Here is a 113462-nt window from a genome sequence, read left to right as displayed (position 1 = left end):
GGGATCTGAGCTGAGAACCAACAGCATCATCTAAAACTTTCATCCCACGCATGCCTACCACATGGCAGGCTCTTGTGTACCTCAGCTCATATGGTTCCCACAACAATTCTGTGAGGTAGGTAGGTGTTATCAATATCCCCCTCCCCCTCATTTTACAGATAATACCACTGATGTTCAGAAACATACATCCAAAGAAAAAGCTGTCCTGGAGGTACTTCTAGTTCCAATGCCTGTCATATACTGGCTCTGTTTTCTCAAATAACCCAACAGAGTCTACTGCTATGTTATGAATGTTTTATGGTGTTTGAACCTCTATGCTCTGCATAATACTCCTTGGTGTCTAATCTTGAAGCCCAGTCATCCATTCAAACGAGATTGGCCATGCTTGTCATCCCGTATGGTCCTGCATCACCTACTTAGTTGCCCTCTGCAGTCATGAAACCCACATTTGGAAAAGAGGAGGTCTCTAAGGATGCCCGGAGCCCCAAGCTGCATCCATACGGGTTGGCCCAGCTGGTCAGAACAGATTATTCTCTTCCTTAAAGTGTTTGCTAAGTCTGCAGGACAGTGATCGCCATCTTGAGTGTGAAATCCAATCAGCTGAGAGTGAGGGAGACTCTTGGGCACTCTCTGTGCTCACTAGGAAAGAATGACATTGATTATCAATGACTGCAAAGAAACTGGGAAGAGGGAGAGATTCCTGTCTGTCTTCTCTCTGCCATTCTTGATTGTATGGGTCAGGATGAGTTGTAGGGCAATGGTATCAGCAAGATGAGCTTATTATGGGCTCACAGCATAGTTGCACCATGGGTCTGCAGGGGTCATTCTCCTCCGTGTACTTTCCCAGGAACCCTACATTGATAAACCAGCTATGACCTTAAAGAGGTTTGTTGCTATGCCGGAGGGAAAGTCAGCTCTAGGGAGGTTCTCACACAGTTAAAGTTCACCTCAGCTCACAACTCATTGGCCAGAATGAGCCACATGGTCCCGTGCAGCTTCCAGGGAGAATGAAATGCAATCCTGCCTCCCTCCATTCTCAGGATGGAGGAGATCCAGACACACTCGTGCCAATAAGTTACCGTAGTCTCCAGTCACCCAATACTTCGTGCAAAATGTACTCAGAGCCCCTCCCCCAAGGGGGCCTACACAAAGTATCATCCATTCACGGCATCAAGCTCAAAGTCCAGGATCTCAGAGTGTCACGTGGAAGTTACTATATACAGTTTAGAGGTGGCTCCTGTTGCCCCAGAAATCGGTGAAAACAAAATGCAAGTTCTCTGCAGCTCCTGTTGCCCCAGAAATCGGTGAAAACAAAATGCAAGTTCCCCTCCATCCCTCACATACAGATGCTCCAGTGGCCCAATAGGGACAGTTTAATTACCATAACATACTCCCATCTGGAAAGGGGACAAATGGAAGATTGAGTCACTGAGTCATAGCATTCAGAAATCCTGGTGGACAGACATTAGAGGGCCCCCTTCACTTCGCATAAGGGACATTTCTTGATTAGGTCCTAATCTGGCTCCCTGGGAGGGCTTCCCCCGCTCCCCCACCCACCCACCCACCATGACATTTCATTCCACCCTCAGAAGCCCCTCCTTCTCCATCACACTCTGTTGCCTCATGTGAGGAGAGCAGATAGGAATAATGTCTCTTGCAGCAACAGCGTCTGCTTTCTGCTCATAGAAAGTTAGGGCTCAGGGCTCCTTTTAATTCTCCATCAGGTACAGAGTTTTCTAGTTGAAGTCCACAGTGTCTTGGGCAACTTGACTCTTAAAATCTTCACCAGCTTTATAAGTTTGACACTACTCAGCCTCACATGCCAAGAGCCACACCCTCAGCCCTTCTAGAAACACATCCTTTTCTCGTAATTGTGGGGACCTTGAGCCAATCAGGCTTGAGGCAGAGAGCCCTGTCCTTAGATTTCTTGTTCTCTGAGCCACTATTATTATTATTATTATTATTATTATTATTATTATTATTTTATTATTATTATTTTAGAACAAAAGGATATGCTGGATGGCCCCATTAGCTCCTGCAGCGGTTTTAGCAATAAGATAGGATGACCATGTCCTCAAATCGATTTTGTTTCTGAGACTGAGTTAGGGCATAACACGTCTATTTTATCTTTTATTTTTGGGGTTCAGAAGTAGTTGTCTCTTTCGGCTCTACGAATGTTCACATTTCTAGAATCTCGAAGTAATGAAAATATTTGAGGTTGTGACAGCACACTGACCACTCAGGGTCTCTGAGTGTGGCGATGGAGCCTGTCAGGACCTGTGATGGCCACATAGCAGGAAGGAGAGATCAACTTTGTCATCTGTGGCCACAGAAAATTTGCAGTTGTCTGTACTGCAAACAATCACCTGATATATTAGAGAAACGTATCTCCTACCCTGGGGTTTCGGCTTAGATGTTTTCTCTTTGTGGCAGCCTCATTTGGAGGCAAAATTAAACCCTCCTTATGAGCCAGTTACTACCTGATGATGCCAATGGAAAGGATATATGTTTGTCCTTCCTGAGAAAAGGGAACTCAGTCACCAGAGAGGCTTCTGAAGGCAGGCTGGAGGAAAAGACAGCACACATCAAAGTCGTCTAGGCTGACACAATCTAAGAGTATCATTTTTCTAAGGTCGAGGTGTGGAGAGTTTAGAAATTACTCTTTTCAAAAAAAAAAAAAGAAAAGAAAAGAAAAAAGAAAGAAAGAAATTACTCTTTTCTGCACCAATTTCAAATTAGGGGTGAGGGTTTTTTTTCTAAACAGAAGCTGTGTTACTGAAAGCTAAATGATGAAAAAAAAATAATCCAAACTGATATATTATCTTTATTTCTGCCCCCACGGAATGGGTTTCCAGCTGTCATCTGAAGAGATGAGTCAGGAAGATGGACTTTTTCCTTGGTCCAGCCGGAGTCTTGCTGTGGGGAAAAGCTCACGCTGCCTATTGGGGGACCCACTGACTCCATTTCACAGATGAAGAAACTGAGGTCCAAATATGTTAAGTAAGGGCGTAGTGTCTATTCAGTTGTTGGGTATCGGGAAGGGAAAGATATCCCACCTCTATTTTTCTCTTTGGTATTTGGAGGCTAGGAGGCAGATTAAGTTTGTAAGGACACTGCCATCAAGGCTTCCCTTGCTCAGCTCCACCACCGGGCACAGCTGCCATGTTCCCACAGCTGTGAACCTGTCTCCACTTCTCACTTATCTGTGTGCTGTGTGCTCAAGATTACAAGTCCTGGGGGTCCTTTGGACCAAGCTCGTCTAGCTCAAGTTCAAGTCATGCTTTTGTGCTCCTCAGTGCCACTCTGTCCACTTGCTGAGTCAGGACCCAGGCGTCTCCTATGGGACATGGGTTCTGCGGAAACTCCTTTCAGAGACACACCCTTGGCACCCCCACTGGCTTCCAGCTTTCCACACTGGCCAGACCAGGAATCCTGCCACCATTTATGAGCCGTCTTCCTAAATCTGCTGAACTCTCTTTTTCTATTAATGTGCTTTCTTTCCATGCTTTTTGTGTTTGTAGATCTATACTCTTCCAATACATTGGCTATCATTTGAGCAAGTCTTAGGAAGGAATATACATAAATGAAAAAGAGACATAAATGAGTCTTAGGAAGGAATACACATAAACGTTGACTCAACCCGAAAGTCTGAGATGGAAGATCCGTTCTGGAACGGAGCCATTGTGCACGCTGCACCCCTCCCAGTGGGCGGGGCCTAGCCCGGCTACACTGGCTCGCATAGATCCCTTGTTTAGATAGGGTGTCGTGGAAGAAACTCTAAGGTGCACCGTCGCCCACTAGCTGGCCAGCTTCCCTTTGACATCTTGGTGACATCCTGCTAACCCTTTAGCAGCCTGCCTGGCTGCTAATCCCAGCTTAATGATAGGTTGTGACTTGGTTTGGAAGTAGTCAGATATCATTTTCTTAGGCAGATATTCTGGAAAAGCTTCCAAAATATAACCAGTGAATCTGGTTCCTCTTTTTCTCTCATATAAGATGTGCCTCTTTCTATGATTCATGTGGGTCTTTAATCAGCATATATCATTATGCACCTACTGTATGCCAGAGCGCTCCTCTAGGTGCAGAGGCCACTGCTGGAAACACAAGGCTTACTAAGAAGGTTATACAACCAGCTCCTGATTATCTGAAAGTCTTACACAATTATAAGAATGGAGTGGGGAGAGGGAGATGAAATATTGTGGACTTGATCTACCTTCCTGTTTTCTTGTTTCATGTTTTTGTTTAAATGCTAGTTTACATATAGTGTAATATTGATTTCGAGAGAACGGATCTACCTTCCTTATTCCCAAACCATATAAGCCGGTGTTTGTGTGTGTGTGTGTGTGAGAGAGAGAGAGAGAGAGAGGGAGAAAGAGTTTCATTCTGGGGTGGGCAATATGAAATGCAACTTTCTAAGATTTTCTCTTTATCTCTTTTCATTCTTGTTCCTTATCTCTCCTCCATGAACCCCATCTATTTCTGATATCCCCACAATCCTTTCTCCTGGTACCTGACAGCTCTGCCCACAGAAAAAAATCAAATCTCTGCCCCTTTCAGGTCTAATTCTCTCAGTGTTCCCAACCTTTCCTGTTGGATGTCAGTTGATTTTCTCCTCCTGCAAGCTATAATTGCTCCACAGGGAATGGTGGGCTCTGTCTCCATGTCCTCTGCATTCTCCAGAAATGAGCCCTTTTCTCTGAGAACTGGAAGAATGGAAGGAAAAACTTGGTGAGAAATTGCCACCCTGGGTGGTGGCTGGATTTCCCCTAGACTACCCAAAATCAAACATATCTCATGACTTCCGGGCTTGATTTCCTTCAGAAACCCCTGTCCTGACCTAAATAACAAATACCATTTTCTCCATTCATCTTGACAGTTCTTAGAATGAATACCCTGGACTTAATATGCCTGAGGAGTATTTGCACCTGCCTTACCACTAGGGTAATTTATCAGACACCTTACTCTTACTGGACAATAAAGAACATCTTATTCAAATCATGTTTCCCTAAATTCTAGAAGCAGGAAGAAATCAGTTTATCCAATCGGACTGATATGATTTGAAATTCAACTCATTTGTGTAGCTGGTTACCAAACTTAGAGGATACTTTTTGAGACAGAAAATATTTCCAGCTTAAAACTTCAGGGAATAAAGAATTTTACAGAAAATAGATGTTTGGTTGTCTATTTACTTTTTTCTAGAAATGGAGTAGATCATTCATTTTGTACTTTTAAAAAGATTTTATTTATTTATTTGCCAGAGAGAGAGAGAGCACGCACACAAGCTGGGGGAGCAGCAGGCAGAGGGAGAGGGAGAAGCGGCAGAGGGAGAGGGAGAAGCAGACTCCTGGCTGAGCAGAGATCCCGACTCAGAACTTGATCCCAGGACCCTGAGATCATGACCTGAGCCAAAGGCAGACACTTAAACAACTGAGTCACCCAGGCATCCCTCATTTTGTATTTTTTAAAAGATTTATTTATTTATTTCAGAGAGAGGAGAGAAGAAGAGGGAGAGCAAGCTTGAACTGGGGGAGAGGGAGAGAGAGAGAATCTTCAAGCAGACTCCTAGTCAAGCTTGCAGCCTGACTCAGGGCTTGATCCCACGACTCTGAGATCATGACCTGAGCCGAAGTCAAGAGCTGGTGCTCAACTAACTGAGCCACCCAGGTGCTCTTAACTTTGTATTTTTTATGTTAAATTCTTTTTAAGGAACAATAAAAGGCTCCAAATAATCCAACCTCTTCTTTGAGTAGCCTTGGATTCTTCTAGTGAATCCATTTAGCCAAAGGGATAATTCCAAATCAAATAGGGACAAAATCTGGTATAGAATTGAACTCATCCCCAAACACCAAACAGCTTAATATGTGCTGCGATTAGAACCAACTAATGGACATAAACCGTTTTAAAGTCCCAGATGATTTTGAAACTCATTTGATAGCTCATCAACGCTGATGCCAGCCCTCTCTAGGAGCTGTCATGAAAATCATTCCTGTTAAAAGGATCAGTGTGTTGGATCAGAAGCAGTATGGTGTAGGGGCTCAGAGGCAGCCCCAGCTCTGTGCTGTTCACATTGGCATCCTGTCTCTGCCACTTCCTGAGTAACTATACTCCCTGTGTCTTAGCATCCCCATCTGTAAAATAAAGATAATAATGTACTTTATTCCATGTGGATCTCCTGAGTCTTGTTTTAGTTTTCCAACTGTAGCACATGCTTATGGAGCGCTCTAGTTGAGGCTTTGCTCTAAAGCCCAAGATGTTGATTCATTTAGTTTTGATAACGCTATGGACTGTGTTCTATCATCTCTTTAACCACAGAGAGGTTAAATCACTTAATAGGGTTACTGAGTTCAGCAGGTTTTAAAGAGTCTCTGGAAGGTAACAAGTGTCTAGTCAATGTCCACCATCGCAGATGGTCACCCTCCTCTCCATCCCCATGCACCCCCGTCCGCCCCATCGTGGAACGTACTACAACACTTGTTTGTGTCTCTCAGACGAAGGTGTATAGCCCAGTACACAGCATGGTTTTCAGCACATAGAAGGTATTTGGTATTATGATTAAAGGGCTGGTAATTAATATTTCCTTCTCTTTATGATCTTTTGAATCCTTTTCAAAACACAAGGTATTGGGCACCTGGGTGGCTCAGTTGGTTGAGCGACTGCCTTCGGGTCATGATCCTGGAGTCCTGGGATCGAGACCCGCATCAGGCTCCCAGCTCCATGGGGAGTCTGCTTCTCCCTCTGACCTTCTCCCCTCTCATGCTCTCTCTCACTGTCTCTCTCAAATAAATAAAATCTTAAAAAAACAAAAACAAAAACCACAAGGTATTGATTAAAAAGAGAAAATGTGGACCATCCGTTGTCTCCTGATCCTTTGTCCCACCATAAAGGCAACCCAGTCCACTCCCACTCTACACTAAGACTTTAGTGCAAGGACATCCTTCAGACTCTTCTTTCGGGTTTTACTTAGAAGAGCCAAGGACCAAAGTCAGGTGACAGGATCCAACTTCTTCATGGACTGGAGGAATGTTCTGGAATGTCCACTAGGGGGCACATTATCAACGGGCCAGAGAAGGCCAACAAGCTGGTTAAGTAACAGGGAAAGAACAATTTCTCAAAGGACACGAACCTAGATGGGTAAATTCCCATTGATCCCATCCTTGGCTTGCCAGGTGAACATGCAGAACTTTTCTTGATTGGGTTTTACACAACGCTCGAAATTTTGCCAGAGGAGAAAGTGATCTACAACAGAGGGTCAGGGAGTTGAGAGATGTCCTCTTGAGAGATGTCGCAGCCCAGTGCTGCCCTGAGACAGAGTCCAGTGACTCTGCCCCCTAGGCTAGATGCAGGTGCTGGGTCCCAGCACCCAGGGAGATTGGCTTCAGGGGGCGGAAGAGCAGGGAGGCCAAGTGTGGCCAACCCAACCTGCACTGGACTCAGCAGCCAGCCAGCCTCACTGGGAATTAGAGGAGAGACACTGTCCATATTGGGACTCATGGGGGACTCTCTCTCTGCCGAATACAGAAAGGCCTTATTAAATGAGCACTAACTTGCTTTTACTACCTTTGTTCAGGTCTTGAACTTCTTCGTATTCCTCTTACTTTTATTCTTGTCCTTCCGATAGCTTTTCCTGCCTTTTCTTTCTTCATTCCTTAATGAGATTTAAAGAATCCTTGGAGGAGGAGAAAATAAAAGGTACTGTTCTTTTTGAACTCTAGTAACCTCGCTTGAAGTTTGAATTGCCTATAAGCCTTTACAGCTGAAAACCTGTCTCTCCACTTCTCCATAGGAGGGTTCCCAAAGTGTGGGCTAGGCTCTTGGGAGTGAGGCCCGTAGAATTCCCATCTCCTGTCTCTCCTCATCCAAAAGCTGAAAAAAAGTCCCATTTTGGTGGGGTCTTCGTGTAGTAAGATGTTGGCAATAATAAGCATGAATGCTCCACCCTTCCTCGGAAAATAGGAGGGAGAAACTCTTTTCCTTTCTAAGGGGTATTTGGGAATCTCAGAGCGGGAGGGTTTTTAGGACCCCAGTTCTTGCGAGGGTGGGAGGGGCTCAGAAATTCTTAGAATACCCCTGATACCCCCCACACCATGGTTCATATTCTATCTGGGTCCTTACTACATGTTCCCATGAGAAAAAATGTTGAAGATGGGAGGAAAAAGGGGGAAAAAACCTGTGTACATCTGCTGTACCCCACGCATTTTTACATATATGATATCATTTAATCGATCATCTGTCTTTCTGGTAGTAATGACGATTCCCATTTTACAGATGAGGAAACCGAGGCTCAGAGCCATTCAAAAACTTATGTAAGGGCATATAGGGAGTAAGGGGTAGGGTTAGATTTGTACTCAGAATTTTCTTTTAAAGACAGCCATTTTCTAACTCAACTTGAGCTGCCTTTCCTGAGGTTCTTGACATTCTTCTGTAGGGAGTGAGGAAAGAGGAAGTGGTTTGGACTAGACTTCTGGAAAACAGTGGTCATCACATGATGAGGCAAACAGTCTGAAAGCCTGAGGGGGTAGGTTGAGGGGGCGGGTTATGGGGAGCCCTGACAGGCAAGCTACCGGTGTTGAAGCCCAGATGTCAACATGGGCAAGAAATGGGGCTGGAGGCTGAAGAGCTGGTTATTGAGAAAGAAGGACGGCTCAGCCAGATTCCTGCTCCCCTGACTCTTTGCCAGGCAGCATGGCAGAAGTCATATTGACATAGGACCTGCTTCTCTTCCTTCCAATAAACACAGCATCTATGAGGTTGTTTACAGTTTCCGAAGTTAATTCTATCACCAATGTGGCCTAAATGGTGAGTGTACCTTCACCTACTCATTCCCAAGCCCTTCCTGTGGTTTCTGGAAGCCTCCTTCAGTCCCACCAGACCCAGAGAATGAGGGCACGCTGACCTGGTTTGCAGCCTTCAGAGCTGACCTCTTAACTTGGACAAGTTCAATTTACCAAACTTCAGACTACAGGCAGCAAAGCACGGGAGGTCAGAGGCTCTGGACAGAGCTGAACTCCGTTCCAGGCTCTACCCCTTTCTATGTGTGTATCTTAGGGACAATAATTAACTCCTCTTCACCCCCAGGTGTCTCACCTGTTAAAAATAGGATGCAAATTCTCCTTCATGGGTTATAGGAACGACTCAGAGGAGTGTGACTCCAGGAGTATGTAAGTGCTCCGTAGAGGGCTGTTGGAGCCATTATTGATCTTGGCCTTCTGATGTGCACTGGAGATCCAGAGCCGGATCCTGCCCTCAGCTTGCTCCCTGTGGAAAAGATAGGCCCAGGAGCCAATTAATAAGGTGGCACAGCAAGATGTGTGTCAATGACACCCGTACAAGGTAAAGGGGCTTGGCCTGGGGAGGGGTGTGGTGAGGCAACTTTCTGGAAATCTTGATCCAAGCTGTGGGTGGAGCCACCAATTTGGTTAATCCATAGTCACAGCTTAAATGGCCAAGATTTCATCAAGAGATGGCTGCTACTTTGCTTGCTGGACTTCTTGCTCTTTAGCCTGGCTTTGGAAGCAGAAGACCTTGCTGTGAAAATCGAAGAGCCTTGGAGCCCAAAATATTCTGGTTCCGGGCATCCTAAGTTAAGAGCTTAAAAGCGGATTAGAAGCTCTGGAAACCAGAGAGGATGGTGAAGAGAGAAGTTAAGTGTGTACTGTGTGCATAAGGGACACGAACTGATATTCACTTAGGAATCAGTATTTTCGAGGACCTGATGGAGGCCAGACCCTGCCAGGTACTATGACCTCATTTAATCCTCAGAGTGGCCCTGTGGAATTTTCACTGTCCTTCTTTTACAGATAAGAAAATGAAGGCTCCAAGTATTTAGGATGTGTGGACAGGGTTGAAGTTAGCCGACAGAGTCAGTCTTAAAACCCAGGTTTGTCTGATTTCGAATCCCATGCTCCTTCTACTGTATTAGGTAATCTCATGAACGTAGATTCACACAGGATGCTGCTTCTTCCTTTTCCAATAAACATGGCATTTATGAAGTTGTTTACGGTTTTCTAAATTAATGCTCTTGTCAACATGGCTGAGAGAGTGCGTGTACTTAAGCGTAAACATGAGAGGTGCTTCTAAGCACCAAAGCAACTTTCAACATATCACTTAAGAAACAATTACACTAATGACCCCGATCACTGGCTCCTTGTAACCACACTTTTTGCAGTGTAACTTTGCAGCTCCTCCCATTCAGAGGTGTTTGAAAGGTGTTTCCCACCTTTCAAGTCTGGGCTGCCCTTGTGCTCTGTCTGGTCAGTAGTACATGGTGGAATGATGGAAATCCAGTTCCTGGTCTAGGCCTCAAGAAGGCTTATGGGCATCTACTGTCACTTGGATTGCTGCCAAGGCTCGATCAGGCAGCTGGGGGCATGTGAGGGACACACAGGCGGAGACCACTCTCCTATCTTCCCAGCCATGCCAGATGAAGCCATCAGAGATTCTAGTTGACCTGCTGTTAACCACAGCCACATGTGTGAGTATAATTACAGCCAGCTGAGCTCTTCCTGGGTCAGCAGCAGCACCCAGTCAATGGGGAGACTCCTGAGAAATAATAAATGTTTGTTGTTTTAAGTTATTGCATTTTTGGAGTGGTTTTTAATGCATCGATAGCTAACTGCTAGAACCAAAAATTTAATTTTCTTCTTAATTAGAGGTCTATTCATTTATTGTCAGTACTTCAGTTTGGACAGATTGGTCCCTGTGCAGCTGCCATCTCAGGATCTCCCCTTGTCATCATTGTAGGAATTCCCTTTACTTTGCTCTCTGCGTCCCATGCCCTCCTCTTTCTCAGTTAACTCCCTTGTTTTGATGGAGTACATCCTGTGGGAGTTGCCTGAAAATGGGTGGATAGGTTTGGAGACAATGCATATTTGAAATGCCTTCATGCTACCCTTTCTCTTAATTTGTGGTTTAGCTAAATTCAAGTTCCAACTGGGAACTATTTCTCTCAGAAATTTGAGGGCACTCTTTCATGGTCTTCTATGTGGCTCTTGAGAAATCTCATTCTAGTCTGATTCTTAATCCTCTGTATTATCAATCTTCCCTCTCCAGAGGCATATCGAATGAACTCTTTGCCTCGATTGTGATGAATTTTTAAGATGATGTGCTTTAATGTGGGTCCGTTTTCACCCATTGTGCCAAGCATTCACCTGGTTGTTTAGTCTAGATATTTGTGTTCTTCAGTTCTGGGAAACCTTCTTGATTTATTCTTGAATGAATCCTTCCTCTTCATTTGCTCTTCCTGCAACTCCTGTTATTCACAAGGTAGATTTCCTAGAATGGTTCCCTACTTTTATCTTTTCTCCTCTGTTTCCTTTGCTTTGTTTTTTCTCTCTTTTCTGGGATATTTCTTTAATATTATTTATCCAAATCTTCTATTGAGTTTTTCAATTTGCAGTTTGGAGTTTAAATTTTATTTATTTTTAAAAGATTGTATTTATTTTTGAGAGACAGAGAGAAGAGCATGAGCAGGGAGGGAGGGAGATAGAGGAAGAAGCAGACTCCCTGCTTAGCAGGGGACCTGATGCAGGGGCTCCATCCCAGGACCCTGAAGACAGACACTTAACCGACTGAACTACCCTGTCACCCCTAGAGTTTAAATTTTAAAGAGCTCCTTTTTTTTGTAGGTGTTCCCTTCATGTTCCTTTTCATATTAGCATTGTGTTCTTGTTTCATTGATATATGATCTCCTCTTATCTTAAGGTGGTTATTTGTGATGTTTTTTAAAGTTTTCCTCTCTGTGAATCATCTCCACTTCTGATGTGTAAGAGGGAGCCAAAGGAAGCTAAGAGCTCTGTGTGCCTGGTGGGGGTTGAGATGTGATCTTCACGACAGCTTGCTTTGCTGGGCCATTTCCTTGGCAGAACTCTCATGTTAGTATCTTCAGAGTTTTCTCTGTCTTATCAGACTCCCCAGAAAGACTGAACTTCTGCCTGATGGATACATGCTTGGCTGCTGGCACTCTGGAAGCCAGGCTGGGGGGAGAAGGCAAGGGAGTCTCAACATTCCTTATGTATGTTTTCACTTCTGGGGATGGTATTTCTAATGTCAATGGGATATGCCTTGTTGCCCCTTGTAGACTTTCCGTTTTGCCATCTTCAGAGAACAGATTTCTGGTCATTGGTTGGGATTCAGAAAGAACAGACTTTTAGCTACTTGAAGAGGGAGATCTGGGATTCTAACTGCATCTTAAATAGACCTCAAAGCCATCCTCCTATTTTTAGCCCCATCTTCTCCAGCACATCTAATGCTAATGCTGCCAATTTCTGAGCCTTTCATGGGGGTTCTGCATCACACATGAAATTGACCTGTCTCAACTTCCCCACTACTGGCTTAGGATTCAGCTTCTCCAGATTTGCTGTTACCAATGAACTGTCACTCTCCAGCTTCAAATTTTTGTTCCTATTGTCTCTTCTTCCATTCTCTTTGATCTCCCTGGTTTATACCTTTTTGGGATATCTCTTTATTGTCGTTTCAGAGGTTTGCATGAGAGAATGGAGGTGAATAGGTTTACTCTTCTCTCTCTGCATGGGAGTCCACTAGTACTTGGTTTTTAAAGAACTAATGCTTCAAGATATCTTCTGAGCTATGTAGCCATACATTTACTAGAGAGAATTAAACTTTCTCCCAAAGAAGACTGACCCTCAAGTGGTAGAAGTCCATTTTTTTTTTAAGAGAAAAATGAGAGTAAGGTTTCAGACACTTCACAAACTTTTAACCTTGTGGTTCTTAAATTACCGAGACAGCCAGATCATCACAGCTCTGCCCCTCAAAGGCTTCCATTCTCTTTAAATCAGAGACTCTCAAGTCCATTTCCTTTAGCCTTTTAATAGTAGCCTTTTGGTATTTTTCCAATAAGTGCTTTCAACAGGGCAATATACATATCATGCTTTCCTCATTACTACTGGTCCATCAGTAAGTATACAAAAATCAGGGGAAGGGTGTGCTGTGACAAATCAAAGTAACAACGGTCGCTGTACATGCGTGAACAATGAGCTATTCTTTGAAAACTCAACAAAAGTGATCTATAGAAAGGCATACCTATTACATAAAGGTAAACAGGCCATGTTATTTTTATTCTTAAGTACACGTAACATTTCTAGAGAAGTCAGAGGTTCCTTTCTCCCACTCCTCAGCTGTACTAGTATTGAATGAACACTGGCTATGGAATCAGTTCTTGGCATCATGGTCCCAATATAAAACTTTGAGAGGTTCTGCTGGAGAACTCCATTCTGCTAGGCCAGAATCTACAAAATATGGATATGAAAGAGTCTCTTGCCCCATTTTTTTTTTCACGCAGTGCTAATTTAAAGGCAACGCTCAGGAGACACAAAAGATTTACAATTGTAGGAAAAATTGCATCTTAAACTCTCAGCTTACTGGAATTACATCATTATTTCAAATGGAAGAGAATACCTCCTTTTCCATGAACTCAGGGCACTATTGGAAGGATATTACATTCGAGGGCTGGACGCTCTGGACCTCTCCCATTCCTGTCTGTGGACACAGAGGTATATCCAAGTGTGGACTACAACAGTAATAAAAGGAAAGATCGTATGAAATTCTAAAATGAAATAGAAAACGATCACCTATCTCAGCCTGTTTATTGGAAATCTCTAGAAAAAGAAAACCATCCCTAACTGTGAGACTTGTAAGACTATCCACGACCCTGAAAGGAATCTGGGGACAGATCAAACCTGGCATAGCCCTCCTGAACCAAATCCTAGAGTGGCTAAAGAGTCAGAGTGAGGGTGTCTGCAGCAGACCAGGAAAGCTCTTGGAAAGCAGAGAGCACTTGGACATAGCACTGTGAAGGGGAGTGGCTAGATATCCTTTTCTTTTCTATCCACTTGAAAATAAAGAGAAACCCAGACAGCTGGATATGGAACTGGCTGAGGAAGTTCACAGAAGGAAGTTTTCAAAGATCATGATTGAGAGGTGGTCATGAGGATGTAGGGGAGAACAAAAATTGGAAAGGAGTGCAGAAAGTGGGCCCCTCTTTTAAAAATAGTTCCTTCATAATCACCCCATGTATAAGACCAGCCCTGACTAATGTGGGACCCATTTTCTTCTCCTCCTCCTTCTTCTTCTTTTCCTCCTCCTCCATCTCTCTTCCTCTTCAGTCTTAGCAATGTTACCAGTTAAACCTATCAGTTTAGGCACAGATGACTTTTTGTGGGGGCATAAGGAAAAGGTCTCATTTTATAAGAGTCCTTGCTTTATAGATTCCATTTCTTCTATTACAAATCATCTTTGGAAGTTCCAGGACCAATGAGACTTCTGAACTAAGGAATAAAGACAGAGGACTTGCCAAGCAAGGCATAAAGCCATTATTCTCTCATTTGGTCATAAACCTGCCTACGCTGCTGAGACTCCAATGGCGGGCAGCCCTGTAACCTTCTGAGGGACTTCCCAGGTATTTAACTTACCCTGAGTAGCAACTGCATCGGGGACAGCTGGCTTGTTAAAGTATAAACAAATACAGTCATAAAAACACTCAAACAGGATCTATACAGCTGCCCCTCTCCTCCCCAACCTGTGGCAACCAGTTGGCTACGGTTTTTGCTCTTTCATTTCCATTGGCTTCTCTTTTTATTACAAGAGGTCAAAAGGTTCTCCCATAATGTTTTTGGACATGACTTAGCAGGGTCAGCGTCTATGAAATGGGATGCCACAAATGGTAGCTCATGCGATGTAATGTGACTTTTCAGAGTCTTACAGGGCAGAGAACTGGTGGCCATTCTCACATAAAAGCGGCTGAGGCTCCTCCCCCTCGCAGTTCTGGTGCTAGGACGGGATGAAGTCTTTGGAGACTCAGAGATAAAATAGTGCTATCTTCCTTAATTCTCTTTGGGATTTGGTTGAGAGAGCCTGAATGGGGGCTTAGTGGCTCTGAGATGAAGACTTTCGAGGAGGGCCTTCTCACATCTTCCTGATGAGTTTTTGGGAACCAGACTTGGCTGGTGAAAAAAAGTGAAGGATCACAGCACCAAGGGTTAAGGTGGAAGAAGTACAGATGTTTATTATGAATCAGCTTGAACCCTTTATGCCTCTGACAAAGTAACAAAAAAAAAAAAATCATACTAATCAAAGGACCTCCAGGGTTTAATATTTCAAAAACACAGATAAATAGCTTCCTACAGATAAATAGCTTCACCTTTTGGGTATTTCCCAGAAGCACATGAAAAACTTCCAGGGGTTCTGTAGAAGGGGCTTTGTAACCAGTACATTCTGACCCCTAGCCCACTGGAAAGAAATGCCCAGGGACGGGCTGCAGGAGGGGGGCGGGGATGTGGACTGATTCAAATATCTTCCCAGGGACCAACCCCTCTTAGCTCTGGGGGATGTCTATAGCAGGTGGCTGCTGCCTGGGAGGAGGAGTGGTGGGATGGCCGGGATCAGGATGACATATTTGTGGCTTTTGTTAGAAGCCATCCAGAGCACGCCCTACAGGGTGGAGGCTTCTAGGTGGGAACTGGAACAGTCAGATTCTTGCGGTTATCAATTGGGTCCTCATTTCAGAAAGCAATGCTGTTTTTATAAACTGGACTTGACTTTAAAAAACAAAATGCAAAAAACCAAAAAGGAGTAGAAAATTTTATACTAAAAAAAGATCCCCAAATGAAACAATCAGTAGCACGTCACATCTGTGAAGTGTCCCAGCTCCTTCTTAAGGTGATGTCTCCAAGTGCTATTTCTCTCCAAGGTCACTACGGCCTGGGTGTTACACCCCAATCTTCATGTCCACGTTCTGCAGGTTCCGCGTCTCGTCGGCTGTCATATACTGATCGGGGGTCTCCGAGGGCTCCTTGTTCACCAAGTGCACCATCTCCTGAGACTTGCTGGCCTCTCCGTTGATTCCGCTTGGCTTCCTGTCCCCCACCGCTCCATTGCCATTATTAATCACCAGCTTCTTCTTCTGCCCACACCTAATGATTGAGAAAAAAAGCACATGAGAAGGTGCTCTGATGACACAGATCATCATTGTCACCACCACCGTCAAGGTCATCATGACAGGTTTGGATGGTCCGGCAGCATTTTTCATCCGACCAACGGTTAACCCTCCAAAGTGAGTCCCTGAACCAGCAGCAAAAGCATCACCTGTGAACTTGTTAGAAACGCACATTCTCAGCCTGACCCCAGAGGTACCGAGTAGGAGAAGTCTCGGAGTGGATTTAATCTCTGTGCTTTTACAAGCCTGCAAGGGGGTTCTGATGCACAACTGAGTTTGAGAAACTGTGGTCCCAACTCAGGGACACCGGGGCTAGTATTGTACTCCAAAAATTCAGTAAGTTGCCCCCGTTTATTCGGCAAGTAATAAAAGAATTGTGAATCAAGCCTTTTGGTGTCTGACTCCTAAGTTCTAATTCTCCTTCCTCATCCTTAGGTGATGACAATGTTTGCCTTTTTTAGGCACTTCAGCAGTTCCTGCAGACGTAGATAAACCATGAACATGAGGACTATAAATCATTCTGATTTGTGTATTCAACCAAGTGCCCTGACTTCCTCTCCCAGTGGACATTTTGTTGGCCTTATCAGGGTTCTGACTGCATGGTCTGAGAAAAATGAAACATTATTCTGGACATGTAAGGCTGCATTGATTTTCATCAGCTAACATTGGTTAACTTCCATATAACTGCAAATAGGAGGCTTAATTAACTATGTAAGGAAAGCTCTGGTTACTGCAAGGGTTCTCAGTAACATTGCTCAAGATTCGAGCTCAGGAGGTCTTCTATGGGAGAGCATGACCTTGATGGTATCTCTGGGTCATAGCTGTGGCATTACCTTGCCCCACTCAGCCTGATGCAATGCTTCCTCTGTCCCATCCCAGGCCTACTGCTGCACATCTAGAAGTCAGATTGCTTAACAGAAGCAAAGCTGCAGAGCTTCATGGCAACAAGGAGGTGGGGAAGGGGGAAATGGACTAGCATTTATTGGACACCTCCTGACAGCAAGGCACTTGACATATAATTTCATGAAATCTGCAGAATAATCACGCAATGCAGCTGTTATTCTAGTTACACAGCAGTGAAACTGAGGTCTGGGGATGTTTGATAACTAGCTTGAGGTCACACAGCTAGTAAGACAGAGTCAATATTCAATATTCAATATTCGCCTTTATGACCAGAAGCCTGGGCTCTGCCCAGCTCTATTCATGCTGCCAGCCATCTGGAGATTTGGAAACAGTGTGAAGTCGGAATTGTTCACTTTGCCGCTGGATATTTGGAGTTGTAGAGACAAAGCCTCTATTATTCATGATTATGGGCCATTCCCTTTAGAATTGCCAAGGCCATAAACTTTAATCTCTTATTTGGGGAAGGAGAAATTATACCTCCTCAACGGGAGGTAGATCCTGTCTCCGCTGGCATGATGCTTGAGGAGGGGTGGAGGGAGATTTGGAGCATGTCCGTGGAGCTGGGACAATGGGTGCAGTCTGCACAGATAGGGGTAGGGGCTGGGAAGGCTTGGGTTTTGAGAACTTCTTGCTGTGTGGCCTGGAGCAACTGATTCAACCTCTCGGATTCTCAGGTTTCTTATCCATAAAATCAGGCGGGCAAGAGTACCAGTCTCACAGGATTGTGGAAAGCACTTGAAACACAGCCCAGCACTGACACATGAGTGTAACCGCAGTTACTACGTGTTGCTCTTACTCAGGGGAATGGGGCAGCCAAAGCCTTGGAGAAGCACTTAGGACAGAATCTGGAACACAGTGAATGTTCGAGAAACGCTGGCTATAGTTCATAGAACCAGAGCCATATGAGTTGGGATTTGCTTGTGTTCTGGCTGCTCCCACCCAGTCATTATATTTCCTATGAAGATGGCCGAGAAGGCTGAAGGTGGAAGTCTGCTTGTATTTTTTCAAGTTCTCCAATGGGTATCTCAGGTGTTCTTTGGAGGGAAGATGTCTTATTAAAGCAATTCCCATTTGCTGACTTAATGGATAGTTTAGAAGTTGAACGGCACATTGTAGGAAAGTGATTAATAATCACCAAAAATGTTGGTGCGTGGGTGGGGGCTAGGGACTCTTGTTATTTTGTCTAATAAAGCTGATTTTATTTAATTATGTTTAAGATTTTATTTATTTATTTGACAGAGGGATAGATAGTGAGAGAGGGAACACAGCAGGGGGAAAGGGAAAGGAGAAGGGAGAGAGAGAAGCAGGCTTCCTGCTGAGCACGGAGCCCCCATGCGGGGCTTGATCCTAGGACCTTGGGATCATGACCTGAGCTGAAGGTTTAACGACTGAGCCACCCAGGTGCACCATAAGCAAAGCTGATTTTAAAAGTGGATAACATTGACCCCATGGGGCACCAAAATACTGTGCTTGGGTTTGTCCTGCCCCCATTTCCTTTTGGATTTCTGTGTCTGTGCTCTGAGTTTCTTCAGGAGGACAGGATGAGTCTCATAAATAACTAGTTCAATATTTTTGCTCCAGGCACTAGTAAGTCCGTCTATCTGTCCGTCCATCCTTCCTTCCTTTTTTTTTTTTTTTTTTACTTACTATATCACTGTCTTATTAGAAAAGGTAATAACCCAGGAACAGCCTGATGGAAGAGATGCACAGGGCGAGGGCTGAGGAAAGGGTGCAGAGTAGCCCCGTCCCTGTGAGGGCACCAGCCTCCCCGAAGCTCCCTATGGTCACCAGCTCAGAAGCATTAATAAGTACCTTTTAAAAGACAAGTTATAATTTTGTTTTCATTCTTTTTAGTTACAGAACTTTCAAAGAGAACACAAGAGCTGAGGGGACTTCAGAGGTCGTCCAGCCAACCTCTTCATTACGTAAAACCAGAGACAGAGTCCAAGAAGCCAAGGGTATCATCTGAGGCTACACAAGTTATGGCAATAAACAGAGTATCTGCAACTTAGACTTTCAGACTCCAAAGGGCAGACAGAGATCTCTAGCAAACTGTACCCCTTCTTCAGCTCCTTTCTCCTCAAATCTCAGGCATCAGTCAGCTGAGCAGTGGAAGGAGCTATATGGGGGTCTCACCAGGGCTCCAGAGTGTGCAGCCTGGGTGGGGTGAAAAACCAGGTGGCACACATTTGGGGCATGGAGGAATTTATCCTGAAAAGTTTGGGGGAGAAATTTAACAATGGCTCTTCTGTCTTCCCTCGCCCCAACACTCCTTAAAGATACTTAGAGATTTATTTTGCATTGTGTCTGAGCTGTGCCACCCAACATGGCAGCCACTAGCCATGGGCCACTGTTCAAATTTAAACCAATTAGAACAGAAGAAAGTTAAAAAGTCACCTCCTCAGTCAAACTAGCCACATTTCAAGTGCCTAGGATCCACAGGTGGTTAGTGGTTGTGCATTAGTACAGATGTGGAACATTTCCATCATCGCTGCAAGTTCTATTGGACAGCTTTGTTCTGGAGGACAGAGCAAGGTCGGGTGAACAAGGCAGTGAGCTTGACTGTAGCTGAAGAGAGAAGGAAGGCGGCTAAACCATGGAGCTTTACAGAAGGGGCTTACCAAGCAGAGTGGGGACGACTACCCTCTGGGAGGTGGCAGCACAGAAAAGATGATTATTCCCATGAGACTGACAGCTGGTGAAGGCCTTTTCTGCATAGCCATATAGTGACAACCTTGAATCATTCCAGCTTTGTGAAACCTCCTTTTGTAAGGTCCTCACATTCCCTCCCCCATCTTCATACAAATCATATCACATCCTTATGGGAGAGGCATTTAACCCCTCTTGGGACTCATCTGATACCTACCAACCCAACCGACTCCTAAGATAATTGTCTGCTCTTAAGGAAATGGAATGAAGTAGGATTTTCACTGGAAAGCGGAAAATCAAGGACTCTGGTTACGAACAGCAAGGGAAGATGATGTGGGGCGTGAAGGGGATGGGAAAAGCTAAAGAAACAAAAGGACCCCTCCATCCGCATCTTTACGATGCATGACCCACGGGTCACTTTGTCCTGGAAGCCCGTGGGCAAGTCTTGCCCATCAACCTCAGTAACTGCTTTTCCCTTTCATCTTTTAACCAAAGTTCATACAACAGGGCCCAGCACAGAGTATGTTCTCAGAAAGATCAGCTGACTCAGATTCAGCAAGTCAATGCTGCTGTTAAACCTCAAAGTTCTTCTGGGCTGGGATGGCATCTTTTCCGTGTTTAATCTTTCCTCCCTCACCAGCGCAGATTGTAGGAGCCGCTCAAAAGACGTTTGCTGGATAAACGGAAGCCTGCCTTGGGTCCTTATTTTCCACCAAACTTTCTTTGATGAAAATAGGATTCTGGATCTCTCTAAAATGTAATGTTCAAAGCAAAAAGGCCCCAGCCTTTTAAGAGGATTAGAAATGGGCTTGCGGCTTTAGAAATGCAGTGCACATGAAGGGGCCCGGGGAGCTGTTAACCACCAAGTCCCTGTGTGGCAAATCTGTTTCCGATGATCAAATCGGGACATGGTGATTTATGGCATCCAAGCAGCTGCTTTCCCTGTGAGATACTCGCTGTGCTGGCCCGCTTGTCCAAGTTTGCCTGTTGCTAGGGTGACGGCTGGTGTTGGGATGGGGCGGGGGAGGGGGGCGGAGGGCAGCTGACAGGCTGGAGAGCGCCATGGGAGCTAATCAGCCCCACTGGGCAGACTCCAGCTGCTCTCGGGGACAGCTGAGATGCTTCTCGGAGGAGTCTCCCACTTGGACAGCATCTGGGGCCAACGTTTCTATGGCGACGTGTGCAAACCTTATGGACGGTGTATGTGAGCAGAGGGGGTGCAGTCTAGGCCCTGGAACAAAAGGACTCATTTCCAACAATAGGAAATTCATCTTTAATTGGGCAAAAGTAATCTAAGAGAAAACAAGAAGGCTGAGGGAAAGTATAAAGACGCTTTGTAAGGGCTCCCCAAATCACGTTATTTAAATTCAGCAAACAAATTCTCTTTCCATTTAGTCATAGGAGCCTCCTAAGAGGTCTTTCAGATTTCTTTTTCTAGTTTTTGTTCCTTTTACAGTTGGCTATCATGAGTAATTTTTTTATCACTTTTTATCAATGATCATTTTTTAATCAATTTATCAATGAAAAAAATTACTTCTTTTTCGCATTCTCTCAAAGGTACAGATAACAACAGCTATTTGACTTTAAGATAGCACTTTTATTAACTTGTACCAGCATAAAGTGACATCATCTAGTTTCCTCAGATAACCAGTAACCTCAGAGATACTGCACATGCACTGCACATGGCCACACAATTAGCTGTTGCTTTCCAAAAGCCAACAAGAAAGATTCTAGCATGTTCTCAGGGTCCTCTCCTCAATCAAGAGCCCCTTCTGGCCTGTTAGATGAGCTGGTGATACAATAAAGGGAGCCCTCCTTGGAAATACAATTCTTTTATCTCGTCAGAAGCAAGCTCCAGGGACATTTATAAAAGGTGCAATGTTCCTCTGCATATGCTTGGAGGAAGACAGGGCATATTTAGAGCCCTGGAAATTAGACTCACACTTAGGAGGGCCCTGTCAAAATTCATGTTGCTAGAATGAAGTTTTTCCTTCATTTCACTGAGGTGGTATTATGTCTGAGACTAACACAGCTCAGTCAGGTACAGGCACTATTTAAATAACTTCCGACATGACAGGTCTTTGTTGGGGTGAAGAGAGAGAGGGACCTCTGAGAATATGACAACAGCCCATACGCTGTTTGATTGTCTTTATTCAGACTTTTCCAAGGAAAATTATTCATCATTTCATAGACCTCTTGTCAGAGAGCTCTTCCAAGCAATAACCTGAATCCTTTCAACTACAGTTTCCAGAAAATACAAAATAGTATCATTACAAAAAACAAAAACAAAAACAAACAAAAAAACACAAAACCACAAACAGCAAGAAAGCCACAGAAACCCAATGCTTATTTTAGGTAAAGGTTCTAGAAGGTTCCATGGGCCATAAGCAGGCTAACGGGAATCACCAATTCCTAGATCTTTTTACAGTGTTTTTGTGCATTGTGAGTGCACTTACTAAATACTGTCTAATCAGTCAATGAATAGGTAAATACTTTTATGACTTCCAGGTGAGATATTTTATAAATTTCATTAGATAGTGTCTCTATTCAAGTATTTAAGAACCTCGAAAGATTAAACATTACCTAAAAGTGATGGTCCAAATAATCACAGGGTCTCTTTTATCTAAAGAACGTGCCAGAGCAGGGCTTCTTAAACTGTACCATGCACATGAGTCCCTGGGATCTTGTCAAAAAACACAGATTCTGATTTAAGAGATCTAGGTAGGGCCTGAGATTCTGCATTTTTAACAAGTTCCCAGGGTGTTGAGGCTGCTGGTTCCAGGGGCTACACTCTGGAAGTTCATGGAGCCCACATGTAAGTGACGTCCTTTCTTTTTTTCTCTTTTTAAGATTTTATTTATATATTTGAGAGAGAGAGAGAGAATGAGAGGGAAGGGGTCAGAGGGAGAAGCAGACTCCCCACCAAGCAGGGAGCCTGATGTGGGACTCGATCCAGGGTCTCCAGGATCATGACCTGAGCCAAAGGCAGCTGCTCAACCAACTGAGCCACCCAGGTGCCCCAAAAGTGATGTCCTTTCAAAGCAAAGGCCCCAAGGTGCATCCCCTTACCTTCTTCGACTATTGACAGCGATGCAAACGGCAAGAATCAAAGCCAAGGCCAGGAGGGAGGCCAAGATGATGAGCCATTCTGGTGAGAGTGAACCAATAGACAACCATGAGCTTGGGAAATACACTTTGTAAAAACAAAAATGCACTTTATAAATTGATCTGGTCCAAACAAAAGCTATACTCAGCACCGCAGGCGAGTCCGGCCAAAGGGCCCTGCCAGCTGGCAGATAACGCCAGACCAACTCTGCTATAGGTGTCTTACCAACAGGCCTCTTATTTTGAACTCTGACCACCAGTCAGAATTTTCAAGTTCCTCTAGGAGAAGCATGTCTCCAAAAAAAGCATAGACTGACCTGTAGAAACCTGTAAGTGCCTTTGGTGCAGTGAGATTAAGGAGACTAAAGGAAATTTGTGTTTCCCTCAAAAGGAACTTTCCTCTTCTATATAAGAGCATCCACCTTGTGTTTTATTAAGAAACACAAATGGGGGCCATGCCCTAGTGGGTGAAAAGAGGACACCCCTGTGGAAGGCTGAATTTCTGCACATTCAACAGGGCAGCGGGGTATGTGTGGGGTCATTTGGCAAATCTTATCCTTCAAAATGTGCATGCCTTTGACTCAGCTTTTGATTCCTGCTTCTGGGAATTGATAGGACCTCAGAATTCGTTTTGAAAGATGTTCATTGCGTGCTATTTCTAATAATAAAATTCGGAAACAACCTAATGTAAGAGTAAGGGATCAGTTACCGGAATTAGGTCATACCCACTCTATTCTGCACAGTGAGAACAGGAGAAGAATATTTACTGACATTGGAAAGCCGCAGGCAACCCTTGGGAGTGGCAGTGGTTCACTAAACAGCATGCGTGCTGTAATTACATTTTTGTATATAAATTACATTTTAAAATGATGGGAAGGACATCTATGAAAATGGGAACCATGGCATTTCCAGACGGTGGGGGAGCTAACAGATGATTTACATTTTTGTCCTTTGGATTGTATTTTCTCAAAGGTCTCCACGTATCACTTGTGGACTGTTAAGATGTTATATATGGGTTTTACAATCAAATTTTAAGGGGATAAAAATATGACTTGACAACTTAAATATGTTCTCTTGCCACATGGGTTGTATATCTGTGCAATGAGATAGAAGCTCACGACCCGTGAAGGATGGGAAGTCATTGACTGGCCACTCCCCCTTGGGAGTCTTGGTTTTCCTCCCACTTCCTGCTGAGGACCACCTCTGCCTGGCCTCCACCTGGTTAGGTGACAGTGGGGAGGGAGATGGGAGTCAGGAGGTGGGCACGCCAATAGGTGGCCTCATTTCTGTTCTTTTCTTTCTTTTAATTTTTTTAAAATTTATTTTCAGCGTAACAGTATTCATTGTTTCTGTTCTTTTCTCTGGTCTCTCCTGTTCGTGTTCACTAGAGCTGGGAAGAGTACTGCAAATCGAATTTCCACCACCCCTCTGCCCAGGGAACCCACTCCCTCTCTCAACTTGCTCCTGTCCCAGCTGTGCTCAGGCAAGCTGAGGCAAGGGGGCAAGGTGCACCCTACATTCTTCCCTTTCCCCGAGGGAGGTTCAGCTCAGAGGCTTCTGAAGAGGGGAAAGTTAAAAAGAGAATTTACAACCCTAGGAAAACCCTTTCTTCTTTGTCACCCTACCGCCCCTTAGAAATGCTCCATTTTGACTCCAAGTCAAATAAAGAATGTGCCTTGAGTGCCTTAAACCTTGACGCTCAGGAGACCCAGGTGTCCCGGCCCTCTTACCGCATGATATGACTCATTTGGACACTTTCTTCTGTCTGGATCAGGAAAGACTGTCCCTCGAGAAACAGTCGTTTAGGGACCGGAAGAATGTTTTTACTCTCCCACACACATGGCGCTCATGTCTCCCAAGTGTCTGCAGTGTGAAACTTACATGCTGCCTTCCAACCCCAGACATAAAGCAGAAATTGGGCCGGGACAGGAAGGACCTGGGTATGGGACAGGTATGACCCTGGGTGACGGATCACTCATGTGGGAAGGAAGCTTTAGTAGCTAACGTGTCCTTTCTTTGGGACAGGCCAGGGACAGATCTGAATATTAGCTCATTCTATTTATGGGACCCGGAAAAAAGAAAGTTGCCTTTTTTTTCCCCTACCAAGTGCTCTCATTCACCTTTTAGCTTGCAAAGAATGCATTTTTTGGTATTTATTTATTTTTTGCCAAACAGCTTGAAACTTACCTGGAATTTGAGGTTTCCGCATAGGACCTGAGGTCGTGTTTGCCCCACCTTCTTGACTCCCACTTGAGTGTCCTAAGTGGAAAAAAACAATATCTCTCAACCAAAGTTTGGAATGCCTAACGACGAGCTCCTTACAGAGCAGCACACACAGCGAACCTCTCTACCTCCTGCATCACTATGAAGCTATTTATAGATTCAAACCACAGACATTTACAAAGTGTTACATGAAAGATTTCTCCCCAGAAGAATTGGTTTGATTAAATCCAGCGTCTGGAAATGTCACTGTTCATCAAGAACACAAGAATTCTCACCAGCAGTGCTGTGCCGTGTATAAGACCTCGGGTTCCCAGAGCCCGGGCAGCCCTAGATTCGTGTCCACCTCCGCCTCTTGCTAGCGATGTCTGCTGAGTCAAGCTACCCTCTCCAGGTCTCAGTTTTCTCATTCAGAAAATGGGGATAAGAATAAAAATCCACTTCATCACAATTTTACAGAAGTTTAAAGAAGTACAGAAGAATGGGACTTGTGGAGGAAAAAAAAGAAAGAATGGGAATTGTATGTAGTTGCTCCATCCTATTTCTGATTTAGGACCTTGCTACTCAAAGTATGGTCCCCGGACCAGCAGCATTGGCATCACTGGGGAGCCTGCTGGGAATACAGAATCCCAGGCCTCACCCCAAACCTACTGAGTCAGGATCTTCATTTTAACAAGATCCCTAGAGGACTCAAATGCTCTAGGAAGTCCAAAGCAAATCTAACAATCGCATCCAGTGTCTTCACAGACACGAAAATAAACATTAAAAAATAGGGGTTTAGGGGGCAATGGCCCTTTCTGTCTGGGAAAAATCACCCTATTAGAGGTCCTGCTAATATGTTATTGAAACATGCCTTGTTTTCAGAGGAATGAGTATTTTCTACCACTACAAAACAAAATAAGGAAACAAAGCATCTCAAACTGGAAGGAAACGTCGCAAGACAAAGAACCCACAACTCTAATCATCAAAATGAGGGAGGCATCGTGTTTTAAAAGAAACTTCTAATTCCTCTTGTGAAGAGACTCACCGAAGTTAAAGCTTCATCTTTTGTGTTTTATGCTCCCTCCACTGCTTCAAAACATAATTTGAAAATATCCCACAAAAGTGAACTTGCTCCCTCCTACCCGTGGGGAACCCACTACAATATTCTGTAGTCTACCAAGGGAAGGAGAAGCAAATCAGGGCAGTCTGTCTGGCTAAGCAAGGGATGAAGATGGCCAGGGGTGGATGAAAGGATGATGTCTGCGAAGACTCAAACTTTAGACAGTGGACAGTGAAATTTTGATGATGGTGGTTATTCTGGAGAGGATGACTCCTGTTTGTGCCATCTGATGTTTTTGTTAAACTCAAAATGGAACAAAACAAATTCTTACCAGACTTCTGGCCGTTCAACACACCTCATGCCACTAGGACAGTGGCCTTAAACTTTGCAAACCTCAGGAATCCAAGGTGCTTTTCCTAGCTGCCCCCACCCCCCAGGGCTCTTGGTCATTGGCACGTCTTAACCTGCACAGGTCATTGGATGTTGGCCATCTACACTGGAGATCTTTGGGCTTGAAAGCCCATCTAAGCAGTATAGTCTCTCTCCCTGGTCTTCCTCTGACTCATAGCAGCCTTTGATATTTGAAAAGGAGGACACTAATGGATCATAATCTCTTTATTTTGGTTTTCAAAAAAAGCGCTCCCAGCAAGGAAAGATCTGGGTGTGTGTACAACAAGATGAAACCTCCCACTTGAACAATACACACCTGCACAGGAGTCAAACAAAAGAGACTGCTCCCGCCCACCTGATTCTCACTTCAAGCGAAAGCCAGAGAAGATGAACGAGATAGAGCAGGCCTCACCTTGCACCCTAGAGGTCTGCAAATCCAGCCAGAGCAGGGCTGGCTGGGAAAGCAGGCTCTGCCAAGACGGACACTTGACACTGTAATTTGGAGATGAGATACAACCTGAGACGTGTGCACAGAGATAATTCAAGTGGCCTTGACTGTGAGAAAAACAGTCTAGGACAGAGTTTCTCAAACTTCAGGGCACATACAAAACACCCAGTGTTGGGGGAGGCCTAATTAAAATGCAGACATTGATTCAGTAGGTCTGGGATAGCTAGGGATTCTGCATTTCAGCCAGCGCCAAGGAGATGTCCCAGTGCTGGTCCAAGGACCACAATTGGATTAGCTCTCTCTTGATTTCAGAGAGCATGGTTGTAATAATAACTCCCTATCATTTCCCAAAATTTTTCATTTTCCTGATAGTTCCCATTCTTCAAAAAAAAAAAAAAAAACCTCTGGGAGGTAACAGAGGCAGGTGTCCTGATCCTCTTTTTTACTAAAAAGGAAAACTGAGTTGGGGAAAGGCTAAATGGCCCATCCAAGGAACGTAAAGAGCTTGGGACTTTTGTCTTTACTTTAGAAGCATTTCTAATGAACCCTTCAATCCCGTGCTCTTGCATGAAAGCTTACTACCAAGCAACCTTGTAAATAACCGTCTACATATTTGCTTTAAGTGTGTGAATCTTTAGGCCCGGAAGCAACTGCAGCCCTGACTTGGGCATGAGGGGAAGACCATGGTCCAGATGGATTCCCTGGTTTTCATGGGGTCACCTGGACTAATGATATCAGGGTCATCGGTATCGGAAGAACCTTTCAGTGGTCCCAGCATCACCAGTCACAAGTAAACCTGCCTCATGTCAGACTTTGGTGCCTGCAGTAATGTTTCCAGGGCTGTGATCTGAGTCACAGCAAACATGTATCCATTTAATAATACGTGCCGGGCAGTAATTATGGTCATTATGGAGTGTTTTCTCCAGAACATACTTATAGAGGCAATATGAGACTCCAGGGCTTGAAACCCAGCTCCACCACTCAACTCACCAGTCATGTCAACCCAGCCAAGGTACTTGCCCTCTTGGGGTCTTAGTGTCCTCGTCTGGAATATAGGGATGCTAACAATACTTTCAGAGGTCACAGGGTTTGTAGGATGATTATATAAAGTAATAGTAGGTGAACCATACGGAATCGTGGATATTTGACTATTGGCACAAAAATGGCAGCTTCATCTGGTCCACCCTAGTACATGGAAAGTGTTCAGTACAACACCACCAGCACACCGTAAATTCTCAGTAAATGCTAGCTACAGTGCCATGTGCTGGGGTTTATGTTAAATGCTTTATACCTGTTTCATCATTTAGTCCTTAAAACAATGCCCTGTGACAAGTATTATTATCTTATTTTTAATTATTAGGAAACTGAGTCTCAAATCCCTTAAGCAACATCCTTAGTATATGCAGGAGCTGGGGTCAAGTCCAGGCCATTAATACTCCAAGACCTACGTTCTTAATCAGGCTGGAGCATATAATGCGAAATTGAGACCCTGCCTGAATTCTTCCCGATCCTTCCACATGGAAGACTTCTCTCCAACACAGTCATTCTCAAAGTGCGGTCCCCGTCCCTGCAGCATCAGCAGCACCAGGGAACTTACCAGAAATAGACCTACCACATCAGAAACCTGAAGAATGGGGCCCGGCAGTGAGATTTAATAAGCACTCTCCGTGATTGTGATGCGTGCTAAGAAAGTCTGAGAACTACTCTTCTCGAGACACTGACTCATGCTTTATTAATCATCAACAGGCTCAATGATGATAATAGCAAATGACTACAGTAGCACAAACTCACCAGCTGATTCTGATCCATGAGTGGTATGGGACGTTCCACTGGGGTGAACCGATGAGTCCTGGTCTTCTGTAAGGAGTAATCAGAACAGGCTCATTACTAGGTGTTCTCCACTGCAGCCTGCATTTCCTCACTTTTGTAATTTCAGACATCCTATCACCAAGTTTAGTGTTTAAAAGGTCACCAAAAAACCAATGGCAAGGAGCCTTGAATGGCTCCATGGTACTAATTACTGTTCATTGCTGGATTCACTGGCTGGGAATTTTAATCAAAATGAAAGAAACTGGGACAGCACAAACCATCCAGGATGACCACAGGAAGTGTGGTTTTGGTAGAAATCTAAGAACATAACACTCTAACAAAAATATTATCATGTCTTCACAGATCTGAGGTTGGAACTTGATACTGTGTCTTTGAAATAAAGACTATATGCTTTGAATTACACAAATGTGATTACTGGGAGTATGTGTACTCTCTGACTCAGAGTGTGAGCCACTTAAAGAGATTTCTCAGAGGCAGGAAATAGAAAATGGTTTTGGTGTGCAGTAAAGGATCTTGGTGTTGAATTATGTAAAATTTCAAAGGGAAAGGTCAACTGCTTATTTAGGGAAAAAGAGCCTGAAGATAAGTGAAAAAGGAGTAAGATGATGAGAGCTAACATGTAAAAAATGTGGAGCTATGTTTTAAAAAATAACATTTTTCAAAATTTAAATTTGTATTTTCAACACCAAGAGTTAATATAATCCCATTGTCCCAAATATCTATCACCAAAAGGCTTTAGATTGAGACAAGCTTATGAACTACTCAAATCAGGGTCCACAGGCCAAATCTGGGATTCAGCCTATGGAAACCCCTCCTCTTCTCCCTCTTCCCCACATATTTTCCAACATGCTGGAATCTTAAAAAACAAAACAAAACAAAACAAAAGCAAGACAACAACAAGACAAACAATAATAACAACAAAAAGGGACAATGGTTTCATAAATGGCTATAGTCACCTCTTATGAAGACCTGTAAGGAAAATACAGTAATCTGATCATCACCATTTCCTTTATTAGAGAAGGCAGAAGTAGGCATCCTGTCACCTCTCATGTAACTGTATAGAGGAGACAGCTTGTTTTGTTCCTTAGTTAGAATACTCAAAAATAGCATTTGTTAAAATGCCAACACCAGTACCCCCAATACCACCACCACCACTGTCACCACCATCGTCACCACCACCAGCACAATGGCAAATGTTTTAGTTCTTAACATTAAGCATCAAAACAGAGAAAAATGTATGGGAAGAAATAAGCTTTATCTGAGTGGCTTGGAAGAAAACCAAGGATGACAGTTGAATCACTTACTAATCATTTAATCCATGAAGAACCACAGAAAATCTGTTTGACCATGGAACAGAAGGAATCCACATATGTAAGTATCAATTTTGTAGAAAGCATTTTATTTACTAACAAATAGGCTATGTAACAGTTCCGCGATACTATTACTTTGCAAATTGCCATTTGAAATTTAAATTCATTTGACTGAACCACAGTCCTTATTCTGCCGAGAGAAAAGAGCAGTGCTCTAAGATTCATTTCTTTGGAAGAAAACGGACAATGTTACTTGGGATGTTTCATAACTGAGGGCAGAACCATGCTGAATAATTAATCAAAGGGTGTGAGGAGCTTTGTCTTGCCAATAACACCAAAGTTAGTACTTTTAAAAACTGCTTTTCTGGAAGCTCTGGGTGCACACCGCAGAGGAAAGAATCCAAGCACTTGGCATTCTGAGTCTTCTGTCCCCATTTCAGTTAGAGCATCACAGATGTCATCTGTTTTATATACTGGGTTCTCATAACACTTATTCATTTTGGGGGGGAGGAGAGGCAGACCTCGCTACAGATATAAATATATATATTTAAAATCACAAATCTTTAATATAATTCAATGGTTGAGTGGCAGGAAATACTTGAATCACTGAATCACTCTCATGAGGAGGAGAGATTTCAATTCTCATTTCTTAGTCAGAGTAATATTTCTAGTTCTTTTTTCTTCAATGTAAGTTTCTTAATGCAAATGAAGGAACAAAGAAAGGGAGAAGTAGGGAGACTGGTTATTTGAGAAGTCTCACTTTCCTTTTAGGTCCGTGTCCAACTTAATTGAATAAGTCATTTTTAATCATCCCTTTGTCATTGCAACAAGAGAAATCATGTCTATTTATTATTAGTAGATTAAATCATAAAGTTTGAGGTGTGAATCATAAGTAGGTTTAGCCACAAGCCCTTCACCGAAAGTAAAATTCACCAACCCATCACCAGTAAAGAAAATAATTTCAGAGCAAAGATATTAGCATATGTAAATTATTCACATGTTGGGTAAAGCTGTAAGAAACAGGTAGCATATCTGAGTTGAATCAAATGAAATTGCTAATATTTAATGACTTTGACCTACAAAAGTATTGATTTCATATGGCTCAAGTCAAGATATCACAAGATTAGGAACAAAGAAAGAAATTCTACCATAACAACCAAGTCACAAAAATAAACGGAGACTATACTGGCAAATAAAAGCATTATTTATCTAAAATAAATCTAACTTTATTGGCACTAGAATGATGACCTGTGATAAAGGCCATCCCCAAATCACAAATCAGTCTAATCACAGCCCACAGAGAAAGTGTCCCCCTGTAGTATGAGAGTATGCGCTGTTTCTCTCTGTAGAGAAATCAAACCGGATGACAAAGGGCCAAGTTACCTGAAAAGAAATGAATAACGTTAGAATTGGGATCTCCAGCGATATTGACTTCAGTAACTCCAGGGGACCCCGTGTTGGCAGGGGTCACTGGGATGAGGGTCCTGTATTCCCCCGTGGCTGGTGAGTGAGAAGTAGAGCCTTCCACTGAAGTAGCTGAGTCTTCAGGAAGATGTCCACCTCTTCTTCCACCTTTGCCATCAGTCCTATCTGTGTGGAGGTGGGATCAATGGTAAGCCCATGATTATGAGGCCACCCCCCATCGGGGGCTTGTCTTCAGAACGTGCCAGTGCTGCAAAAGCTTTCCACTTGTTATTCATGAGTATGGAGCAAAAGACAGTGCAGTTCGTTCCTACTATTGAACAGAAGCGGTATTTTGCCATCAGCACCACCTGGACATGATCCAGTGGAAGAGATTCTGGTGATCCCAATACCCAGGAGAGGCATTTGTCACAACCAACATGTGCCTGGATTGTTAGCCACCACAACTGTGACCTTGAAGTCAACTCAGGTACTAGACAGTCTTGAGCTCTTACTCAATTGGACCAGGCTTTGATGAAGTGGAGAAAACACATCATTGAACTAACAAGTAAACTTCTGCTGCCTGCATATGGAACCGTAAACACCAGGGCTCAAAACTGTGAGGCTTTCATTACTCTTTCCTTTGCCATAAGGGCTCTGCTTCCAGCACCATGGGCATATGTCCAGAGGATGAAGGCAAAATAACATGTTGATGAAAGGAAAACAGAGCGATAGAATTCAGACCTTTACACCAATTATAAATCATATATAAGCGATTTTGAAACCATGCCACTAACTCTAGAGTTTAAGAAACCTGACCTTTAAGATTAAGAAATACACATTGCACTGAATGTATAATAGCTTCTAAGAGGCCTACAAAGCAGAAAAATCAAAGAACCATCACCAGCCGCACCTTGTGATCAGAAGTAACAGCACAACAGCAGCTACCTGATGTACCTCCACCAAAGACACTGCAGAAACATCCATAATTTATGGATTTTTGTACAGAGCTGAAGGCTGTAGGGCTTTACCATCCTTACTGCTAGATGTTGAAGCAGAAGTCACTGGCTGGTCTTTATCTTCTTCCAAGCCTCCATGTGAGGTAGAGAAGCTCTGAGTCTGACTCTGCTCTGTTTCAACGAGGGAGGAATCCAACGTTAATTTGGAGCCATGAAATAAAGCCTCTGTTATCTGCCAGGAGGGAGAAACTGGCTAGAGCTAGTGTCAATGGGTGGGTGCCTAGGAATGCCCAAGTTTGTGTCCACCATTCTCCTCTGATTGCTAGAAATGTACAAGAGAATTGTTTTGTCTCTAATGGCTCCTAAGAACCTCTTTTTCAGTACAGTCAAGAGAGGTAAAGTGCCAAGGTGAAGTCTGGGCCGACACTCTGTCCCCCCAGATCATCCTGGCCCGAGGGTAGCACTTAGGAAAACCAGGGAACACAGAGACAGGGAAAATGGAATGGCTGAATTCCTTGTTCCTGTACACAGTCAAGGGCACCCAGCTGTGGCTTGAGACGTGGTACTGCAGGGAAATGAACACCAGGATAGCAGAGAGCACAATTCTCACGACCAAAGGGGAAGAAGCTCTAGAATCTAGAAAAACCTGCTCAAGTAACTCAGATCAAATTTACACAAAGAAATATGAAGTCCCTTCTAAAGAAGATTAAATCTAAGTTAGTGTTTTATTCTGTTATTAGGTTTTTGATCTTGTCTATGAATGAGGATTCTCTTCACTGCACCGAAACGTCAGGAAACGCTTGCCTGGGCAAACACAGGGCCCCTAATGACATACACCAATTTGAGGTTGAACCACTGCCCATATCTGAAATCACTTTGACTGTTTTGAGTTGATTTCTCATGTGTTCTTCTAAGGAAGGGACTGACCTCTGAGTTATAGGTGCAAGCATTCCATAGAGCACATCCATAAGCCATGTCTACCACCAAGTAAACATGACAACCAGGAGAAAGATGGTCACCAAATCCCCATCCCAGTACCAGAATAAAAGTCAGAAGGGACATAAAGTAGAAACACAAGGCCTTCCACTGGAGGGGACCTTCTTAGTCTTCTCTCCATATCCTTTGATTCTTAACACTGTGCTACCTACATTCTTGGTGATCAAGACATGCTTGCGCCCACATGAAGGAGTCTGCCCAGTATGTGTAGCAAGCAGTGAAATGAAGCCCTCTTAATTCTAGATTTCTTTCATACTGCTAAGAAATTGTGAATGACTTCAGGCTGATCTCTAGGATAGCACTGTCCATACAGTGGCAATTAAGGCCACTAAGAGTTTAGCATTGCTTCTCCCAGATGTTGAGTAGCAGGAAGAGATATGAGTAAATGTTCCTCTTTTGTTCCCGGGCCCTGGCACCTTTGTTAATATTCACAGCATGTCTTGCCCCTCTTCTGTGGGCTGCTAGAATTTCCCAATTTTATATGATTATCTGGCCCCAAAATGTCTTTTCACAACCAAGAAAGTGACCCTACTCCTCTTCTGCTTGATTGGAGGAAAGATGGGAACCAAAAGGAGATGGTTAAAACATAGAGAAACCACTATCTTAGGCATGGTCTTGGCTTTCAGTCATGTAACTATTTAGGGAAGGAAAATCAAGTGGGGTAGAATCCCACAATCGTTTTCTTTTTCTTAACATAAAGTCATGTGTCTGGAAATCACCAAGAATGTAGGCAAAAACCAGATTTAAAGAGCTCACCAAGAAAATACAGATAACGAAGACCCTTTTATACTCCAGGGTTGAACCTCTCAACTGCACCAATCTACCACCAAGCTCTGCTTCCAGGCCAGTGGGAACAAGAGCTGAAGCAGGACTACAAGCCAGCAAAGGGGTTATTATATCCTTACGAGCTGTCACTGAAAGAGGTCCTGTCCCGTCCAAGTCTTCCACCAAATGTGTGTTTGGATCTGCAGAAGGCTGATGTGGTGTACTATGGCTGGAGTCCATATCTGAAGGAATCAAACCAGTGTTAATGCTCGATTTACTAAGCCACTCCCTGAGGGTGGTTCATTGTCTCTAGACAAACTATTTTCATATCCAAACCCGGACTAGAGGGAAAAAAGTACGTACTGATTCATGTCTCCAGAACTGGAACAAATGATGACTTCTTTAAAAAGTATCATAAGAAGTAACTGGTTTTCCTTTAAACACAAAGTGTACAAAAGGTGCAATTTTTGTTTATTTTTGCTGAGTCTGGAAGGACACTAAATGAGCATATGATGTGTCTCTCAAACCTTGCAAAAAAACCAGAAACAAAGCCTATGTGTGACTTGTCCCATGCCATACATCTTCCTCCCTTACAGACACATGTGATCTGGATCATGGAGAAAAGACAAAGTCTACTGTTTCAGCACCGTTTTTTCACACCGCCTTCCCTTACTTGGCAAAAGAACTTTCCTTCTTCCTTTTTTTTTTTTTTTTTTTAACAACCCTCTTCTCTCTTTTGGTCCTTTCTGTTTCCCAAAGTGAACGTGCATATAACGCATAAAATTATCATCCAAACTATTTACGTGGAAGTCACGGGAAGCATTTAGGGGCAAGAAATAAGCAGTAGAGGTCAGTGAATCATTCTCCCCATAAACACAAGTATGAGGTCTCTCTGGAATTTAACATGTACCATGTTGAGTGATACACAAATGTCACTGAAACATTTAAATGTGCTGTTTCTAGTAAATATCACGAATCAGTGTTGCTGGAATAACAAGTCCTGAGGGAAACAGTGGCCAAACAATCCAAGAGCCCCATCACTGTTGCACAAAGTTCACCCACACTGCTACATCCGGACAGACTTAATCAGGTCCAGATGACTCCAGAGGGAAACACCAGAATACTGGGCACTCGCATATCTACACCGAAACCTTCACATACAAGAAAAGATCTTTGTAGGACATCAAAATCTTTGTAGGACGAAACGGGGCTGACTGTATTATCCCAGGTTTCAACAAGGAGGAAAGGCTAGTTAACCCAAATCAAAACCCCAAATGGATATTCTCCCAGAAAAGTCCTGTCTGTTGAAAGTCTCTAGACACTCTTGCTCATCCTCCCTTTTGTAAATTAGACTCCTACAAGACGTTTTGCACTGTTCTATGGTTAAAGCCCATTGTATTGAAGCCCAATGACATGTTCAGTTCAATAGGCTCTTTCTGTTCATCAGTATGGAGGCTTAATATTGATCCAGAAGACTTTTTTTACTGGGTGGGCTTTCCACCATGGATATACCAGAGCCTCAAGCAGTCATGTGCATAGACATGAATGTTGGGTTTGCATGTGGTACTTCAACCCCGCAACCTAATGTCCATGACCTAGCCATTCAAACTCATCTTCCATTATGACAAATGGACCCAGTCACTCTGAAAAATTCATTCCTTGGTTTCCCTTCCTTTTTCCCTCTCCTTACATGAGTCTCCTTCCTATAAAATGTTCCCCGACTTCCTTTCTCTGACTATCCATATTTCTTTCCATTTTTTGAAAAACCCAGATTAGATCCATCTTTCTCTGACACTCTCTGGAGGGTCCTCTGAATGTTTGTGTTTATTGTTGGCAACATTTATTTGACATCTATTACCTATTGTCCAGTATTGTTAGATATATTCTGATTTATCATCGATGATAAGTGTTTTCTTTTCCTAGCTTTATTTTAAATTAGTTAAGGGCATGGAACATGGGGTATCCACAATGCACTGCACATTAGAAGATATTTAATACAACTGTAGCTTAAGGGATACCTAATCATTAATATTGGGGTATAGCATAGGATGTTTTAAAGAAATGAGGCCATAGAAACTGTGGGATTCATTTTGGAGATAATTTTGTCCAATTCAATATCAAGGGACATCATCATTGTGCTCTTAGAACCCATTTCAATACAGTCTAAGTTATGCATACCCTTGGCTGTTTGGATCTAGATAATATATTCAATGCTATGACTAAAAATTCACATCCTTCTATTGACTCTTTTGGTTTATCTCCCTTTTTGGAATGTGACATTTCTGCGATCAAGACGTCTTGTCAAATAATTAAAAAAAACTTGAGTAACTCAATTCATGGGTATAGTAAGGAGCATCAGTTCTTCAGTCTGGTAAAGACTGAGAAAAGGGATGACACCACCTGCTGCCAGCTCCTACAGATTCTCTCGGGAAAGCTGTCATCTGTTCTGATAAAGAAAGAATTCCTTTGGAATATAAAAATTAGTCAAATATAATCACAATCTTCCATTCTTGCAGAACTACAGCTAGTATCTTTTTTACTTTCTTTCATTTCTGTTTTTAACTGCTTATAGGTAAATAAGAATGGTATTTAAGGAAACGGGGATTCCATTCTGTATAAAAGTTGTCCATTCATTACATTTGAAAACATTTATTGAGGGCCAAGAGTGGTCTAAATCCTAAGTCACTGGGTGCTGTATTTCTCTCTAAATGTAGAAAGAGTGAATAATAATGTTTTCTGAGTTTTTCATTTACTTGTTTGAAATGAGTACTCGCCAATGTTTGACCTCCAATATTTCTCTACCAAGGACAAGTTATGTCTTTGGGTCTACAATGAAAATAGTCACTGAATTAATGTAAAAGAAATCTTAAGACCACTCCTTCTTCAGAGAAAATAACTTCCATTCCCACCATCTTAGAACTAATTCTTTTTTAACCTTCTGGCCGAATTCTTCAGTCTCAGCCTAAGATTTCATATTCAGATGAATGTCCATATCACCCCTACTTAGAAAACTAATTTTTAAAGAAACTTCAAGTTCCTTAAGGAAGCAGACTGGTCTAAAATCAAGGGCACATTTCTAGGTAAATAGCTATTGAAAGGGTGGCTTTCAAAAACAGTATATAAAGAAGCTCAGAGGCTATTACCCATCCATCTTTCTGTTTGATGACCTCGTCCCATTGGATGTGAGATGGGGTCAAAGAAATATGTCCAGGAGCTGTCCTCTTGACTCTGCGTTGTCGTTCTTTGATCTAGATGGCCGTCTTGGGCTGGGGCTGTTGTGAACATGTAGTTCAAGCAAGTGTCAAAGTGTTAGCTGACATCTGGCCAGGGATACACACGCTGATAGTGTTAAAAAGACTTTACTCTCTAGATAAGACAATGAAAGCATCTTCCTGGTATAGAGGGTCAAGAAGTTGTGTAAACACAGACTGTTTCAGCAGGTCTGGATTTGTTCATGCTCATTTACTTAGCATTCAGCATGTGAACCCAAAGGCTACGAAAGCATTAATGATCCCTGCATGAATAGAGGATGAGTTACAGTCATCACGTGAAGATAAAGAAGTAGTTCTTGAACCACATGCCATATGGTCACCATCGCCTAAAGGAGGAAGTATCTGAGCACATGATGTCATTCTGAGAAAACCCCATCCCAGGGAAATGCACATCAGGCTGGCAGTGATTTGAGGAGGAATTGGGCTTCCCACAAGATAAACCTGAAATAAATAACATTCATCTCAAAAGCATGAATGGAATCCATTAGAAGCATTACGTTGTAACAATGGGATTCACAGCTCAAGGGACATATAAGAATTCAGCACATGCTTTTGCTTCATTCTGAGCGGAGATATATATGTAGAGAAGAGTCCAGTTCTAGCCCCTTAGTACCAACCACTAGCCAGTCACTGAATCCACGTCTCTGCCAGGGACACATTCAGAAGCTGCGACGCTCCGCAAAGACATTCTGCATTACCTTCTATGTCGCAAATGGAAACAGAGGACTATTCTGATACCAAGTGAGAATACGGAATTCATATGCTTTTACAAGACAGGATGCATCTCCATGTTTCTGCCACACAGACAAAAGAATCATGCACTGCAGCTTGCAGAGCCAAAGTCATCTGGCATCACTTAGAGATGATGGTAGAACTCGAGTCCAAGTTCCACAATCCCACCAACAACAGAGAAAGTGTGTTTCTAAATTTAAGAAGAAAGCATGGTTCTTTCAAAGAGAAATCTCCAAATAGATAGGACCAAAGTGCTAAATGACATCAGACAGGTATTTTTCTAACGATCTGGCTCCATTTCTTCCAACATTAGGATTCTGACCAAATGTGTTCTAATGTGCCCAGTATTTCATAAAGCCATGTTGTAGATTCCGTCACAAGACAAGAGGGAGTATTTGGTCAGATCGGAGTCTCTGCCACAATCTCATTGGGAGATGCCCAAAACTAGACCTGAAAGTGACATACACAAAAGACATATTCTCTAGGTCTCCCATGTATGCTATATCCATTCCTGTTTTGGTGATTTGTTCTGTGCATCTAAGGGTTGGCTCTGTATTGCCCATATTATAATTTATTAAGGAACCTTAATATCTTGTGACAATTCCTTAAATGTCTTTCTATTCAGTGTCCTTAATGCTCAATATTTAACCCAAGAGGAAGCTTCCACCCAAGTCTGCTAGTTAAACAATCCATTACCAGCTGCCCCTACTGCTGAATGAGAGTCTTCTTTTGGTGATTGGGAGTATTCCCCATGCCACCCTTTCTCCACCCACTGCTCTTTTGGGGGTAGCTCTTTCTTCCATTGTACTACTAGAGATTCCCTGAGCTGTGAGAAGAATGTCAGCTGGGAGCCATTATTGTTCAACTTCTTTACCAACACATATCTTAATACTTTAAGGCCATATACACATGAGAGAGAAAAGGTAGAAAAGGAAAGCAGCATGGAAAGAGATCACTGATATTCTGAAAGAAATATTAGAAATCAGTGGCCCAATCCTTCAATTTTTCAGATAGGAAAACTGGGACCCAAAGTAGTTTTGCTCAAAATCTTACAGCCAGATTGGCACACACAAAGTTAGGGCTGGACAACAGTCTATGAATTTCCAGTATGATTCTTGGTTTACCATACTCTATGGCCTCATATATCCTTGTCTGAGAGCACTGTGTGCTCACAGAATTAACCTTTTTGCTCCTGTGATTGGGTGGAGGGGATGTATTATATATACCAACTGATGACAAAATCAGCATGGTGGGAGGCCTTCTCAAATGGTGGTCACATAATCCATGATCACATGCACTGGAAATGCACCAGCAGTCGATTTGCCCAGCATGAAATAGGTTGACAATGATGGGCACATTATGAGGTTATGTCTATGTGGTATCTAAAATTGCCAAAATTACTTTTTAATGAAATGAAGTCAATGGAATAAAACTATTCTAGCCAATGTTTGGCATTATATAAACAATAGGAACGTGTGACAAGCTAAACATTTCAACCCCTCGGTGTTTTAATTGCACAGTTTTAAAAAGAATAAATTGAATGGAATAAAATTGTATCAGGGTATCTTTGGGAAAAATCAGAAAGCCAGAGTCATTTTCATTTACAGCAACTAACAGCAAATTTTTAGTTCAACAAGAAAATGAGAGCCTATAACCTTGCCAAGCCAAAGTATTTTTTACAACTGGTAAGACCGGTTGTATTTCATAATTTTAGAAAATGATATGTGTGATTTGATAATAAGAAAAATCTTTAAAAAATACAACTTGTGTCCTCATTTTACCCTTGCATTGGCCAGAACATTCCTGGGGTTAACTGGTTATCCAGAGGGAGGAAAAAGAAGTCTCAAATCTTGTTTTACCTCCCACTGACTAAATCACTACCTCCTGACAAATAATGAAGTTAGAAAAACTATGAACTTAATTACCAAAAAGGGGAAAGTAACCCAAACATAAACTGTCTATTCAAAATCTTTTAGAAAAGAAAGAAAAAAGACAGAAGTATATGTGCGCGCGCACACATACACACACGCACACACTACACTATCTTCATAAACATAACACTCCTTTGAATATCCAGTTTAAATACCCACTGTTTTCAACATATGGATTAGCAGAATATAGGATTTCCAGTGTAAAATATGAAGGTTGAATCTCTTCTAGAAGCTGTAATGTCCTTTGATAAAGCCCAGAGGTTACCAACCAGAATCTGTTTATGTTTTGCAAGTACTAAGGAGAGAATTGCTGTAGTGGTTACTGCTTTCCCTTTTCCTCTGTGAGGTTCTGTCACATCTGGCTTTTCAACCACCCTCCAGGAATGATGTGCCCCCCCAACACCCCCCCACAACCTTCTGACAATGGGCTCATTAATTCCAAGCCTCTCATGTAGCTATCTTCTTTTTAAGTACAAACGGTCTTAAATTCTAAGATGTACTTTTAGGTTCCAAGGGGGATTGATACAGAATCCAAGGGGGATTGGTACAGAATCCCATTCCGAAGAGACTTCTGCTTCTCATCTCCTCCTTCTATCAGAAGACTCTTGTTTGTTCAGTCCATAGTCCTCACACAAAAATGAAATCTAGTGGGATAAGTAATGAGATGCAGGCCTATTTGATGTATTCAGTACAATGCCTAGCACTTAAAACCTATGTTCTAGTTGATGTCTGAAATGTTTCTTTTGTTGTCTGAAGGCCTCCCTCAAACTCTGGGATCTCCCTTTGGTTTCTAAGTGGCTACTTCTTACATTCTTGCTTTAAGAGTATCCAAGACTGAGGGAATGATAGTTAAACCATAGTTTTAAAGATGCTACAAGCTGTTATCCTAAATTAAAGCTTCTTTTATTCCAAATACGATGGGCATATTGCCGAGAGAGATGAAAGAAGAAGTGTATATAGTTCTTATTTTCTTTGGTCCCGTCCTCAAGACCTGTAGTGAGACTTGAGATTGTTTGGGGAAACCTGAGATGTTGGCACTTAAGTAGGAATAACAGCATCAAAGCCTTCCCCAAGTTACTCTGGGCTTAAAAACAGAAAAAGAACAGTCACAAAAATTCAAACATAGTCTCTATGAGCTACTGACCTTCTTGCAGAGAGTACAAGGGATGCCTTCCTACAGTGCAGTGAGGAACAGAATGTAAAAAAAGAAACTGGATTCGTCAGAGATCTTCACAGAAGAGAAGGATTCCGAAGATCATCGCACTTGTCAAGCTCTTTCCAGACCCCACTGCCTGGCACCAAAAGATACACTCTTCCTCACACATTTCTATAAACACACACAAATTGCCCAAATGGAACCTCGAAAAATCTCTAACACAAAAAAAAAATGTATCTCAGACCTTTAAAAAAAAAAACATTTTAAGCTTTCCACCATTTTGGACCTTCATGCAACCTGACCAGTGGTGTTTTTCTCCCAATTTCTAAAACTAGTGTGTATATTTGGCAGCTTTGCATGTTCTGTGGATAAAAGAAATGACAGAAGATGTGGCTAATGTCTAAAACAAAGTCTTCCCTATTCTTTGGAAAGACTTCACTAAGTCATGGACACCAGCACTGCTGACCTCCAGCCTCCTTACTTGTGCTTGCAGGATGCTGGGTCTCCTCGTTATCGTGATGCTCATGGTGAACGAGAGGAGAGTGTGGTTCTCGGGGCCAGTTCTCTCCATTGGCGCTGGTGCCACTTTGGTCCACATCTGCAGTGATGATGGTTATATACGCTGTGACTTTTTATCAACCAACCTTTGGTGTTGTGTTCTTCCATTGAAATGCATGCTATTTAAGAGTGCCATGCCTACATAGGACCTCTGAGCATCTACACTCAATGCTTTTGAGTGACACCACTCCTCTCTCCCAAGAGAAAAATCAATGGGTGGGAAATTTCTTAATGATTACCTGTTGTCCTACTATGATCACTTTGTCAAGGGAAGCATCATAAACTGAGCTAATGTATTTATTTTTATAATAAAGCAACATAAAGTATCTTGTGCCCAGACAGTGTGATTGACGAATGACTCCTAGGTTGAACTGAGTTTCCTCATGAAAGTTAAGAATTTGTGATGAGACATGAACTACTGTTCCCACCGTGTCCTGATGATTGACCTTTGCAGTGTCATAGACTTTGAGAGGGAAAAAAATCTTTAATGAAGTATGCAAAACCCATTACCAGTCATCCTTGTAGTAGTCTGAAGTAATACTCCTGGATTCGATTCACCGGGGCTCCGTGAAGTCCAATCCTGGTTCTGTTTTGGGTGGCTAAAAAGCCGTGGTGTGGTTGGAACTGTTATAATGATGATTGAAGCAATTAGGAAAATGTTAGTTCGTGAGCCTTCACCACTTATTGTGCACATCTCTCCCTTCTTTGGTCTACACAGTGAATCATCTGTACCAGCTCATATAGATGGTTGAGTGGAAACGGAGGGAGAGCAGAGAGGACTTCAGCTTGGTTCAGCCATATTGTTAAGCACCTCAGTATCCTCTGCCTTCTGTCATAGGAGACGCTGGGGTCAGAACATGAGATTTTCTGGAGAAAGCAGCCAAAGGAGTTGCAGCAGAAGGAAGAACAGTTTTGCAAACACCAGCCCTCCACCGAGGAGAACCAAGAACATCAGAGTTTTGGCCCATCCATGCAGTCCGTAATGCCCCTGAGCGCTTGAAAGCCCAAGGGATTGGTATCATTGGCAAGTGTGCTACAGCAAGATCCTCAGGCTGAAGAGGTAGATTCCTGAAAATTATACCATGATGATATGATCACTTTATTTATTTCACTAGTTTTGGTGGAGAAAGGCATACTCTGAGCAGCCACAGATTTCCTATAGATGGTTCTAAGAAAGAACATCTACCTTTAACAGCCATATGATTTAGCTGTACATTTTGGAATGTGTAGCAAACACCTATGGTATTCTCATCAAATACAAAGCATTTCATGAGCAAGCCATTCATAACCAATGAGAGAAAAACAAGATTCATACATTCAGTAGAAAAGCACCATAGGTCACCAACCACCATTATGAAGCTCCCCGGAAAAAAAAAAAAAAAAAAGAGGCATACATCCACCAGAGGCCTGATGCTGTCACCCAAAATGATAGAGCTGGAGTAGGAGATGCACTTGAAAGAAGGATCATGACAAAATTAGGATCGGTTGCTTTAGTGAAACTATCATGTGCAAACCCATCCTAATTCTTCCAAACTTAACTTTGATACCCAACTAAATACAAAATTCTTTTCAGAACTGTAATACTATCAGCTTGATTTCACAAGTGAAATTTTCAGGTTGATCTGTTTGGGTTGCCACCCAAGAAAGCTACGTTTCTCGAGTATCAAGACCACATCTTTCCTCATGGTCCCACCTGGAAGATGGGGCCACATCCTGAACCCAGAAGACAGTGTGATAGTAAAGCTCCAGTGTTTTTGGTTATTTGGTTTTCTTTCTGAAGTTATTAAGAAGAGTTTACTTGTTTTATAGACCAGACTCTGCAGAGATGTCTGGGCTAAAGAATGAGCCATTTAAAAGCTTAGATGTAAAGTGTCTAGTTCATTTTGAGTATTTGTGGCATCGATGCCATATACTCAGGTGCCTCAAAGCCCAAACTATTATTTTTGACTCCTCCCTTCCTGGGTGTTGTCCATGTGGGGACAGTCCTCTCAGGTTTCAGTAGGACAGTGAGAACTTCAGTGACCTGATAGGGTCCAGTCACACTGCCAATGTCCACCTTCTCTAAGAACAGGTGATATGGTGGCATCAGGTTCGGAATTCTCATCTCTGCTCAGCAACATCTCACATCATTACAGATGTGTCTAGGAAACCCAGTCATCTGGCTAAATGTTAGACTGACCTTTGTGTATTTTTTTAAAGGATTTTTGGGGCGCCTGGGTGGCTCAGTGGGTTAAAGCCTCTGCATTCAGCTCAGGTCATGATCCCAGGGTCCTGGGATCGAGCCCAGAATCAGGTTCTCTGCTTAGCAGGGAGCCTGCTCTCTCTCTCTCTCTCTCTCTCTGCCTGCCTCTCTGCCTACTTGTGATCTCTGTCAAATAAATAAATAAAATCTTAAAAAAATAAAGGAGGTTTTTTAAGAAAATAAAAATTTTTAAAAAGGGGGGGTTTCCAGCTCAATTTCCATCTCTGTTCTCAAAAAGTTTTATAACTGTTGCAAGTTTGGATACTATTACACAGTGTTTTCACTATTCATTTTTAATAATATGCACCGTTTTAGTTAAAGCTCAACTGACGTTCGTCCTTCCCTTCAATGTCTTTCTGTTATATTTGTGCCCTATTTGTTAAAACTAGATTTGTTCCCCTGGTTTCAACAAAGTTTTGATTATGATGATTCTTGAGTTCTGTACCCAACTTTTAAGGCTTTCTAGGGCCATCTAAGTCTTTAATGTAGAATCACCTGCAAGCTTTAATTAAAATCCTTGCACTCACATTCTATTGCTTCAGTAAGCCAGAGTCTGAAGGCAAAAGCTCTGGCATTTTTCATCTTTGTGTTGCCAGCACCTAGCACAGTAGGTATACAATAAATACTTGTTGTAATGTTTTACTATGTCATTCCCTGTCAAAGCTCAATAATTCAAGAAGAATCTGTAGCAGCAGACCACATAAATAAACAAAACAGAAAACCTGAGGCATTAGGAGTTTTATAAAAGATATTTTCCACATTTCTCCTCCAAATATCTTTTGGCTTTCATTTTTTTAAAAAGTCATTTTTCTTCCTTCATACTCTTACCAAGGTATGACTAAAGTATGGTCAGTCATAGGTTTATGCTAATTTTCCACAATAACTATTTCCCAAGGTAGACACTATTGGGCATCACTCAGTTTAATTAGTAAGCCTTGCATAAATGGTTCTACTGTAATTGATTATTCTTACTGGTGCTGGAGATAAAATCTTCATCATCATCAATGCCTGATCCAGAATAACTGGGGTGTTTGTCTCTTTCATCTTCATTTTCTTCAGTTGGTTCCCAGCCTGCTGAGATGATACTTGAATCCGTACCTGTTGTGGTGACTTATGTTAGTGGCTGAACTGGATGCCAAGCAACCCATTTGACAAAGGAAGAAAATCAGGCACAGAATGTATAATGAGTTCCCAACACTTTAAGAAGAGACTGAGACATCTGATTTGTGTTGTCCCAGATTATCCTGGTCTCTGAATCTAAGGCATAGATCTTAAAACAATTGGCTATGACCTTTACAACCGAACGATCTACTTAAGGAAGTCGGAAGAATAAATATGGACATAACCCCACCAAAGAAACAAAAGAAAAACAGGCCAATAAACACTGCCCCCACCCCATGCTCTCAGATTATTAACTTATTAAGCATGTGCCATTAAAGCGAAAGTATCAAGACTAGAATGGAAAGGTTTCACATGTGCCCATTTGTTCTATCAGCCACCTTCGGAAAACTGTCAGAACCTAAACACATGTCCACCATTTTTTAAATCTCATAGATGTATTCATGATTTGCTAATTTATCTGCTGACCTTCTCCAGCATCACATCACCAGAGCTCTGAACACAAGCTGAGCTACCATCCCAACAACAGTGCAGCATCCAGTCATAGCAAAGTTAGTCAATTCACAGAGAAATCAAGCCTGGCATTTCTCAGTCTACCAAAAGGGTGGACTAAAGTGGACTGGAGCCAAGATTTTGAGAAATTCTCATGTTTTCCCTTCCGGACACATCAGAGGAAAGAAGATGGTGACCCTGTGCCTCTTCTCAGTGGTTGCTGTAGATGTCTCTTTCCTGAAAAGGGGTTTCCTATCATTTGACTGAGAATCATGCTTACTGTCTTTTCTGCCCCAAGAATACTTCCACTGATGGAGAGTTTCCATATTTTTCTAGTTCTAGCTATGTTATTTTATTTCCTCTTGGAAAGTCAGGAATTTCTAATGGCTTTTGTCTCTTTGGAATATCTTTCAGAGCCAAAATTTTGTTCTGTCATCAAGAAAGACTGGCCCCCTTTCATAGTGCTCTTAATAGCCTTCTCCAGGCCTGTATTAATTCTATAGAATAAAAAGAAGAAATCTGCTTATTAGTGTTATCAACTCAAACATATGGGTCTCTGAGCTCATGACCCTTTGAAAATCATCAAAAACATGTGTGAAACCAGAATGCATTTCAGACTTAGTATCTCTGAGGTCAATGAACTATTGAAAACTGTCAAGAGATCTTATGAAATGAGATAATAATAACTCATTACCAGCCATTATCGTTGTTGTGTGAAGATGATTCTTGGACTCTGATGGTTGAAACCACCATGAAAGCCAATCCTGGGCTTCTCGCCTCTTGGTTGCTGTTTTGGGACTTGTACCACTAGTGCTCATCAAAGCTGTTGTAACCACAATGGAATTGACGGTTGAAAGGTTAATTATCAGCCCCTAAGAAATAGCACTGTATATGCTTCTACTCTTTTACTACTCAAGAGAGTCATCTATACTTCATATAGATGGCGGGAAGAAACAGAAAAAGCACAGAAGTTCCACTTTATTTTCAAGGCCCATACTGCAGGTCATAGAATGTCAGAAATGGAAAGACCTTAAATATCATCATGTTCATGATTCTCATCTTAAAGAGGAAAAAAAATGTGCTGGATGGAGCTTGCCTTGTCTGTAGTCAGAAAGGCCAAATGAAGGGCGCCTGGGTGACTTTAACCCAAAGGCAGTGGGTTATGGCCTCTGCCTTTGGCTCAGGTCATGATCTCAGTGTTCTGGGATCAAGCCCCGCATCGGGCTTTTTGCTAAGTAGGGAGCCTACTTCCCCTTCTCTCTCTGCCTGCCTCTCTGCCTACTTGTGATCTCTGTCTGTCAAATAAATAAATAAAATATTAAAAAAAAAAAGAAAGGCCAAATGACAGAGAGTGTGACAATAGTCTTTGAATTTTGAAAAACTGTAATGTAGAAGTGGGATTAAATTTTTGTGTGTGCTCCCAAAGGCCAAACCAAGGCCTGTGGTGATTCATTGTAAGTGGAACAAATATTTTCCCAAATGTTGAATTTAAAGGTTATAATCTGGACTATCCAACAAAGAACTTCTTCATAAAAGTTGTGTTCCTCACCATCAGAAAGATCACTTAGCAGGAAAATTATGTAGATCAAATCACTGGAAGTGTTGACAGAGCTAGATTATTGAAGATGCTCTCCAAATCTGAGAGTCTATGATTCTGAAACCAAGCTCTCCAGGGTCCTAGCCCTTCATGTTCTATCTTGGCCAACCAATATCATTCTTCAAGAATTTAGGGTATGATATTTCTGCCAGCAATCCCAGACACTTAATCCCAGCAATCCCCAACACACAAAAGAATGCCACATGAAGGGGAAGTTGGAAAAAGATGCCTTTCCACCTTTTTCCAGTTAGTGTCCAGATCCTCCAGCCATTTTGCCCATGGTCACTTTTTTATATCAACACTATATTTTGCAAAGCGGAACAGGACATTTTGAGTCCATTTTTGAAAAAGAGGTAATCAGTCAGGAAAGATGGACAGAAATGAAGTGACCCAGGGATCTCATGAATAAGATCAGAAGTAAGAGTCCTGGTTTGAAAACTTCCCCAAACCACCATTTCTGCCACCATTATGTGCACCAGAAGAATATTAAAGAGTGGATAAAAAAAAAAACAAAAAAAAAATTGAAGCAGTGAGGCTGAAACCATCGTAAAATCCCCCAAAACAAAAGTAAGGTGATTAGATTTTTTTTTTTAAGATTCTATTTATTCATTTGACAGAGAGAGATCACAAGCAGACGGAGAGGAAGGCAGAGAGAGAGAGAGAGAGGGAAGCAGGCTCCCCGCTGAGCAGAGAGCCCGATGCGGAACTCGATCCCAGGACCCCGAGATCATGACCTGAGCCGAAGGCAGTGGCCCAACCCACTGAGCCACCCAGGCGCCCCTAGATTTCTTTTTTTTAGCTATCAAGAAAGCCCAGAAATGGCCCAAGATACAGCACTGACAAGACTTTTTCTTTCCAATGTTTGTTCTATGAAGATAAACATTGTAAACATTTAACATTTAAAAATAGCATATTCTTTATTCTGCATACCCCCTCTAGCATGACCTTTATCACCATGATATGAAATCACAACATAACATCAGCACTATTTTCTTTATGGGAATATTTGTTAAAATCAAATATACTTTATTCAACTAAGCTGAATATTTGTTAAAATAAAATATACTTTATTTGACTAAGCAAGTATTAAGGACCATTTTTATTATTCTCCTTCTGCAGAAAGAATGCCCAATTATTTAAAAATATGACCATATCCTCAATCAACAAAAGCTAATAAACGAAGATATGCTTGTAATCTCCCATTGTTCTGGACCTGGACTCTTTTCCCACATAAGCTCTCAGTCCAGAATACTTTGCAGGGATTCAGAGTTAATGGTCAAACATCCAGGCAGTCTAGATTCTCATGGAAAACAACAGGTCACCCCTTCACTTTAGAGCTGAGGACTGAGTGTCCAAACAAGTGCACAGAACCTACACTTTCCATCCATAAGTCAGTATTTCCCTCTATTATTACTGACTGCAATAAGTAGACCAGCAGAAAGTAGGAGAATGCATTTTCTAATAGGCTTCTTTCAAAAGGATTTGTTCTGAATGAATCTCCTAGTTGAAGCTCCTGAAGGAAAACTAATTCTGATTCTATGTGCATGCTGCCAAAAGAAAAACAAATAGAACACAGAGGAGTATCTAACCGTATCCCCAGATCCATAGGCCTCTCTGATAAACAAAATGGTATCAGATACCAATTCCTTAAGGATGGAGACAGGACATCAGTCCCAAACTTGGACATGATCATGGATACTCTTCTCCTTGATGCTGAAAAACTTGGCATTGAGGACAATGGATAAGCAGAAGACAGAGCAGTTTACCTGTTGTTGCTGTTGCTGTGTGATCCTGAGTCTTAGGCTGTGAGTTACCAAACCAGGACCACATCCAATGCATTTGCTCCTGAACTGCTGCTTGGCTGTTTGAGTGCACAGTTGAGGTAACTGGATCAATTATGAAAATATCATTTAGTGAGATCTTTCTACAAACCTTTATTCTCCGCTCTATGTATATGTGACATCTGTCTCTATTGTAGAGCAAAGATTAGAAAAAGAAAGATTGAGGCCTGGCTTTATCTTTCCAATCTCCTGAAGTATCTTGGAATCTTAGAACAACACGAGAAATGCAAATTCTGGATGGGTGTCAATTCAGAGCTACTCAAACTTCAGACGGAACCCTCTGAACACAGGCTCAGAGCAAAATAAAGTAGGAACTTAACAACCTGTGAAGGAAAAGAGATTTTATGTTTACTTGATGAGGTGACCCAGCCATGGACTGAAGGTCTTTGATGCAACATTTCATAAAGTTGCTTTCATTCATCTGTGTTTGGAGTGTCTTTAGAGGTGCTTGCTTGTGTCTTCTGGGCCTATCCCTTCATGCCAGTAGCGTATGATAACAACTGACATTTCAAAGATCCACACACACTCATTAACTTCATGTCAAGCTTGATGCTTGAGCAGGAACCTTGCAAAGGGTGTGTGTTCAAAGTGTCGAAATCAGATAAAGCTTTGTCAAGTCTCCCTCTATAACCTTCCGTCACTTTAATTCTTAATTTGGAATGTGTTTCCAACAAAGAAACAAAACTGCCCAAGCTAGAGAAATTCTGGACACCATTCAAATTTGAGAAAGGACAATCGTGATATTTTGCAATTTGAAATCTCCCATTTGCATCTCAAGTAGGACTTGGGTCCAGAATGTTTCCCAGCGAAAGAATAGCAAAGGTCATCAGGATCAACACCTAAACAAGCTGAGGTTTTTAAAAGCCATTTTGAGCTCTACCTCCCTTTGAAAATCTGATCTAAGTTATGACTTCTGTCCTCAAAAGAGTGATGTGACACATACACATTCTCAAAATTCTGTATATTATTTCAGGTTCTTGAATGCCTTAGGGCCCATCATTGAGCCTACTGGAGGTCCATGAACACCACGTTAAAAACTTTGACCCTATATTCACCAAATGTCAATAACCTCTGCAGTATGTTCTATGCTAGCCAAGGACACATTGGCAAAGAATAGAGACAAGACACAGGAGCCAATTTCACCAACAATGTCCCCAGATCCACCTAAGCATCCCCCCTGAAAAATTCTCAGGCACCCATTCTGCCCTCAGAAACTTTATTACAGAGTTCCTGCCACCTTCGCCCTATAGAAGGCCAAGAAGAGACCAACAGGAAGTAAACATACAAGAGCAAGACAGAAATAGGAGTTATTTCTACTTTCCCAAAAGGAGTCATATGAGATTTGGGGAAAATGGAAGGATCTACTGTCTAGCCAGCAGAGTTTCCAATTTTCCCCACCCACGTAGGCGATGCCAGACCAAAAATATATATGTATATATTTCTTTGACACCCAGAAGACAAGGAAATGGAGTGTTCCAAGGTAGGAGTCTCTGCTTCCTGAATAGTGTAGGTTTCTGGATTCCAGAGAATTCCAGATCACCAATAAAAAAGAGGCTGATGACATGCCCCCACAAAGTCTCTTCCAAAAATAACATTTATAATAAAAAGCCTGCTGGAAGTCAAAACCTACCCGGATGGTTGTTCTTATTGGCTTTCCCTATTGCCACCCACCAAGGACCCTTATGGAAGGAATGAGCTGCCAAACTAAAGATGCACTTCTCTGTCCTCCTCTTGACATCTGTCCTTCGGCATGCATTAGGGAGGATTTGCAATCACTCCTTTCCACCAAGACCCACCTTTCAGTCCAACAGTCATGAAGCTTTGGGAATCTCCACACTGGGCTCAGAAACTGGGGTCTATTCAGGAATTTAACAGTGGTAATCTTTTCTAGTATGCCATGGGTTGCTTTCAAGTTTCCACCTGATTTTTTTTTTCTTGGACACTCTTCTTTGCATGCATGGATTTATCTGGAGCTGCCACTGGCCACTTGGATGTTTTAGCACTTCGGTGACTCTCAGGTTGGCCCTGGACTCACTCTTTTGGACCAGTGAGTTTCTCTGTTCCCAAACTACTAAGAGAAACTTAGCTAAGTGCTTTGAAAAGAGGAAAGCAAGATTCTTTTCTCAACCCAAATCCCGAACTATGCTTTCGTGAAATCTCAAAGCACTCCTTCTCCTTGGTTTCTGAACAGTGGATGGGCTCCACAAACATCAGTCCAACTCTGAGCCCCCAGTAACTAGGGCAAAGGCACAGAGAAGACCTCAAATATTGGTTAACATTTGGCAAATATTGGTCCTTATTTCCCTTCCGTATTACTTTCTAATGGTACTTACCACTGGATCCCCCAGCATTAGAACAGGCTTGGTACATAGTAGGTCCTCAAAATAAGTATGCTGACTACCTAACTTGGGCAGGAAATGTGCAATCCCTAAAAGATGTGCGGACTATTCATTAAATGTCCTTGTTGCCTTTCTAAAGTACATGTGTAATACTCACTGTTTGATATAGACTAATAATGACTTCAATGTGAATTTCACCTAGTTCCTCAAAGGTATATTTTGCCACGATTTTCTTCTTTGGTGGGAACTAGTACTTTGGAGTAGACTCGATCTGCCTCTCGCTGAGACCACTAATTGTTACGTTTGCCAACATCTGACAAAATTGCATGCTCCGATGATAGGAGCCTTCTGCATGGTTACTTTAACAGGGCAGGGAACTCAGGGGCAGCCGGCCCCGAGCAGCAGGGCCTACTGGGTTTGCAGAAGCTCTCCAGAAAGGTTGTCCGTGGGACCATAGGAAACGAGGTGACCCAATCTCCAGAGAGCCAGTAGTCTGGGAAGGCATCAGCCATTTGAGAACGTCTGCTTCCTGAAAATGCTTCAAAGGATCTGCAGAGAATGACCAGACTTCGGGCCCATTGGTACTGCTCCCCCACCCTTAGCAAGCTGCTCACAGAAATTTAAAACACTGTTGAGCAAGTAGCCTTTGGCTAAATCATAGTGCTCTGAAGGTTGCCCTGAGTTCTGGGTGACAAGGCACAGAAAAAGACCCTATGCAGCGCATTCCCAAACCAGTGAATGTCAGCCACACCCTTGGGAGAGCAGAGTCCTGCCCCACAAGAGCAAAAGCCTGGACAAAAGAAAATCCACACCATAAGAGGAAAGCTGCCCAACACGCGGATGCCCTACTTCAGTTTGAATAATCCTCCACAGAAGGAATGCAGCCAATCTGGAAACCCGTTTTAAACCTCAGGGAAAAAGCAAAGTGGAAAGCAAAGAAGGAGGCCAGAGGGAGATGCAAACACTTTCCAAGGACAGTGGAGCACAAAGGGCAAAACCCCAAGAAATCAAATGCAATGTTGCCATATTTCCACTCTCACAGTTCCCAGGTAATGAATTATCCACGTTACCACGCAAGTATTAACAGCTTTCCCCTAGAGGCTGCAAGGAGACAACTTTTAAGTGGGTTGAGTTTGATCAGGTAACTCCTTTAGATATGCTTCCTTAGACTGAAACCAAAGGAATTGTTTAGTAAATCATGGACGAATAGGACAGAATATCGCACCATTAATAATACTGCATAAATCAAGTTAAAACATAAAAACGTAGAGTTAAGATGAAAAAAGTAGATGGGATGGTATGCATCTGTTAGGATCCCAACTTTATGAGAACAATCTTATCCAAAGGTGGAAAAGAACAAGAAGGAAACACGTAAAAGTAAAAACAGCTTCTGTAGCATGCCTGAATTGTCACCACATCCCTGGGACCAAAGAACAAGAAAGTCTTCTAAAAAATCTTCCAGTATGGCGCTTCTTACCCCAAGGTAAGCAAAACAGAGGAGAAGATGGAAACAAAACAAAACAAAACAAAACAAAACACTGCAGACAGTAGCAGGCAATGACTACAGGGCACTGGTTACCATAATACCCCCTTCCCCAAATGGTGTCCCCAACTTCTAGAGACAGGAGACAATCAACACACAAGGGAATGCTGATCACCCAGGAAGCTCAGAGCCGGTTTTGTAAACAAATCACCACGGGAAAGCACAGTGATTCATTCTCCTTACTGGTAATGGGTGTATTCTCTGGGTTGTCAGACACCCCGGTACTGTCTTGGTCCTGGGTCGGGTACACAGTTGGAAGGAGGGTGTGGAAGACGTAGCCTCCTGAAGTGCTCCTCTCGCTGGAGGAGCCACTGCTCACGTCATCGTCAGCGGGGGTGCTGGGGTTGATGTCTTCAGGGTTCGTTCTGTATTCCCCTGTCTGGCTGTAGCGGGTGCCATCGCGGTTGACAATGGCTGGGGGAAAGAGAAGGCACTTTCAGAACTTGGCAGCTGACGTTTGCTGAGTATAGGAAAGACTGTGGGTTGTCACATAAGACAGTGACTTCAAAGCTATTTTTCTTCATTATCAAGCAAAACAACACCTAACTACCTATCTAGTCAGGGGGGCAGGGAGCAGGGGATGCTCTAAGAAAGTCTACCCTCCCCTGCCCAACTGCACCCGCTGGAAATGGGGAGGGGGAATGAGGGTGTGTTTGGAAGTCCCGATGTTTGAATCCCAGCTGTGTGTGCCCTTAGACAAAGCTGGTACTGAGCTTCGGTTTTGTCATTGGTAAAATGAGGATGCTACTCCCTTTTGCTCTGAGCCCTATATGATACGTGGTATGTGAAGTGCTTAGCACAGGATCCTATATTGAGTTGGTCTCAGTAAATGATAGTTCTCCCACTGGTTCCTTTTCTCCCTTCCAAGTACGTGTAAAATCTGTTGCTGTTAATTCCATCTACTTCCAGAAAGGATTGGAAGTAGGACATGAAGAGGTTAGCAGTCTCAACAAGGAATATATATTTGCACATCCATGAAGAAAGAGGCTTTTCTTCTAAGGAGCAAATTTTGTCAGTCTACGTGAACCCCTACTCTGGCTAAGAAATCAGCATGCCTAAATGATGACTGAGCCTCCGCCCATCCTCCGTGAGATTCAGTCTTGAAATTAAGAGGCATGGAGGTATATAAAGATCAGAATTTTTTATTTAAACAAGGAAATGTCTAGAATGGACAGGTGAAGGAAAAGCAAAGCAAATTCATTCTTTGCTCCTCCCTGAGAGGATTTGCTGCCTTCAAGTCTGGGCTACTCACTGTGTAAGTGTGCATTTAGCTAAAATTATCCTCTGCTATATTGCACTGGACTAAATGTTCCTTTTGTTTACCTATCTGGCTTGCCCAAGTGGAACTATTAGTAAAACATACATTAGAAAATATTGCAAGGGTGCCTACGTGGCTCGGTCAGTTTTGGCTCAGATCATGATCTCAGGGTCATGAGATCGAGCCCCACATGGGCTCTGTGCTCAGTGGTGGGGGTTGGGGGTTCTGCTTGAAACTCTTTCCCTCTGTCCCTCCCCTCACTTACTCTCTTTCTCTCTCTCAAATAAATAAATAAATCTTTAAAAAAATTGCAAAGTCTCAAATACTCTGATAATCTCTCCAGATGTAGATCTGATTAAAAAATATATGACCAAATTTGTACAGATCTGGACTTTGAAAGGTATTGGTGGGGACCAAGGAAATGGGAAGTTTATTGAACATGACTATGGTCCTGACATGCATTGGACATACTACTTTTCTTCATTTTCATTTCAAATCTCACAGGTTTTCCATTATCCAGATGAGAAAACTGAGGCTCAGAGAGACAAAGTCATTCCTTTGAAATCACCCAGGTGGCAAGGGACTAGGATTCAAACCAAGCCTGACTGAAACAGCACATCTGAACTTGTGAGGCTCCCTTTCCATGAGGCACGGGTTGGGACAATTTTTGGCCTAACAGTATGGGGCTGGATTTGCGTGGCCATGATGATTCTCATCCTTCTGTCGCCTGCCCCCTCTGTTCCCTTGCACAGGAAGGGGTCTGTCTCTTAGGAGGCAGAAGTCAGGCCTCCTCAACACTATGATACTTCTCAAAAAAAGTGAGGATCAGAGGCCATAAGATCAGGGTTAATAAGTCGACCTCTTTGAAAATTTTGGTTGAGATTTTTGTTCTCATATACTGCCAGACGCCTACATCTTGGGATCATCAAGATGATTTTAGGTGGATGTGGTATAAATAATGTTGAAATTAGAATTAGAATTAGAGTTAAATTAGAATTCTCTTCCAGTACACAAATAATCAATCAAACAGAAAATTTAGGGGGCTGGAATGCATCTCCCCCTTGCCCTTATTAATCCCTCCCCATGAAAGAGAACATGGCTCAGACTCAGAACCTTCAAGCAGCTAGAATTTAAGAAGACTATTTAATTTGTCCTACATGTAAGTGTATTTTTAAGGATACCCTCTGCTTATGACTGGGGGTTTTGTTTTCCATTTGTAGGGGATTGTTGGTTTATTTTATTTTATTTTTTGAAGATTTATTTATTTGAGAGAGAGAGAGAGAGAGAGCATGAGCAACAGGGGCAGAGAAGGAGAGAGAATCCCAAGCCGACTGGCCGCTGATCATGGAGCCTGACATAGGGCTCGATCCCACAACCCTGAGATCATGACCTGAGCTGAAATCAAGAGTCAAGACACTCAACCAACTGTGCCACCCAGGCACCGCTGCAGGCTTTTTTTTTTTTTTAAATAAACTCATTTAAAGCGGAAAAGAATAGGCCAATTAAGTGAAAAATATCAAGTAAATGACTGTGCTGTGTACACAGAGGTGCCCAAAAAGGTGAAAGCAGTTTTCAAATGACTGCAATTTGAGGAACAATGTGTTGGGGTCAACAGAATAGCAGTTTCAAGCCACTGTAGGAAAAGGGGAAGGGACAGTGAATCACACCCAATGTCCCTCGCCTTGGGGAAATGACTGCTCTTCTACTCAAATATGAAACACAGAAAGTACACCTGATCCCCTTCCCAATAATGGGAACACCCCACTGAAGTCAGAAGAGATACGTACTTATGGTAATTGGTCCTTCAAAGGCATTGGGCAGGTGTGTGACCGATGTACAATCTTCTTTGGGTGGAGCTGTGGAGCAGCAAAGAGAAAAACCATGAGAACTTTAAAAACATAGGAGCAAAACTGATGTCCACTTCTATTAGTCAGGATGGGGTCTTATTAAAGCTCTATTTGGTAACTAGACCTTGTATTGAGATCTAAACACTCAGAGAGCTTTCAACTGGCTTTGCTTTGCAGGGAGAATGGATCCATTTGTGGATGATAACTTTTATACCGTGTGTGTGCATGTATGTGCATGCACTCCTGTGTCTGTGCACAAGATGGCAACTTATTTCTTAGACTGATTTCTCTCATTGTTGCTTCTTGTCAAAGAGGAAGGGAGAAAGGGATGGATGGATCAATGGATGGATGAATGAATGGATGGATGGATGGATGGATGGATGGAGGCAGGTCGGCAGACTGCTATCACAAGGAAGGCTGTTACCACAAGCATTTTAGGTGTTCTGCCATAAATCGCGAGGTCCTCATAATATTGGACAGAAACATCAGTTCAACAAAACAGGGCTTTGTTGCTTCCCAGGTCCCAGAAGCTTCTTTCCTACAGGTAAAGGGCATGTCCCTTGACCTGCCTATTTCTTTGACTCATTGTGAAAACAACTGGCAGATTATTCACCTGGAGAAAACCAGGTCTTAAGAAAAGCCATTCTTGCAAAGGCTAAGTAAAAGACATCCCAGAAGAGAGTCTCAGAGAAAGTCACCTCCTCAGTAAGTCCTCTCCTCACCAACCAATCTCAACCAGCCCCTTACCAATCCCCCACACATATCACCATCACATCTTTGCTTACAGTTCTCCTTCTGACTTACTGCTGCCTCACATTATCTTGTTCATTTTACATGATGGCTGTTCATGGCACATCTCTCAACCCCTAACCCCTGCTACCCAACCCCCTCACCTCCAAAGAGCTATAGAAGTTGAGTAGTGATGAATAGTGACCTTATTTATCTTGGCCAGAACATTTATGTATGATGGGGTCAGAAAGACACTCAACAAATACTTGTCGAATGAATGAAAGAGGAAGTACCGATATAATTCCCACAGGCCCATGCTTCCAGGAAACATACCTAAGATTTTAATCACCCGCCCCCCCAAAATGGTCTACAGTGATGAACAGGTCAAGAAATGTTTAGATGAACCATGAATGGAAATGCCATAAGAAACTCTGTTTTAAAATGTTTAAGATATATCAGTTCATTTATTCATTTTAAGCGTTACTCATGAAACAGATTAAAATAAAAAGGAGCAAAAAAGATGAACATGTTCCTGTTTCTACTTTTAAGGAATTCACAAGGTCATGGACGACAATAACAATTAATGTTTCTTTAGATTTTTACAGTTTTCAAAAAGTGTTCCCAATAATTTCCTCATTTGAAAAGCAGGGCAGATAGCCTCCCTGGGAGTTCGTGAAGAGTATCTACACTGTCTGCTCTGGTAACACCACCAGAAACCCGCCTGACCCATGAGAAGCTTCTGATACTTTATGTCGCACAGGCCCCAAAACAGGCCTTGGATTATGACTTCTTCATGGCAGGGGTGGAACCACTTTCCCCGAATTCAGGCAACAGAAGTGCCCTGGGAAGAAATTTCTAAGGGTTAGGTTGTGATAGAATGGGATACAATGTAAAAAACACTAAGACAGTTTTGGAAATCATTAGAGCATTTGTTCAAATGGACCTTCTTCATGCTCCAGTTCCCCTTAACTTTTAAAAAGAACACCAAACCTGGCAAGCACAATGTGATGAATGGTGACCCAATTGTGCAATTAATACATTCATGCTCCCATGTCAGACAGCAGGGCCTCACTGACAATCTTTTATTTTAATGATTTAATGTTTAATGAACACAGCACTGCTGGGAGCATAGGGCTTGGTGAGATTTTCCTGAACCTAAGGAATTGTTAGAAAGACTCTGGGGTGGGCTTCCTGGTGGGCTGCACCTCTAAACTGTGCTTCTATTGCCCCAAAATAGCTGGGAGCAATGTTAATTACTCAGTCTAGCCAGTGACTCAGTGCCAGATAGAAAGACATCTTCCTCAACGCCTGATACATTCTAGATATCCAATAAATATTTGTCGAGTAAATGAGCAAATGAGTAGACAAATAAATGTAACATCTTCTCCTAAATTCTACCTTCAAAAAAGAATGAGGCATTTTACTGGAGGCAAACTCCAAAAATGAACTAATTCAAGCCAGTTCTCTGGGCTCTTAACACAGAAGTCACCAGGGCCTGAGACATGAGGCAATCAAAATAAAAATCATGGGGCCTTTCCAGGGTCTGCCTTATTTTCGTCTATAAACCACAGGCCACATTTTACAAAAATACTGCTGAAACTGAAAGCATATGGAACCTATCTGCTAAGATTGTGCTGGCTCTGGTCCCTGTAGACCAAAAGGGTTTGGAGGGGGTCACATCACTGGGTCTTGACCACCTGCCTGCAACTCTCAGTTGGACCTTTCCGATGGGCTGCTCTGTCTAGAACAGAAGGTTATCCAGATCCATAGTTCGCTTAGCACCTCTCTCATCACCAAGACATTCAGAATTTATTTATCCTTAGATAAACACTCTTCTTCAGCTTCTTTATTCTTTAGTTTCATCATTTCAATGAGATTACCTCCCAAGACAAGAAATATGGCCGCTGGTTCTTTCTCACCCTACTTGCCCAGCAGAGTCCTGACTGCATATAGTTGATCCAAAAATACTCTTTTTAAGACTTAAAGAAAAACTTATAAAAGCAGTCTATCTCCATTAAGTAAACTTGGATAAAAGAAAAGGAAAAAATCTTCTCCTTAAACTACTTTAAGACAGCCATTTGGGTATGAACACACCCCCCGGAAATTCTCCAGCTTTTCAGCTGCTTTAACACCTCCCCGCAAAGAAGAGGAAAGTTAATCAGGAGGGTTCACTTCCTTCTCTGAGGCTAGACCCAATCCTGCAGGGAAAACTAAGAGGCAGGGAGACAAGTCTCAGTAGTAACTTGTCCACATGGTTGCCATTCCTGGTAAAAGGTGGGAGCTTCTAGTTTTTTGAGTTAAAGTTCTTTCTAGGAAGTGATACTAACTTTTTAAAACAGGGGAGACAATGTGGATTCGCAACAACATAATTTATTGTATCCATGCCCTCAGCAAGATTCAGTGGGGGAAGAAAGGGGTAGTACCCACTCTGGAGTGTGCGTCCCACACTAGCCCAGTCTCATGTGACCAGCCCCTTCCTCTAAAACACAAAGTCTTCCCAAATCCCCCCTCTGACCTCTGGCACTAAGATAAGCTATTGAGACCACATGCTGCTCTGTGTCTACTTCTCCTTTATTTGTATGTGGTTTTCCTCAATATTGTGTCCTTAGAACAGATATTCTGGGTATATGGGTATGGGAACTGGGTGGGGGCCATGCACCATTTTGCCTCATGGGGACTCTCCTCTTTTTGGCTAAACTCCATTTGCATTCCTTGTTCATATACCAGGGAATAAGAAATAATCTACAGTTTTCTTCTCTTTGTTGTGAGCGTCCCCCCAGAGGTTTAGGGACTTGCCTATATTTGACATAATGTATTGGCTTCAAAACACACCATTTCAACTATCAACCCTGAAACTTTCTCTTTCCCCTAATCTCTAGATTTCTCTTCTGAATTCCCACTTCCATCCCTACTTCTCACACCACAGTGGGTGGCCGGCATAGCCGAAAGCTACTGATGTAATCTCGCAATTACTTTGATGCCTACCACTTGCACTGAAAACCCCGTGCAGATTTCATACTCTCCCACATGTGATATCTGTGTTTTTCTCATGCAAACAATGCCTTAAGTCATCACTGAATAACATCTGTGTTTGTCTCATACAACATTCTTTAACCACTTTTCAGCTAATTTAACACCCTCCTTCCCATCTCTAAGGAAAACAGATATGCCAGGAAGACGTATCGAATTTACCTCATGGTTCCATCTTCCCTTCACATAATCTCAGACCTTCCTGAGGAACAGAAGCCCCAGTTTGAGAAGGAAGTAGTCAAACAACATTTGATTGTTGGCATTCAAAAGCTTGACATTTGTGTGTTTGACCCTTCTCAAGAGACCCTGAAGATACACAACATGGAGAATTCTTGAATTCTGCTGGAGCCTGAATTAGACTAATAAACATGAGTTTCTAGGGCAGTGGTTGGAAGCAAGTCCCTCTGACAGGCAGAGGGGCCAGGCCTGCAGTAAAGCACACACATCTTAACTTGGTTTTCTTGTTCTCTGGTTGTCAAGGCTCTCAATTGTTGGGAAAGGAAACTCAAGAAGGTCAAAGGCCTACCGTACATACATCCTCCCAGCTTTCTCTCCAGGCCCAACATAGAATAAATACTTCTAAACCAAGCCATTTGGCTTGTACCCCAATACCATCATTAGGTTCATGTCACTTCCCGATTCAAAACCCTGCAGTGACTTCCCATCCCACTGAGAATAAAATCCACACTCTCTACCATGGCCTACAAGGCCCTATGGGACCCGAGCCCTGCTTACGTCTCTGACGTCATTCCTCAGCATTGCCCTTCTGATCACTGGGCTTTATCCAACCTGGTCTCCTCGGTGTCCTCAGAATAAGTCGCAGTGCTCCCCCATGCCTGGCTTGGCACTGCTGTCCTCTCTGCCCATGGCTGTTCTCCCTGACACCAGTTGGGGCTCTCTCTCAAATGGACCTCCTCATAGGCACCCTCGCAGGCCACCTTCTCAGAGAAAAGCTTCCCTAGCACTCAGAAGCCTCTTCTTCGGCTTTCTTTTTTATAGCACTCATCACTTTTTGACTTCGTATGAGGTATTGACTCTTTCTCTCTTTCCTGTCAGCCTCCCTGCCTTGCAAGTAAGCACTCCGGAGAGAGGAAGCCTGTCTCTGCTGCGGCTGTGGAGATATTCAACGAGCATCCGTTATGTGAATGGAAGCTGCATGACTCCCTACTTAAGCCAAGACTGATGTGTGTCCAAGGCCACCCCAGACACAAAGACCATCCCCTTGGAACCAACCTGAGGCATTGAAGCAGTACGTGTCATAATGGGAGGTGTTGGATGTGAGGATGTACACCCCTGTGTTGTTGGCCGCACAGATGGAGTTGGGGTGGATACGGGGGATCACCACATGCCCTTCTATGAACCCGTACCTGCAAAATGAAAGCGAGAGGTTATCCCCCTGCGAGGCTGTGATGGGGACTGTGTGACGTGCCATCAGATGACATCTCACACAGCACCCGGGGTCATTCGGTTCACCTCTGGGGATCATACAGGTTTCAACAACTGGTTACGTGAAATCCAGAAACAACAGCCAAGAAAGAGAAGGAAAGGGATCAACACTGAGGGAAGCAAGGTGATTTTATTTAGAGCTCTGTAAAGAGCTTTAAAAGAAAAAAAAAAGATTCATGGAAGAAAAAACTGACTTTTTAAAAATAAAAAAGTTTTATTTAAATAATCTCTACACCCAATGTGGGGCTCAGACTCACAACCCCGAGATCAAGAGTTGCACACTCTACTGACCGAGGCAGCCAGGTGCTCTAGGAGAAGAAAACTGCTTTCAAATAAATTATGTGGGCAGCAGTGTCAAGTCAGTTTGAACATGTGGAAGGAAGCATGAGTCACTGAGGTAAGATCCACTCTGGCTCTCTATCGCCTTCATATTTTCCAGAAAATACATCAGACGACCAGTTCCCATAAGCTAGGACTAGGTGGCTCTTCCTTTCAGTCCACACAGGTCAGACCTGCCTATTTCCCATCCTCTACTCTTCCTTTTTTGTGTCACCTTTCCCTGTGATTCCCTCCCTCCTGACTCCATTACTATAAACACGAAGCCTTGTTTATATGTTAGAAACACAGTATATTTTCTTCATGAGCATCCCAGGCATAATTTCATTGCCAGTGGAAGTAAATTGACTGTCATTAAAATGGGAGTAATAGTGATTAAGTAAGTAGATAGCGGTGCCTCATTTAGCTCAGGAATTTTCCAGAGGCAGCTCAGTCAGAGAAGTGCGTAAGCCCCCTCTGCCTTCACCAAGATGTTTCTGGGAGCATGATGGAGCCTGAGGCCCCGTGGGATACAACAGAGAGCACCCAGCCTCTTCAGTCCGCATCTCGGAAGCTAAGTACTCACTCACTGCACAATCTCTCCTGAATATAAAATGCCTCCAAAAATAAGATATGTGCAGTGAAGGGGTTGGTGGCAGGGGTAGGGTAGAGAGGACCAAGCTAAATCCAGCAAGTTTCTGAAAATGCAATGCTGGGTAAAATGCATGGCGGTCTCGCCTTTTTAATCTTTGCTACCAGAGGTAACAGCTCACAGTTCATCATCCTGCAAGACCCACGGAAATGGCTGTGAGTTTGAAATTTCTAAGCACACAGAACCCATCGGGTCCATGTCGCAACTGTAGCTTGCATGACTAATTCCTCCTTTGAAAGGACAGACTGGTTTCTCCAAAGACTCCTTAGTTTAGTGGGGAGAGAGAGAGAGAGCAATTAAATGTTAATAAGTTTCCATCTATCTGGGAAATGCTACTAATCAGGGTTGGGCAGACGGAAGAGAGTGGCTGCTAGGGTTTTATCCGAGCCTATGAGCCTCAGCCACCTGTCTCAGGGCAGAGATCTGATTCACAGCGCCTGAGTGAAATTATGGAAATGCGTTTTGCAACACTTAATACCCGCTATGGGTGGAAGGATAGATTTCTTTGGCACCGTTTTTCTTTTTCTTTCTTTCTTTCTTTCTTTTTTTTTTTTTTTTTTAATGGCAACACTCTGGTGAGCCTACTCCCCACCCCGCCCACATCACACTGGGAGATCTGTGTCACACTGACATTCTAGAATCTACATTCCCTTTTTAAGTTATGCCCCAGTTGTTGCCACCACGAGCCAACTGCCCCTTGTAGATGTCCCACCACATGTGAGTTGGGATATTAAAATTTATATATGTGTATATACTGCCCCAGCAAGTTGCTGTTCACAGGGAGGAAAGAAACGCTCAGCAAATCCACACATCGTGCTTCTGTCTCCCCCTTGCCCTTAGTCCCTCGGGAGGGTCATGAAATTCTTGCCCTGGGCTCAGATGAAGCGGAATTAGCCTCTGGACCCCTCCTGGTGCAAGCGACATGGCCCTGGGTGAGCTCTGGCATGTCTGCAAGCTTCAGTTGCTTCATCCATAAAGTGCAGAAATCAGATCAATGCCAGGTGCAGTCCAAGGATAGAGGGGACGTGGGCAAGTGGACAGCAGGGTGCGTCCCACCTCTACGTGCGTGGAGCTTAGCCTGTGGGAGTCTGAAGAACTCCCCTTGCTTTCAGCAGATGGGAACATTTCTGTGTTTCCTAAGTATGTCTTGTCTGTATTTCACAACCCAGATTCAGTCTAGTAAGTCTACTTTCTTAGGCTATTGGCCGAGTCAGGGCCATATTTAAACAATTGGCCTTGGGAAGGGGATGCATGGATCTGCTCCCTGGCCCGCCCTGGGAGCAGCGGACAGAGCTTCTCCCTCTGCTGCTCTCGGGTTCTCCCAGACCTAGCTCTGAACGCACGCAGATGTGCGTGCACGTCCGCCCTTTTTTTCAGAGCAGTACCGCTGAGTAGAACGTTCTGCAGGAATGGAAATGTTCTGTCTAGAATCTATGCCCTCCAATCTGGCAGCCGTTCATCACCTGGGGCTTGTGGAGCAACCAAATGTCAACAGTGTCACCGAAGAACCAAAGCTGAATTTTCTTTGTCATTTAGTGCAAATTGCCACATGGGGCTAGTGGCTACCTTCTCAGTGCCATGTGGGAGTAAAGATTTTTCTTTCCGTTTTCAGGAAGAGAGACCCTGCTGCCACTCCTGATGTGTGTGCATCCTCTGCAAGCAAGGGCCAGCGTAGGCACGTTGACATTACATTTCATGGTCTGAATAAAGCCTTCCCCAACTTGACTTTGAAAGAGCAGCCTGTGTTTGCATGTGTGCGTGTGTGTTTAAGAGGAAGGGGAACCACTTTATCTAATGACATTACATTGCAAAAACAGGGGGGAGCTGCTGGCAGGCTGGAAACTTCAGAGCAGTTGTTCGGATTACCCAGAGCTCTTCTAGTGAAAACAAACCAACCAAACCACTTTGCCGTGGCTGTCACCACTACTAGCTCTTGGTGTCTCTCGCTCACCACAGGGTCAGCGGAAATTCAAACACACAGGGCCACTGCCTGCTGTGAGCGCCCTGAGCAGCATGGCATGAGCTGGGGTCCAGGGAGCTCTGTGATGTCCCATGCAAGGTCTCTCAGGAGGTCTCCTGTGTCCCTCTGACCACTTCCCTCTCACTTAGAATAACACATCTTAATAATTTTCATATCCTTTTATTTCTGGTCAAGCCAGAGCAACACAGAAGAGAAACAAACACACGAGAGACAGAGAGACAGAGAGAGGGAGTTGTTCGAAAACGCTGCTTTGAGCCAAGTCTGCTCAGCCAAGACTCCACCAGGCTCATATTTATTTTAAACACTGTTATTTGGTTTATGTTTTCTTGTGGTTCCGACAATGATACTGCACGCTGCTTCAAAGCTGGGAGAGAGCTGTGGAAGCACTTTAGGGAGGAGGATTCCAGCTGCTGACCCTTAATGGCCTCCTCTGGGCAACCCCACTATGATTCACGAAGGTGTCTTTAGCTGGCTTTAAATTCCTGTTGTCCTACAGGTTCTAGGTTGACTTGGCCAAATTGATAGGTGGGGCCCACCCTTCAGGCAACCATCCATCAGCTGTCAGGGAGGAGCCTCCGAGGCCTAGGCCCCGCCCCAACGCCCCACCCCCGGCTTTCCTCCTCCTACCTGCAGGTCTCAAACCCAACGCTCAGGGCTTTCTCCATCTGGTCCATGGTGGGCAGGCTGCTGTTGAAAGCCTTGCAGAGGTCAGGAGCCTCCGTCCTGGAGATGCTGTAACGACCGTTCTTCTCCACGTGGAACACACCTGCATATCGGCAGGTTATATTCAAATCTGTGGGATGAAACAGAAATGGTACATGCTTTTGCATAACTTATTTGGGAAGGGTTAAGAAGTCTGTCTGAGGGTAAATTCATTAAAAACAAAAACAGCCCCTGGGGCTAATGATACAGTGTATGTTAATTTTTTAAAAAGGTATAAATAAATAACTCTTTTAAAAAAGAAAAGAAAAGAACAAAACAGAATGTCTCCACTGGCCAGAGCTTTCAACATTCACTCCAGCATTCCAAAGCACCACACACTAAGCTCAACTCTGAGCTAAGACACAGTAAAGGAGCATCAACTCTGGCATTGTCTCCATTGGGTGCTCTACAAACAAAAATTTTTTTTTTAAGATTTTGTTTATTTCTTTAACAGAGAGAGAGAAAAAGAAAGAGCAAGCGCACAAGCAGGGGGAGTGGCAGACAGAGGGAGAGGGGGAAGCAGACTTCCTACAGAGCAGAGAGCCCTATGTGGGGCTCGATCCTAGGACCCTGGGATCATGACCTGAGTTGAAGGCAGACATTTAACTGACTGAGCCACCCAGGCATCCCTACAAACAAGTTTTTTAAAAGCATATGACTTTTTTCTGATTCTTAAAGTAATACAACTTGTAGAAAACTGACAAATTCAGGGAAATAATGAAGGAAAAGCAAGGTTATCACTACTGCCAACACTTGAAATATTTTATCTTCTTTCAGTTTTCTGAATGTGTGTGTGTGTGTGTGTGTACTTCTGTACTTATATAGTTAAAACAGTACTAAATGTACAGTTTTAGATTTGGGCATCCTTTTTTCTACTTTATCTTATACCATGAGCATTTTCCCACAATCATGTGATATCCCTCCCTCCCTTGTAAACTCTAATGCTTCTGGTTGCACCCAGAATAAATGTCCTCTTCATGGCTGACAAGACCTACAGGAGCTGGTTCCTATCTCCCTCTTGAGCCCTCAGCAGCTCACTCTGCTCCAGGCATAAACTTGCCTTCAGTTCCTTTGGACATTCTGAGCTCTTTGCTCCCTTAGAACACATTATCTACATGCCCTCTGTCTAGAATGTTCTGTTCTCAGATCATCACGTTTTGTGTTTTAGCTCCACGTCACTCCCTCTTAGAGGCCTTCCCTGAACACTGTTTCCCAACCCATGCATCTCCCTCACTTGCCCTGCTTTAGTATCCCCACAACAACTTGTTTATTTATTTGTGCATTCAATTATTATCCATCTGCCCTTCCTGTCATAGAAGCTCCAAGAAAAGCAAGGACCCTTTACCTGTTTATTTGGTTTCTCTAATTCTTACAACAGTGTGATGGACAGTAGATGTTCAATAAATATTTACTGAATGAATAAATGGTTCCTTAAAATTTCCTACAAAACACACCTTCCACATATTGACAGAGAGAGCCAAGATCAGTGGTTGGCTCCCAAGAGTTAATGCCATTTAAAACGAAGCCTATGGGGCGCCTGGGTGGCTCAGTGGGTTAAGCCGCTGCCTTCAGCTCAGGTCATGATCCCAGGTCCTGGGTTCGAGCCCCACGTCGGGCTTTCTGCTCAGCAGGGAGCCTGCTTCCTCCTCTCTCTCTGCCTGCCTCTCTGCCTACTTGTGATTTCTCTCTGTCAAATGAATAAAATAAAATCTTTAAAAAAAAAAAAAAAAAAAAAAAATAAAACGAAGCCTAATGGCTATCAACTGGCTAAAGCATGATTTAATCCAAGGGCTCCTGTGAATTTTGCAGACATGAATCTAAAATCTCAACAAGGAGCTGAAGAATTATCTGCTTCTACCTGATTCTGTGAAACCATCTCACAAGGCTTCTAAACCATTAATAGAAAACTCCTTCTTTTTCTGGGGCTGTGTTATCATCCCTAGTTGGCACTCCAGTGAACTCCAACATGGAAAGGTGATGTCATTGAAGCCATCCTAGAGGACTGTGATTTCTCCTGACCACGTCCTTGAGCCTCAAGTGCAGTCCTTGGCCGACAAAGAAGCTTACTGACGTTTCTGCTGGGCCTACCATATGGTGGACCACGAGCCAGGCCAGGCACCATGTTGGTAGTTAGAAGCCAGCTCTGGATTCAGACAGAACTGCCTTTAACTGACTCTATCCCTCACTGGGTCAGGTCCAGAGAAAAGTCAGAAGATCCTGCTTATGAATCAATGAGAAAACTGAAGCTCAGAAAAATGAGTTGCCCCAGGAAGTGAGCACTTCTATCTAGAACCTGTAGTTGATTTCCTGAATCTCAGCTGCTTTGTTCCTCAGTTCTGAGCTGATAGCCAGGGGAGGGGAGGCCTGTTACTGCAATGTCCTTGGGTCCCCAGCACTTCTGGAGTTCTCTGGAACCCCATCTTTCACAAATGCCAAGCAGTGAATGTATGCATGTGTGTATGTGTTATTTATAGGCAAAGAAACTGAAGCTCAGAAAAATTAAACAATTTCCCCAAGTCAGCCAATGGCAGAGTTGGAATCCCATCTCGGGTCTGCATAGCACTGAAACCCACTCTCCAAAGCACTTTGCTGTGGACCTGGGATCCTTCCAGGTCATTAGAGCGAGCATCGGCTCTAAAGGGGAGAAGCGCTCCAAAACAAGGGCCATAGAAGGACAAACACACGGCTGGTGTTGGAGAGCTGAATCGACAACAACCGCTTTCTCCTTTCCGAGCAGGAAGCAGTTCTAACCACCAGGAAGCGGTGTCTGATGATTTACAAAATAAGATGATGAGAGAACTGTCAAACTTCTGTATGATCTTCCTCGCCTCTGAAAATACTAAAAGAAGAAGCAAGAAAGGGAGCTTCGATAAGACAGAAGCCTCCATCAGTTGCTTCTCTTTTTGTGTCCTTAGCGTGTGGGTCCATTTTAAAAGCATCAGTACTGAGTGGCCCGGAGAGCGCGTGTTTTTGCGTGATTCATTCCTTTTGGGGGTGTCCTTCGGCAGCTCACACAATGCCTGGCTGATGAGGGAGGAGGACAGCAAGGAGGGAACTGCACAAGGCTCTTTTGAAATATTGTTTGTTCTCACTGACATTTTCAGTTTTGGCCTTTGTCAGCCAGTCTTCACGCGGTGGGAAAACAGGCCGGGTGACGGCCCTTCCGGCAGCTTTCCTCGGCCAGCATACAAAAGGAGAACACAGCCTCGCAGTCAGCTTCTCGGAGGGGAGGCTGCTCAGGGGAGGCCGCGGGAGCGGGGTGATCGGCCTGTCCCTGTGTGGCCAGGTGGCCGCTGTCACTCCCGGGTTAAAAATAAAGTCTGAGGCCCAGACGGTGGTTTGGAGCCGAACGGCAGTTTCTGTCGTATTAAAATTCATTCTCGTTTACCAGCTGGCACCCAGAACATGCAAATGCAGAAGGAACCGAGACGTTTGAAAAAAATGCCTTGAGTTCCATAGGCAGCCGCCTGCGTGACTGCAGAGACCCGACGCGCATGCGTCGTGTGAGCACGCCAGCTCGCGTGAGCGGCGGGAGTGCGTGCGTGGCTGCGCGTGCCTGCGGTCAGCCGGGACAGCAAGGACCAGGGGACCTCAACCTACGGCCACCCTCCGTGGGGCGGCTTACCCGGCCCGCCACATGGCAGGTAGCGGGTAGGGGCTGCCCAGGGAATGCGCAGTTCTGGGCAGAGGGGAAGCCCCACGGCTCACGTTTGGCTTCAGTCAGCGAACGAGGCCGGATGGAAGTTCGCCACCAGGGCATATGCAAAGATGGCGCCCCAGTCAGCCCTCCCCAAGAGCCTTCTGAGTTCCTCCCTCTGGCTCCCTCTTGCCTTGAGAGGGACCAAGCCTTCAAGGCTGTGTAGCCTTTCATAATTTATGAAGACTTTCCAACACGCTCCCTTCACACTGACGCAAACCCCAATTATAACTCCAAAGGATACTAATTATACCAGCAGCAATAATAGCAAATATAGACTGGGCAGACACCCCTCTACACACTTCACAAGTACTCACTCATTTTATCCTTAAAACAACCCTATGAGGTAGATGATATTATTATCCCCACTTTACAGATACAGAAATCGAGGTACAGAGAAGGGAAGAAACATGCCCAGGTTCACAGAACTAGTGATGATGAAACCAGGATTCAAATCCAGTCAGTCTGCCGCCATGCATGCAACACACTTACCCATTGGGCTAATATGGCCAACTCCAACTGAAGTAACTTTTGATGACCTTCCAGCCTCCCCGGTGCATAGTGTCTCCAGAATATTCCCAAGGTTTAGGGAAAGTTAGAACAAATCGAGGTGTGAGTAGCCATGGACCACAGATGACTGGACAGGCACCAGCCTCTCCGGCCATGGCCACACCATGAACCCCTTCCAGAGAAGCAGGACTTAACACATGTGTGTTTTTCTCCTGAGAAACAGAAGCTTCTGTGATTCGGGATCTGTGGTGACTCAAGAGGGCTAATACTGCATGGCCAATTGCATCTCTCACACAAGCATTTCCAGCTGAAAGTAAGTCAAGAATGTTTTCCGTTGAGCCCTCTGGTCTCCCATAAATCTCCTGTGTCATGTAACAAAGAAACGGTCCCAAGTCCCTCCATCTGAGAGACCCAACAGGCAACATTAACTGTTCAAAGCCACTTTCGCATTCAGGGAGGAGTCTCTCTGGGGGGAGAAGGGCCACCCAAGCCATTGGAGTGCTTGTGACTATAGGAGGGACAGAGGGGTCATGGGGTCCAGTGCCCAGGGTTTCTCAAGAAGAGGTTTGCCAGGGACCTGTCAGGAAGTCTAGAAAAAGGTGCTTTCCAAGAGTCTAACCTACTCCCTAGCACCAGACTTTGGCGTACTGAGGACCTCCCACATCTGGGTTCGAATCTTGACACAGCCCCTTGCTCTAGGCTACATAGCTAGTTAGTTCCTTCCCCTCTCTGACACTCAATTTTCTCAATGGATGATGATATCAACGGATCCCAGTTTTTTTTTTAATTATTTTTATTTTATTTGACACAGAAAGAGTAATCACAAGTAGGCAGAGAGATGGGGGGAAGCAGACTCCCCACTGAGCAGAGAGCCCAAGGTGGGGCTCCATCCCAGGACCCTGAGATCATGACCTGAGCTGAAGGCAAGGCTTAACCCACTGAGCCATCCAGGCGCCCCCCGATCCCGGTTTGATAGGTGATTGGCAATTAATTAAAGTCAATGGTGTTGCATACCTATTAGGCAGCTTATATACTCCAGCTAATTTAATTCCCACAAAAAGTGCTATGAAGGAGGCACTACTGCCAAACCCTTTTAGAGACAAGGGGACAGAGGCACAAATAGATTCAATAACTTGACTCCAGTCATCCAGGTAGGAGAAGCAGGGATCTAACTTTGGTGCTGGGCTGCCAATTAACTATGCAGGGTTCTGGGGTAAATTCATTCTTACTCGGATAAATCCTAGCTGACCCATATAATACCATTAATCTTACCTATATTTTCCACTAAGCCACAGATCAAGGAAAATAGGTCTCTCTAGTAAAATTGGCCCAGCACATTTCAAAACCTTGCCAAGTGAGATTGCAAGGCCGGAGACGAATGGTTTGCCCAAGTCACTCCCCCCAAGTGGGAGAAAATCACACCATCTGCTGAGAATAGAGCACTGTGTAATTTTTCCCTAACTTGCCATTATCCATGTGTCTGCAAACTTTCTTGAGAGGTGAGTGGGGTGAGGGTGGTCTCACAGTTGACTAGCAATGGAGTTGGGTGACAAGAGGTTTTCTACCTTGAATCCACCAGTTGGTCTTAAAGGGGTGTCCATAAGCCTTCAGTGTTGTGTGCAAGCCTATGTGTGTATTTACATCTTTGTGTGCACTTGTGTACACGTAGAGGGGTTTGGGTGGGACAGACTCCCTAGGTTACACTGGTTTCTCAAAGAAGTCTGTGAAATGAACAGGTAAAGAATTATAAGGAATTAGGATCACCCCAGGTTTCTTTAGTAATAGAGATTCCAAGATTCTGGAATTTCAGAACTTCCTTGTGGCCTTGTGACAGCCCAGGCTGTATGTCTCCCTCCACACTGTGTCCCCAGTACTCAGCACAGTACTGCCTAGAGTAGGCACAGGCTGAACAAATGAATGACTAAATGAGTGAATGAATGAATGAATGAATGAATGAATATGGGGATACTCTAGCCTGCTCCCCAAAACTCAGGACAAGCAGACTTGGGAGGTGCAAAGAACACATCTCAGGTCCAGTCCCCAAGTGACATCTAGAAAATCACCAGCTGGGTCTTGTTGAGAATTCCTGGTCAGACGTTTAAAACGTCTTTCTCACGAAGCACCTGCTTCTGAGAATCTCTCCTGTTTTCCCTGGAAGTGAGGGTCTCAGAGAGCCACTTTAAGTGTTGGAAGTGGCTTTATCGGTCTGAATTCTGGCTGTCATCTCTGCAATGAGCATACTGTCATAGGACCATTTCTACGGTCAGGTCTGAGAGAGGATGACAGTCATGCTTCGTGGCAGGTGGAGGCCAGCAGAAGATGACACACAGTCGTCCTGTGCCCAGAGCCTCCTGGTCCTCCGAAACAGACTTCTCCAGATAGTCCCAAATGAATTCATTGCTTCTCCATCATGAGTCCCCCAGATGTGCCTAGTCCCTATTTGACATCTCCCCAAGAGGGATAAGGCAGAATAGGATTTTTTTTCCTACTGATTTGGTCCCAGAGTCGGCTATGTGTCTGGGGGAAATGGATTTTTCCTGAAGTTGGGAATAGGGCCAGCTCCTGGGACCCGGCGCCTGGTATAGTTCCCACGGCCACAAAGACAAGCGTCATGACTCCCCCATTGCCAACACAGAACCGTGTGAGCTTTTCAACGTCTGCACCTCAGAATTCATTTCATTCTTGCCACCATTCCATGTGGTCGGCACCTTCATTTTCCCCTTTTAGGCAGGAGGTAAGTGATTCACAGAGAAGATAGGAGGAACCAGAGCTTGTAAGCAGGGGCTACGTTTCAGACTGGGCAGTCCAGCCAATCACACTGAGGTGAGAACAGCACCCTGTGTGTGAAGAAGATGCTAGAATACAGGAAGTCTCTTATCCTCCACGGGGTTTCTCAAGTGCAGAGAGGTGAGCTCTACAAGAGAGCTCTGGAAAGAGGAATTTGAGCTTCCTGAATATTACTATAAGATCAGAGGTCCCTTGATTCTGGGCCATAAGACTCAAGAGGTCAGGGCCTTTGCTCAAGAACAGGTTCTTCAAGAACCTGTTTGCTCAAGAACAGGTAAGGCTTCAGTGGAGGCCCTCCCTAAGGAACGTCCACCCTCTCCCTCAGGAGGAGATTCGGAGGTCTCCCTGTTCACTGGCTTGCCCCAACAATGGGCTGCCTACCTCTTACTGATTCTACCTGTGCCGGTCTTGTGATCCCCTTGGTGGTGGAGAATTCAACCTGAGCTACAGCCTCAGGCTTCCCCTGACCTTTACAGCCTCTGGCCCATCAGGCAGGGCAAATGAAGAGAGGAGCTTGGGACTTAGGGTTGGCCCAGGGCTGGGACACCAGACCGCAGGCTGTCCCTGTGACATTTTGAGATGTTTTCTGCCCAGCCCGGAAATCTCAACAGACCAAGCTAAAATGCCAAGCCAGTCAAGCCAGGGATGGCCCTTCAGGCTAACTGCGTCTAACACCATGAGCCCCTGGGAGGAGGTGGCAGGCAAGCTTCTCGGGTATTGCCAGCCGGAAGCGCTGGTGGGTTCCCCCACATTTTTCATTTTCATAGTGTTTATCTTGAAGTAGCCAGGATTCTGTTTCTGTCTTCTGATTTTGCTGAGCTCATGTCTAAAAAAAGATTACACAACTCACAAACCTAACTGAACTGATTCTGATTAGAAGCAGGGAGGAAAAAGGCCAAATTTTTTTCCCCCCAAGCATAATGGTTAATTGGATCGTCTATGTTTAAAGCCAGGTGGGGCAATGGCAGTTTCTAAGAGAAAATCCAGAATAACTGAGCATCGTCCCCCAGGCCGTTGTGAGAAAAGCAGGGCCTTCGAGGTCCATAACTGTTAGATTCCTGACTCCTCGTCCAGTGCTCTCACTCCTGAACTGCTCTTATAAAAGGCCTGAGCAAGCTGTTCCCAATAAAGCCACAATCTACTGTCTTAACAGGACACGAAGAAACCATTCTATTCTTTGTTTCTTTGATTGTCTTTAAAGCCCTCCAGTTTCTATCCGGGAGCCTTCCTAGCTCTTAGGGCCCCTGCTGCCACCCAGGCCCGCCAGGCCAGAAGACTGGCAGCCTTCCTGCTGCCCCCACGTCACTCGCCCCCATCCCCTGACGCCCATGTGATGAGTGCCTGGTGAAAGGATCTATTGTTCAGGATCCACTTCTGAATGAGGCCAAAATCACACTCAGTGGCCGAATCGCCTTTGGCTGCCCAGTGCAGACCATGAGTCTTGGGTGACTCAGTCTCTCCCGGAATTGCCCCCGGAGGTGGGTGAGGGTTTAATGAGCAGAGAAAATAGTCATACACTATCATACCCAGAGAATTTCCTCCAGAAATGTGTCCTGGGTTGCTTTCAACCGAGCTATTCATCTCTTGGCACTTAGAAAGGAAATGTACCCCAACTTCTTGGCGCCTGGTTATACCCCCTGACCTTTCAGCCTCTTGTCCATGGACCATAGAGCCTGTCATGGCCGCCAACACCAAACCAGCAGGGGCCCATTACCTCTGCCCTCTCAGATGAGAGTCCAAAGGGACTTCTCAGTCACTATCCTGACCCTTCCATGGAGGCCTCCACAGGACTGACCCAGTGGAGCTCTGGAGTTGTTTTGCAGTCTGAAAAAAGACCCCACCCCTGCCTCCTTGTAGGGTGATGGGAAAAAGGGAAGGGGACAGGGTGGAGAAAGCCTGGATCCTGGATCCAAAAGAATCTTTCAGGCAAAGGAGAGTGTGTGCCCCAGCACTGTCATTTCAGTACACAACTCTGAAGGTCAAGCAATCTTCAGTGAGCGAGTCTCCAGGAAGAGAGAGGGAGAGAAACCACAGTGTGTACACCTGCGTGTTGCCATGGCGATCAGGAAACACTCAGGTCTGGCCTTGAAACCTTTGTTTTCTTCTTTTTTTTGATCAAATCAGTTTTAGCAGATTGACTAACACAAAGCCAGGATGTGGTAAAATGAAATGAGAAAGCCTTTCTGGGACCCACACGGGGTTTTTCCTGCTGCAAGGAGGGAAAAAAGGGGTCCCACTCTGGTAACTACATTTGCTTGTCCTGGTGTAGTTATGATTCTGGCTATATCACCTCGTTCTGGTTCAGCTTTTGCTCGGTCTGCTGCCCGTACTTTGAGGAACTGGCTGACTGTACTTAGTTCAAGGGAGGCCCTGCATGAATGCCGAGGCAGACCAAGGCTGTCACACACAGGTGGGAGCTACATCCAGGGGGTTAGCGGGCCGCTGATACGCTTCTGAGCCCCAGGGCCCCCACCTGGGAGGAGGAACTGGTTTTAGCTTAAATCCTGTTAGTTATAAGCTGCATGACCTTGAGTAACTCACGCTAGCTCCCAGGTTCACACCTCACCTTCCTCCCTCAACAGGACTAAATAAGGACTTAGGGAACACTTGGCGCCTGTGGGATAAAAGGGGGGCGGGCAATGATACACACTCCAGGGACAGTACTGAAATCTCAGATAGCTTCTCAAAAATCCAATATTAGTTTAGGGCACATTTGGGCTCCAACCCCTGGGGAACAGACAGATGGAAGTGTAAGCCAGCCTTAGTGATCTTGCCATGTGGGTGGCTTCCTTCTCCAATTCCATTTCCCAAAGCAGTTCTGTGAGGCCCAGCAGGTAAATGCCACGGACCCATTTTCCAGATGAAGAAACTAAGGAACAAGAGATTCAGAGACTCCAAGTCTTACAGAACCTGAGTAACACCCAGACCTTGACTCAGATTGTCAACTTCTTCCAGTTTCCCCCCATTCTTGGCAGGGCTCACCTTTCCATCTTGGATTGTCAATAAGCAAAGGGGAAAGGTGAGTGCTAGAGAGAAACAATCGTTTTCAGACTGTCCCTTACCATGATGCCTTAGGCAGAGCCACAGTATTTAGGACAGGTGAAAGCAGACTTATTCCAGGGGCAGCGGGAGTGAAGGCAGAGGAGCAGACCCCAGATCCTTGATCCACCAGCTGCTCATTCTTGCCCAGCCCCCCTGCCACCCCACCAGTGGCCCTGACGCTCTCCACAACACTCTGGGAGCCTCACTCTGGAATTCTCTGGGAACCACTCATAGCAATGATAACCAATCGGTAAGGCCAGCAATGTGCCAGCAGCTCCAAAGCATTTGGAACCCTAAGAGGGTTAGTCACTCCTCGTGATAGCTATGGAAACACAGAGTCGGAGCGCTAAGTAATTAGCACAGGCTCACAGCTCAAAGGCTGTAGCCCAAGTGAAACGCAATTGTGTCAAAATGCTTTACAAGTGATACAAGCTTAGTATGACTCTTTTTGTATTTCTTCCTCCTCAGTCTCAAGAATAAAATTACCTTGCTTTTTAAAGTTCGGCAAAGATTGTCCCAAGCCACCCCCAACCCCTCTCCCCCCATAGAGAGGAGACAGCACAGTCTGATTTTCCAATGCTATTCTACAAGGATGGGATTGGTCTACAGTGTACTCCACAAGATTTCTAGAGTCAGACATGAAGGTGAACTGTTGTCCTTCAAGATAGCGCCATCCAGATAGAGGGGAACAAGATGGCCACCAGTCCCTTAGGAACCCAACCTCACCACACAGCCCGGTGCCTCTCCAACCTGGATTTTATTTCCTCTGGCCTACCTCTTTGAGCATCTTCACAAGTGTTAAAGGACAGTTTCTGGAGTTTACAGAGCTGCTAGTCTGAGTCACACGTTAGTCCAGGAGCCATAAGAGACTTTACACCTGTGACCCTCAGAGCATCTTCAAGAAGTCAAATTATCATCCCCATTTTACAGACGAAATAAATGAGATTCAGAGCACAACTGACCCACCTGAGTGGCAGGGGCAGGAGTCAAGCCTGGGGATGACACCTGGTCTTTGACATGAGTCAGTCTTCTTGGGGCACAAAGATGGCCACACTGGGGGCCTGAAACGCAAGTGTGCTGTTGGGTGTGATTGGGAAACGTTTGTATGGGCAGCGGATCCAGCAGCCTGGCCCCTCGTCTCTTTGCCACCGCACTGCTTGACTCAAGGAGCTTCCAGGCCAGTTTCCAGATAACACCCCTTGCCAGAGAGTTTGCAGGCCACTGGGCTCATATTTGTTAGTACCAGGAAGATAGAGCAAGTGGATGGGGGCTCCTACTACTGACTCCTCCAAAGGGGTAACTCACAGACCAAATGAGATGGGGAGGATTTCACAGAAAAATTGGCCCTGCCCTGGGACTTAGGGAGCCCGTGTCCTAAACAGAGCTGACCACCCCAGGACCAGGACAGGCTTGATGAGCGGCCTGGCTTTCCACCTGGCTATGAGAGTAGGTCATTACTGCCACTCTTCCCATGACAGTTCACACACCCCTTAGACTGCTAGGCTTTAACCTAACCATTTTAGTAACTCTCTCTCTCTCTCCTCTCATTCCTGCTGGCTCTGTCTCCCTCTCAGGTGCTAAAGTGAGAAGCTGTGGGCATTGTTGGGATGCACGCACAAGAGGCAGGTTCTCCTTCCCAGTCCAAGAACCCCACTCCTGTTAATTCTTCACATGCTTTTAAGAGTAACACAAATGTCACAGAGCAGAAGCTCTATAGAGGGAGAGGCTGGATGGTAGGATATTTTTAAAAATCTGGGCCAAACAGATTTCCAGGATCGGTATAGTTGCAATTGCCCCGTGAGCTAATAGCTTGTAATTCACACCTCTTCCTGGGCTTTCCGTCTGTGAAATCTCATCTGTAACCACACATGCCAGTCTTGAATGCCAGGCTCCAGAGAACTTATTGCTGACAAGCTTTTAAATCTGACTCAAGCCACGGGGTTTGGACCAAAATCTTACCACTTCATGTTCAACTGTGGTGGGCCAAAGACAACTTCCTGCTTTTAAGGAACAGGGCCCATGCACAGAACTAGGAGCCTTGAAAGTAGAGGAAGTAATAAATGACTCTTCTGTGAAGTTGCTAAAAGAAATAGGACTTGATTTTCCTCAAAATAAATGACCATTGGACATGGCAAGAGACCATACCTGGTGAAAGCGAAAGCTCCTTTTCATGATGGACATTTGAGAAGTGCTCTAGAAACATCAGGGGAAGGATAACTGAGCCTCTTCCTATGAGATCTTGGCCTTCCAAATCACCATTAGTATCCCCAGGGCATGGTGCAAGGCATGAATTCAAAACACCTTCTAGAAGGTACAAGTGTTATGTACCTGATATGAACCCTGGGAGCTAGGTAGACATACAAGGTCCATGCCATCAAAAGACCTTACCTTTTAATGTGGGGAGGCAGACAATATATGGATAAATGATTAATATATAAATAAGGCAATTTGGGGTACTAATAGTGCCTCTTAGAAAAATAAAAGGGGGTTCTAAAATAGAGAGTGATGTGGGGCCACTTTGTCAGGCAGTCTGTGTGGTCTGACATTTCTATAAATTTATGGATGTATTTTACTCATTTTAATGGGGCTTTGGGTGTGATCAGATACCCAGCCAAAGGAAATTACTCCCCCGCAACACACACACACACAGATAAAATTAGATACGGAATTCATCTTTGCCTTCCAGGGTCCACACGAGACATCCCTAGGATTTGGGCTTAGGAAGGAAGACAAGAGAAGCTTGGAAGGTCCAGTCTCCAGCAACTGAATAATCTAATTTCTGAGATGAGAGTTCCACTGGGGTCCTAAGCTGGGGACAGAGCTGGCAGAAGGGGGTGCATGAGCCCAGAATCCTGGGATCATGACCTGAACCAAAGGCAGCTGCTCAACTGACTGAGCCACCCAGGCGCCCCACAGTTTCTTAATCTTTAAACCTCAGTTTGTTAGTGAAGTGAAGGTAATGCCTACCTCATGGGGTGACTTAAGGATTAAATGAGGGAAAGCACCAAACACTTAGCAAAGGAACTGACACCTAGCAAGTGCCTGGTACTTGTCAATATTATCCAATCATAACGTAGTTCCAATATAAGGTCCCTCTTACTCTGGCTTCATTCTTGATTAGCTGGTCAACCACCCATTGTATCCTTGGTGACAACCACTTGGGACCTCCAGCTAACCAGGAACCAGGAGCCTAATTCTCCAGAGACATGCCTCTTGCTCTACATAATTGTGTGCTGTCCGACAGAGAGTCTGTCTGTAAAACTTCATCCTAGGAAGGAGCCTGCCTTGAAGTGGGTTCCACTGGGATGACACCCAATTCATCTCTGTATCCCCAGTGTCTGATATACAGTGTGGTGTCTGACAAATGTCCCTTTGGTTTCAGTGGGAGAAGCATTAGGCTGAGAATCCAGTGACCTGGGGTCTGGAGCCAGGCTTCTTCCTGATACACTGTCAGTCCTGGGAGAAGTTACTTTATTTCCCTGGGCCTTAGTTTCTTTATCAGACAAGCAAGAGTTTGGATCTGGTGACCTCTAGGTCCCCAGCCGACCCAGTCCCATCTCTAGGAGAAGTCTATGCTTCTTTCTAACTCGCTCCCCTGACCTTCCCCCTCCCCGACACCCAGAACCTAAGTGGCTCCTTCTGGCCTGCAGGACCATGTCTCTGCATCCTGGAATCCAGGCAGCAGCAGTGTAACCAAGCTGCTGACAGTAATGTGTCAGGCAGGGTACATGGCCAGCAGAAAGAGACAATAGACAACACAAGAGAGTGTCACCAGCATCCTGCTCTCAAATTACGCCAAATAAACGCCTTTGAGCACTCAGAGATTAGAGCCTCCCCGATCGAAGCTGGAGGGAAAGAATGGCTTCAATTAAAAGAAACAGCAGAATTACTGATTTCCTTAGAGACACTCCTCCCAAATTACTACAAACAGCCCCAGTGCTCCCTACTGTGAATTTCAGTGTCAAGGGCCAATTCAAACCATTCTTCAGTCATGAGACAATCCTCAAGCAAGGCACTCTCAGCAGCCCCACCTCTGCAGAGGTGGTCTTGGAGGTCCTACTACCCCCGCCAAGAGGGAAGGGAGGTTAGTTCCCACCACCTCCTTTCCTGAAGATAGCTCCCAGTAGTTCTAAATTGTTTCAAGGCCCTTCCTTTTTAAGGAGCCAGAAAAACCCAGACTCTCAGGAAAAGGAGATGCTTTGAATTTTCAAGACCTCCACTTATGGGGATGGAAGAACAGGATTAACTCCCCATAAAGTGGAGTGGAAGCTCGTGGTGTAAGGTTGAAAGGGAGAGGGGAGCTCTGGACTGAATTCCAGCCCCACCACATGAGAGCTGAGCCATCTTAGGCAAGTTCCTTCACTTTGATGAGCCTCAGTTTCTCAGCCTATAAAATGGCTCTGATGAAAATCAGTCGATCATTTATTCAGTGGCTATTTGCTATGTATATACCTCAAAAAGGAGTCTGTGGGAGTTATATAATAAATATGCATGAAGCAGCAGCCTTGGGTTTGGTTCCTAACAGGTGCTTAGTAATGTCAATCTTTTTACTTTTCCCACAGGGATATAAATCTTGGGACGACTGGCCACAGCTCTCCCCAGTACCGTGGACATTCCTAGGCTGTAAACTATGATGTCCTAACACCACGAAAAACCATTTGTGCTTTGATAATCTTCTGTTTCAGCCTGAACAACAATCCACAGCCATACTCTCATGAAATTAAAAGCAAAACGAGAATCCAACAAAAATGCAAATACTCCTATTAAAAGGTGCAAGAGCCTTAGTCACCCTAAGGTGTGGTTGGGAGTGGCCAAATCTTCTTTTCTTTAGAGGATAGCAGAATTAAGCAGTTAAAGGTAATTAAAGGTCTTTTTGGAGATGAGAGAAGCAAGCCCCTACCATTCTTACCCACCCCCCCAGGACTGATGGCCAGACACTCTATGCACCTAGAATTTTCTCTCCACGCATTTGAATTCCACCCCCCAACCACAACCAGGAAATTCCAAGCTTGGGCTTCTAGGGAGGAAGCAGGCTCTGGGAAACTCCAAAATTTCCAGAAGGAGAAGGAAGCTCCTGCATTAAACCGCCCCAAAGGGCCCTTCTCTACTGTGAGGCTGGAGAACAGTCCTGCAAGACGCTTGGACCTGAGAAGGAGGAAAATACTCCCTCCTCCTCCGGCCCCACCACCAGCTCCCAGGACCTAAGGCAGGAAGAGGCTGATCCTGCTGAGACACGCAGCCTGGGAGACTGGCTGTCATTTCGAGAGGCAAGACCAGACCTGCGGTGCATTTCCCCATTCACTTTCACCAGCTACTGCACTAGCCAAGGTTCCCGGAACATCCCATGGGGCTGGATCGGCCCAGTCATGGCTGTTGCAGTCAGCGCACATGGGGGCCAGCTCTCTGGGGTGCCCTCCTCACCAAAGTCAATGTGAGTCCCCTGGCCGATGTTTTGCCCAGAAATGGTATGAAAACCTTCCAAAGGCAGCTGGATGCATTTCCCAAATGTAGCAGCAGGAATGAAGTGAGGGCTGCATGGTGGAGGGGTTCCAGGTCTAATCCTAACAATGATCACAAGGATTACTGATGAGTGCTTCCTCCATGCCAGTGGTTCTATCAAGGGCTTTGTGCAAATGATAGTCTTAGTCCTGACACCACTGGACAAGTAGGTATTGTTATTCCGTTGTAAAGATGAGAAGACTGAGGCTTAGAGACATTATGTAAATTGCTTAAGGTCACATAATTAATGAGCAGTAGGACTCCAACGGAGGCCTACCTCTAGCATCCATATTGTTTTCTGAGCTGCAGGACACCAGACTCAGCTTCTCCCTGGGCATCCCTGACAGCCAGCCCTTGCCCTGGGCCCTGAACCTTGGGAACTGGAACAAACATCCTCAAAGGCAGCCTTTAGAAGCAGGTCAGAAACCTGGCTTTAAGAGACAATGTTTCCTGCCGGCCTGTCTGAAGTGAGGTCTGTTTCTGAATGTCTTCCAGAAGGTATGGGAAGCTCATTTGGAGAAGAAACCAAATTAATTTTCCAGTTTTTAACAATGCAAACAATGCAGAATATAAACGTGGTTGTTGACTTTTGCCTCCCAAACAATATAAAGAACAGGAAGCTCAAACAGATAATAGGGTACATTTCCTGATTCCCGAGAAACAATCCTTTAGGAAGGCTGGGCCTTATCTGGTGCCACTTGTTTGAGAGAGCCTCCCCAGATATGTCCCAGAGGGAGTGCAGAGAGAAGAATCTAGAGGACCCAAGCTTGCTTCCCCCAAGCCTTGCTTCATTTTTCCTGTCTAAATGGAAAATGTTTCTCCTTCGTCTTTCACATCTACCTTGAGTGGCCAGACAACCCACACACTCAGCTTCCCTTTGGTGCCCTTGCAGGAAATCATGGTCAAGACTGGAAGATAGCCAGCCAAGGAGGGAAGGTGGGAATTGGGGTGGTGTGTACCATGAATGAGTATGTAGGAGAATGAGAAATGTGACCTGCTTAATGACCCTCCTTTGCTTTTAAGCGCTTGTCTCTTATTCCAATAGAAAGTTATTTCAATAGATGATAGACAGATGATAGAGATATAAATAGGTAAGTGATAGATACATAAATAGATAGATGCACAGATAGGTAGGTATATAGATGTAGGTATACAGAGTGTTGTTAAGTTGAATTTAGAGATTACAGCTGAATCCATGATGGTAAACCACAATCCCACAAAACCACCCAACAGTGAAATGGATACAGGCCTTCAGAAAAGAGAATTCCAGCCCCAACTTCATTCATTCAACAAAGTATCATTCAGCCCCCATGTGTCAGGCACAGGGATCAGGGCACTGAGCAAGGTAGGCAAGGTCACTGTTCCAGTGGAGGTTATGGTCCAGAGAAGACAGACATTAAACACGTCAACAACATGACACAATAAATGTTTTAACACAAGTACAAAGTGCTGAGTGATTAGTCCAAAGGGAAGCCTCTCTTCTCCAAGGTCATTGCTGTCTCCAAGGGATGTCTCTAAGGAAATGCTGTTTCAGCTGAGAACTAAAGGTGGATTGGAACTAGCCAGCCAGTCTCATGCTCAGCAAACCTCAGGGTCAGGAAATTCACCCTCAGAATAAGCCATAAATCATTTGGTTTAATAGAATCCATTTCCTCTAGCTCCTTCATCATTAGATACCAAAAACAAGTGGTCCCCTTCCTGTGTAAGAAAGGACCATATCCTTGAGATCCACATTAGACATCCCTTGAGCTCCTCTTCCCTAAATGCAGTCATCATAAATCCTTTAATGATATTTACATGGGAAAAAAAAAGAATGGAAAACAAACAAACTAAATCCCAAAGTTTCCCTCCCATACCACTATATTCATGAGCCAGCTGCATGGAGGCAAAGTACTGTCCCAGAAAGCCCTCCTGTTCATCGTTGGGCTTATTAAAATGTTAAGATGTTAGACCTTGAACTTCAGACTCAAAGAAGCTATATTAGGAATGAAATAGCAATTTCATTCCTGCTCATGAAAGAGCATTATTAATGTAAAATGCAAGAGTCAATTTCAGACTCCTTGAGGAAACTCAGGTCCATCGGAAGCCAACACCATGTGGTGACATGGACATCAGCTCCAGGAGTAGAAAATTAGGGTTCAAATCCCAAACCTGCATTAATTAGTTATCTGACCTTCAGAAAGTCATTAAGTTTATCTCCTCTATGGGAGGATAATAATGCTAACCATGAAGTTAATATGAGGGCCAGGTTATATAATGGAGCTGAAAACACTTCACACACATTAAAACACTCGAGGAGTGTAGTTATAGAAAAGGAAAGCTAACCATCTCCCTTGGAGGTGATCATCTCATAATTTACAGGAAGAGATACTCATTCAAGGTCATAGTCATTCTTTTAAAATGGATCACTACAGACTAGTGGTCCTCATGCATGGTGTGGCTCCAGCAGTCCTGGGATATCTTGCAGTCACGTGTTTCTAATAGTAAAGTGCTCAAGGACGCACACAATTGATTACCTCTTGTAAATCATAACAGTGCTAAGGTTACTCCCCGATATGCTTTTTGGGGGAGAGAGAAAAGGATAAAGTTATAGCTATTATGATTGAGTGTAAGCTGCAGTCCATCTAAGTCTCAAAATGCAGTGTGTCCCCCACATGAACTCTATCCATTAGGTGTGTCTTCTCAAGAAAAGGCTGAAGGGTGTGGCTTAGGAACACAAGAACTTAGCTTTGCTTTTTTTTCTTTACTCTATGTATGGTCTCAGACCACAACTCTACCAGGTGGGTGGACACCCTCCAGGGCCTTACTCATCGTAACAGACATTGTTATTAGTGCAACAAAGTTCTCCTAATTGAATCTTGATTTTGTTCAAAATCCCTAACTTATGCTTCAGGGGGTGTGAGGTCCTAACTCCCAGCTCCAGTGGGTGAATCATCACTGGTCTAAATCAAGGACTGTGGTCAAAAGTCTCCTAGCCAATGATTGGCTCTGCATGAGCATTTCATGGAATGTGACCCCATTTTTCCAATGAGAAGTAAAGGGAAGTCAATTAAGGACTTCTGGAAAAGCCATTCCTCCAATTTTCTAGAAGAGACGCTTGTAAATAAGCATTCCTTCTTCTGCTGTTGGATACTGTTGTTTTTTTCAAAGGATGCTTGGAACTCTGGGAGTTAGTGTCAGACTATGAAGAGGGCTAACCTATAAGAAAGTGATGGGCATGGTGGACTGGAAAATTAGGAAAAAAACTGGGTTTTTGACAACATCAGTGAGCTCCTAAAATCATCCTACCTCCATACTTCTTGCTGGGAGAGATAGCATTTTATGAGGGTTTCTGTTTCACTGTTCTTTTACTTCCAGAGATATTCAGATATTCAGAGATATTCAGATATTCAGGTGCACTGATATGAGTACACCAAGAAATATGTGACAGATAGTAATTACAAGGGGGACACTTCATCAGGTCATCTCCAAGTAGTTACCAGCAACGAAGGAGATAAAGGAGTGAGGCCCTTGCAGCCACATGGTTGGACATCTGTTTCCCAGGGTTCTTGCCTGTTCCTGCTGCCCAAACCCAAGAGACACACTTGCATGACTGCTAGAGGTCATCCTGCAAATCTTTCCCTATATACATACCTGGAGCCCAAGCTCCAATCAACAAAGTGCTCTCCCCAAAAGACCAAGAAATCCCTAATAAAATCAATGAGATCTGACCCTCAACCAGGCTTAACAGAAGAGATTCCTAATTATGAATTTTTTCCCAGGGCTTAAAATAACTCTGACATCAAATGACACCACTTGTTTCCCAGAATTTGGGTTCCTTTGCTCCCCCAACACATACTTCCAAAGATCTCATCCAGTAAAATAAATAAACTAATTAATTAATTAATTAACTAGCTAAAATGTCTCAGCCAGCTTGGAGAGTCCCATGGCTCCCTTTTCACCACTGTCTATTTCTGGGAAGACATGATAAACCAGCTGCTTTCAGAATTGTGAGGAGTAGAACTTTCTTTTCTTGCTCTCTTCCTCAGTGAGCCAGTGTGAGGCAGCCGGAATAGGGGCTGCCTTGGCTGGAGTTGCTGAGGGGCTTTGAGCCCACTCACCAGAATGCTTCTTGGTCCTGAGCACTGGTAGGGTTGAGAAGTTCAACAACAAGGACCCCCAAGGAACTGGGGACATCCTGTAAACACAGTTCCTGCTCTTCATCCCCCCGGGCTCCCCTGATGCACCAGATCAGAGGAGGTCTCCCCGTGATGTGGCCTCAAAGACCCTTTGCTTCCTTATCACAGCATTCATCGCTGTCATTCACTAAAGGCATTGCTACTTATTTACTCTCCAACCTCCCAGATAGACTGGGAAGACATGTTACTCCATGAGTAGAAACTGTGTCCCCAGTGCCTAGGAGAACACAAGGCACATGTTATATTTCAATACACATGTGTTGTATGAACAAATGAATCATTTGAAAACCACCAGTTATTGACTCAGCTCACAGAACTGCTCGGAGAGGTTGGGCACAAGCCAGGCTGGGTTGCATTGGGCTTTCTGGTTTCCAAACACTCATTAAGTCAAAAAAGATCGAGATGAACTCCAAATATGGCTATACATGGTATGTCACAGGAAACCGGGTCCAAGTACAATAACAGCGTGTAAACACCTACACTATTTCCCATTGTGCCACAAAACCCAGTACCCTTTTAGCCTCCTCTCTTTGTCCCCCCAAGTCTTCTTGCCAGCCTCATCTTGTTTAATGCCTTCCCTCTATCATCTCAAAGCACAAAATGGAAAGGGTACTGGACTGAACATTGGAAGACCAGAGTTTTGATCTTAACTAGTTACGTGACCTGGGGCAAGTCACTTGCAGTCTTTGAGCTGCCCTTCCCTCACCTGTCCAACAAACATGTGCTTTACAGAGTTTCTAGCATCCTTTCCCATTCTGACATGCTATTATCTTTGGCTTTGAGTCACCAGCCCATGACAAGTTTTCATTGAGGGTCCTCTCTCCCTTTCTCCTTTTCTCCCTCCTTGGATCCACACTTTGGTGCTGCTGTAAGGGCCCAGGCCAGCTGGCACTTTCTAAGCCCCCCGCAAAGCCTCTGAAAACTCTCGCACCCCTGCCTCCAGTGCTTTTACTGAGTTACCCTAGCGAGGTGATTCACCTTGACAGGGCACCCCAGTCCCCTGCCACCCCAACTGTATCTGCACACCTCAGGCAATGGCACGACCAAGAAGCCTGAGCACATACCAGGTCTTCCTAGATAAGCACTGCCTAGGAGGGGATGGCAGCTAGGAAGAGATGGGTAAACATTCCGAAGAATACAATTTCAACGATTGGGGTCAACCAGCAATGGGAGACAGAGATAAAGGGGAAAGTTACCTCCAGTAATAATAGGACCTTGTAGTTCCACACCACGTGCTTCTACCAACCAGCACAGAACACTTTCACACCAGCAGGCCAAGGTGGAGAGGTCCCGGGGAGGCAGAGGGATTATTATCCCCAGGTGGTTCACACAGTGTATTGAAGCGTTAGACAGATAAAGCCAGTAGCCCAAGGTCACACAATTAGGCTTTGACATGGTGGGAATTAGAGCACAGTGTCCTAATCTCACCTGGGGGCTATTTGTAGACTCCTGGTGGAGCCTTTTGTTTATACCTTGGTTCTATCTTATCTTACCTGTCCAGGTAGTGAGCTGGCTTTCTCTCTTGGGCGTGACTAGTGGGAAACTTGAGTGTCCCTGGATGGGCTTGCTGGCCTGAGTTCAGAATCCAGCCTACGTGACTTGCAGGCTACAAGCCGGACCCAGAGGGGCCAGTCTGTGGAATGCTGTTGCCGTTTGCACTTGGGAGGCACCGAAGAGCCCCGAGTGGCAGCTGAAAATGCAGAGGCTCCAGGGCTGATAAAAGTTGTAATTAACGTGCACATACAACCCTTTCATCTTCAAAGGCTTTACTCCCATTAGCTAGTTATTCCTCCTATCACCCCCATGGGTGAGGCGTCATTTTTGTCTTCTCGGTTCGCAGACGGAGAAGCCGATGTGCAGAAGGGGCCTTTTGCCAAGGAGCCTGGCTCTGGTTCAAACAGAGGAGATTCCTGGCTCCCAGCATCTAACTTCACTTGGGGTGACGGGAAAACAGTGCAAAGGAATCCTAGAAGGCTCAAGCCACCAAACTCCTCTGGGTAAGAGACTGAATTTATACTCTTCTGGAAGGAGGTAGAGTCTACAGAATGACTTGCTCACTAGATTGGAGTGGCTAACATCCTAGTGACAGCCACCAGAACAGAAAACCAGAAAAGCCTGCTGCTCTGCTGTAGTGCTCTCCCAGCAAGACAGGATCTGAGTATTCCAGACTGTGCCCGTGGCAGACATCACTAATGGATCACAGCACCCTCTGTGGCTAAGCCAAGGTTTGGCTTCTTAGCGCAGCCCTCCAGGCAGCCTCTAGCAATCAAGGGGAAATGGTCCATGAGCCATCTGCTACCGGGAATCTATTTGCCACCGGGGCCGCAGGGCTTGCCTGGGCTTCTCTTCCATTGTCACTCTCCAACCCAGCCAGAGCTGCTCAAGTTCTATCCCAAGCAGGGCGGGAGCAGCTGCCCCACTTCTGAACTCCATCCAGCAGCCTCCGAAGAGGGTGTTGTGGGAACTTCCCTGAGGCAGAAGAACAGGATCTTGCCGCCCGTGCCACTGACACTTGATTGCCTGGAATCCGCCCGATGTCATCCCTCACCCGTCCGCAGCTCGGCCTCCTCCTCAGGCAGCCTGCGCCCTCTCCTGAGCCTGTCAGGCCACACTTCCTTGCGCCCCTTGGAAACTTCCAGCCCAAGCTCTGCACTTGCGTAGGTTGCCCCCTACTCTCCCCCTCTCTGTCCATCTTCTCTTCCATGTGCTCGCCCCCCTTGTCCTCAAACCCGGCCCCGTGCAGGAAGCCCGCAGTGTTGCGGCTCACAGAGCTGTCCGCCTTTCCTCACCTTCCGGCGCTCGGTGATACGTCATCTCCTGGGGCCCTGTCACCTGCTTGTTCTCCCCCCAAACCATAAAGTCCCCGAGGACAGAATCTAGATCTTCCTCTTCCCTCACTACTTCTCACCGGGCAGCCACACTACACTTTTTAGTGAACTGAATTAGGGAGTTGATCACCGTGTTACAACTGGGAAAGCGGGCAAACTGTAAAGGGCGAATCTGGCCCACAGTCCTGCAACCAAGGGGAGAAGAGGGCCGACCTCCGTGGGCTGCACGCGGTTGTCCTTTGTCCTAGAATGCCGTGTCTGCAGGACGGGCTGGAGGCACGGTGACCAAGCCATAATGGAGGGCATTGCGTGTGACAAGGGAACAGAACGGATCTGGTATTTTATTTCGGTTTCTGGTTGGCAGATCCCAGATGGATATGAGAGGGGCACGCCCATGGTGGATGGGATCTCAGCAAGGATTTTTGAGAGACTGGTGGGAGGTCAGGACCCTGGCGGGGCATTTAGTCCTTGACCCACTTGGGCAAACTCTTAAGTAGTGCCATCTTTAGGACTTCCTTTTTCCTATCTTTTCTCTCTCTCTCCCTCTCCCTCCCATCCTCCCTTTTTCCTTTTCCTCAACAAAAAGAGCTTCTCTGGGTTTATGAAAAAGAAATATCTTAGCAGGAATCTGGAAGGTTCTCAGTAGAAGAAGCAACTTGCCATCTCAAAGGTCTGTCATGCCCAGTGCCTTGGTAGGGGTGTGTGTGTGTGTGTGTGTGTGTGTGTGTGTATAATAGCTATAATAAATACATGCATATTTATGTATTTATTATTAATCATATGATATATTAATGTTTATTATATAATATTAATTATATGATATTTTCATATGTTAATTATATTATCTATTTAATATGGGTCAATTATATAGTTAATATATATTAATTATGTAATGTATATAATACATAAATAATAAAAAAAATATATTTGTTTGTCTTATTTGCATTTTTTCCCCCTCATGGTCACCCTAGTTGTTTTCCATAGGATACTACATCTCACCCTCTACACACTGCTTTGGCTGAGTAGTGTGGTTCATTTTGTACCAACATACTTCAGCATTCCCTTAAGGGAAGTGGAGAAATCCAAGTTACTCATGGAGCTTTGAAAGTAAAGGACATAATCTTTTCTCTTCTTCACAGGTTGGCTTTTTTGATCACTTGAAGCAATGTCTCTTCCAATGTACAGTTTAAGGAAAAGGGTATTGCATTCAGATCCTATAGGTAATCTCAGGACTGGTTTCCTGCAGTCTTAGCCGTGTGACTCAGACATGTTCCTAACTTCTCTGGCCCCAGCTTCTGCAACTGCCCATCCCAAGGTGGTTGAGAGGATTCAGTTGAATCCTCTGAACAAAGCACCTTGTTCCTAAGAGTCATGCTTCCCCGCCGTTGGGGTTTAGAGTACAACTGAGTCAACAGACTTGTTTCTGGCATGGATTAATAATTCACCTCTGACATTTAATACAAACCAGGCATCACTTTTTTTTTGGCCCTGCATTATAGTCATATTATTCTTTCCATTAAGTTTTATGAGGCTTAGGTGTTCGTGGCCTGCAGAGTGGTGGATTTATAGAACGTGAGGTCTGGCAGAGATTTTACAGATCAACTAGAATCCAACCCTCTCATTTTATACACGGAAAATTGGAGGTAAATAGGGGTGAAATGATTTGTTCAGCAAACTAAAATATAATAAATAATAGTCATTTTTATTCTTGAGGCACCTCTATGTGCTAGACACTTAGCACAAGATACCACATGCTAAACATTGTTCGAGACATTTAACGTATGCACTGTCTGAGCTCACGCAGCTCCGAAGTGGGAAAGAGGGAAATCAGCCTCAGGTCTGGCTCTTTTCACAGCCCCTGCTCCTTCTACACAGCCCTCCTCCAAAGCCAAACCTCCTCATTCCCAGGGAACCACAAGAAACCTCTGATTTCCCACAAGTGATCTTTGGAATAGGAGGTTTTTAAACCATTGAAAAAAACAACTTCCTCTTTTTTTCTTTTAACAGAGTGACCAAAAGACAACATCTTTTCTCTAAGTGTCATTGGGAAGATGATTTTGAGGCTTGGGGTTTTTTGTGCAGGAGACCAGATTTGGAAGGAAGTGCTGGGGCATAGAGGCAGACAGATTTATAGGAAATCAGGATCCCTGTTCTATTGGACAAAACCTAATTAGCTCTGAACTTCCCCTGCCTTGCCTGACATGTCAAACTTCAAGAAAGATACTCACATTAGGGAGAATGCAGAGAAAAGCAATTTCAAGGAGGTTTGAAGATCACTAAAAGCGACGCTAGAATAAATAAAATTAAAAGGTTTCTATAGACCAGTAAAAAAAAAAAAGGATAAAAAAGAATTATCCAGAATCTATAAAAATCACCAAAGGTAAATGATAAAGATTGCTTTGCCAAATCTAGAAATTTCACCCATTCAGTCATCCAAAATTTATCAAGCATCTACTATAATTGGGGAACTGAAAATTGGGGGCTACCGCAATAAAAAATGTACGCAATGTACATAAAGCATGAACTTTTCCTTAAGGAGCGCCTCTGCTCACCAGTGAAAGAGAACAGATGGCCACACACAGCTCAGAAGCATCCCTTAAACTTCATCTAAAATTTTTTCTAGATGGAGCTATGCTCCTGGGGGGTTTATGAATTATCAGGGAGAAACAAGACAACAGAGGTGAATAAAAGTCACTCAGGCTAGACTGGCGGGATGTACCTGACCTCTAAGGCTGACATTGGGAAGACAACTTGTCCAACCACAGAAGATCCACAGAGAAGATAAACTTCAGGTAAGAGATTTCTACGCCGGCATCACTTCCCTCTCCAAAGTCTGGTCTACCTCTGTGTGACCAGTGCTCTGGTCAGTACCTGAATACTTGTCTTCTCCTTGCAGGAAACTATGACCGTGCAATCAGCTGGGGTCTCGGGAGGTGGCTCAGTGACCTCACCTGGTCTCCCGCCTGCTATAAGACAGTGCACAGCTCTGCTGGACTCTGCTTCCTTCCGTCACATTTGCGATGGGCAGATAAGAGATCCTCATTTACTATGTCTGGACTGTGTGAAGGCTGGGGTCAGGGACCTGCACAGAAACCACCCTCTAGACCCGAGGCAGGAGACCAGGTATTAGTTGCCGGGCATTGTGAATTTCTCCTCAGCATCTCAATTTGCATAATGATGAACACCTACAAGGCTTTACTGTCATCACCTTAATACCTCGGCAGGTTGTCTTTGGAGAGGAGTAGTAAAAGATGCCTCCTGGATCCATGACTGATGTGTGGGTCCTAGAAGGCCCTGCAGATCTGCTCAAGTGAAATTCAAATGGGTAAGGAATCTGTGATGAGTCTCTGAACCCAGGCCAAACACACACAGACAAGGTAGATGTCCCCAGGGGGCTCTGCCTCCATACTTCCTTGGTGGCTTGTATCTCAAGCAAAGCACCCAGAGGAAACACTGCCCATCTCCCCCACCTCCCCTTGCACAAGTCACCTGCTGGGCCACACAGAAGCCAGGCCACCTTTAGGTGTAGGCTAGGCTGAGGAAGAAGGGCCCACTTGTAGTATTTGCTCAGATCCTTACGCCAGAGAGTGTAGCCTGACTCCTCATGGCCTCATCTCTCAGTTCCTTCTTCCCTCAACAATTCTAGCTGGTAGAGAGAAGGCCCTGGGGCCAAGGACTCTTGCACTGAGGGCAAGCACATTCCTGCTATTTGACTGACCCCTTTCCCAGCTTTGTCTGTTCACCAGCCAAAGTCCTAGATGGTGGAGAATCCCCCATCAGCAACCTCCACCTCTCCTCCAGGGGACAAGTAATGAAGTGATGATGAACAAACAACTCAATCCACCATCCTTTTCAATCCTACTCCCTGCCCCCAACTTCCCACCATATAGAAGAGAGCAGAACTTCTCTCTAGGAATTGGAATGAACAAGACACTCAGAGTATGAATGGGGAGAAGTTTTCATCACAACTTCTTTCTCCTTCATATTTGCAACTCCATCTCCTTCCTCTGGCATCATATGGAGAAAGGGAGGGCAAGACCAGCTCTGTGGACCTTATGACCTAACCCACACCTAATTCCCGAATGGAGTTTATGGAAACAACCAGAGTACCATCAGGCATCACCACTGGGGTTTCTGGGGGCCCTGACAGCTTGATACACTAAGAGAAGCACAGTAAGGCAGTGCCTAAGAGCTTGGACCCAGTAGCCGGATCACCTAGGTTGGAATCCCAGCTCTATCATGTACCAGCTCTGTGGCCTTGGACAAGTTACTCAAATTCCCCATGGCTCAGTGTTCTCATATGTAAAACAGGGCAAATAATCACACTACTCAGAAGGCTGGTATATGTTAGAAGGTTGGTGTAGAGTTAGCGCTGTGTAAGTATTCACTATTGTTACTAATTGTGGCGATCGTCACCTCAAAAATATCCAACCAACTGCAAAGAAACAAGTGCACAAGGTACAGGCACTCTCTCTAACTGTCAAGGAAGGTTGTAGGGAAGGAAGGTGAACTGACAGGCACCCTCCAGAGGACACGGGCCGAGACACCAGAGCAAATGTGAATAATATCTCCCCACTGGAGTTTCGCAACTCCAAAACTCTAAACTCTTCCTCGAGGAAGATTTCTGGGGCCTGAGTTTTGCAAATCACCTTCCCGGTGAGTCAGCCCCCTCCCACCCCCAGGCCAGTAGGCCCACACTTGAACTCACAAGAGCCACTTGCCTTGGGTGGACACACCCGGGCAGCCGGAGCACACCACACTCAGGAAGGTCTGGCTCCGGGATGGTCTTTCCCCCCACGACACCTGTCCCTTCATTCCCCATTTGACTCCCTGTGTCCAAGCATCACTGGGCAGATGATCCCTGGGGTAGGGAGGCAGGACCTGCCCCAGTTACGGGCAACTCCAGACTTGGCAAGCTTGTAGGGAGAGGAGACAGAGTTTGCTGTTGCCGTGGGGTTCCCCAGCAGATAGCAGGCTTCCCTGGAGACTTATTCTTTCCTGAGCTGCAGGAGACCCACAGAGAAGATGAGACGCTTCTGTGAAGCTCTTCTGCTTCTCTCCCAGCTGCCACCACCTTCCAGAAGCAGGGATGGTGGGAGGAGGAGAATCAGAGGGGTGTTCAAGGAGTCCAACCTCAGATCAGCATCTCCCAAATAACCAGACCTCCAAGCGGGCTGCTGCTGGGGAGGGTTTTATTTTGAGGCTTAAATTTGGGGGTTGGTGTCACCATCCTGCCTGGCTCCCGCCCCCTTCTTGGCCCAAGAAGCTAGTAACCCTGTCCTGAGACAGACGTCCCCAGCCACAGCAAGCAGCCACCAAAACCACAAATAGACGGGTGACCTCCCTGTTTGGGCAGACCAAACATGAGCCCTGTGGTGGGCAGCTGACCAGCCCAGCACCCTTCTCACCCCTGCCCTCAGCAAAACAGCCATCACCGACTGTTACCCTATACATGCACAGATACATTGTCAGTATCTGCTGTGTTACGTACGCTGTCCAGCGTGCATCCGTATAGAGGGCCAGGTTAACTCTGGATTCTGGATATTCACTTGAGTTCAACAGTTACCGCTAACCAGGGCCAATGCTTGGATCTGGGGTCACACATGCATACAATGAATGTGACATGATCCCTGACATCAGGGGGCTCCCACCGTTCTGCAGAAGACAGATAAGACAGAGCAAGTCCGGTTGGGGTTTTCCCCCTCGGAGAAGTGAGAAAGTCATTAGCACCCCTTGGTCCACAAAGGGAAAAAGGCCTCCCTCTGCATGATTTTACTGCGCAGCTTCAAGGCTAATTAATTTTAGCCCAGTGGGGCCCTATGAGAAGCAGATACTGCATTGTCAGAAGTGAGCTTCCTGGAATGGCTGCCGTTCTACGACCCTAGCTTCTCAACGGGAAGTGACTTTACCCATCATCACCACCAATTTGACAATGTCCGGAGGCATTCTGGGTTTTCATGACTTGAGGGGGACAGTGCAAGACCTGAATCTAGTATGTGGAAGCCAGAGACACACAGCCAGCCATTACCCAGGAAACCACATACCACACCACGCGCTGGCAACTCAGGGGTGAGGGCGGTGGCCTTCTGACCATGAGCCCCCCAGTGCCTAACTGGCTACAACAGTCAGCAGGGATGGGATAAATGTTTGTTGACGCTGTGGGCTGCTTCACTAACATATTCCACAGTGGGTAGATAAGTAGCAGGGTGACAGAGAGACACGCCCTGCTTTCAGTCCCGCTCTTTCGTAGATTCAAATCCTATCTGGTCCCTCCTGCCACCTCCTCTCCGTGGATCTCTCCAGCCCTGCTTATCGTGTGTCAGCTCGACAATGCCATTAGCCTGTCAGTTGGGTGCACCATATTCTACACACAGAACCACAAGGTTTTTGGTGCCGATCTCATACACGTAATTCCCCCGTGGTACCCAGCACAGTGTGGGGCCCATAGAAGACACCTGATACATGCTTAAGGAGGGGCAAGCAATACCCACATGAGGGGTAGAGGCATGGGCTCAGACACATACCGACACCCACAATGCATGTGTGCCCACACGCATGGCACACAAGAATCAAATATGTAGTGTGTCTTGGTAGTTCACATATTGGGGGTGATCAGGAAGTGGAGAGCAGAGGCATATGAATTGTTTCAAATATGTAGTGTGTCTTGGTAGTTCACATATTGGGGTGATCAGGAAGTGGAGAGCAGAGGCATATGAAATGTTTCTCCCCAATACTTCTCCATGTTTTCAGAACCAAATATCAATTTAATTGGACCCTAAACTGAAGAAGGCATTGTCAAACTCTGAATTCATTTATGCAAAACACCTTGCAAAGGTTTGACTCCTAATCACACGAAGCCATACATTTATTGGTAGAAAAATGAGACCCTTAGACAAAATATATACTATGCGTTAATTGGTAGAGTGTTTGCACATTTGAAATCCTGACTTTCCTGGGAAATTTGGCATGCACAATCACTTTATCCATACCAAGCCAGATTCCACAACCACAGACTAGAAAACACTCCTTCCTAACTCTGTCAGGTTGGTCTGGCTTCCCATACCCTGGATGACCAGCTTTGGGGGAGGACATTTTTTTTTAAGATTTTATTTATTTATTTGACACACAGAGAGAGAAATCGCAAGTAGGCAGAGAGGCAGGCAGAGAGAGAGGGAGAAGCAGGCTCTCCGCTGAGCAGAGAGCCTGATGCGGGACTCGATCCCAGGACCCTGAGGATCATAACCTGAGCTGAAGGCAGAGGCTTAACCCACTGAGCCACCCAGGCGCCCGGGGGGAGGACATATTTTCAGAAAAATTTCAACTTGCCAAGTGAGTGGAGAGTGGGGTTCGAATTTAAAGTAGGGGGCACCAGGCTACCCTGATCGTTCTAAAGAACACTTGTGTACTTCCTAGTCAAGCAGAGACACAAAGGAAATTGAGTCATCAGCTTCTCGCTGTGCAATCCCCCAGAATTTCTTTCTGAAGCAGAAAAGATCCCCTTTGAGAACCATGCTTTGTCCGACAGCATCTGCCACCTGCTTCTGCTCGCCCTTGCACAAGAGCCACTTCCTTTTCAGGCTCTGGGTGGAGCTGGCTGAACCGAGGTGCTGGGGAGACATAACTTGCCAGCCTCTGTCTCAGTCCTAGCCAAGACCCAGACCTAGCCACAGCCCTGGCCTAGCCCCAGCTCAACACAACCTAGCTCCAGTCCCAGGACAGCCTCCAGCCCAGCCCAGCCCAGCCCAGCCCCAGCCCTGCCCCAGCCCTAGGCAGGACCCCTGCTGGGGAAGCCCAGCTTGCCTCCCACCATCTCTACTCTGTCAGGGAACCCCAGCTTAGAACCATCAGCCCAGAAGCCGTAGACAGATCTGAAATCTCACTTGGGTGGCTGCCTGTCACCTCGAATTCCATACGGCTTTCAGTTCAAGATCCTTGACTTTTGTAGAAGACCATGTCAGCCCACCACCTGAGTCCTTAAGGCTTGCCCTCGCTGGGCCACATACAACCTGCTAAACACCGGGGGCCTCTGCAGAGCATGTGATGAGGGCCTTGCTAGGTTAATGCATCTAAAATGCTTGCAGGGTTAGGGTGAGGAACTCTGCAGGGGCTCTTCTTTAATTTTGAGGCAGGAGGGAATTGCCCTAACTTGTCTCTTAGACGAGAAGCAGAGCCTCTCCCTTTTTTCCAAGCCTGCAAATGAGAGCATGTCTAGAAGGGCAGCTGAACTCTGATAAGGCAATTGACTTATTTTAGTAACAAATAACTAGGTTGGCATCTCTTGACAGCTGTGGCCAAGCCTGGGGAGAAACAGTCCAGGGTAGGGCAGGGTAGGGCAGCCAAGAGTCCACAGAGCCTGCCAGGGGGGAGAAGCCATTCACACCAGGCTTCATGTTAGTTGGTCACATGGGACAGGGAAGGGAGGAGAATCACATACACACACAATTTCCCAAGTAATGAATCAAAGGAGTGTAAGCATTGGAGTCTAACACTCTAATGTTAGACAATGGGAAACCCCATCCCCACCGTTTACCAGCTGTGTGTCCTTGGGCAAGTCACGCCTCCTCCCTGAGCCTCAGTTTCTTGATCTAGAAAATGGGGTTAAGAAAGTGCTAAACATATACAGGACTGTCATGAGGCTTATACAGAATAACCTATTCAAATCCCCCAGCTGAGTGCCTAGTGCAGAGCTGGTGCTCAGTAAATGGCACTTCCTGGGACTTAGCATTCTTCTTTGCAGTAGCAGCGTGAGGCTTCGAGAAGAAACTCTGCTTTGTGGTAAGAAATACATATCATTATTCTTCTATTAAGCTCAAACTGGATATATTGTAGAGTAAAATTTTAAAAATGCAGTGGATGTTTAATATAGCATTTAAGGTGTGAAACAAGAGTTGTGCCATTGCAGGGACAAGAGGCGGGGGCTCATCACTGTCCTGGATGGTACAGGTGTTTCAGAGACTTGTGGATGGAAAATGTCCAGCCCTCAGTCCATCTGCAAGAGGAAAAGTCACTCCTCCCTCCTTTTCAGGATCTGTTTCCTCCATGGGAAGAAAGAGGATTTTTCTAAATGGTCCTTGGAGTCCCCACTGCTGAGTCTATGACAATGAGTCAAGAAATATTTCTTGAATGAATGGAAGGGGATCTGTCATAAGTTAAGAATTTCATGCTGCCTGTGCTGCTTCTGCGTGGGGTGATTTGGAAGAAAATGGAACCTTTTCCTACTGGCTGCCAGCCTCAGACACACCTACTTGGCCCTGCGCCTTTGCAAGAAATATGATGTCCAATGTGTATCTGGGGAGCAACTGAACTGATTGATGCTAACCTCAGCAACGATGGATTTCTTGCTTCTGCACCTGGGAAAACTCAGCCAAAGCCCTAACTCCCAGGAAGAGGGGTCTCTAAAGTCCACAGGGAGCAGAAGGGCCCCTGCCACCCCCAAGCTCCAGAGCCCTCAGATGCACCCCTCTTTCTCAACACCAGGGGCGCAATTCCCAAGCAGTGAGGAGAGGAGGAGAGGAGATGTGGGAGGCCTCCACCCCCTTGCCCTCTACCTGGGGCCACTTTCTTTCCCCTGCTTATGACACTGAATTCAAAGTGTCTATTCTCCAACTTAGTTTTTGGGTCCCGTGTTGGCCATTTCTATACTTTTTGCTTTCTGACACGAGGATGGAGGCCTTCTTCCTCCCCAAAGCTTTGTTCCTTTCCAAAGTTTCCTCGTTGTCTTTGGAGGCGTCTCTCCTTACTAATCCACCCACACTGTGGGGGGGGGGGGGACTGGGGCAAAGGTACTGCCCATACCCCCACCCCAGCTCCTCTTCCTCTTTCCCCCTCTGCCTGCCCAGCCGACCTGCTGTTAAGTCATGTCTCCCTTCCAAGTCTCAGTTCCTTCATGAAAGCCAAAGCTCTGACAGTTATTGCTACTGGCACTTTTTCGTGCTTCCTCCAAATGATGCTGCCCAAAAGGACCATGAAAATGCGGGGCAGGGAGTGAGGCTTCTGGTCTCTGGGAGAACCTCAAGGGTCAGGACAGCCCCAAATATTTGGGGACAGGGCCCTTCAGAAGAATCAGGGAGACCAGTTGGAAGGAGTCAGTAATCAGGATCCTCAGAAACAAAGCAGAAGAAACACTGGAAGGTAATACACAGATAGACGTCCCTGGAGGTCCCAGAGAAGGCCGGGCCAGGGCTCTCCCTGCACTCCAGATTTTCTCTTCTCTGGCACCTGGAGTGTTTTTGCCTTTCAAGGGCTTGCTGGAGCTCAGTTCGCCTTAAAGTCCTCCTCAATGGCCTCTGATCCACCTGAGCCCTCTGTCCCCAAACTCTTTCCAAGGATGTTTGGACTATCCATACAGTCTAACATGTTCCCACTAAACACAGGCTCATGGACGTGGGTTCACACGTGCACCAATCCTTCTGGCTATGTGAAAACTGACAAGTTACTTAACCTCTCTGAGCCTCGGTTTGTTTCCATCCTGTAAAACAGAGCTAGTAACAGGACACTTCTCCTTGGGCCACCGTGAGCATAAAGAAAGTTAACACTTATGAAGATTTAGCACGGCGTCTGGCCCCCTGAAAGCATATAGAAAACGGCGTCCAGAGCTGGCATTTCTTCTATTAGTATGATTATCATCGCTATTACTATTTCTGTTTCACCAATCTAACTCTTCAATCCTCACTCATCCCCAGCCCAAAATACCCAGGTAAGACTGTGTCTTTACTTTCTTGGTCCCCCCAGAGCTGGGTTTAATAAAGACTTGCTGAGTAGAATGAACCATAGGCTGAGCTGTCTTAATGACCCAGCTGGCACTTCTTAAAAGAAAAATTAATTTTGTTAGCAATAAGCAAATCAGCCATGTAATTATCTGTATATATACAGACAAAGAGAAGGAACGCCTGGAGTTCGGTCTCACCAGAATAGCCCACGAGCCATCTTGCACTCCAAAGCCACTGAAGGTACAGACCCTGTTTGGATGGGGCACGGCAGCCCCAGCTCCAGGGTCCCTAACACGACCCCGATGCACAGGCTCCCCTCCCTGCTCTGAGGCTGCCAGGCAGGGAATGTGAGCCACAGTACTGTCTGGATTTCCCCTAACTGATTGGCAGAAGCAGGAGGCTTGCAAGGATCCAGTAGCTGGCTCAGTCACTGCCCTTCCTGCTCACACTCCCTGCCCCAGGCTGGCACCTCGTGGAAACCCAGAACCTCACAGAGCTGGTTCAAGTTCCCACAAGCGCTAGATAGGCAGTGACTGGAGCCAGCTCCAAGAGCGTTGGAACCCAGGCCCAGTGGGGAGCTCCAGGGCACCCGCACCCCTTTCTGGAAAGCTCATGGCCATCTGCCCTCACACCACCATCTCTACGGCCACCTGGCCAACAGCCCCGGCCCCGCCTAGCTCTGCCCTGCCCGGCCGCAGCCCAGCCAGGCTTCCAGCGCCCGTGGGCACACGAGCCTGTTGGTCCAGACACCGGTTGCGCGCACCCAGGAGTACAGTTACTTTCTGCCTTGTGCTCTGGCACCAGCGACCTCACCCAAAATCGCGCGCCGGCAGCCTGCCCGGCCAACTTTCCTCGCTCTTTCTCTTTTCCTTTGAATCCAACGGTGCTTCCCTCCAGCACACTCTCCAACGGCTTAGCGCAAATCCTAGCCCCGCTCTCCGGAACCAAATCCATGCGACCTGCCTCCCACTTGCCTCGGGTCCCCGGTCCCTGGGACCAATTCAGCCAGGTGGCTACCGGGTCCCTCCGGGCCGCCCAGGCCACTCCCGCCCGCTGCCCCCCGCGGCACTCACCGATCTGCGCCAGGCTCAGCTGCAGGAGGCACAGTCCCCAGGCGAAGCGCCCCCAAAACTTGTCCATGGTGCGAGCGAACCGAGAGAGCGAGCGCGGGGCGCCGGAGGGTCGGGGGCGCTGGGCAGGGGCCGGCGGAACACGGGGCGAGCGGGCCGGACGGAACCTATCAGGGGCTGGGGTCCGGCTGGGCAATGAGGGCGCCTGGGAAGTTGGGTGCAGTTTTTATTCAAGGGCTGAAAGAGTGACCTAAGAGGGAGGAGGGAGCGAGCGCAGGACACACCCAAGCGAGGGGGCTGTGACTAAGCAGCCGACAGAGGTTTAAAGACGTAGCAGCCCTCCCCTGCGCTGGCCCTTCCGCCCCCGCCCCGTGCTCCGCTGAGACCGTAAATCCCGGCGGCCTGCGCGGGCGCCGGGAGAGCCGGGGTGCCTGTGCGCCCCGGGACGCACGGGGGTCTTCTCCGGGCCCTCCGGGAGGGCGGCCTCAGGACCCGCAAGGGATTGACTGGATCCCCAAACCCAGCCGCCTTGGGTTCAGCCTCCGACCCCTCCTCTCCTCTGAGTTTCTCTGAGAATCGGGCTGGGGAGTGGTGTCTCTGGGTTTCGCAGCCAGCTGGATATTCTGGGAGGGGAGATGGCCTCATGGCAAGGAGGTCCTGCATGGAGAGCTGAGTTCCCGTGCTTACGTTGGGTAGGAGGGATCGGGAGCCTGTGATTCTTCCCAGGGGAAGAGGATGAGCTCCTTCTTCTTCCCACTGAAAGAGAAGCCAAGTTCTCCTGGCTCAGGTGGAGTTTTGCTTTTTATCAGGGCTGCTCAGAGAAAACAAAAGAGGACCAGTCTTGGGACTGCTACTTCCCTCTTCCAACCCACATGTCATCTTCCAGCCTCAGGCTGGTACGTCGATCCATCCAGTCACTCATCCATCCAGTCACCCATACTCATTCATCTTCCCAAACGTCCTTCCACCCGCCTATTCACCTGTCTACCCATCTATCCATCCCTTCCATCTACTTATCCAACCACACATTCTTCCTTCCATCCATCCAACCATCCATCCATTTATTCTTCAGATCACCCTCCTATACAACTTCTCCACCTTCCCATACATCCTTTTCCAAGTGTCTTCATAAACCTACATCCATCCATCTGTATACTATCCTCTTCTCCAGCCAGCCACATCTATTCATCAGTGTATCTATCCATCGCCCATCCACCCATCACCCACAAATCCAGCCACCACACAAACATCCATACATCCACCCATCCTCTCTTGCTCCTGTTTAGGCTCCAATGATGCAAACATTCATCTACTTTCCCTCCTCCGTCCTACCCAGTACATCTCAGAAAGAGAAGGAAGATTGAGTTTCTGAGCCCCACCTGCAAAGCAGGCACTTTGAACCATGTCCCCAGTCATAGCAGAGATGTCTGTCACCAAGAGGACACCTTCCTGAGACATCTGGGTGCCCAGTGACCCCCAGGAAGATCTTCAGACTCTAACCACCTGAGGAAGCAGCCCTGGTGAGTTGCAAGGAGCGGGCACTGGCTCAAGAGTGACCTTGGACTTCTCTGGTTAGCTTCCGGGCCTTCAGCTCTCTTTTCTCAGGAGAGGCAAATAAAATGGAATGGGTGTTCAGTGCAATAATGTTTCTCGTTGGGTTTTACGGAAGTTGCAGATTCCCGGGAGACCCTTCAGGAACAGACTTAAGGGCCCAAGCAAAAGCTTCAGCATACACTGTGCCCCCCCCCTCCAATCCTATCCCCATCCCAATGGTGACTTCCAATCTCATCAACTTTAGACCCTAGACTTCTGAGTGAGATTTCATTCTGACAAAGGAGTTAATTTTGGAAAAAATATATGAAGACCACTTGACTCAGTCTTCTCAAACCCTGGTCCCTTCGGCCTCTGGACAGTTAACAATCAGCAGATGAGGTAACTGGTATGAACGTGCTTTACAAACTCTGGAGGGCCATGCAAATTCTAGGGGTTGTAATTAGGACTCTTCTCTCCCAGAAGGAAATACTTTGCGGGTCCTCTTCCCGGTAGTTTAGCGAGGGACTGAGGTTGCTCGCCCCCATGCCACAGTGACTCATTTCAAACTGACAGAGCGATTGCCTGAGTCAAGGCCAACCTTTGGGAATTCCTGGACCACCTCTCTGAGAGAATCCTGTCATGCTCTATCCAGCCCAGACGCCTCTGACACCCCACCCCTGAGCCCCCAATCGCACAAAGACATTCCCTCCTCCCCTTGGAGCCTCTATAAACTTTAAATCCCTGAAGTTACTAAGTTGAGATGCCCAGTTCTGTTGTGTGTTGCACTGGTTACCTTTCTAAGCGCAACCCAGGGCTGTGGGAGACTGGAAAAGAGAGCTTGAGTTGATCTGAGTTGACCTGAGGTCACACAATTAGGTAAGAATCCAGGACCCAATCCATAGCCCGTGGGTTGAGGAAGCCCAGATTTGAGCTGTGGCTCACCCTCTCATCAGCCGGGTGACCTTACTCAGGTCACTTGATCTCTGGGAGTTTTACTTATCTCATCTACAAAGTGAGGTTAATAAGGCCTGTCTCATAGTCTGCTATGACTAGTAAGTGAAAGAAGGCATCGAGACTCATGGGAGGGCTCGACGACCCCTCAACCACTAAGCTACCTGAGGATGGGGACGTCCCTGTCTTAGACACCGTGTGCACCGGCTCTCGGTTCCTGAGGATACCCCGTCTCTGGCAGGTATACGTTTCTCAATAAAAAAAGCATTAAATAATGTATGAACGACCTGTTCCTTTTCCTCCCCAAACACCTCAGAGGGTAACTTCAGGAATCCCATGAGCCAAAAGAGAGAAGTATTTGGACGACTTGACACTTTCTAGATGCAGACACGCAGCAGGATCTGATCTGCGGGACCATTTTCGAAAGACCCAGTGGAACAGGAGCGCGGTTCGCTCTGGCAGACTAGGATTCATTTAATTATTTTTCCTAAATGTGGGGGCCTGCTGGCTTCTGACTGGCAATAAATCTTGTTCTTCTTTAGCAAGAAAAGTCAAATCTAGACCAAATGTGAGCAGGAGTGTGTGAGCAAGGCTGGGAGGTGGGACCAAATCATGGGATTGCAGGATTATAAACACAGCCAGCCACCAGGCGCTTTTAAAGGGACAACTCAATTCTTACATGGGGCTGCTTGCCGCAGGAGGAGCGAGCTGCCAAGGTGCAGTGAAGTGCCATTCCAGTTTGACTTTAACTTAAAAAAAAAAAAATCCGGGGCGCCTGGGTGGTTCAGTGGGTTAAAGCCTCTGCCTTCAGCTCAGGTCATGATCCCAGGGTCCTGGGATCGAGCCCCACATCGGGCTCTCTGCTCAATGGCGAGCCTGCTTCCCCTTCTCTCTCTGCCTGCCTCTCTGCCTACTTGTGATTTCTCTCTCTGTCAAATAAATAAAGAAAATCTAAAAAAAAAAAAAAAAATCCATTCTTAGTTTACTCTCAACATGTGAGTTCTACACATGCAAATGAACAGTGGTTTAAAAAGCTCCTGTGAAATAATTATTAGTGAAGTCGAAATAAACTGGTAATTAGGGAAACAATCTTCATGACCCATAAATGACATTAACGACTCATTAGTCTCGAGCTAACCAAGTGTGATTACAGAGTCGAGCCTTTTGCATAACTAAGGCTTTCAAATGATGGCAAATAAGGGAGCCCATGTGGCTGGTGCACCCTAGAAACGCCAAGGAGGCCAAGGTGACTCTGGATTCTAGAAGGGTCCATGTCAGGTGCAAAATGGTCTTCTACAGAACTTTCAAAGCTAAGATAGTATGCCAATAGGTCAAGTCCCACAGTTTGGTGGTAGCTAACATGAATTTTTAAAGATGAAATTTGAATTAGTGGTGTGAGACTTTATGTAGGAGCCTCGTCCGTTCTTTTTTTTTTTTTTTAAAGATTTTATTTATTTATCTGATAGACAGAGATCCCAAGTAGGCAGAGAGGCAGGCAGAGAGAGAGGAGGAAGCAAGTTCCCTGCTGAGCAGAGAGCCCGATGCAGGGCTCGATCCCAGGACCCTGAGACCATGACCTGAGCTGAAGGTAGAGGTTTTAACCCACTGAGCCACCCGGGCGGCCCCAGAGCCTCGTCCATTCTTGACACTTGACTGCATTCTTGCCTGCGACTTCTCTGACCTACCCTGATGTCCTCATAATATGCCCCTTTTGTTTCCTTGTGTTCGCTTAAGCTGGTTTCTGTTGCAACGAAAGAGACTTGAGGAATGTAGGAGGGCATCACTCTGTTTTACAAGAGAGTAAGCAGAGGCTCAGAGGGCTGGGGGCTGTGCCTACCACTGGGTCTTGAACCCAGGACTCCACCTCTAAATCTCAGGTCTTCTGATTCTAAGTTCCATGCTCTTTTCTCTACCTGACCTCACCTACGAACCCTCCCCTTTATCATCCACTTATACCCAAAGAATGCCACTGTTTCTCCTTCACTGTTACAGAAACTAGGCATCCCTCATGATCTGCCCACAGTTGCATGGCAATTCCAACGAGTGGTGGGTCTCCTCAGGCCCTCTCCAGAAAGCCCCTTTCTGCCTGAACTTGCCTCATAGATGATTTCAAAAGCAGAACCTTTCCGCTGGCAAACGGGAACAGCTGCTTCTCTTCAAAACACCCAAAGGGTAAAACTTCTGGGCTCCGATGTCAGGGCATAACATGCTGGCCAAGTCTGGATGGGGCTCAGTGTTAATTCGTGCAGGAAAGGATATAGGTACTGAACTTGGATGTGAGGCCAGGCCAAAACCCGTTTGCTTGCTGGATACTGTTGCTCAGCCACAGTCGACCACGGCTTTGCAAGGCATGGCATGGGTGAGAAAGAAACTTGAACTTAATTGGGGGAGAAACCAGTAAGAGAAAGGAAAAGAGAAAGGAGAGACATCTTGAGTGCGTGAGTGGTGGAGGAAGGACAAAAGATATAGACATAAACCCACCATGATATGAAGGGAAGCCTGCTTCTCCCTCTCCCTCTGCCGCTCCCCCTGCTTGTGCTCTCTCACTCTCTCTGTCAAATAAATGAATAGAATCTTAAAAGAAAATAAATTCATCCATATTCCTACCTGCATCAATATCTCATGACATTTTTATTGCTGGGTAGGATTTCGAGGGTGTCATGTTTGTTTATACATTTCATCTGTTACTGGACTTTTGTGTCACTTCTGGTTTGGGGCAATTATAATTTGGGCATAATAATAAAGCTATGACAAACATTCAAAAAAAATGAAGGGAAATAAAAGTCTTCTAACCATCCACCAGGAACTTAATGGACCTCTACTGTATACATTACATGGACTAGAACCAAGGAAAAAGCAAAGAGGAAAGGGACCTGACCTCTCTTCTCAGAATGATTAAGGTCTAGATAGGGACTGGCCAGTCACTTCTTTGCACCAAATACTACTCTAAGTGGTACGAATCCAACAGAAAAAAAAAAAAAAGTCCAGTGTTTTATTGTCACTGAGGCAGTTGGGGGAGGGAGCAGGGTACATTTAATATGGTAGACAGGATAGTCTGTCTGAAGGTGTGACATTTGAGCCACATAAAAATATTAGAGAAATGCTTTCAAAGAAGAAGGCACAGCAAATGTAAAGGTTTGAGATGTGAATACTCTTGGTGTGTTTGAAGAACAGAGAGGACCAGTGGGGCTGGAGCTGAGTGAGAGAGCGAGCCAGCAAGTCAAGTGGTCAGAAAGGAGACTGTAAAGGAGGCTGAGCTGTTGCTCTTGCGTGGCTTTGCAAGCCACAGGGAGAAGTCAGATTCTGTGCTGATTTCAGTGGTATGATTCCCGTGGGTTTTCCTTCACTTTCCAGCTGTGATTAACTAGCCGTGACTGCTTAGGTCACTGTGATGATGAGGATTCTGAGGTTTGACAACTCAGTGGGTAAGAGTTCAGTGATGGGTTAAGAATATATGTCACATGTTTGAGATGAGGTGATGGTAAGGCTCCTGATCAACATTCCCCATCTCTGATCCGGATGGAATATTAAGTTGTATCGGTCAGGTTAGTCCCAGGTTATGCTGCAGGAACAACATCACTAAAATCTCCGTGAATCAAGGCAATCCTCCAAGTGACTTCTTGCCATGCGAAATCTCCTGTGGGTCTAGGCGGTTCTTCAAGGCAGCTGTCTTCCAGGCAGTAACTCAGTGATTCTGGGTGTTTTGATTTTACGGCATATCCACGTTAACAGAATCGCTGCATCAGGGAAAGAGAACAGTAGAGGATCTGACGCCAGCAATTAAACACTTTGGCACAGAAATAATACATGCCATTTCTGTTCACATGCCATTGGCTAAAACCAGTGACATGACCCCACCTAACTGCAAGGGAGCCGAGGGAGGGTCATTTGCCCAGGAGCCTAAAGGTGCAGAAGAACCGAGCATAAGCAAGGAGTAAAAATCTAGCACGTAAGCCAACTTTAAAGAAAGTCCAGTAACCCTCCAATGCAGTTTCTCATGAACTGGCTCAGGAAAGTCAATAAAAAAAGAGTTCACAAAGCAGTGAGAGTGACCAGGTGTGGTTCCAAAAGGTTCTATAGAGAACCTTTTGACTAAATATATAGTCTTGTTAGAAGGTCACCCTCCAGCTCCATCTTACCCACACCAAACCCATTAGATCCTACCCTTTTCTTGGTCCAGTCCCACCCACTAGTCTACAAGAGAGTCTTTGCACTTATCTGGCTCTTTAAACTTATCACTTTGGATGCAATAACGTAGGATGCTAAAGAGTGTTATTCATTTGCTATGTAACCTTGGACAATTCACTCAGGCTCCTAGAGTTCATTACTCATTTAATGCTTTATATAATTATTGTGAAAATTAAAGTATATAATGTAATGATGTATCTGTTTATCTTAACATAGGGTTTGGAATAGAGCAGGATCCAAAAAATTGTAGCTACTATTATTTTTAAAAAGAAAGCCTTTAATTTTTATTAACAAAAAACACAGAAAAAAAGTAGTTCAAGGGTTTGTTCAGTAGCTCAGTGATAGTATAATAGTATTATAGACACAAAATCTGTTCATTTTTCTGTACCACTTTCAACATGCCAGCTCCCTCTCTCAATGATTTTTTGCCTCATGTCACAAAATAGTTGCTGCAGATCCAGGCATTATATCCTTACTTGACAATGTCCAAGGCTGAAGAAAGGAGGTAGACAAGAAGAAAAAGATCTTTCATCACAGGTTCTCTCTTTTAATAAAAGAGAAAAATTATCCTCAAAATCTCACCATCCCCCAGCCAAGCTCTTCATGTCTCAGGTTCTGGGTTTTCAAACCCAGATGTAGTTACAATTATTTTCACCCTCCCTTCCTTTAAATTCTATCCTTTCTTGGCTTTATAGATACTGCCCTAGCCCATTTTTCATTCTATGTTTCAGACGGATTTCTCTTTTTGTACCTTGTAGTCTAATTTTAGCTACTGACAAATCAACTCAGAAATACATCATGGCTCAAATACATAGAAACTTATTTTTGAATCATCTAATACTCATAAGATAGGGGTTTCTGGATAGATAGGATAGTGGGGAGGATGGAGGATTCAGGGTGATGGAGGCTCTGTAATTCTCAACACATGACTTCCAAATCTGCTGGGGCATTCCTCATTCACTCAGTGGAAGGAAAAAGAGAATGGACGAGCACTGTTTGTGGGGGTTTATGAGCCAGGCCAGGTATGGGACCATCACTTTCATTCAGGACTCACTGAACTGGGTTCTAGCCATGCCAAATCACAAGGGAAGCTGGGAAACGGAGTCCCCCTGTGGGTCCAGGGAAGGGGGAGAAAGTGGAGTTGAATTCCGCCCTGGCTCTCCCTGTGAGCTCTTTCCTGCATTCCTTCTCCTGATGTAGACGTCCTCAAGTAGATGCCTAGGTTTGTATCTGCTTCTTCACTTTTTCGCAAGGCTTACTTCACCCATGATGCCACGGCCATGAGAAAGGAGACACCAGGCTGACCTCACTCACTGAACACGCCACCATTTTCCAAGAGCCCTGCTCACTTTTCTTTTTGTCTTCCACTCGAACATTGGGTAAGTCCAACAGCAGACATCAGTAGAAGGTTTGGGGCAAAAAGAAAAAGAATGGCCTGCCAACATGGGCTGTCTCGATTCCAAACCCAGCCATCTGGGACCTTGAGCACAGTTTATAGGCAGGAAATGGTCCATGTAGTCCTGGGCTATAAACCTGTGGCTTCCTCTGCCAACTTGTTGGGACCTTGTGAGACTGGTTTTAATACTATTTATAAACTGCTCTGAGACCATTTCCCAAAATATTAATTTCAAGGGTGCTCCTCAATAAAAGGCTTTTCATAAACAAATACGTTTGGGAAACACTAGGTTGAAACAGGGGACTAGGTTTCCTCACTGTAAGTGTTTTTCCTTGTTTATTCCCGCATCACCCATTTCTTGAGTGCTTGCTAGCATTGGGCACCGTGCTAGGCAAGTGGATCCGTGGTCAACACGCCCATGTAATCCCTATTCTCTAGCAACATAAAATCTAACCCTAAAACACACTGTAGGTCTCCAAGAGGGGGCCATGTTATACAGCTTTTCCCAAAATTATTTGACCACAGACACCTTTTTTTTTTTTTTTTAAAGAGAAGAGTATAATAAATTCCCATACACCTATCACCCAGTTTCAACAATGACCAACTCATGGCCCATTTTATCTATCTGCACCTCCTACTTCCTTCCCCACTACCTGATTATTTTGAAACAAATCCCAGACATCATATCTTATTTATATGTAAATATTTCAATATGTATCTCTAAAAGATAAGGGCTCTTTGATATAAAGTAAGTAAAATACTATTATGTCATTGGTGATTTCAAATTTTCTCCAGAAGTTTGTATATGTAATGTTTTAAAAATATATTAAGATGCAATCTATGTTACTGGCATATTGAGGTGCATGGGCATGTGTGCACACGCACATGCGCAGTCACACACATGCACACCTGTGACATCATCTCCAGGGAAACACCCTAGTCCTGAGGGCAGTCTCCACCACACACTGGGTGGACCCGTTCTGCCGGTAGTAGAGGTGGCAAGGAAGTTCTGCCCATCCTCACGGACCCCAGTCCTATGGGAAATGGGGCTGAGGGGGATGTGGTCCCTTCTTACAAGTGCTGTCAGGTGGCCTCTGACAAGTGACATGGAGGAAGGTGACAAAATCTGGGCAGCTGGAGGCAGGGACACAATATGACATTGTTCAGAGAAGTTTCTATCAGTCTTTCTTCTGCCAGCCAGCTGATGCTCCAGTGTCTACCATCTGACCTTCTACATCTACATCTACCTTCTATAGCCTTCTTGGTCACTTTAGCCTCTGTGTCAATACATTTTGAAGACCATTCCTCACGAGAGAGTTTGGCCCATTGGTGGTCGGCGTGAGCAGGAGCATGGGAACTCTGAGCATTCAGGAAAAGCCAGAAGGAAACCCCAGAGAGAGGATGGACCGAAGATGTATTTGGCTTTGGTGCTCATTGTACCTGATCTGGCCTCAGAAGCAACCGTTGTCCCATTTCCCAGTCCAGAAGGGGCAATGCCAAGGACGGTCGGCACTTTTCAAGCCTTGGCTTGCCCTTGTTTGAGGATGGAAACATTTACTTATTCTGGACCAGGCTCGTGGGGCAGGGGGACTCCCAGGACACGGGGCCTGTATCTCCGCAGATAAATCCACCAGCAATGGCACTTCTGCTGCCTCATCTTGTGGGGAAAGAGCCCCATGTCCAGCGGCCGATGCCTGCTCCCCTTAGAGCTGCGTTCATAATCACCAGCGCTGGGCACGGTGCGTGGGTGGGGATGTGTGCAGAATGCAGAGGGGGTTGTTGGGAATCCTATCAGCTTCTCGATGCTTTTTTTTGTGTTTCTCAGCCCCCATTCTCTCCACCCCCTTTTAACTTCCCTTTTCCTGCTGCTCGACCTCTCTCCCCTGCCTCCCTTCATTCCTGTCTCTTGACTGGCTTTGCCTCCCACCGGCTATATACATTCTCTTCCTTAAAACTTCGATCTCTCTCCCCTCACCTTGATCAGCCCACCTGCTACCTCCTCAGCCGGGGTTTGTCCCTTCTCTCTTCCCCACCCACAGAGTGTTAGTTGCTGGTGGCCTGGCTTAGACTTCTCTCTCGTGTTTCCATTCTCATCGCACGCAATCTGGAAACTCACCTTCAGAGCAGAAGGACGGCTCCGCTTCACACCTCTCTCTTCCGCTAATAAGCAGTGACTGGCTTCTCTGGTCCTTTGTTAGAGAGAAAGCCAGAACGGCAGGAAGTTATCACGTGGGGTGGGCATGGAGGGCACGGGGAGTGCATTGGTGACTCAATGATTACAGAACCCCCTCCCCACGGGAGAGATGTGAGAACAAGGAAAGTACCAGTTATCAGAAGGGCTTCTTCAGGGCATCTCCCTGAACTCCGTGCTGTAGGAATGGCTGTTGTCAAGGAAAGTTAGAAAATCTGAGAATCAGAGAGGTTAAGTGACTTGCTCATAGTCATACAGCAGTGGAGTTAGCACAAAAACGTGGCCTCATGTCAAGCCCTTGTTTTATCTACTACACTAAGGGCTGCTGCAGACTGTGGAACCCTGCTGACGGACTGCTTTTTCCTCTCTGAACTATCTGAGAAAGTCTCTCACCATCATCTAGCACCTGAGCATTTGTTTTTCTCTTTCCTGCCCTTTACTGATTTGCATCTCATTTCCTCTAGAAAAGTTTATGGTGTCTATGTCTCTGCCTCCTCCCCTGTCCTGCCCTACCCACTTCTCTGCCCATGTCTCCGTGATGTCACCAGCCCCATGGGCCAATTCCAGAGAACCTCTCCTCTTTGTGGAGTTTCAGGGTTCAAGCTGTCTGGAGTCAGGGCCAAAGTTTCCTGTCCTTGTGGGATGCTTACAGCAACCTGCATGGGTGACTTCGGGGTTTGCTTCAAGGTAAAGGAAGCCTGGGGGCAGGAGAGGAGAATCCTATGCAACTGACCTTCTCAAGGGCAGGCTAATAACTGCAGGCTGGATGGAGGCTGAGCCGCATTAAACTTCCCTAGATACGCCAGTGACCCTTCTCCCCTCCAGTGTGATTATACTTCAGTGTCCCATGCAGATCTGTTCTGCTTTTATTGACAAGGTAGTGCCTCTGCAATGTTGAAAATACTTTTGGGAGGAAGAAAAAAAATCACCCAGATTCCACTTGTTATTAAAAGTTATTTTGCTCTTGTGTATTTTCTTCTCAGTTTTTGGATCACATATGGGCACATTAAGGTTTTTTCCTACCTATTGCCATTGTGGTGTACACACCATTCTCCTTCCTGCTTTGTTTCCCTAGCATTTATTCTGTAGTGTTCATTTTTCAACACACATTCCAGAATTACTATTTATTATTTTTTTTAAGATTTATTTATTTATTTGGTTGGGGGGTAGAGGCAGAGGGAGAGAGAGAGAGTCTCAAGCAGACTCCACGTGGAGCATTGGGCCCCACTGTGGCTTGGTCACAACCTAAGCCCAAGCCAAGAGTCAGACACTTAACTGACTATGCTATCCAGGCATCCCTGAAGTTATGATTTCAAAATTATGTCCAGCATTTCATTGATTGGATACAGCTTAGTGTGTTAAAATATTTATCTGCTGGGCGCCTGAGTGGCTCAGTCGTTGAGCATCTGCCTTAGGCTCAGGTCAAATCCCAGGGTCCTGGGATTGAGCCCCACATTGGGCTCCCGGCTTGGCAGGAAGCCTGCTTCTCCGTCTCACACTCCCTCTGCTTGTGTTCCCTCTCTCACTGTGTCTCTCTCTGTCAAATAAATAAAATCTTAAAAAAAAAAATTCTTTGCTGGTGTATGTTTAAGTTGCTTCCTCTGGTCACAATTATATAGAACATTCCAATGGACATTTTTAAGTGTGTAACTTTTTGCTTGAATTATTTCTTTAAAAAGTTATAAGGAATGAAAATGGTTGGAAAAGTTTGATTGCAATATGGAGTTAGTATTAAGAGAGGCGTCCCCATAGGGTTAAAAACCCAGGTTTGGCCCTTGCTAGCTGAGTAACCCTTTGCTAGCTGTTGGACCAACTATCTTTCTAAGTCTCAGTTTTCTCAGATGTAAAACGAGGCAAGCATAGTCCCTAATCTGTATGGTTGTAGGGAGGGCTGAATTAAATAAAATACCATGTATTCCATATATTTTGGCGATTACAAGGAAGTACCCCATGGCTGCTGTGACTATCCTTGTACTCACACTGTTTTTCTGTTCCTTTAGACTACGCTGACTTAAGACCATGGGGCTGAAAGCGAAAAGGTTTTCTAGAGGCAAACTCAGCCTGGTTTGCTATAATCAAGCCGGTCAAATTACTTTAGATCTTCTTGCTTCATCAATAACTCTCACTGTGCCACTTGCTCCCATCACAAATGTGTCCATCCTGAGTCTGAGACTTGTTCAAATCTGTCTTTGCTTGATCTCTTTCAAGCCTCTTTCAAGGCCTTTGTGGGACCCTGGCCCCAGCTGACCACACGTATATTAAAACACCCCCTTCCCTATCTTGCTGGACAAATAATTAGATGGGAACAGGAGACTGGTGAACGTAATGTGAGTTTCTGTATCAAATTAAGTACATACTGGGGCACCTGGGTGGCTCAGTCAGTTAAGTGTCTGACTCTTGGTTTCAGTACAGGTCATGATCTCGTGGGTCATGAGATTGAGCCCCACATCGGGTTCTGTGCTCAAGGGGGAATTTGTTGGAGATTCTCTCTCTCTTTCCTTTTCCCTCTGTCCCCCCCTCACTCAATAATTAAATAAGATGTTTTTTAAAAATTAACTACTTACTAATTGTGTGGTTTGGGTCAAGGTGTAGGGGTCTGATGGAGAGTGCCTTCACCTTTCTTCCTGAGTTCAGAACCAAACCGGAAATATACTCGGGAGTCAGGTAGATGGAGGTGAAGGTACCGGTTTTATTCACAAGAGCAGTGGAAGAAAAGAATAAGGTTTTGAAGGGGCAGGGGGTGGGAGGTTGGGGGAACCAGGTGGTGGGTATTACAGAGGACGTGGATTGCATGGAGCACTGGGTGTGGTGCAAAAACAATGAATACTGTTACGCTGAGAAGAAATAAAAAATTAAAAAAAAAAGTCATGGGATGAAAGGTTCAGCATAGGAAATATAGTCAGTGGTATCATAATACTGCTGTATGGTGACAAATGGTGGCTACACTTGTGAGCATAGCATAATGCATAAAGTTTTCAAATAATTATGTGTACACTTGAGAATAATGTAATATTGGGTATCAAATATACTTCATTTTTAAAAATTGACTTTGAGTGAAAAAAAAAAAAGAATAAGGTTTTACTACGCAGCCACAGGGACTTTCCAACACTGCCCCTGGAATGAACTTGCAGCATCTCCCCCTCACCCAAATACCCTGGAGAGTGCATGGGAGCCTGGAGGGGACACCACAGCAGGTGGGCACATCCGGAAGAGAGGGAGAAGGAGGAGCTGCAGAAGGGGCTGCGTGGAAAACGTTTCTGTCTTTCTCCAAACTCACTGTCTGAAAGGAGGACACAAAGGATGCTCAGAGAGGCCAAGAGTGTTTTTAGCTACAGTTCCTCCGCATGGGACTATCAGGGCAGGGAACAATAGGTTTCTTTTTGGACCCCATATCTGATCCCATACTGACCTGCTGGGCGTGGTGACAACAGGTTCATTCTCTCCTTGTTTGGACTTGTACTGCTGTCTCCCAGCTATGGTTGGACCCACTCTCTCCCTCCTACTCTCTTGGCCTTCCCCATGGCCACCCACCCCCCCCCAACCCCTGCCCAGAACAATCCCCGCCCCGGGGCCAGTGTGGGCCCACAGTTGGCACCCCCAAGATAGGGGTGCAGCTCTGACATCGTGGCTCTTGCCTCATGTTTTCACATTGGTTTTCTGTCAGTTTGTGATTTCATCTGTTACTCAGTAAGATTACATCAGTAATCACAACAACAAGAATCCCCCCCAAAAAACAAATTTCCCTGTTCAAACGGGCTCAAGCAATAGAGATTAATTATTTCACACGATAAGAAGGTGGTATTACCGCTATTACTCAGTGATCATGAACTCAGGGTCTTTCTCTTTTTCTGCTCTGTCAAGTTCCCATTGACCTCATCCTAACACTGGTCCTGCTTGGGATCCTAAGGTATGTGCTGCCGTTCCAGGCATCCCCTCTGGGAATTACCTCATCCAGAAAAAGTAAAGGGACCATGCCTTCTCTGACTTACAATTTTTAATGAGGAACTCTTCCTGAAAATGCCCTCCACACTGTGCTGGCCATTACCAAACCAATCTCTAAGCAAGAGGATGGAGCCCCCATTATTGTCTCTGACCTAATAGCTAGATGGGGTGGACATTCTAAGAAACCAGGGC

At 45.0% G+C, this 113462-nt stretch overlaps 1 protein-coding gene and 2 long non-coding RNA genes across 15 annotated transcripts; 2 read left to right on the top strand and 1 right to left on the bottom strand.

Annotated features, from left to right (window-relative positions):
* Positions 1-12805: 12805 nt before the first annotated feature.
* CD44 (CD44 molecule (Indian blood group)) lies at positions 12806-99315 on the bottom strand. Of its 12 annotated transcripts, none has more exons than XM_047690896.1 (16): positions 99073-99315; positions 64675-64840; positions 60887-61020; positions 55835-55903; positions 52973-53203; positions 44831-44956; positions 42127-42240; positions 41525-41656; positions 37111-37239; positions 34108-34209; positions 32279-32377; positions 31230-31436; positions 28498-28563; positions 24794-24865; positions 22571-22649; positions 12806-15926 (listed from the first exon to the last, which is right to left on the bottom strand). In XM_047690896.1, the coding sequence occupies exons 1-16, from the start codon at positions 99137-99139 to the stop codon at positions 15722-15724; spliced, it is 1998 nt and encodes a 665-aa protein (XP_047546852.1). In that variant the 5' UTR covers positions 99140-99315; the 3' UTR covers positions 12806-15721. The 12 variants fall into 12 exon arrangements, with proteins under 12 accessions (XP_047546852.1, XP_047546854.1, XP_047546855.1 ...); XM_047690898.1 differs by having other exon boundaries at positions 32288-32377; XM_047690899.1 differs by having other exon boundaries at positions 41540-41656; positions 99073-99314.
* LOC125078364 (uncharacterized) lies at positions 62731-63777 on the top strand. Its single transcript, XR_007120871.1, has 3 exons — positions 62731-62783; positions 62907-63067; positions 63679-63777. It is a non-coding gene; the product is annotated as an uncharacterized LOC125078364 (long non-coding RNA).
* Positions 68300-79257, top strand: LOC125078365 (uncharacterized). Of its 2 annotated transcripts, XR_007120872.1 has the most exons (5): positions 68300-68393; positions 69180-69269; positions 74719-74762; positions 76360-76518; positions 77472-79257. It is a non-coding gene; the product is annotated as an uncharacterized LOC125078365 (long non-coding RNA). The 2 variants fall into 2 exon arrangements; XR_007120873.1 differs by lacking the exon at positions 76360-76518.
* Positions 99316-113462: the final 14147 nt, after the last annotated feature.

The sequence above is a fragment of the Lutra lutra genome, chromosome 10, assembly GCF_902655055.1.
Source record: "Lutra lutra chromosome 10, mLutLut1.2, whole genome shotgun sequence".
Classification (NCBI taxonomy): domain Eukaryota; kingdom Metazoa; phylum Chordata; class Mammalia; order Carnivora; family Mustelidae; genus Lutra; species Lutra lutra.
The sequence above is the reverse complement of the archived record's forward strand: the minus strand, read 5'-3'. Positions and strand labels throughout refer to the sequence as shown.

What these genes read in the sequence shown, in the direction of transcription:
- CD44 (XM_047690896.1), bottom strand. Translation starts at nt 99,139, where the DNA reads ATGGACAAGTTTTGGGGGCGCTTCGCCTGGGGACTGTGCCTCCTGCAG. An exon ending in GTTGGGTTTGAGACCTGCAG is followed by an intron (nt 61,021 to 64,674) that starts GTAGGAGGAGGA and finishes TTCATTTTGCAG; the next exon opens with GTACGGGTTCATAGAAGGGC. An exon ending in AGATTTTATCTCCAGCACCA is followed by an intron (nt 42,241 to 44,830) that starts GTAAGAATAATC and finishes TCATTATAACAG; the next exon opens with TTCCAACCACACCACGGCTT.